Source organism: Nomascus leucogenys, chromosome X, assembly GCF_006542625.1.
Source record: "Nomascus leucogenys isolate Asia chromosome X, Asia_NLE_v1, whole genome shotgun sequence".
Lineage (NCBI taxonomy): Eukaryota > Metazoa > Chordata > Mammalia > Primates > Hylobatidae > Nomascus > Nomascus leucogenys.
The window spans coordinates 1,248,088-1,363,361 of NC_044406.1; the positions used below are offsets into that span (position 1 = coordinate 1,248,088).

The 115,274-nt window shown below is 45.9% G+C and overlaps 2 protein-coding genes across 11 annotated transcripts; both read right to left on the minus strand.

The window, feature by feature from the left end:
* Positions 1-14,777: 14,777 nt before the first annotated feature.
* ARSD (arylsulfatase D) lies at positions 14,778-40,345 on the minus strand. Of its 3 annotated transcripts, XM_030806484.1 has the most exons (10): positions 40,202-40,345; positions 36,622-36,771; positions 32,843-32,964; positions 31,574-31,696; positions 28,742-29,165; positions 26,497-26,633; positions 21,599-21,733; positions 20,748-20,910; positions 19,655-19,776; positions 14,778-18,427 (listed from the first exon to the last, which is right to left on the minus strand). In XM_030806484.1, the coding sequence occupies exons 1-10, from the start codon at positions 40,243-40,245 to the stop codon at positions 18,051-18,053; spliced, it is 1,797 nt and encodes a 598-aa protein (XP_030662344.1). In that variant the 5' UTR covers positions 40,246-40,345; the 3' UTR covers positions 14,778-18,050. The 3 variants fall into 3 exon arrangements, with proteins under 3 accessions (XP_030662344.1, XP_030662345.1, XP_030662346.1); XM_030806485.1 differs by lacking the exon at positions 31,574-31,696 and having other exon boundaries at positions 17,895-18,427; positions 40,202-40,324; XM_030806486.1 differs by lacking the exons at positions 14,778-18,427; positions 19,655-19,776; positions 20,748-20,910; positions 21,599-21,733 and adding an exon at positions 24,505-25,711.
* Positions 40,346-41,390: 1,045 nt separating this feature from the next.
* Positions 41,391-74,975, minus strand: ARSL (arylsulfatase L). Of its 8 annotated transcripts, none has more exons than XM_030806478.1 (12): positions 74,814-74,915; positions 66,704-66,746; positions 66,271-66,556; positions 64,940-65,101; positions 62,065-62,186; positions 59,801-59,923; positions 55,977-56,400; positions 52,686-52,822; positions 49,667-49,801; positions 44,721-44,883; positions 43,369-43,490; positions 41,391-41,772 (listed from the first exon to the last, which is right to left on the minus strand). In XM_030806478.1, the coding sequence occupies exons 3-12, from the start codon at positions 66,366-66,368 to the stop codon at positions 41,414-41,416; spliced, it is 1,845 nt and encodes a 614-aa protein (XP_030662338.1). In that variant the 5' UTR covers positions 66,369-66,556; positions 66,704-66,746; positions 74,814-74,915; the 3' UTR covers positions 41,391-41,413. The 8 variants fall into 8 exon arrangements, with proteins under 8 accessions (XP_030662338.1, XP_003261032.1, XP_030662339.1 ...); XM_003260984.4 differs by lacking the exon at positions 74,814-74,915 and adding an exon at positions 70,872-71,116; XM_030806479.1 differs by lacking the exon at positions 66,271-66,556 and having other exon boundaries at positions 74,814-74,975.
* Between the last annotated feature and the right edge of the window lie 40,299 nt (positions 74,976-115,274).

The following is a 115,274-nucleotide window of genomic DNA, read 5'->3' on the forward strand; positions in this document are numbered from 1 at the left end:
ATCAGGGTGATTTCCAGGACAGAGGTAAAAGTCAACATTTCGGAGTCCTTTTTCTGCACCTTCGGAGTTTCCACATCCAGTTTGGCTCCCAGAGCGTCCAAATCCTGCTGCAAGGTCGACACTTCCTGCTCCTGTGACCGGTGAGTTGTGTTGCTCTTCATGGGTGCGAGCTGGCTCTGGGAACAGTGCACATAAATTGACTGCAAAGGTGACTTCCTTGGAGGTACCGGCCCTCCAAGTGGTGTTGGCGAATACACGTCCTGTTGTGAAAGAGGTGAGGAGGAAGGAGTAGGAAGGCACAGAGGACATAATAGGTGAAAACAAACAAGAGAAGTAAATAAAAAGAATTAATCTAACAGCTTTACCCAACTTAGGTGCAGTTTTAAGGGGCCTGACCCAGGCTTGGGGACCCATGTTTTTATCTGGGCTTTGTTGGCCTTTTTGATGCGGGATTGGTGAATCCAAGCAGGAATTCCGTCCACCTTCAGAGCTGTTGGCGTCGTGCGGATGACGGTGTGAGGGCCCTTTCAAGCAGGAGTGAGTTCTTTTCTCTGGAATTTTTCAACAAACACCAGGTCACCTGGCTGGAACGAATGGCAGGGCCCCTTCTGGTCAGAACTGGGTTGGGATGGGCTTCTCGAACAAGTGGCAGAATGATATCTTGTACTGTTGGAGAGACTGTAGGTACTGCAATAAATTAGCTTGAGAGATTTCTGCCAAATGGCCATCTCTTAGCTTAGGCAAGATAGGCGGCGCCCGTCCATACGTGATTTCAAACGGTGAGAACCCAGCAACACAGGCAGCTGAAAAAGCCACTGATAAAGCATATAAAAGACAAGCAGAAATCTTGGTGATGGCTATCCAAGAGGGCAAAAAGGAAAGGCCCCCATTCCAGAAAAATGGCCAAGGAACCTCGGCTTCCCGCCAGAAAGGTAAAGAAGGTGAACAGGCCCCTCTAGAAAAAGACCAATGTGCTTATCGCAAGCAGACTGGGCACCGGAAAAAGGAACGCCCACTACTGCCAGGAGAAAAATCAGAAAAGAAAAAGGTCCTCACCCCGCCCACAACGGAGGAGCCTGGAGCGAGACCGACTCCTGCCCAGTGGCGTTAAAATTCTCGCTGGGGCCTCCAAATGTTGTACCCGAGCGAGTTAGAAAAATGCCACACTTTGAGATGAATTAAGAGTCCTTTACTAGCCGGCGACCGAGAGACGGCTAACACTCAAAATTCTCTCGGCCCCGAGGAAGGGGCCTGATTAACTTTTATATCTTGGTTTAGGAAGGAGGGGGTCTAGTTAAAACAATTTTACTGAAGTAAAGTAGGCAAAAAGTTAAAAGGATAAATGGTTACAGGAAAGTAAATAGTTCCAGGTGTAGGGGCTTTAAGACTATTACAAGGTGATAGACGCGGGGCTTTGGGCATTATCAATCAGACGAATTCCTGGGGACTGCGGGTATAGCTCGCCGCAGTATCTTATCGGTTAATTGCATTGGTTAATTGCATCCTTGGATGTGCTGGGATTCAGCTTGCACGAGTTAAGTCCTCGAGGAAGGGGCCGCCAGTGAAAGAGCCAGGATGGAGTCAGTCTGGCTCTCTTAGCTAAGGGAGAGTCCATTCAGGTAGAAACAAGGCTAGGTGATTAAAGGAAGGGGAGAGTCTAAAAACAGGGTTAGTAAAAACCACGTTGGGCATTACACTTGGATCTTGCGGCAAGAAAGAATTCGGGGTGAATCCATAAAGTAAAGTGAAAGCAAGTTTATCAAGAAAGTAGAGGAATAAAAGCATGGCCACTCCATAGACAGAGCAGCAGCATGGGCTGTTGGTTGCCTTTTTTAATGGTTATTTCTTGATTATATGCTAAACAGGGGTTGGATTATTCTTGAGTTTTCTGGGAAAGGGGTGGGCAATTCCCAGAACTGAGGGTTCCTCCCCTTTTAGACCATAGAGGGTAATCTCCTGACATTGCCATGACATTTGTAAACTGTCATGGCGCTGGTGGGAGTGTCTCTTAGTATTGTATGCTTTATAATTAGCATATAATGAGCTGTGAGGACAGCCAGAGGTCACATTTGTCACCTCTTGGTTTTGGTGGGTTCTGGCCAGGTTTTTTCATGCAAGCCGTTTTACCAGGTTTTTTCATGCAAGCCGTTTTATCCGTAAGGTCTTTATGACCTGTATCTTGAGCTGACCTCCTATCTCATCCTGTGACTTAGAATGCCACACCTCCTGGGAATGCAGCTCAGCAGGTCTCAGCATCATTTTACCCAGCCCCTATTCAAGATGGAGTCGCTCTCATTCAAAAGCCTCTGACAGCAAGATTGAAATAGCTTCAGTAGGGCTCATCCAGCTCATGGGCTATTTTGAACCTCTCTTTTCTTCCTTCATTACTGCCTTCTACCCCAGTTCAGGTCATGTGACTTGGTGACTTGGCCTCTGTCCAAGAACACTGAGACATCTTATTTGTCATTTTGTACACTGGTCAGTGATCTTGCATTCAAATGGATTTCTTCTCTCGGAGGGGAGTCCATTGGGGAAGTGAAGGGTCAAAGGCCAGGCAGAATTCACAGGATAGAGTCGGCAGAGAGCCTGGAAAGCAGGAATCTTGTTGGTGGCTGGCAGAGAGGCCAGTCCAGGCATTCTGCCTTTTAGGAGGTTGTATAGAGCCTCGCAGAAGACAATGGCAGCTGTTTGGGCATTCTTTGGCAGTGTTGTGGATTTGGCTGTTGCTGTGGTCTCAATGCTTGCCTTGAACATTGTGTGCCTTGAACATTCATGTGTTGAAACTTAATCCCCAAGACAATAGTATTAGGAGATGGTGCTTTTAGGAAACAATTAGGGGTCTAGACTCATGAATGGGATAAGTGTCCTTATAAAAGGGACCCCAGGCCAGGCGCAGCGGGTGGCTCACACCTGTAATCCCAGCACTTTGGGAGGCCAAGGCAGCTGGATCACCTGAGGTCAAGAGTTCGAAACCAGCCTGGCCAACATACAGTGAAACCACATCTCTACAAAAAATACAAAAACAGGCATGGTAGCACACGCCTGTAATCCCAGCTACTTGGGAGGCTGAGGCAGGAGAATCGCTTGAATCCAGGAGGCGGAGGTTGCAGTGAACTGAGATTGTGCCACTGCACTCCAGCTTAGGTGACAGACAGAGCAAGATGCTGCCTCAAAATATAAAATTAAATTAAATTAAAAATAAAATAATGAATAAAATAAAATTAAAAAGGTGAGCCATTGTGATGGATAGAAATCATGTAAACCTGGACCAATTCAGGCAAAGATGTTGATGGGTCATCACGGGTAATAGCCATTCTTCAGAGACTACCTGCCAAATTGCTCCCCAGCTGCCTTAGTCAATTTAAGCTGCCATAAGAAAACACCGTAGACTACACAGCTTACCCCAACCAGCATTTGTGGCTCACAGTTCTGGAGGCTGAAGTCCAAGATCAAGGAATGGCAGATTCAGTGTCTTCTGCGGACCCCCTTCTGTTGCCTGGTCCAGGCTAAACTGTAACCATAATAGGTTCATTGCATGCAGCATGTCTATACCCCAACTCTCAGGGCTGCAGAAGAGAAAGACGTTTAATCATATGGTCACCAAATGAGGAGACGGAAGGAAACCTTAAATCACTTGGGGTCAGGAGTTCGAAACAAGCCTGGCCAACATGGCAAAACCCCGTCTTTACTAAAAATATAAAAAATTAGTCAGGCGTGGTGGCAGGTGCCTGTAATCCCAGCTACTCAGGAGGCTGAGGCAGGAGAACCGCTTGAACCCGAGAGACGGAGGGTGTAGTGAGCCGAGGTTGTAGTGAGCCAAGGTCACACCACTGCACTCCAGCCTAGGTGACAGAGCAAGACTCTGTCTTAAAAAAAAAAAAAAAAAAGAAAGAAAGAAAATGAAAATGAAAGACATACAGAAACATTCCATTGGTTACAGCTCAGCGTTTGCGTTATTTGAACATGGTTAGAACAGTTGGCTCCCTGTGAATGGTTGAAGTATGGCTGCTGGGATTGGTGGAGATGTAGCTATTGTTACAGAAGAATACTCTTAAGTTAGGTGATATGGTTTGGATCTGTGTTCTCACACAAATCTCATGTCGAATTATAATCTCCAGTGTTGAAGGTGGGGCCTGGTGGGAGATGACTGGATCATGGGGGCAGCGGTTTCTAATGGTTTAGCATCATCCCCTCGATGCTGTTCTCCTGATGGAGTTCTCATGAGATCTGGTTGTTTAAAAGTGTGTGACGCCTCCCCTCTCTCTCTCTCGGTCCTGCTCCAGGCATGGTAAGACATGCTGGCTTCCCCTTTGCCTTCTGCCATGACTGTAAGTTTCCTGAGGCCTCCCCAGCCATGCTCTCTATACAGCCTGTGGAACCATGAGTCAAACCTCCTTTCTTTATAAATTATCCAGGCTCAGGTAGTTCTTTATAGCAGTGCAGGAACAGACTAATACCTTAGGTTTTCAGTCCGCCTGCCTACCTGCCAAGTTAGGTTACGGTTCACCCACAAGGACTCAAGTATGAGAGTACGGAGACATTCTCAGGCCAGATTTTAGTTTGATTTAATAGTTCAGATTCTTCTGCATCCCTGTATCTTCAGATATAAGAAATAAGAAATATATCTTCAGAAATAAGGATGTTCCCTACCATTTGATCCAGCAATCCCACTCCTGGGTACCTACTCCAAGGAAAAGAAGTTATTATTTGAAAAAGATACTTGCACACGCATGTTTATAGCAGCACAATTCACAATTGCAAAAATGTGGATCCAGCCCAAATGCCCATCAATCAATGAGTGGATTAAAAAAACTGTGATATATATATATATGGATGATAGAATACTACTCAGCCATAAAAAGGAATGAATTAATGGCATTCACAGCAACCTGGATGGAATTGGAGACCATTATTCTAAGTGAAGTAACTCAGGAATGGAAAACCAAACATTGTATGTTCTCACTCATAAGTGAGAGCTAAGCTATGAGGATGCAAAGGTGTAAGTGGACTTTGGGGTCTTGTGGAGAAGAGCTGGAAGGGGGTGAGGGATAAAAGACCACACACATTGGGTTCAGTGTATACTGTTCAGGTGATGGGTGCACCAAAATCTCACAAATTATCACTAAAGAACTTACACATGGAACCAAATACCACCTGATTCTCAAAAACCTATGGAAACAAAACAATTAAAAAATTAAAAAAAAAGAAATTAAGGATGTTTCTTTTCTCTGGGTATTAAGGCACCTTTCAAATCAGGGTGGTTTGACCTGCTTCAGGAGAGAAAGATGAGAGGAAGGTCAGAGAGACCTTCCCGCTTCTGCTGTTTTCTCCAATGCCAAGGGGCCATGTTTTGGGGCAGCATGTCCTGAAACCCCTCACAAGCGACATAAATGAACCTGGATTGCTTAAACAACACCATCCATGCATGGTGACTCTGTGGGGTCATTCGAAGAGTAAGGAACATAGAAGAGCTAGTGTTATAAAATGGCGAAATCAAGAACAGCCTGTGGAAAGCCTGCAGCGGTGGCTTCATGAGATTACTGTTGTGAGGTGCTCAGGGTGAACGTGGGAGGATCCAAGCCTGAGACCCTGGCTCCTCCTTGGCTTGGGTCAGGGAGAGCAGAACACCTTGATCTACTATCCCACCTTGTCCCCTGTAGGGAAGTAGAAGAGCCATAGCCACGTGAGGTGATGTCATTAAAAGAGCGAGATTGCTGTGTGACATACAGAACAAAGCCCACTGCCACTTTCCCCCTTCCTGATTCTTCAGCCTGATCAGAATGTGGCTTTGTTCATAGACTAATGGCTAAATTGGCAAAATGCCCCAAGATACGGAGTTGCAGTTGAAGAGCCACGATTGCTGTGAAGATTGTAGAAGCTGTGATCTGCAAAGCACTGAGAGCAATGCCTGGCTCATGTCAAGGACTCAATAAATGTCACAGCTGTACTCATTATTTTTACCCTGAGGCCACATCCTGGCACAGGGAGAAGGGTGATTATCCATTATACGAAGTCTGGCTGTGGATTGGGGTGGCAGTGCATTAGCTGTTTCTTATGTGCATATAGAGAAGTCTGCTCAGGGGCTGTGTCTTTGCAAGCTCATGCCCTCTAAGCCTCTGCTTTAGAACAGGTGACAATTGGCCAGGCACAGTGGCTCATGCCTGTCATCCCAGCAATTTGAGAGGCCGAGGTGGGCAGATTACTTAAGTCCAGGAGCTCGAGACTAGCATCGGCAACATGACAAAACCCCCTCTGTACAAAATATACAAAAATTAGATTGGTGTGGTGGTGCACGCCTGTGGTCCCAGCTATTTGGGAGGCTGAGGTGGGAGTATCACTCGAGCTTGGGAGGCAGAGGTTGCAGTGAGCAAGATTGTGCCACTGTACTCCAGCCTGGGTGACAGAGCCAGACCCTGTGTCAAAAAAAAAAAAAAAAAAAAAAAGCCAAGTGTGTGGCTCATGCCTGTCATCTCAGCACTTTGCTGGGCTGAGGTGGGCAAATCGCCTGAGGTCAGGAGTTTGAGACCAGCCTGGCCAACATGGTGAAACCCCGTCTCTACCAAAAATACACACAGAAAATTGGCCAGGCATGGTGGCGCATGCCTGTAATCCCAGCTACTGAGGAGGCTGAGTGAGGCAGGAGAATTGCTTGAACCCCGGAGGTGGCGGTTGCAGTGAGCTGAGATCACCCCACTCCACTCCAGCCTGGCAACAGGGTGAGACCCTGCCTCAAAATAAATAAATAAATAGAACAGGTGGAAATAAATGAGACGTCCCCCATCCCAAATGGAAACGAGCAGAGGCCACTTCTTCAGACCTAGCCCTAGTAAGGGAGTGAGACGTCACCCTTTGCATTTTGGCAGGGACTGAAAGACAAGTGGAGGAGGCTTTATAGTGTCAGACCTCAGGATACACTTCCCCAAATATGACTGCCGGCAACCAGAATATACCAGCCCAACATACCCATTACTTTGAGCTGAAACATTGAGAACCAGCTAATACAAGAGGAGCTCTTTACTTGCCCCTCAACGGCCAAAAATTAAGTACAAATTTCCCCTTTGAAAAGAGAAATTTAGGCCAGGCATGGTGGCTCACGCCTGTAATCCCAGCACTTTTGGAGACCGAGGCAGATTGATCACCTGAGGTCAGGAGTTCGAGACCAGCCTGGCCAACACGGTGAAACCCCATCTCTACTAAAAATACAAAAATTAGCTAGGTGTGGTAGTTCATGCCTGTAACCCCAGCTACTCAGGAGGCTGAGGCAGGAGAATTGCTTGAACCCACGAGATGGAGGTTGCAGTGAGCCGAGATCATGCCACTGTACTCCAGCCTGGGCGACAAGAGTGAACAAAACTCCATCTCAAAAAAAAAAAAGAAATTTTTGTTTTGTTTTGTTTTTTTGAGATGGAGCCTTGCTCTGTTGCCAGGCTGGAGTGCCGTGGTCCGATCTTGGCTCCCTGCAACCTCCCCCTCTCGGGTTCAAGCGATTCTCCTGCCTCAGCCTCCCAAGTAGCACAAGCACGTGCCACCACGCTCAGCTAATTTTTGTATTTTTAGTAGAGACGGGGTTTCACCATGTTGGCCAGGATGATCTCGATCTCTTGACCTCGTGATCTGCCTGCCTCAGCCTGCCAAAGTGCTGGGATTACAGGCATGAGCCACCCTACACCCGGCCGAAATTTGGTAAACTCAATCAAGTTTATTTATTTATTTATTTTTTTAATGGGTCGGGCTTTTGGTGTCTTATTTTCCTAACCGAAAATGGAAAAGAGTTTCTCCTCTGTTTTCTTCTGCACGTGCTATAGAGTTCGCACTTACATTTGGGTCTCTCTGATCCACTTTGAGTTAATTTTGGTGCAGGGTTTTCCATTCATGGAACAGGAAGTTGGATTTCTAATAGGTCAATATATGAAAAATTTCCTGCAAAGTTTTTCTTTTCTTTCTTGTTTTTTTTTTTTTTTTTTTTTGAGACTGTCACCCAGGCTGGAGTACAGTGGTGCAATCACAGCTCACTGCAGCCTTGACCTCCCAGGCTCTAGGGATCCTCCCACCTCAGCCTCCCAAGTAGCTGAGACCACAAGTGTGCACCACCACACTTGCCTGATTTTATATTTTTTTGTACAGACGGGGTCCCACTGTGTTGGCCGGGCCGGTGTCGAACTCCTGGGCTTGAGTGATCCTTCCACCTTGGTCTCCCAAAGTGCTGGGATGATAAGCATGAGCCACTGCACTCAGCCAGCCAGTCTCTAGTTTGGATATTTGAGTGGACTTCCCAGCCCCCACACAGCATGCTCATTTCATGTAAGATGGTGAGAGAGCGCGAGGAGAGAAAGCGCATGCAGCCAGCGTTGGAGGTTCAGAGACATCCCGGGCACGAGCTTCCCAGGGTCTCCTTTGTTCTGTCTCATGGTTGGCACACCAAGGACGGCGAGAGGAATCTTGGGTTCAGGGGGCCTCAAACCAGACATTTGAGGAGGTGGGGGAGGCGATTGCCACTCCAGTCATTCAGTGCATCCAGACTGTCTAACTGGTTAGGCCACTTGCAAATGTGCAAACCTTAAGTAAAGGAACAGACTCTGGGGCCGGGGGGAGGTTTGAACTTTAACTAGCACGTCATAAATCCCAGCCCTTATCTTGAACAAGAGTCAAAGACCAGACTTGCAGGCATCCCCCGAGATAAAGGTAGGCCGTCTGCAGGGCAGCTGTAAGTCAGCTCTCCTCCACCCCTCTGGCTGGCCCCCTCCTTATCAGAGTCCTGCTTCCTTCCTCTTTAAATCTGCAGACCACGCTGCTTCTCTGCAGGTCTCTCTGCATATTCCCTCAGCTCACAGACCGGCGGCATACTTGGTATTTTCAGGGTTAGGTTTGCAACACATGACTGGGGAAATGCATGAAAAGGAAATGATGCCAGAATTCAATGCGGACACCTTTAGGTGAGAAGGAGATGTGACAAAAAGTCTCTGCCTGGCCAAACCGTAGCCAGGCTCCTGAAGCGCCTCCCAGGCCCGGTTGTGCATTTCCTTATACAATTAGATTTCAGCAAAGTACTTGCTAAGTCAGTTTGGCAAGAAGCCACCATCCTTGATATCAGGTTCCTCATCGTCCACCAGCCCCGGTTGATGTTTAACCCTCCTGGCTGGCTTTAACAAGCCAGGTTGGTTTAGCCAGGACCCGCTTCACCTCTGATGTTTCCTTTTAGTGCTCTGCCATCTATACACCCGCTGCCTGCCCCGTGGCTATACATTCCCACTTGCCCTTGCTGTATTCATATTGGAAGTTGAGCCCAGCCTCTCTCCTGCACTGTGAACCGCCATTGCAGTGGTCCCTGTACTTCACACGATAAGCCTGGATAATGTCTTCATTATCTTTTTGGTGGTGCTTTCACAAGTACAAGGTGCGTGCAAAAGTAATAACTGCAATTACCAACCTAATATCACTGAATAGTTTTTTTTCTTTAAGAAAGGTTTTGCTCCCGGGCGAATGAACGAGGGCTGGCTGCTTGTTCTTGGGGTTCAATAATGAGGTGCAGACAGATTGGGGAGAAGGGAATTTATTTCTGCAACGGGTTACAGGGAGAAGGTCAGATTAACTCACCAGGTCAACTCAAAGTGACACGTTCTTTCTCCAGGGTTTCTATGCATTTTAAGCTCTATGCCCACGTGTAGGATTGCACCTACGAGCGGGAGTATTTCATTCAGTCCCTATCTAATCTTTAACTAGGGTCTGGGGTCTGCGAAGTTTTCTCTAGACACTTGGAAAGTTTCTTAATCTTCAGTGAGCCCTGGTATGAGGTGTATGTGTAAGAATGCTTTTATTATTTGATCTGATTTTAGGGTCTCAGGAGACTCAGGCAGGGCCTTCATAGGTTTGTTTTGGCATTTTGACCCTCCTTCCCCAGCACCACTTTCTCCAGTTCTTTAATGTTTAACTTATGCATTCATCAGAATTATAATAAAGCATTAGTGGAAACACTGGTTGCTGCGGCTGCTAATGGAAACCTGGCGTGCCACAGTTTGACTCAAAGGGAACCTAACTCTCAAGGAGCCACAATCCCAGCACTTTGGGAGGCCAAGGTGGAGGATTGCTTGTGCCCAAGTGTTGGAGACCAGCCTGGGCGACATAGGGAGACCCCATCTCTATACATAAAAGAAAAATTAGTCAGGCACAGTGGCTTGTGTCTCTTGCCTCAGCTACTCTGGAGGTTAAGGCTGGGAATTGGAGGCTGCAATGAGCGTGATTGTGCCACAGCACCCCAGCCTGGGCAACAGAGCGAAACCCTGTCTCCAAAAACAAAACAAAACAAAATAAAAAACAAAAACAAAGAGCCATACAAGAAAGTTTTAAAGAATGTATTTTTTTAAAAGCCCCAGTGGGGTTTTCTGCAGAAATCCTGGGTGCTTATAAGCCAGCCAGAACCTCCACATTTAAAGCATATCTGTTCATGTCATAGGTCTTACAGGTATGGAGGAAAGTTAAGGTTTTTAAATTAAAAAAATATATATAAAAAAGAAGATGAGCACTTCTGAATCTTTTTTTTTCTTTTGAGCATGTTCTCTGGGTGGGGAATGTGCTATGGTTTCTGAAAACAAAGAAGAAAACATGTCATTCTTCTATTCCAGGTTCTCACGATGGTCTAGGGGAATGTGATTTTTTATTTTTTAATGGATAGCATGATAGTGGGATGGGGTGACGTGGAGGCCAAGGACAGAGGGTGAGGTATTCAGCCTGGAGATGACCTTTAACCTCAAGGCTTTCTTCCTTTTAAAACGTTTGCTGATTGTTTGTTTTTTGTTGTTGTTTTTGTGTTTTTTTGAGACAGAGTCTTGCTCTTGTCACCCAGGCTGGAGTGGCACGATCTCGGCTCACTGCAACCTCCGCCTCCTGGTTCAAGTGATTCTCCTGCCTCTGCCTCCCAAGTAGCTGGGACTACAGGCGCGCACCACCACACCCAGCTAATTTTTGTATTTTTAGTAGAGACAGGGTTTCACCATGTTAGCCAGGCTGGTCTTGAACTCCTGACCTCAAGTGATCCACCCACTTTGGCCTCCCAAAGTGCTGGGATTACAGGCGTGAGCCACTGTGCCCAGTCAAACATTTGCTTTTTTAACAATAATTTATTGGTTTTTTTTTTTTTTTTTTGCGATGGAGTCTTGCTCTGTCACTCAGGCTGGAGTGCAATGGCGCCATCTCAGCTTACTGCAACCTTCACCGGCCAGGTTCAAGCAGTTCTCCCACTTCAGCCTCCTGAGTAGCTGGGATTACAGGCGCCCGCCACCATGCTCGGCTAATTTTTGTATTTTTAGTAGAGACAGGGTTTCACCATGTTGGCCACTGTGGAACTCTTGGCTTCAGGTGATCCGCCCACTTTGGTCTCCCAAAATGCTGGGATTACAGGCATGAGCCACTGTGCCCGGCCAATTGTATATTTCAAAATAACTAGAAGAGTATATTTAAAAATGTTCCCAACACAAATAAATGATAAATATTTGAGGTAACCTCAAGGCTTTCTTCCTTTTAAAACGTTTGCTGATTGGGTGCCCAGTTACCCAGATTTGATGACTACACATTGTATGCTTGTATCAAAAATACCACACCAACCCCATAGATACGTGCAATTCTGATATATCCATAAAAGTTAAAAGTTTTAAAAATTTCCTGGCACAGTGGCTCAAACCTGTGATCCTAGCACTTTAGGAGGCCAAGTGGGAGGACTGCTTGAAGCCAGGGGTTTGAGACCAGCTTGGGCAACATAGTGAGACCCCATCTCTATGAAAAATACAAAAATTAGCTGGGTGTGTTGGTGTGTGCTTGTGGTCCCAAGGGAGCTTGGGAGGCTGAGGTGGGAGGATTGCTTGAGCCCAGGAATTTGAGAACAGCCTGGGCAACATAGCAAAACCCAGTCTCTACACAAATTTTAGAAAATTAGCTGGAAGTGGTGACACATGCCTGTGGTCCCAGCTAGATGGGAGGCTGAGGTGGGAGGATTGCTTGAGCCCAGGTAGTTGAGACTGCAGTGAGCTGTGATGGTGCCACTGCACTTTAGCCTGGGCAACAGAGGAAGACCCTGTCTCAAAACAAACCAAAAGAAACAAAAGACCCTCAGAACCAACTGTTCAGATAAAAAAAATGACTTTATGATTACATTAGGCCCACCCAAATAATCCAGAATCATCTCCCCATATTAAGACACTTAATTTCATGAAATCTGAGAAGTCTGTTTTGCCATGCAATGTGATATGGTTTGGCCGTGTCCCCACCCAAATCTATCTTGAATTCCTACATGTTGTGGGAGGGACCCGGTGGGAGGTAATTGAATCATGGGGGCAGGTCCTTTTCATGCTGTTCTCGTGATAGTGAATAAGTCTCATGAGATCTGATGATTTTATAAGGGAGAGTTCCCTTGCACAAGCTCTTTTCTCTTTGCCTGCCACCATCCTTGTAAGATATGACTTGCCCCCCCTTGCCTTCCACCATGATTGAGGCTTCCCCAGCCACGTGAAACTGTAAGTCCATTAAACTTCTTTCTTTTGTATATTGCCCAGGCTTGGGTATGTCTTTATCAGCAGTGTGAAAATAGACTAACATACAAGGTGACATTATACAAGGTGGTTAAGGGTTGACTGGTGTTTCTTCCCCCACAATTCATATGTGGAAGATCTATCCCCTCTCCCCCATCTGTGAATGTGGCCTTGTTTGGAAATGCAGTGTTTACAGATGTCATTAGTTTAGATGAGGTCATCCTGCAGGAGGATAGGCTGTAATCCCATGACTGGTGTCTTTATGAAAAGAGGAAATTTGGACACAGACACACACAGAGGAGAACACCATGAAACCGTGGGGGCGGAGACTGGAGTGATACAACCAAAAACCCAGGGACACCTGGAGTTGCCAGGGTCTGGAAGAGGCAGGAAGGATCCTCCCCTATAGCCTCCTGAGGGAGTGCAGCCCTGAGACACCTTGATCTCAGCCTCCTGGACTCCAGGACTGGGTAAGGATAAGTATCTGTTTTTTAAGCCCTTGGTTTGTGGTAACTTGTTATAGGAGCCACAGAAAACTAATTCAGACATATTCATAGGCTCCAGGGATTCTGATGTCTGTATCTTGAACAGCATGAGGGGTCATTATTAAGCCATTGGCAGGGCTTCAGTTCTAATTGTGGCCATGGATTGCCTTTGGTCTGTTGGACACGTCCTTTTCTCTGGAACAGCCATGCCAACTCCATGTGATTAGATTAGGATGGGATTCTAGGGTGGATATCCCATTCCAACCATGGGTGGACATTTAATCCAGGAATGGCCAAGTCCTTCAGCCATAATGATTGGTACCAAGATGGGTGATATTGTTTGGCTGTGTCTCCACCCAAATCTCATCTTGAATTGTAGTTCCACAATGTCCTAAACATTAGAAACTGTCAATGTTAGCTAACATGGCAAAAGGGACTTCACGGCTATAATGAGTTAAGAATCCTGAGATGAGGAGATGATCCTGGATTATCCTGGTGGGTTCTAAGTAATCACAAGAGTCCTTATAAGAGGGAGATAAGAGTGTCAAAGTCAGAGAAGGAGATGTGAAGAGGGAAGCAGAGGTCAGAGAAAGAGAGAGACTGGAGGATACTGTGCTGCTGGCTTTGAAGATGGAGGAAGAAGCCATAAGCCAAGGAATACCACAGCCTCTAGAAGAGGGAAATCTCAAGGAAATGGATTTTCTTTTGGAACCTCCAGAAGGAACCAGCCTGCTGACACCTTGATTTTTCAACTTCTGATTACCAGAACTATAAGAAAAATTGTGTTATTTTAAGCAATTAAGTTTGTGACATTTTGTTACAGCAGCAATAGCAAACTCATACACTCCTTTAATGGTCTTTCAACCTCAGGTCCTCTCTCTCTCTCTCTCTCTCTCTTTTTTTTCTCCTCCTCTTTCCCTTCTCCTTCTTCTTTTTCTCTCAATCTCTCTCTCTCATTCTCTTTCTCCCCATCTGTTCTCTCCAGAAGGGCAGATGAACTTTTTGTTTACATGGGGGCTCCTGAGTCCATAAGAGAGAAGTCAGAAGCTGCCAGGTCTCCTAAGTCTAGAGCAAGAAGGATAGTATCAGCATCACTTCTGCTACATTCTGTTGGTCAATGTAAATCAGAGGCCCTTCCCAGATCCAAGGGGAGGAAAAAGGCTCCAACTTGTAGCTGGGCTAATTTGGGAGGTAATGGGAGGACTTGGCAGTTTTAAGACATGTACCACATCTAGATTTCAACCTACAGAAAAGTCCAAAGATACACCAACAGCAGCCCAAGTTAGTCGACTGAAGCTGGCTCAAGGCTGCCCCCTTTAGGTGGAGACTAACCAGCTCCCTGACATCCTTCAGTTAACTGCACCTTCCTCCTTTCTGCTGCCTGGAATGTCTACGTGCTGCCTGGAGCTGTGGCAGCCATCTTGTGACCACGAGGCAAACCCTATGTGCAAGAGCAGGAAGCTGGAAAGAACCTGTCAGCCCTGGATTGCTTCGTCTGTGACTCCCATTACCTGGGAGAGAACACATCTTTCTCTTGTTTAAGGCATTCTTATTCCCAGTCTCCCTCTCTCCCCTGTATAACCCTAAAAGCACAGGAGTATACTTGTGACTGTGACTTAAGTTTTTCAGAATGGGGGAGTTTGGATTGTTTAGTCCTCTCTCCATGAAAAGTGAATAGCAACACCAGGTGAGTTCCTTTAAAGCTGGGGGGTGAAGGGGTGGAGGTGGAAAAGTAGGATTGCAGATGGGAAATAAAAACAAACAAATGACACCATCCAGGGAGATTTGTCATATTTTATTCAGTATTTCTGCTGCACTGCCAGCCTAGGGATGCACTTGATTCCCAAGAAATGCGACTGTCCTATTCGCAGAGCCGTCTGCAGGTACCTACCCCCTGGACTGCAGCAACTTTATTACCTTAACTAGCACAGAACAGAGGTTGATTTAAACTCCTTACACTCACTTCTCAGATCAATGAATGGGCAAAGAAACACCTCATGGCTCTGGGAAGGCATGTTGAGACCCATTTTTGCAAGTCCTAAGGAATGGAAGAATATAGCTGCCAGGTATCCCAAGTCTAGGGCAGGAAGGGTAGTGTCAGCATCACTTACACTGCATTCTGTTGGTCAATGCAAGTCAGAGGCTCAGCCCAGATCCAAGGGCAAGGAAGAGGCTCCATCCTGTAGATGGGCTCACTTGGAAGGTAATGGGAGGAATTGGTGGCTGCTTTAAGACACATACCACATCTAGATTTCAACCTACAGAAAAGTCCAAAGATGCACTCACAGGAGCCTGTTAGTCAACTGAAACTGGTTCATGGCTGCCTTCTTCAGGCGGAGACTAACCAACTCCCTGATGTCCTTCAGTGAAGTGCTCCTTCCTTTTTCCTGTTGCCTGGAATGTCTATGTGCCATCTGGAGCTATGGCAGCCTTCTTGCAACCATGAGGCAAACTCTATGTGCAAGGGCAGGTAGCTAGAAAGAGCCTGCCAGCCCTGGGCTTATATCCTGCTTCCCAGGGAGCTTAAAGATAGCAAAACCCACAGCCATTTTCATCAAATGCCAGGAAATTCTTAGGCTGGGATGGTTTGAATGGTTGAGCATGAAAGACTTGTTATAATGGGCTTGTTGAATACAGTGAAAGATGAGATGGCTTTTAGCTGCCTCCACCCCCCGTGTCCCATGCTCCATAGATGTGTTTTTTTTTTTTTTTTTTTTTTTTTTTTTTTATCATTTTTTGGTTATGCCAGGTGTCTCCTGTGTGTCCCTGCAGATCCCTCTCCAGCCTTAGAAACCTGAGCTCTATAAATGTTGCCTCTCTCCACTCACCTTCTCTTTGGCTTCAGGTTGAGTTCAGCCAACAGATGCCCCTGTAGGATTTGGACACAGGGAGCCAGGGGAGAGGGGCATCAGCTGCCTGGTTAGCAGGGCTGTGATGATTCTTCTACCTGTGACTCGCACTGCTGTGGACAGCCCGTTGCCTCTTCCTCTGGATTTTGGAAGCTTCCATGCCGAGGTCTGAAGGTGGCTCTCTGCCTCCCACTGTTGTCCCTGGAATCCCATCCTCACCTAATACCTGGTATTGAACACTGCCTTTCTTAGATGTCATTTAGGTTCTCGTTTCAATTCCCAGTGTGCTTCCTGCAAAAACCTCGATAGATGGACTGAGGGGAATAGTGCAAGGTCCTCCCATCCCCATTATTGGGATCTGGGGGCAGGGGGTCCCCGCTGTGCAGTAGGTTAGGACTACACTTCCATCATCAAAGCCACAGAGGGAAGAGGTGAGGATGAAACACACTAGAATTGACTTAGAAAACATCAAATCTTAGCTATTCAAGGAATGTAGGAAGCTTCCTTCTCTATGTCTGAAGGTTCCCATGGCTGTCTCTTTGCCCAAGGGGCAAACTTTCCATCAGGGCATCTTCTGTGCCTCTGAGGATCATTTGCCAATTATAGGCAATGGTAGTATGTGTTTCAGTGCAGAATGAGGTAGAGTCGTTTAATCTGACAATAAAGCAATGCATCAAAAACCTCAGTCAACACAGTAAGTGTTTCCTTGTTTTCCTGCTGACCAAACTAATTCTGGTTTTATACAGGGCAGCCAGGTGCCCACCTAAAAGACTGCACTTCTCAACTTCCAGTTGTTTCTATGGATACTGGCTGGAAGCAGGAATTGGGTTGGGGCTTCCAGATAATCCCCCCTCACAGGGACTGCTTCAAGAGAAAGGGATGCCCTTTGGTTCTTTCTCCTTTCCACTGCCTGGAATGTGATGTCTGGCACTGTGGCAGCCATGCTGGCATAATGAGGCCAACTCTCTGCCATGCTAAGAGTGGCAGAGCTGGGAATTGAAAAGAGCCTGCTAGCCTTGGGTTGCTTCCCCTTGATCAGCTCACTATGTGGAAGAGAACACACCCTTCTCTTGTTCTTTTCTTTAAGGCATTTTTTTTTAAGGCAGGGTCTTACTCTGTCCCCCAGCCTGGAGTGCAGTAGTGCAATCTTAGCTCACTGCAGTTTTGACCTCCCAGGCTCAAATAATCTTCCTGTCTCAGCCTCCTAAGTAGCTGAGACTACAGCTGTGCACCATGACATCGAGCTAATTATTTGTTTTTTTGTAGAGATGAGGTCTCACTGTGTTGCTCAGGCTGGGTAGGTGTCTAACTCCTAGGCTCAAGTGATCCTCCCACCTTGGCCTCCCAAAGTGCTGGGATTACAGGTGTGAGTCACCGTGCCTGGCTTTGTTTAAGGCATTCTTTTTTCTCAGCATCTGTTACCAGCAGCCTGAAGCCATTTCTATAACAATATCAAGAAGACACATGGACAGAGACCGTAATGTATGAAAAACGCATCAATTCTTTGAGATCAGTGAGTCCTCATTGAAACAGAGACTGAGAGGCTTTAACTTTCCTCCACTATGTGAGAGTAGGAACAGACACTCTTCCCTGTCCTTTTGTAAGGCTGTTACGTCATCTAGGTGATGAAATTGCAACAATGCTTTAAGACGGAGGGGTGAAAACATCAGGCATTGGCACAGTGATGAAGCCTGAGATTCAGAAGAGGAAGAGGAGGCATCAGTGGGTGCCTACTGGGATAGTCCTATTTCACAAATCAGGAAATGGAAACCCTACATGGGCACAGTGGCTCATGCCTGTAATCCCAGCACTTTGGGAGGCTGAGGCAGGTGGATGACTTGAGGTCAGGAGTGCGAGACCAGCCTGGGCAACATGGTGAAACTCTGTCTCTACTAAAACTACAAAAATTAGCTAGGCATGGTGGCAGGTGCCTGGTGCCTGTAATCCTGGGTATTCAGAAGGCTGAGACAGGAAAATCGCTTGAACCCGGGAGGTGGAGGTTGCAGTGAGCAGAGATCGTGCCATTGCACTCCAGCCTGGGGGACAGAGCGACACTCTGTCTCAAAAAAAAAAAAAAGAAAGGAAGTGGGGACCCACTCTCAGTCCAGGGCATGTTCCTTGCAAAAAGGGAAGCTGAAGATAGAACCAAGCTTGGAGAATTTTGTTTGCAATGCAGTCAGGCTCTCCTGGATCCTCTCTCACAGTCCTGGCCTTCGAGGGGTGCCATCCCCATCCTCGCGGCATGAGCAGAACGGGAAATGTCCGCAGCACGGCTGCAGCCACGGCTTCCACAAGATGTTGCTCGTGGAAAACTGCTGGGGCACAGGACTCAGGGTCTGCCGATGCTCCGACACCGCCGCACCTACCCTTGCTATCACGGCGTGGTACAGGGGCTCGGAGTCGGGGGTCAGGGGCCGTGCCTCGGAGGGGTCCCTGGAGAGGTCAAAGAGCAAAGGGGGTCTGTGATGGGTCACGCCCTCCCCGGAGCATGGGCAGATGCCTCGGCCGTAGCAGGCCCCTGCTCCCTCGGGGTGGAACTGCGGGGTCGTGTAATGAATCTTCCAGACGCTTCCACCTGGATGCAGACAAGAAGGGAGTCAGGGTGGCAGAAATCCACGCAGGTGTGAACACAGGACGCAGGTGTCAGCCCTGTGGAATCAGCATGAACCTCCCTGTTCAATGAAAAGGAGGGGGACACGAGGCAGTTCACACAATCATCACAGCCTTCAGCTTGTCAAGTCAGAGCATGTGTGTGTGTGCGCGCGCCCATGTGTGTGTCCGTTTGTGTCTCTACATCGCATGCCCCAGGCAAAGGGACTCATTGCAGAGCGCTCACTGTGGCTGCTTTCTGAAATCAGAATCATAGAGGTTCCTTAATTCTTACCCTTTCCCCTGGGTTGAAACTGTTCAGCGTCGATCTACTACCTTTCTACACAGAAACAACCATGATATTTTAAACAGCATGATTGGGTACTTATCTATCTATCGCTACCTATTTATCTATCAATCCATCCATTTATCTTACCCATCGATCTCATCTATCTACCATTATCTATTTATCTATCAATCATCTATCTACCTACCTATCATCTGTCTATCAATCTATCTATCTATCATCTATCTACCATCTATCTAGCTACCTACATACCTATCATCTATCTACCTATCTACCATCTATCATCTATTTATCTATCAACTTATCTATCATAACCTGTCTATCATCTATCATCTATCTCTCCATCTATCTTTCTTTTTTCTAACAGCCCACCAGATATCTCTATCTAGCTTTCATCCATCTATCTGTCCATCCATCTATTCATCCATCCATGAACTGATTTTACTTTTTATCTATCTATCTATCTATCTATCTATCTATCATCTATCTATCTATCTATCTATCATCTTATCTATCCATCCATCATGTATCTTATCTATCATCTATCTTACATATCTATATATTTATCCATCCATCATGTATCTTATCTATCTATCCATCATCTATCTATTCATTATCTATCATCTATCCATCCATCATCTATCTTTTCTATCCATTATCTATCTTATCTAAGTATCCATCATCCATCTCATCTATCTACCCGTCATGTATCCATTATGTATCTATCATCTCTCTCTCTCTCTCTCTCTCTCTCCCCCTCCTCCTATCATCTATCTATAATCTACTCATTGGTTTATCTATCTCTATTTCTATAGCTATCTGTCCGTCCATCCATCCATCCACACATCCACACATCCTATTGGCTGTTTCTCTGGACAACCCTGGCCGTGGGCAGCGTGTACTCACTGTCCTTCTGGTGCCAGCGTGCTGCGTGAAGATGCTGCCCACAGTAGTGAAACAGGAACTCATGTGCCGAGCGTGCCTCAGCTCCCTGCAGCAAGGGCACTAGGCTGTGGCCATCGATCACCCTGATTTCATGAAAAGACCACAGAGCAGAGTCAGACCATGGGTTCCCAGGCAGCCTTTTGCACCTGGGAACACATCTCCCAGCATGCAAGGCTCCCCAGCAAATGAAGCAGAGATGGGCTATCTCTCCAGTTGCTGTTCAGATTGCAGGTTGCTGAGCAGGATACATGAGGTTATTTCAAGACACAGTATCTCTAAGTGTTGGGGTCATTTGTTATGCAGCACTGCATAAGCAGAGTGCACACACACACACACACACACACCCCAACACACAGCACTGTCACCTTGGATATTAACACAAAGCCTTCAAATTCCAGCTGGACAGCCCACATTCCTAGGTTGGCTTTTCTTACTTTTTTTTTTATGAGGCAGTCTTGCTCTGTCACCCAGGCTGCAGTACAGTGGCACAATCTCAGCTCACTGCAACCTCTGCCTCCTAGTCAAGTGATTCTCATGCCTCAGCCCCCTGAGTAGCTGGGACTACAGGCACAAGCCACCACACTCGGCCAATTTTTGTATTTTTTGTAGCGATGGGGTTTCACCACATTGGCCAGGCTGGTCTCGAATTCCTGACCTCAGGTGATCCGCCCATCTAGCCTCCCAAAGTGCTGGGATTATCGGCATGAGCCATGGCACCCGACCTGTTCTTACTTTTTAATCATAACAGACCCCAAGACACATGGTCACAGGGGTAAAGGAGATGGTGGTGCATGCCTGTAACCCCCAGCTACTCGGGAGGCTGAGACAGGAGAATTGCTTGAACCCGGGAGGCGGAGGCTGCAGTGAGCCGAGATCGGACCATTGCACTCCACCCTGGGCAAGAGTGTGAGAATCTGTCTCAAAAAAGAAAAAAAAAGCTTATTTATGTAACCAAACACCACCCGTTCCCCAAAATCCTGTTGAAATAAATAAAAAAAAAAAACTAAAAACAATTAAAAAAAATCAGGGAACAGGCGGCCTTATCTCCACGTACCTGTCCTGGGGCACCTCGCCGCCCGCCAGCTGGACCACGGTGGGGAAAACGTCCATCAGGCTCGTGGGCTCGCCAATCACTCGGCCGGCCGGGAGCACCCCGGGCCAGCGGAAGATCCCGGGCACGCGGATCCCACCTTCCCATCCTCCCATGCCCTTCCCACCTGGAAGTAAAAGACATCGTTAGGATTTTGCCGGAAACTGCCCAGTCTATACACACACCTGGATGTATTTGTGCATAGGTACGTGAATATGCACAGCCACCCGCACGCACACATGCACACTGGGGCAGCCTCAGCTTCCCCAAAACAGCCACAGCAATATTTCCAGAATCGTGCTACTCCCCGGCCTCTTGAATATCAGTGGGTCGCTGTGGCTGATTCAACTGTTCTAGTCAATCTATGCTACCTTTATTTAGAATAAAAGAATGTATTAAAATATTCATTAAATTTAATAATATAAAAATATTTGTTAACTATCAATAATTTTAAAAATATGTATTAATATTATGTATCAATATTAATTGATGCATTTAAAATATTAAAGTTAAAATAGTAATAAATTTATTGAATATTTAAAAATTAAGAATATAATAAAATAAATTTTAATGTTATCTGAATTATTTATTTATACTTCTCTCTATTCTACTAAAATGTGAACCCTTTAAAGGAAGGGGATGTGACTTTTTATCTGCCTGTCCTGCTCGTCCAGGTAGAACTTGTACTACAGTAGGTGTTCAATGCATTCTTTTTGAAATGAGCAAACTCATTTTCAGTTCAGCTTGTTCTGGGACCCTCAGTGGTGGGAGCTATTTGGTCAAATGCATATGTGTCCCCGATGTCCACAACTCACCTTTGTAAATTCCGTCCCATCCCCCTAACTGGCTGTGTCCATCTCTTGCCTCTAAATGTCCTCCATGGTCAGAGGTGAAATATGTGAATGTTGAGTTCTTTAAACCATTGTCTTCGATGGCATTAAGAATCTTACCTTTACAGAAAATGGAAAGTTTCAGGACCAAGAAAGCAAAGCAGCATCTGCTAGTTCAATGCACTTCTTCCTTTCTGCGTGAGACACCTCTTGCCAGGAAGTCATAAGAAGAGACCACACTTACTCGGAGGCCATGGTTACGATGTGATCCCAAAGTGTAAGACATAGCTAATCATTGTGATACCACAGGACTGTTTACAATGCAAACCAACAATAAAACTCTAAGCCCCCCAGTCGACTGATGGACTCTCCCTTCAGCCAAGGCCATTCCAAAGTTAACCTGAAAAACTAGGTGAGGCTGGGCATGGCGGCTCACGCCTGTAATCCCTACACTTTGGGAGCCTGAGGTGGGTGGATCACCTGAGGCCAGGAATTCAAGACCAGCGTGGCCATTATGGTGAAACCTCATCTCTACCAAAAACACAAAAATTAGGCAGGTGTTGGGGGTGCACGCCTGTAATCCCAGCTACTTGGGAGGCTAAGGCAGGAGAATCGCTTGAACCCAGGAGGCAGAGGTTGCAGTGAGGTGAGATTGCACCACTGCACTCCAGCATGGGTGACAGAGTGAGACTGTTTCAAAAAAAACCCAAAAGAGGGCCAGGTGTGGTGGCTCACGCCTGTAATCCCAGCACTGAGGCGGGCAGATCACGAGGTCAGGAGATTGAGACCATCCTGGCTAACACTGTGAAGCCCCATCTCTACTAAAAACACAAAAAATTAGCCAGGTGTGGTGGCGGGAGACTGTAGTCCCAGCTACTCGGGAGGCTGAGGCAGGAGAATGGTGTGAACCCAGGAGGCGGAGCTTGCAGTGAGCCAAGATCGCACCACTGCACTCTAGCCTGGGCGACAGGGTGAGACTCCATCTCAAAAAAAAGAAAAAAAACCAAAAGAAACAAAAAACAAAAACAAGGTCAGGCCATGATGGAAAGTAGTGGAGGCGGGGGGGATGGTGGACATGCGTCATGATACCCTCCTCCCTTTGGAATTCAGGCACAACTGACCAGCATTCACATTAAAACAGAGACCTATGACTGTGAGAAGGCCAGGCACAGTGGCTCATGCCTGTCATCCCAGCACTTTGGGAGGCCGAGGCAGGAAGATCGATTGAGCTGAAGAGTTCAAGACCAGCCTGGGCAACATGGTGAAACCCTGTCTCTACAAAAAATACAAAAATTAGCCAGGTATGGTGGCACATGCTTGTATGTAGTCCCAGCTACTCGGGAGGCTGAAGTGGGAGGATTGCCTGAGCCTGGGAGGTCAAGGCTGCAATGAGTCAAGATCACACCATGCACTCCAGCCTGGGCAACAGAGTGAGACCTTGTTTAAAAAAAAAAAAAAAAAAAAAGACTGATAGACCAGACTCTTTAAGTCTGATAAGAAACATTGACCATGTATTCTCTCTGAAGCCTGCTACCTGGAGCCTTCTTTGGCATCATGAAACCTTGGCCTCCACAACCCCTTATCGTAACCCAGACATTCCCTTCTATTGATTCTCAGATAATAACTCTTTCAACCACCTGCCAATCAGAAAATCTGTAAATCCGCCTTTGACCTGGAAGTCCCCCTTTCAGTGGTCTTGCCTTTCAGGACCGAACCAAGGTACGTCTTACACATATTGATTGATACCGTATGTCTCCCTAAATGTATAAAGCTGAGCTGCATGCCGACCACCTTGGGTACATGTTCTCAGGACCTCCTGAGGGCTGTGTCACGGGCCACTTGTCACTCATATTTGGTTCAGAATAAATCTCTCTAAATATTTTACAGAGTTTGACTCTTTCGGTCAACCCCAAGATACTACCAATACAAAACACAGAATGAACACACAACGCCAAGAGGTTGCCAGTGGGCATGCTTTTTTAAACATAGTGCTGTGTGTGTGTGTCACATAATAAAGACACCGGGGAGAGGGAAATGGTGAGACTCAGTGATGACAGAACCCTGTCTATGTAGGAGGAAGCAGGGCTGTAACTAGCATCTATGGGCATTGGCGTATTGGAGGCTGATGGCTCAGCAGCGCAGAGGACGCCCTGCAAACCAAGCAATTGCTTTATCCCTGGAGGCCACTGGTCATTGAAAGCACTGATAGCCAAAATGATATAAACCACATGGTCATCTGTAGCTCCGAAAAGGCAGACTTTGAAGACTACTGTAAACTGAAAAGTATCTGAGGCAGGTCTCAATCCATTTAGAAAGTTTATTTTGCCAAGGTTGAGAATGACACAGCCTCAGGAGGCCCTGATGACATGTGGCCACCGCAGCTGCGGCAAAGCTTGGTTTTGTATCCTTTAGGGAGACATGAGACATCCATCACTACATGTAAGATGTACATTGGTTGAGCTGGAAAGGTGGAACAACTGGAAGTGGAGAATTTAAACATATTCTCATTGGTAATTGATTGAAAGAGTTATCAATCGAAAGGAATGTCTGGGTTATGATAACGAGTTGTGGAGACCAAGGTTTTATCATGCAGATGAAGCCTCTAGGTGGCAGGCTTCAGAGAAAATAGATTGTAAATATTTCTTATCAGAGTTAAGGTCTGTGTGGATGTTCATGCTGGAGGGGTAGAATGAGGCAAGCCCAACCCCCTCTTCCCGTCAGGGCATGAACCAGTCTCTCAGGTTAAATTTTAGGGTGCCCTGGCAAAGGAGGGAACCCATTCAGATGGTTGTGGGGGGGCCTTTGAATTTATTTTTGGTTTACACTATGAACCAATCCCACCCTATCACTATGCTTGTCTCAGGAGATGTGTTCAGATTCTGCAAGGATTTTAATATCTACACTCGCTTAAGAATCTGCGGCCTCGTTGGTTCTCTCCAGGGTTTCTTCAAGGCCACAGAAGGAAGGTGACGTCTCTGCATTGTCCCGAACTTTATTGCTTTAGTTTCTGTAACTTCTAATGAGGACGTTAAGTCATTGGCTGTGTAGAAGGTTGACAATATAGTTTGGATGTGTGTCCCCGCCCAAATCTCATGTGGAATTGTCATCCTCAGTGTTGGTGGTGGGGCCTGGGGGGAGGTGACTGAATGATGGGGACAGAGTTCTCATGCATGGTTGAGCACCATCCCCCCCGCCTTGGTGCTGCAGAGGGAGTAGCTTCTCTCAAGATCTGGTTGTTTAAAAGTGTGCGGCTCCTCCCCTCCTCTCTTGGTCTTGCTCCTGCCACGAGACGCCTGCTCCCCCTTCGCCTTCCACCATGAGCAAAAGGTCCCCAAGGTCTCCCCAGAAGCAGATGCCGCCATGCTTCCTGTGCAGCCTGCAGAACCGTGAGCCAATCCAACCGCTTTTCTTTATAAATTACCCAGTCTCAGGTATTTCTTTGCAAGAATGGACTAATACACTTGATTTTGTGCAAAATTAGACTAAGTAATCGGAAATACTGAAGGACCAAATAAATGATATGAGAGAAGTTTTTCTCCCTATTCTTCGTCTTTTATTTCTTTTTATTTTGGAGACAGGGTCTTGCTATGTTGCCCAGGCTGGAGTTCAGTGGTGCAATAATTATAGCTCATTGCAGCCTCAACCTCTTGGGCTCAAACGATCTTCCCACCTCAACCTCCGAAGTAGCTGGGACCACAGGTGCACACCACCATGCCTGTCTAGTTTTTAAAATATTTTGCAGAGATGGGTGGGGGAGTCTCACCATGTGGCCCAGGCTGGTCTTGAACTCCTGGCCTCAAGCCATCTCGCTGCCTCAGCCTCCCAAAATGCTGGGATTAAAGGCATGAGCCACCTTGCCCCACCTGAAAATGCAGACTTTTAAGACTGTGAACTCTATCACTATGCTTGTCTCAGGAGACACATTCAGATTCTGCAAGAATTTTAATGTCTGTGCTCTTTTAAGAATCTGCAGCCTCACTGGTCCTCTCCAGGGTTTCTTGAAGGCCATAGAAGGAAGACAGTGTCTCTGCATTGTCCTGAACGTTAACTTTATTGCTTCACTTTCGGTAACTTCTGATGATGACATGAAGTCACTGGCTGTGTAGAAGGCTGATTTTGTGCAGAATTAGACCAAGTAATTGGGAAAACTGAAGGAGCAAATAAATGATATGGGAATGTGTTCTGTCCCCATTCTTTGTACTATTATTATTATTATTAAAGAGACAGGGTCTCACTCTGTTGCCCAGCCTGGAGTACAGTGGTGCAATCTCAGCCCACTGCAGCCTTGACTTCCCAGGCTCAAGCGGTCCTCCTGCCTCAGCCTCCTGAGTACCTGGGACTACAGGCATGTACCACCAAGCCTGGCTAAGCATTTATTTTTGTAGAGATGGGGTCTCACGATGTTGTGCAAGCTGGCTTTGAATTCCTGACCTCAAGTGATCTGTCCACCTGGGCCTCCCAAAGTGCTAAGAGTAACTCTTATTCTTTTTCTTTTTTTTTGAGACGGAGCCTTGATCTTTCACCCAGGCTGGAGTGCAGTGGCGCGATCTCAACTCACTGCAACCTCTGCCTCCTGTGTTCGAGCGATTCTTGTACCTTACCCTCCCGAGTAGCTGGGACTACAGGTGTGCACCACCACGCCGGGTTAATTTTTGTATTTTTAGTAGAGACAGGGTTTCACCATGTTGCCCAGGCTGGTCTCAAACTCCTGACCTTAGGTGATCCGCCTGCCTTGGCCTCCCAAAGTTCTGGGATTACAGGCGTGAGCCACCGCCCTTATTCTTTATTGCAACCTGGTTCATATTCAGATGGCCAGTCTGTTACACCCTATGTTCAAACCTGAGGCCGAGGGTAGAGTGAGGCTCCGTGGTACCTTGACTTACCTATGAGCCAGTCCATCTCCTCCACATTATCACCATATAAGCCATGCTGACTTTTCCCCAGGAATGCACTGGTGGTCACAAGGGGAACGTGCACATGTAGCAAAGAAAGGAAGAGGAGAAATGGCCCATGCTTGTGTCTGAAAGAAGAAAACCTCCTTGAGGATACACAGAATATACAGTACATCAAAGGGACTCCTGCACCCATACGTTCACTCCAGCACTATTCATAAGAGCCAAGGCAGGGGATCACCTTCTGAGTCCATCAGTGGGTGAACACAGAAAGAATAGATGGTGGGCCAGGCGTGGTGGCTCATGCCTGTAATCTCAACACTTTGGGAGGCTGAGGCAGGAGGATCACTTGAGGCTAGGAGTTAAAGACCAGCCTGGGCAACACGGTGAAATGCCATTTCCACCAAAAATAGAAAAATTAGCTGGGCATGGTGGCTTGAGTCTGTGGTCCCAGCTACTTGGGAGGCTGAGGTGGGAGGATGGCTTGAGCCCGGGAGGTGGAGCTTGCAGTCAGCCGTGATCATATCACTGCACTCCAGCATGGGTGACAGAGCCAGACCCTGTCTCAAAAAAAAAAAAAAAAAAATATATATTGTCTATGTCCACAATGGAATACTATTCAGCCATAAAAAAGAATGGAGGCTGGGTACAGTGGCTCAAGCCTGTAATCCCAGCACTTTGGGAGGCTGAGCCTGGCAGCTCAGTTGAGGTCAGGATTTCAAGACCAGCCTGGCCAACATGGTGAAATGGTGAAACCCCGTCTCTACTAAAAATAAAAAAATTAATACGGTGTGGTGGCAGGTGCCTATAATCCCAGTCACTCAGAGGATGAGGCACGAGAATTGCATGAGCCTCGGAGACAGAGGTTGCAGTGAGCCATGATCACACCACTGCTCTCCAGCATGGGTGACAGAGCCAACCCTGTCTCAGAAAAAAAGGGAATATCTGGTATATGTACATGATGGAATACTATTCAGCCATCAAAAAGAATGAAATCCTGTCATTTGCAGCAATACAGATGAAACAGGAGGTCACTATGTTAACTAAAATAAGCCAGGCACAGAATGACCAATACGGCATGTTGTCACTCATATGTGGGAGCTAAAAAAAATCGATCACATGAAGATAGAGAATAGAATGATAGAGACCAGAGGCTGGGAAGGGTGAAGGACAAAGAGAAGTGGTTTAAAGAGTACAAACATTCAGTAAGCTTAAAGGAGTATGTTCAATGTCTGATAGCAGAGTAGGGTGACCAAAGCTAACAAAATGTATTGTACTCAGGAGACGGACACCCTAAGTATGCTGTTTGATCACTATTCAGTGTATACACGTAACAAAATTTCACACATACCCCATACGTTTGTACAAATTAAAAAGTAAGGGCCAGGCATGGTGGCTCATGCTTATAATCCCAGCACTTTGGAAGGCAGAGGTGGGAGGATGGCTTGAGCCCAGGAATTCAGGACTAGCTTGGGCCATATAGTGAGACCTTGTCTCAAAAAAAAAAAAAAAAAAAAAAATGAGACATTAGAAAAAGGCCAGGCACAGTGGCTCACTTCTGTAATCTTAGCCCTTTGGGAGGCCAAGATGGGAGGATTGTTTGAGCCCAGGAGTTTGAGACCAGCCTGGGCAACATAGTGAGACCCCATCTCTACAAAGAATGCAAAAAAAAAAAAGTTTAAAAAACTGTCAATAAAAATGTACAGAATCCAATGGCGTGCATGTCAGTGCTATTCGAGCCATCACATGACACCCACTTCGAGACTCTCATATGGGAAACCCAGCCACATGAAAAGTTGGCTTCTGCAAAGCCATCTCCTCCGAGGGTTGGTGTCTGAGGTCCCAAAGATTATAAGGAGACTCTCAGATGCTCTGAGCAGTTACCGCCTCTTTTTTTAAATTAAACTTTATTTTTATTTTTTTAGCGACAGGATCTCACTCTGTCACCGAGGCTGAAGTACAGTGGTGTGATCATTGCTTACTGCAGCCTCGACATCAGAGGCTGAAGCGAACCTCCCACCTTAGCCTCCTGAGTAGCTGGCATTGCAGGCACACACCACCATGCCCGGCTAATGATTTTATTTATTGTAGAACATGTCTTCCTATGTTGCCCAAGCTAGTTTAAAGCACCTGGGCTAAAAGATCCTCCCATCTTGGCCTCCCAAAGTGCTGGGATGACAGGCATGAGCCATCACGTCCGGCCCCATCTCCTCTTTAAGATGCGATGGTTGCTTACCTTTCAATATAGGAAACAGCTTCCTTTAGCATAAGACTCGCTGTTTTCTCCAGAACCATGGGTTGCTCCGTGACGTCATGGTTTCTCATCAGGATACAGTTCCAGCGTCGCACAAACCCGAAGGAGGAGTACCAAGAGATGAAAAACAGGAAGACCACGCCGGCCATGCCGGTGACTGCTCTCGCGGGGACAGAGATGAAACCGCAGGTCTTGCCAGCAGCCACGGTGAGAATCCCCAGCGCCAGGAACTGGGTGTAACCCCAGAGTTGCGCCCTCAGGGCCGCGTCCACTTCGGGGGGCCTGCCTGGCTCACAGTCGTTTGTGAGCGTGAAGGGCATGCCGTAGAAATAGTCAAATCCGTGGTTCCGGGGGTGGTGGCAGTGATCCCCGCGGGATGCACAATTCACACCCTGGTGCCATTTTCCTAAAAGAAACGCAAAACGTTCAACAGAGACCCGCTTTGAAGCAGCCCTGTCTGCTGCAAAGAACCTCAGAATCATTCCGCGTCGGCAGGAAAAGTCTGCAAAGAACAAAACTGGAAATGGAAGGCAATGAATGGATTGGATACCCGTATTTAAATAAATGCATTCTGATCCGTGAAGACTAATGAATGTATCTATGTCAGAACGCTTGGCAAGTGATTAAAGGTTTAAGACTTTCGGCCGGGCGCGGTGGCTCAAGCCTGTAATCCCAACCCTTTGGGAGGCCGAGGAGGGCGGATCATGAGGTCAGGAAATCGAGACCATCCTGGCTAACACGGTGAAACCCCGTCTTTACTAAAAAAATACAGTACAGGTGGCGGGCGCCTGTAATCCCAGCTACTCGGGAGGCTGAGGCAGGAGAATGGCGTGAACCCGGGAGGCGGAGCTTGTAGTGAGCCGAGATTGCGCCACTGCACTCCAGCCTGGGCGACAGAGCGAGACTCCGTCTCAAAAAATAAAAATGAAAATAAAAGTAAAAATTAAAAAAAGAGAGAAAGAAAAGAAGAAAGAAAGGAAGAAAGAAAAGAAAGAAAGAATAAATCCACCCTCAGAGTAGGGGATACACAGACTTCTACAGCATAAAGCACTGGCCCTGTAATCCCAGCACTTTGGGAGGCCGAGGTAGGTGGATCACTTGAGGTCAGGAGTTCGAGACCAGCCTGGCCAACATGCTGAAACCGTGGCTCTACTAAAAATGCAAAAAAAATTAGCCGAGCATGGTGGCACATGTCTGTGGTCCCAGCTACTCAGGAGGCTGAAGCAGGAGAATCGCTTGAACCCAGAAGGCGGAGGCTGCAGTGAGTTGCAATCGTGCCACTGCACTCCAGTCTAGGGGACAGAGCAAGACTCCATCTCAAAAAAAAAAAAAAAAAAAAAAATAAAAAAATAAAAAAATAAAAGAAGAAAAAACTTAAAAAAAATTTTTTAAATAAAAATAAAGTGGCAGGAAACTTGAGAAGGAGGAACAATGGTTGTCCTCCTTTAGAAAACTACAGCTTTGAACAAGTTGGGGTGTTGCAGCTCCTGTGAATGGGACAGTGGCTTTGAGTGTGAGAAAAGCACAGAGAGGAACTGGGGACCCTGCACAGAGATCCCACCACCATGTCGGGGCGGGTGACCTCACCAGTGAGCTCCCATGTTCTCATGTGTATGACGGGGACAGCACCTCTAAACCCACAGGCTGCGTAAGGAATGAAGGAGGTAACCAGCAGACTGCCTGGTGCTTGGCGGCATAAACCAACGTCTCCCTCTTTTCCTCTCCGTGCAGAAAGGAGTTTAAGGGGCAGGCCTGAGCTAGTGCCCCTTACAAAGGCTGGCTTGTAAGATTCCTCGTGGCTGGTGTTTGAGATCTGGATTTCCAATGGAGAAGTCACACTATGAAAATGATAAGCTGACTGTGCCTAAACTGTTGCAAAAGCAACGTGGTTCGTGCTCAACACCTCCTTTGCTTGTGGGAGTCTGGAATTCGGGTAGGTGCCAGGCAGTGAGTGCCTGCAGGACCAGCCCCCAACAGAAAGCCCTGGGCGCTGAGTCTCCCGGGAGCTTCCCTAATAGCATTCCATGTGTGTTGTTGAAACTCATTTCTGGAGGAATATGGTGCATCCTGTGTGATCCCACTGGGGGAGGATTCTTGGGAGCTTGTGTCTGGTCTGCCCTGGGCTTCATTCCGTGTAATTCCCCTCACTGATTCTGCCTCACCTCCTTTGACTGTCATAAATCACCCATGAGCACAACTGCATGCCAAATCCTCCTAGCAACTTTCCGAACTTAAGGGTGGTCTTGGAGACCCCTGACATGCTGTCTGTTATAAAGAGGGTGTTCTGCCCCTGCCAGGGTTTATTGTCTAAAGAAAGGCAGTGTTTGTTAACTCTGGGGGTTTTGAGATGGTGAGTGGCCATGTAGAGAAGGATAATGTCTGAAGAAGGTCGTGATAAATGGGGACGAGCTGAAGACTGATAGGTCCAGAGAAGAAAAGAGGGCGATCTCCTAGGATTTTGAATTTAAAAAGAAAAAAAAACTCATGAAAAACTGGGGACAATCCAATAGGCATGAGATGGACCAGGCACCAACTTCCGATTCAGAGGACACAGGATGGTTTTCCTTTGCAGGAAAACGGGATCTTTTTTTTTTTATTCTTTGAGACAGAGTCTTGCTCTGTCACCCAGACTGGAGTGCAGTGGCGTCATCTCGGCTTCCTGCAACCTCTGCCTCCTGGGTTCAAGCGATTCTCCTGCCTCAGCCTCCTAAGTAGCTGGGATTACAGGCGTGCGCCACCGTGCCTGGCCTGGGATCTTTTTTATCACGAATCTTCTCAACCACCGTATAATGTGAGGCTCCCACATATCCACACCTATGAGGCCAGTGGCATAGCCGTGCTGCTGCAAGATTCTTGCAAAAGTGGTTTCGTTCTCAGGGAGTCCACCTGAGCCCGCGTTCCACTGAAGGGCCCGGTATCCATTGCTGGCGTCCATGCCTGTGGGGCAGGGAAGACAGGAAGAATTTACTTACCCTTCTCTAGAGGAACACTTCTCAACCAGAGGGATTTGGTGTCTGAGATCTGGATTTGTGTACCCGAGTCAAGCTGCTATTATCTATCATCCATCTATCATGTATGGAGCTATCAATTATCGACCCATCTATCGTCTGTCATCTATCTATCTACCTACCTACCTACATACCTACCTACCTATCACACCATTCTCGAAATAATAAGCAAGGCCAATGTCTGGAGATGTTTGTGGTGTCACAACTCAGAAAGGGTGGGGTGTGGTGTTACTTGTATCGGGTGCGTGGAGCCCAGGGATGCTGCTCAAGGCCCTACATACAGTGCACAGAACAGCCCCACCACAGAGAATCATCTAGCCCCAAATGTCCATCATGCCAAAACAGAGACCCCCTACCTTAGGATGACAGACGCTATGCGATCTATCATATGTCTATCTATCTGTTTACCTAGCTATCACCTGCCACCTATCTCAATATGTATCCATCATCTATCATCTATATCTATCCATCTATCTATTATCTATCATTATCATTAATCATCTAGCTATCAATCAGCTATCATTATCTATCATCTATCACTTATCTTTCTATCATCTATCATTATCTATCAATCATCTCTTATCTAGCTATCTAGCTATCAATCATCTATCACGTCATTATCAATCATCTATCATTATGTATCATCATCATCTAGATATTTATCTATCAATCATCCATTATCTATCATTATCATCCATCTGGCATGTATCTAGCTATCAATTATCTATCTATCTATCTATCTATCATCTATCTATATCACAATGATTCTCAACTTGGGGAAACTTTGCTCTCTCTAAGAGACACTCGGTCTTGTGATCAGTCATACTGGCTCAGAATAAACCTCTTTAAAATATTCCACAGACCTTGGTTTTTCTGTTCACATCCTAATGATCACAACTTTTATGTGTATGCACACAATACAATATTCCTTACATAAATACAAGGAAGACGATGAATTGCAGATGATCTTTGTACCACTGCCCCTGTATCTTCACCATCAGTACTCAACTGTTACAGATGACAGAATGAGTACACACAGATGTGCCCATTTCTCCATCATCTCCATGACACCAACCTGATCTGAAGGAATGTCTCCCTGTGAGGAATGCAGCTCGGCTTGGGGTGCAGAGCGGGGCGGCCGCCAGGTGCTGAGTGAGCCTCACACCTTCGTCTGCAAGCTGGTCAATATTTGGCGTTCTGAGCAAAGCACACAAATGTCATTGTTGGAAGGGAGACATGCATTTGGCTTAAGCAGATCCCTGTTCTGAAAGGCACAGGAATAGACTGCAAAGACTTCACCGGATTTCAGAATTAGCTGCATGATGGTCTCCTGTAGCGGTAGATCGACCCCTATCCTAAGTTTGGTGTTGATGTTGAGATGGATGATGTCACACACACACACACACACACACACACACACACACACACACACACACAGTATATGAGACAACTTATGACTCATATAACGAGGCTTTCCGGGGAGAGCAGGGCAGGCCTTCCAAGCTCATGTGAAATAAGGAAGAAAGGAAAGGAGATTTATGTTTTTAATTGTCGTGAGGGTGTGGGGCTGGGATGAGGGTTCCCATGCAAGGGTGGAGGTGTTTATGGTCTGAGTCTGCCGTCGGCACCAAAGGAGACGGTCCTTGTGCTTTCTTATCTGCTCGTCCAGATGTGGAGCACAGAGAGAAGAGGCCTAAAAGCTTTCAGCATCAGATATCAAAAAACTGTGAGGGCCAGGCGCAGTGGCTCACGCCCGTAATCTCAACACTTTGGGAGGCCTAGGCGAGCAGATCACTTGAGGTCAGGAGTTCAAGACCAGCCTAGCCAACATGGTAAAACCCCGTCTCTACTAAAAAAAAAAATCAAAAATTAGTCAGGCAAGGTGGTGCGCGCCTGTAATCCCAGCTACTCGGGAGGCTAAGACAGGAGAATAGCTTGAGCCCAGGAGGTGGAGGTTGCAGTGAGCCGAGATTGCACCACTGCACTCCAGCCTAGGTGAAAGAACAGAGTGAGACCCTGTCTCAAAAAAAAAAAAAAAAAGAAAAGAAACAAAGAAAAGAAAGACAGAAAGAAAGAAAGACAGAAAAAAAGAAAGAAAGAAAAAGAAAGAAAGAAAAGAAGCCAAAAGAGGCATCCACATAGAATGGAATCGATGGAGTATGACTCAGCCACTGACACTTGCTGCCACAGGGAGGAACCCTGAAAACCCTGTGCTCTGTGAAAGCATCCTGACATAAAAGACCACAGGTTATAGAATTCCATCTGTATGAAATGTCCCTAACGGGGGAGTCTATAGCGATGGAAAGTATATTAGTGGCTGCCACAGGCTGAGGGTTAGGGTGCTGAGAGAGCTGGAGGAGGGTCAGCTGGGGCTGCCATAACAAACTCCTACACAACTGGCGGCTTCAACACCAGATATTGGTTGGACGCGGTGGCTCACACCTGTCATCCCAGCACTTTGGGGGGCTAAGGTGGGTGGATCACTTGAGGCCAGGAGTTCCAGACAAGCCTTGGTAACACAGTGAAAACCTGTCTCTACAAAAAATACAAAAATTAGCTGGGCGTGGTGGCATGTGCCTGTAGTCTCAGCTACTCAGGAGGCTGAGGTGAGAGGACTGCTTGAGCCTAGGAGATGGAGGTTGCAGTGAGCTGTGATCATGCCACTGCATTCCAGCCTGGGCAACAGAGTGAGACCCTGTCTCAAAAAACAAAACAAAATAAAACAGAAAAACAAACCCAGTAGACAATTATTCTCTCACATTTCTGGGAGCTGGAAGTCTGAGATCAAGCGTGGGCAGGGCTGGTTTCTCCTGAGGCCACTCTCCTGGGCTCGTGGACACCATCTTCTCCCTGTGTCCTCAGGTGGTCATTGCTCTATGTGTGTCTGTGTCCTTATCTCCTCTTCTTATGAGGACCCTAGTCCTATTGGATCAGGGCCCACCCTAGTGACCTCATTTTACCTGACTCACCTCTCTAAAGACTCAGTCTCCAAATAGAGTCACAGTCTGAGGTCCTGGGGGTTAGGACTTCAACATAGGCGTTTAGGGGACACAGATTTGCCCCTAGCTGGAGGTGGTGGCTAAGGGGATGCAGAGTTTCTTTGGGGGTATGTAAATGCTCTAACATGGTTTGTGGTGATGGAAGGACAGCTCTGTGCATAGACTAAAAGTCCCTGAACCGTACACTGTAAACAGATGAACCGCATGTTCTGTGAATTACAACCAGGCCTGCTCAGGGTGTTCAAAAGGGGATCCCTGGACAGGGGGCAGATTGATTGATTGGTTTAGAGACCGGGTCTTGCTCTGTGGCCCAGGCTAGAATGCAGTGGCGCAATCTCAGCTCACCATAACCTCCACCTCCTGGGCTCAAGCCATCCTCCTCTCTCAGCTTCCTGAGTAGCTGGGACTACAGGCGTGCGCCACCACACCTGGCTAATTTTTTGTATGTTTCATAGAGACAGGGTTTTGCCATGTTGCCCAAGCTGGTCTCAAACTCCCGGGCTCAAGTGATCCACCTTCCTTGGCCTCCCAAAATGCTGGGATGACATGCGGGAGTCACTGCGCCTGGCCCACACAGGGCAGACTGCTGCAGGTGCTGCAATGTCCTATGCAAAGAAGGGAGGCCCTGCTCTGCGGGGACCGCTCCTGAGGTTGGCAGCTATTGAAAAGCAGATGCAGCCTGCATTCTGGGGCGGTCCTTCTAGGAGAAAAGCCCACCAAATGGAATAAGGAGCTTTCTCACCTTTTCTCCTGTTGCAGAAAGCACGTGAGCACCACTCAAGCGCTCTGTTGGTAAGGTTGGCATAGAGGCTACTACTCTGTGTTTGCACATGCCACTGCAGTGGGCCGAATGGGGGTCTGAGAACCGATCTGTCCACGTGCTGACCCCCCAAACCTGTGCGTGAGACCTTGCTTAGAAAAACTGTCTTTGGAGATGTTATTAGTTAGGTATCCCGAAATGAGATCATCCTGATTTAGAGAGGGCCCTAGATGCAATGACCAGTGTCCTTCTGAGAGACAGAGGAGGAGACACAGACACAGAGGAGAAGGCCACGTGGGAAAGGAGGCACAAACTGGAGTGATGTGGCCACAAACCCAGAGATGCCTGGAGCCCCCAGGAGCTGGGAGAGGCAGGAAGGGTCCCCCCTACAGCCTCTCAGGGAGCTCTGTTGGTGTCTTAATCTCCTGTTTTAGTAATGCATATCAGATTAGGGCTCACCCTAAGGACCTCGGTTTAACTTAACTACCTCTTCAAAGACCCCATCTCTGAATACGGTCACACCCTGAAGTACCGGTGGTTAGGGCTTCAACCTACAAATTTGGAGGAGGCCAGAATTCAGCCCACAACAGACGTTGTTTGCAAACGTAATCAACAGCAGATGAGATCTTTACAGTGGGCAGGCCTTGCTGCAATGGCCGGTGTCCTTATAGGACGAGGAGATTAGGACACAGACACGGAGGAGAAGGCTGCGTGGAGACGGAGGCAGAGACTGGAGTGATGCGGCCACAAGCTCAGGGACACCTGGAGCCCCCAGGAGCTGGGAAAGTCAGGAAGCATCCTCCCATAGGGCCCCCAGAGGGAGCCCGGCCCTGCCCACACCTGGATTTAAGATTTCTGGTCTCCAGACCTGGGAGAACAAATTTCCGTTGTTTTAAGCTACCCATTTTGTGGTAGTAATACATTCACCCACTCACCGCAGTTCCGCATCGTTTAAAAGGGCCTTTTTACCTGTTGGTAGTTTTTTGTTGAGTTCTGAGGCCCTAAGGAGTTTCCTAATTTCTCCAGGCAGATTTTCAATGCACCATTCAGTCAAACTCACATAACATCATCACCAATAACAACAACCAACTGTACCTCAGTGTATTGTTCCCATAGCAACCGAGATCCCCAATGCCTAGATCATCCGCCATGATCAGTAGGATATTTGGTTTAAAGGCATTTGCAGTTTTAGGTTCACACGTCTTCAGAAGCAAGCATAAAAACAGTAGCACCGGCAAAGAGTCCCTGGAGAGAAAAGCGAAACACAGAAATGACTATCTACAATTTGGCAAGGGAAGTAGGCATTTCAAGGCAGCTCACTGGGAAGGCGAAGGTCTTGACACTAAATTAAGACGTTCAGCTTTATGGGGGGTTATTGTCTTGGCCTGAATTCCTGCACTAGTGTCCCTGGACCAAACCGAGGGTCAGACTGCTATTTCTCGTGACGCAACAGCGAGATGCAGATGAACTGGGAAAGAAGAGAGTTTTTAATTCTGTAACCAGTTACAGGAGGAAGGCCTGGAAATTCTCTCCCAACCAACTCAAAATTACAAAGCTTTCCAGAGCTTATATACCTTCAAAGCTATAGGTCTAAGTGTAAGTGTGCATTTATCTAAAGACATAAGTGATTAACTTCTTCTCATCTATAACTAAGATCTGAGTCCTGAAGACCTTCCTCTGGAGCCTCAGTGAATTGACTTAATCGAGATGGGTCCAGGTGCTGGGGTGATGACCCTTATCTTGTCTCCTGCTAAATCACAGAGTTTTGGGGAGTTCCTTTAGTCCCCAACAAAGCTTGTTTGTGGAGCTCTGGGGAGTTTCTTCAGACCCACAGTAAAACTTGTTTAATCCTAAATGGGCCCTGTTAGGAATTCCTTCGTCATCTCTTCATGCTTCAAAGGCCCAGGAGAGGCCTGGGCAAAACTCTTTGTGTGCTTTTGTTATATCCCAGCCTTTGCATAAAGGCACTGGTTGTTTCAGCTTTTAATATGTAACTTCACCACTCAGTCAGTGTTGAAACAATTGTTACGGAGGCCTGCATTAGTGAGACCTGGCCTGCCACACTAGACCATACAGGTCAGAACAAACTGGAATGGAGTCACTTGTGCTAACTGCCACATCATCAAGCTGAACAGGGAAACAGGCCAGTTTTCCAAAAAACAGAAGATTTGAGTAAGCAGGAAGAAGATGTGTAGTTCACCTGAGCTAAGAAAGTCTCCCGTGCTTTAACCCTGTAAGAAAAGTAACTTTGAAACAACCAATCTGCTTTATTATTCTTTTTTTTCTTTTTTTGAGATGGGGTCTTGCTGTGTTGCCCAGGCTGGAGTGTAGTGGCATGATGGTGGCTTACTGCAACCTCTGCCTGATTCTGAGGTGGGAGGATTGATTCAAGCAGTCTTTGAACTGCAGTGGATAGGTGGTGTGTTAGTGTTGGGGAGGACGCGAACGAGGGGTGTGTCTCAGGGTGTGTGGGGGGACACGGCTGTACTGGGGGGCCGGGGAGGAATAAGGCCATGGGGAGGGATCCAGTGTGGCCAGCAGGGCAATGGCCGCGGAAGGGGACAGGACGGGGCGTATCTTGGAGGGTGGCGAGAGGCACGGCAGAGCTGCTGAGGCAGGAGAATAGGGGCTGGAGGCAGGGAACCTAAGGCTTTTCATGCCAACTTCCTAGAACTCAATTGAAAGGAAAATCCTAACTTTCCTTTTTTAAAAAATTTTAATTATTATTATTATTATTTTTTGAGACGGAGTTTTCACTCTTGTCGCCCAGGCTGCAGTTCAATGGCATGATCCGGGCTCACTGCAACCTCCACCTCCAGGGTTCAAGCGATTCTCCTGTCTCAGCCTCCTGAGTAGCTGGGATCACAGGTGCCCGCCACCACGCCCGGCTAATTTTTTTTGTAATTTTAGTAGAGGCCCGGCCTAATTTTTGTATTTTTAGTAGAGACCGGGTTTCACCATATTGGCCATGCTGGTCTCAAACTCCTGACCTCAGGTGATCCACCCACCTCGGCCTCCCAAAGTGCTGGGATTACAGGCAGGAGCCACCTCGCCTGGCGGGAAAATCCTAACTTTCCATGCCTAAGTAACAAAAGGACCGAAGGCTTCCCTTTGACCTTTTCTATTGGGTAGATAGCAGACTGGCTGTCTGCAACCAATCAGACTGATTTCGGGTCTAGTCTTCGTTCGCAACTTTGTGACTTCCCCCTAGTCTCTGATTAGTTGGGTTTTGCAACCAATCAGATGTTTGCACAGGAGTGTGACCTTTGTAACTTCAGCCTCTGGTTGGCTGCTGTCTGCGACCAATCAGACTGATCGCGGGCCACCACTTCAGTTACATGAGGTGAGCTTGAAGCGGCCAATGGGAAACTTCTAGGGGGTATTTGGACCCAAGAAGATTATGTACCCGGGCCCCTGAGCCGCTGCTTGGTCGGCTCCCACACTGTGACGTGTCCTTTTGTTTTCAATAAATCCCTGCTTTCCTTCTTTTGTTGCTTCATTCTTTCTTTGCTGGGCGTTTTGTCCAATTCTTTGTTCAAAACGCCAAGAGCCTGGACAACTTGCAGTCACGACCCTCTACCGGTGGCACTGGGGCGCAAATGAAGCCGGGAATGCAGGACCCGGCGCATCTTAGGAAGTGCAGCGGGGCATGGCGGTGCTAGAGGGTGGGGACATGGAGGTGGCACAAGGCCAAGGGGCCGGGGCATGGTCAGAGGGAAGTAACGGCCGCGCTTGTGGTGGAGATGGGGACGGGCCAGAGAAGTCTTGGGGGGTGACCGGGGTAGGCACGGCGGTGCTGGGGGGAGGGCGCCCAATGAAGCCCACGGCGGGGTGGAAAGGGGCGTGTCTTACCGAGCGTGTTGCGGGGAGTCACAGCCGTGCTTGAGAGGTTGGGGTCTGGGGGAAGGACGGGGCGCGTCTTAGTGGGATGAGGGGGAGGGCAAAGGGCCGGAGGGCGGGATGGAGCATGTCTTGGTGGGGCCGAAGAGGCGGGGGACGGGAAGGGGCGTTCTTAGAAATCAGGAGGGGGCCACAGCTGTGCTCGGGAGAACGGCGCGTTGGGGAGGGACAGGAAGCGTCTTAGTGGACCCGGGGGACATGGCCGTGCTGGAGGGCATCGAGCTGGGGGTTGGGGGTGGGACGGGCACGGCTACGCTTCGGGGGATGGAGCCTTGGAGCGGGACGGGGCGCGTCTTAGTGGGGCGGACCGGGGGGGGGCGCGGTTCGGGCGGGGGGGCGCGGTTCGGGGCGGGTCTTAGGGAGCCTTTGAAGGCCGAATCCCGGCAGCGGTGTAGCTGGGCGTGGAAGGCGGAGGACCCAGCAGGGCGTGACCGGCCCAGTTTCCGCTCCCTCCGGGTCCCGGCCAGCCTTCCTCCGCCTTCCCTTCCCGTCCTCCTTTGTTCTTTCCCTGCCCTTCCGCCTTCCCTTCAGTTCGGTCTCCTCCACCCCCCTCGTCCCCTCAGTCCCCTCCATCCCTGGGCTCTGCTGTCTAGCGTCTTTCCCGGGCACAGAACACGCCTTCAGCTACACTTTGGGGACTACAAGGCGCCGGACACAACCACGCCCTTTACAGGGGCCCAGGCTCGCCCGGGGCGCCCCTCGCTGTGCTCGCGACCCCCTCCCCAGGTCCCCACCCCAGGCCTTAGTGTGGGCCGCGTCCCGGGGTCCCTGGCACCTGGCGGCGGGCGCGGCGCGTCCCCTCTGCGCGGCGGATCGCATGGCCGAGCGCTAGCCCAGAGCGCAGGACCTTGCCCAGCGCACTCCGCGCCCGGGCTCCGCTAGTGCCAAGGCTTCCGCCCTCTCAGCTGCGGGATCTGGGCTGTGCGCCCGCCCCTCCTTCATCCGCGTCATCTCCTGGCTCTCGGGACCTGTGCGTGGAACCAGGTTTTCCCAGGTCCTCACACGGGGAGGCCTGGGCTAAGGAGGAGCTGATTAAACCCACTTACGATTGACCGGGCGCGGTGGCTCCCGCCTGGAATCCCAGCAGTTTGGGAGGCCGAGACGAGTGGGTCACCTGAGGTCAGGAGTTCGAGACCAGCCTGGCCAACATGGTGAAACCCCGTCTCTACTAAAAATACAAAAATTAGCTGGGCGTGGTAGCTCATGTCTGTAGTCCCAGCTATTCGGGAGGCTGAAGCAGGAGAATTCCTTGAACCCGGGAGGTGGAGGTTGCAGTGAGCTGAGATCACGCCACTGCAACTCCAGCCTGGGCGACAGAGTGACACTCCGTCTCAAAAAATAAATAAATAAAAATAGAAAATAAATCCAGTTAGGCTTTTTTTTTTTTTTTTTTTTTTGATAGAGACAGGGTTTCACCATGTTGGTCAGGCTGGTCTCGAACTCCTGACCTCAAGTGATCTGCCTGCCTCTGTCTCCCAAAGTGCTGGGATTACAGGTGTGAGCCACTGCGCCTGGCCAATGTTTATTGTTCATTTCTACTTTTTCTTGCCTTTTCCTTTGTTTTTCACAGGGGGAAACTATTCATCCTTATGCGAATAGATATCTTAACATGACGCTGAAGTTTGTTTCGTTTTTTTGTTTTCTTTCTTTTTTGAGACAGGGTCTTGCTCTGTTGCCCAGGCCGGGGTGCAGTGGTACAATCATAACTCAGTGCAGCCTTCAACTCCTGTGCTCAAATGATCCTCCTGCCTTAGCCTCCTGAGAAGCTAGAACTACAGGTGTGTGCCACCATGCAGGCTAATTTTTTTTATTTTTGTTTTGTAGAGCTAGAGTTTCATCATGTTGCCCAGGTTGGTTTTGATCATGGGAGTGATCCTCCCTTGGCCTCCTAAAGTGCTGGGTTGACAGCCACCATGGCCAGCTGGTTTGTTTCAATTTGAGTAAGAAAATTTAGGAATCGGGGCTCCAGCTTTTTCACTGCAGACATTTATTGTGGGTCATCTTCCCTAAGGCACCAGCAGAGGGGGAACGGGCCACAGCAGGGCTGCAGCCACGGTCTCCAGATGTTGCCCAGCCTGTCCAGCTGCAGAGGAACTGGGCTGAGTGTCCGCTGGTGTTCCCGCACCGCCTGCTGGACTCGTTCCATCACCTGATAGAACGCAGGCTCTGAGGCTGGTGTGAGGATGTGGGTCTCAGAAGGGTCTCTTGAGAGGTCAAAGAGCAAAGGTGGATCATGGTGGACTACTTTTTCCCCAAAGCACGGGCAGACCTTTCTTCCATAGCAGGCACCGGCTCCCTCTGGCTGGAACACCGGGGTCACAAAGTGGACTTTCCACATTGTTCCTCCTGGTGGAAAGACAATAATTACCGAGTTGGCATAGAGAAATAGGGTGCATTGCTGGAGAATGGCATCTTCATAGGGCTAAAAGGTAGGCATAACCCAAGCGTCCATCGATGGATGGACAGATAAACAAAACATGGTACATCTTAATGGCATACTGTGCAGCTATGAGAAGGAATGACACACTGACACAGGCTGCAACATCAACGAACCTTCAAAATACTACGCTCAGAGAAAGAAGTTACAAAAGAGCACACACTGCATGATTCCATTCATATTGAATGTCAAGGATAGGGAAACACATAAAGACAGGAAGTAGAGTAGTGCTTTCCAGGGTCTGCAGGGTGTGAAATGGGGAGTGACTGCTGATAGGAACAGTGTCTGCTTTTGGTGTGATGAGAATGTTCTGGAGCTACATAGACGTGGAGGTTGCACAACACTGTGAAAGCACGAAGTGCCTGTGAATTGCACTCAGTCAGTTTTTTCTTTTCTTTTCTTTTCTTTTTTTTTGAGACAGAGTCTTGCGCTGTCGCCCAGGCTAGAGTGCAGTGGTGCAACCTCCGCCTCCTGGGTTCAAGTGATTCTCCTGCCTCAGCCTCACAAGTAGCTGGGATTACAGGAGTGCGCCTGTAATTGTTCACAAAGAAGATGAAATCGTGTTAAGGTCAGGTGATTAAAACATTTGGAAGCACATCTAGATGCATAAAATAGACTACAAAAGGCTGGGCGTGGTGGCTCACACCTGTGATTTCAGCATTTTGGGAGGCCAAGATGGGTGGATTGCTTGAGCCCAGGGGTTGCCTGGGCAACATACTGAGACCTTGTTTCAATTTAATAACTAAAGAAAAATTGGAGACCAGGCGTGGTGGCTCACGCCTGTCATCCCAGCACTTTGGGAGGCCGAGAAGGGTGGATCACTTGAGGCCAGGAGTTCAAGACCAGCTTGCCCAACATGGTGAAACCCCATCTCTACTAAAAATACAAGAAATTAGCCAGGTGTAGTGATGGGCACCTGTAATCCCAGCTACTCAGGAGGCTGAGACAGGAGAATCACTTGAACCCGGGAGACTGCAGTTGCAGTGAGCCGAGATCGCGCCACTGCACTCCAGCCTGAGCGACAAAGACTAGTCTCAAAAAAATAATTACAAAAAAAAAGAAAAAAAGGAGACTAGAAAAGTCTTGAACACATGTGTGTGCAAGCATGTGTATGTGCATGTGTGTGTGCATGTGTGTGTGCATGTGTGCGTGCATGTGTGTATGCATACACGTACGTGTGTGTGATGATGATAAAAGCTGCACTTCGTATAGTGCAGGGAAGAAAGAATGAAATATAGCCCATACATGGTGCCTAAACTATAGGTAACAACTCCCCATCGTTTTAAGACGATTGGCAGGTGATCTCAGAAGGCATGTCGCTGGAGTGAGAGGGACACATATTGACAAAAGCTAAATTTAAAAAGCTCGTGGAGAACAACGGAAGCGCGGAGACATGGAGATGGACTCGAATGCAGCTCCATCGCCAGCCTGTTCTAGGGCACGGTGCTGTCCTGCACAGACAGACTCTTTCCCGAAGGGTGTTAGGAAGGGGCTCCCCTACTCACTGTCCCGTTGATGCCACCTGGCTGCGTGCAGAAACCTCTCACAATAATGCATCAGGAACTCGTGGTCTGAGTGCTGGGCTGTCCCCAGGAGCAAGGGCAGAAGGTCTTGGCCGTCGATCACTCTGCAGGAAGGAACAAGGCATGGCTCAGGGTTGGAACAGGGACTTTGGACATTTGTCCCTCCAGCATCCACCAGTCCCAGCTCCAGGTGCTGCACTCTCCTTATGTTGTATCAGTGGAGGGAAAGTCTAGTGTGAACGCAGATGGATGGTAGGCATGTGTGTGCATTAGCACGCTTAGAAGAAGAATGCACCAGCTGCCCACGTTAGTCACCACCAAACATCACCTTTGGCTAAAAAGTAATTAACTGGCCGGGCACAGTGGCTCACGCCTGTAATCCCAGCACTTTGGGAGGTCGAGGCGGGTGGATCACCTGAGGTCAGGAATTCGAGATCAGCCTGGCCAACATGGTGAAACCCCGTCTCAACTAAAAACACAAAAATTAGCCAGGCGTGCTGGTGTGTGCCTGTAAGCCCAGCTACTCGGGAGGCTGAGGCAGGAGGATCGCTTGAACCCAGGAGGTGGAGGTTGCAGTGAGCCGAGATCACACCACTGCACTCCAGCCTGGGCAACTGAGTGAGACTCAGTCTCAAAAAAAAAGAAAAAAAAAAAAAAAAGAAAAGAAAAGCTGAAAGAGCCAGCACCCAAAGGCTGGAAAGTAACAAAAGCCCACTAAGAGTTCTGCCCAGGCCTTTCCTGGACCTTGAAGCGCGACAAAATAATTCTTAACAGGACCCATTTAGGATTAACACATTTTATTGGGGGTCTGAAGATACTCCCCAGGCCTCCACAATGAAGTTTTATTGAGAGTCTAAAGGAACTCCCCAAACCTCCATGATTTAGCAGGAGACAAGATAAGGGTAATCACCCCAGCACCTGGAACCATCTAGATTAAGTCAATTTACTGAGGCTCCAGAGGAAGGTCCTCAGGACTCAGACCTTAGTTATAGATTAAAGGAAGTTGAATCACTTATGTCTTTAGATGAATACACACTTACATGTGCACATACAGCTTAGAAGATATAGAAGCTCTGGAAAACTTTGTAATTTGGAGTTGGTCTAGTGATAATTTCCAGCCCTTCTCCCCGTATCTGGTTACAGAAATAAAACTCCTTTCTTTCCTCGTTCATTTGCATCTCGTTATTGGGCCATGAGAATAAGCAGCCCGACCCTCGGTTTGGTCCGGGAACAATTTCATGGACGCCTTACTGCAAAGCCAAAGTGACGTTTTCATTTGCCGTAAGTGTTGCCATGTCTGCAAAGCTGCATTGTTTCTTTGGGTTGTTCTGTACCTGTCCTGGGGCACCTCGCCGCCCGCCAGCTGGACCACGGTGGGGAAAACGTCCATCAGGCTCGTGGGCTCGCCAATCACTCGGCCGGCCGGGAGCACCCCGGGCCAGCGGAAGATCCCGGGCACGCGGATCCCACCTTCCCATCCTCCCATGCCCTTCCCACCTGTGTTTGAACAGAAACAAAAGAAAGTGGTTAAAAACCAGAAATAGATGCTCAGCCTGGGTGATTTAACTTTTCTGCTTGTTTCACTTGTTTTAAGTTTCTCTCTCCCTTAGTCTCTCAATTTCTCTCTCTCTCTCTCTGTCTGTTTTAGTGACATTAAAACATTCAATCTCGTGTAGTTCCCCTGTAGAGGTTTGATTTAAAATTTTTTATTAACCTTGTTGTTGGTTAGTGTGCATTGGATTAAGTTAGGTCCTTCACTGCAAATGACTCTTGTTCTTATAAGAGGAGACACAGACACAGAGGAGAAGGCCACGTGGAGACGGAGGCAAAGACTGGAATGATGTGGCCACAAGCCCAGGGACGCCTGGAACCCCCAGGCGCTGGGAGCGGCAGGAAGGATCCTCCCCTAAAACCTCAAGAAGAAAGTGGATACAACTATAATGTATTGAATGGTGACCCCAAAACATGTTCATGTCATATCTCCCAGAGCCTATAAATGAGACTTTATTTGGAAATAGGGGGTTTGCAGATATAATCAAGTTAAGGACCTTGAGATAATCCTGGATTAGGGTGGCCCTAAATGCAATGACAGATGTCCTTCTAAGAGACAGGAGAGGAGACACGGACACAGAGAAGAAGGTCACGTGGAGACGGAGGCAGAGACTGGAGTGATGCGGCCACAAGCCCAGGGATGCCTGGAGCCCCCGGTAACTGGGAGAGGCAGGAGGGAGCCTCCCCTAGAGCATCCAGAAAGAAGTGGATTCAATTGCAGTGGATTGCACTTAGTCCTCCTGAAAGATATATCCACACCCTGATCCCCAGATTCTGTGAGTGGGACCTTATTTTAAAAAGGGGTCCTTGTAGATGCAATTAAGTATCTCAAGATCATCATGGAGAAGGGTGGACTCTAAGTCCAATGACAGTGTTCTAAGAGACAGAAGAGGAGACACAGATACAGAGGAGAAGGCTACATAGAGACGGAGGCAGAGACTGGAGCGATGTGGCCACAAGCTCAGGGACACCTGGGGCCCCCAGGAGTTGGCAGAGGCAGGGAGGAGCCTCCCCTAGAGCTTCTGGCGGGAACATTCCCCTGAGACACGTTGATCTCAAACTCCTGGTCTCCAGGGCCGGGACAGGATAAATTCCTGTTGTTTAAAGCTCCCCCAGTTTATAATACTGACATTCTTCGTGGCACAGAGAACCAGACTGGGTAGAGGATACATTAACATCAATGGCGATGAGATAAAGAAGGCTCCTGAGGAGTCAGGCCTGCAGTGTGAAGCTGTTTTGGGAAGGCATTAGTGGATGTAGTTGGCATTTATATATCCCGTTTTACACATGTACTAGACTGATGGATCCATCTACTTCAAAGCACATATACATCATAGGTGTATTTGCCAACATTAGCCTAAAAAGGCTCTTTCAAGGACTGAAAAATAAAGCTCTCTAAGCAGGGAGAAGACAACATGTGTAAGCACAACAGTGTGAAGCCGTGTACACGGGGCAGCACATTTTAGAATCTTTGTGGGACACAAAATAATGGCGTGTTGGAAACAATGGAATACAGGTTTGAATATAATGTGGCCAGCTAGATGTCTACTCTTCTTCCTTTTTTTTTTTTTTTTGAGACAGAGTCTTACTGTGTCACCCAGGCGAGAGTGCAGTGGCATAATCTCAGCTCACTGCAACCTTCACCTCCCAGGTTCAAGCAATTCTCCTGCCTCAGCCTCCTCAGCTGGGATTATAGGCGTGCGCCACCACACCTGGCTAATTTTTGTATTTTTAGTAGAGATGAGGTTTCACCATGTTTGCCAGGCTGGTCTCAAACTCCTGACCTCAAGTGATCTGCCTCGGTCTCCCAAAGTGCTGGGATGACAGGTGAGAGCCACTGCACCTGGCCTTATCCTTCTTGGATGCATTGGCTGAAGGTAAAATTCAAACCTGAGTCCACACAATGGAATATATTCAGCCATGGAAAGGAATGAAACATTTCCACAACACCGATGAACCTCAGAGGCATCATGCTAAGTAGAATAAACCATTCACAAAAAAACGCCACATATTGCACGATTTCATTTACATCAATGTCTAGAGTAGGAAAATATACAATGATACAAACTAATTTTGTGGCCAGGCATGGTGGCTCACGCCTGGAATCCCAGCACTTTGGGAGGCCCAGCTGGGAGGACTGCTTGAGTTCAGGAGTTTCAGACCAGCCTGCGCAACATAACAAGACCCTATCTTTACAAAACATAATTTTAAAAATTAAATAATAAATCAAAAATAAGTTTTTGGGTGATGGATGTTAGCACAGGGGAAAGGGAGTGACTGCTATGAGTAGAGGAGTTTTTTGTGAGGTGATGAAATGTTCTGAAAATAAACAGTGGTGGGCCACATGTGGTGGCCATGCCTGTCATCCCAGCACCTTGGGATGCCGACGTAGGAGGATCACTTGAGGTGAGGAGTTTGAGACCAGCCTGGGCAACATGGCAAAACCCCATCTCTACAAAAATACAAAAATTAGCCAGGAGTGGTTGCATGCACCTGTAGTCCCAGCTACTTATGATCACTGAGACAGGAGGATCACTTGAACCCAGGAGGCAAAGGTTGCAGTTAGCCAAGATCGTACCACTGCACTCCAGCCTGGGAGATAGAGCCAGACTCTGTCTCAATAAAAATAAATAAAAATAATAACAATAAATTTTACGAATGAAAATAGTGATTGTAAAACAAAAATAAAATTCTAAGGACCCCCAACCATCTGAATGGACTTCCTCCCCACCCGGAGCTCTTTAAAAACTTAACCTGAGAGACTGTTTGAGGCCGTGACAGGAAGCGGGGGTCGAACATGCCTCATGATTGCTCTCTGGCATTAACATCCACACAGCCTTTAGGTCTGAGAAGAAGCATGTTACAACCTCTTGTCTCTGAAGCCTAGTACCTGAAGGCTTCCTCTGCAAATAAGAACTTGGGTCTCCACAATCTTTTTTTTTGAGATGGAGTTTTGCTTTGTCGCCCAGGCTGGAGTACAGTGGCACAATCTCAGCTCACTGTAACCTCCGCCTCCTGGGTTCAACGGATTCTCCTGCCTCAGCCTCCCAAGTAGCTGGGATTACAGGCACGCACCACCACACCCAGCTAATTTTTGTATTTTTAGTAGAGACAGAGTTTCACCGTGTTGGCCAGGCTGGTCTCGAACTCCTAACCTCAAGTGATCCACCTGCCTTGGCCTCCGAAAGCATTGGGATTACAGGCGTGAGCCACTGTGCCTGGCCTCCACAATCCTTTATCTTAACCCAGACATTCCTTTCTGTTGATCCCAGGTCTTTAGAGAAACTCGACGAATTGTCGACCAGGAAATGTTTAAATCTACCTGTAGGCTGGAAGCCCCCTGGCTTTGAGTTGTCCCACCTTTCTGGACCAAACCAATGTGTCTCTTATATGTATTTGATTGCTGTCTCATGCTTCCCTAAAATGTATAAAACCAAGCTGCGTCCTGACCACGTTGGGCACACGTTCTCGGGACCTCCTGAGGGCTGTGTCACGGGCCATGGTCACTCCTATTTGGCTCAGAATAAACCTCTTCAAATGTTTTACAGAGTTTAGCTCTTTCACCGACATGATGATGGTTACACAACTCTGATCATCTACTAAAAACTCCTTAATTGTGCACAAAAACATGGCAGGCCACGTCTCACTAACACAGGCCTCTGTAACAACTGTTTCAGCACTGACTGAGCGGTGAGGTTAAATAGTAAAAGCTGAAACAACCAGTGCCTGTATACAAAGGCTGGGATATAACAAAAGCCCCCCAGGAGTTTTGCCCAGGCCTCTCCTGGGCCTTGAAGCGTGACAAGATAACGAAGGATTTCTTAGCAGGACCCGGTTAGGATTAAACAAGTTTTATTAGAGGTCTGAAAAATCTCCCCAGACCTCCGTGATTTAGCAGGAGACAAGGTAAGGGTAATCAGCCCTGGCACCTGGACCCATTTATTTATTTGTTTATTTATTTATTTTATTATTTTTGTTGTTGTTGAGATGGAGACTCTCTATTGCTTAGGCTGGAGTGCAGTGGCGCGATCTCAGCTCACTGCAACCTCCGCCTCCCAGGTTCAAGCGATTCTCCTGCCTCAGCCTCCCGAGTAGCTGGGACTACAGGCGTGTGCCACCATGCCCAGCTAATTTTTGTATTTTTAGTAGAGACGAGGTTTCACCATGTTGGCCGGGTTGGTCTCAAATTCCTGACTTCAGGTAATCTACGCACCTCGGCTTCCCAAAGCGCTGGGATTACAGGCATGAACCACCATGCCCGGCCTCCTGGACCCATTTAGATTAAGTAAATTTACTTTGTCTCCAGGACTCAGACCTTAGTTATAGGTTAGAAGAAGTTCATCACTAATGTCTTTAGATGAATGCACACTTACACGTAGGCATACAGCTTAGAAGGTATAGAAGCTCTGGAGAACTTTGTAATTCTGAGTTGGTCTGGCAACAATTTCCAGACCTTTTCCCTGTAACCGGTTACAGAAATAAACTCCCTCCTCTCCCAGTTCGTCTGCATCTCAATTTTGAACCACCAGAATAAGCAGCCTGACCCTCAGTTTGGTCCAGGAACAAAAATTCAAACTGGAGTGTGTCAAATCACCACTTTCGCCCTGGGTTGGAAAAATCACCGTCCCTGAGCAGTGATATCGACCCTCCTGGAATAGATTGCCCTGTTGGGAATTGCAGGGAAGAGAGAAACTTGCAAGATGAGGATCTGGGAGCATCTCAGTCTTACCTTTATAAATTCCATTCCAGCCACCATACTGGGTGTTTCCAAGTTGATTCTCTAGGGAACCACCATGATCTGATGTAAAATAAATGAGGGTGCTGTTGGTCAAACCTTCCATGTCCAAAGTGTCAAGGATCTGTCCTGCAAAGAACAGATGTTTCTGAGGCCGTTGAAATGGAAAAATATCAGAAATGCAGCTCTGAAGTGTATGCTTTAGCATTTGGGGGCTATCCACAAGAATGAATCCTTAGTTTTAATGCATAATGGAAGTCAGTTGTTGTATAATTTTGATATCCTTTGTTGGAGATTGATGTATGACTTTCTATGTACCCCATCCTTTGGTCAGAATTTTAGGCAACCTACAAGGACAAAATATCAAAAACTTAAAAGTGCAGCATGCAGGCTGGGCGCAGTGGCTCACACCTGTAATCCCAGCACTTTAGGAGGCCGAGGCAGGAGGATCATTTGGGGTCAGGAGTTGGAGACCAGCCTGGCCAACATGATGAAACTACATCTCTACTAAAAATACAAAAATTAGCCGGGCGTGGTGGCACATGCTTGTAGTACCAGCTACTTGGGAGGCTGAGGCAGGAGAATAGCTTGAACCTGGGAAGTGGAGATTGCCGTGAGCTGAGATCACGCCACTGCGCTCCAGCCTGGGTGACAGAATGAGACTCGGTCTCAAAAAAAAAAAAAAAAAAAAAGTGAGGCATGTGAATATTCCCGAGAAGAAAGCATAGGCTGAAAATGCAGACCAGTCCTCAAAAGTGACGCTGAGCTTCTTGCAGCCACATGCAAGGGAACTCATGTCATTAATGTCACTCACAGTTGGCTGGGCACAGTGGCTCATGCCTGAAATCTGAACAATTTGGGAGGCTGAGGTGGGAGGCTCTTTGAGCCTATGAGTTTGAGACCAGCCTGAACAACACAGCAAGAACTCGTCTCTACAAATAATAAAAAAATTAGCCGGGTGTGGTAGTACACACCTGTGGTCCCAGGTGCTTGGGAGGCTGAGGTGGGAGGATTGCTTGAGCCTGGGAAGATAGGGTGCAGTGAGCCATGGTTGCACCACTGCACTCCCGCCTGGGTAAGAGTGAGACCCTGTTGGCCAGGCGTGGTGGCTCACACCTGTCATCCCAGCACTTTGGGAGGCCAAGGTGGGCGGATCACAAGGTCAGCAGTTCGAGACAAGCCTGGCCAACATGGTGAAACCCCATCTCTACTAAAAATACAAAAATTAGCCAGGCATGGTGGCAGGTGCCTGTAATCCCAGCTACTCTGGAGGCTGAGGCAGGAGAATCGCTTGAACCTGGGAGGCGGAGGTTGCAGTGAGCCAAGACTGTGCCATTGCACTCCAGCCTGGGTGACAGAGTGAGACTCAGTCTCAAAAAAAAAAAAAAAAAAAAAAAAAGTGAGACCCTGTCACACACACACACACAATTAACTTTTTCTCCTTCCATGCCTAGCTTGTTGAGGAAACAATTTTTTTTTTTTTAAATATGTCGTTCACCCAAATCTCTGATGGCAATTATTCTGAGGATCCTGGGATTTGCAGCCCACCACCACCTAAATAAACCCTGGGGTTCCTAAGTTCTTTTTTGGGAGGCAGGGATGTGCTGTGCCCGTATACAGGTACTCACCCAGCCCTGACTCACTCAAGCAATATTCCCCTTCCATCCTGTTCTAAACCCAGGAAATATAATGAGTGAATGAGGCAAGACAATCTGGCCCCACAGGAGTTTATATTCCCCTGGGGGAAATGGAAAATCAACCTGCCTAACACATGGTCATGAAGAGAAGCAATGGTGATGCTGTGTTAGGAAACAAAGAAGAAGACGGAAAGAAGAAAGATGAAGAGGAAGAAGTGGAAGAGGAAGAAGGAGGAGGAGGAATATGAAGAAGAAGAAAGAAGAAGAAGAAGAAGAAAGAAGAAGAAGAAGAAGAAGAAAGAAGAAGAAGAAGAAGAAGAAGAAGAAAGAAGAAGAAGAAGAAGAAAGAAGAAGAAGAAGAAGAAGAAGAAGAAGAAGAAGAAGAAGAAGAAGAAGAAGAGAGGAGGAGAAAGGAGGAAGAGGAGGAGGAAAACAAAGGCAAAACCAAAAAGGACCACAGGAGAATGGGGGAGAAGATGATTGGGGAGGAGCTACTTTAGGGGTGCGTCAGGGCAGGCTCTGAAGAGGAGCCAGTGAAGCCTGAGGAAGCATTCCAGGAGGGAACAGCAGGTGTGGAAGCCCTGACAGGGGACAAATGTGAAAGATACTGTGTGGTGTCCACATGGCCAGAATGCAGCAGGTGGGGAGGACAAGGGGGTTGGGTAGAGGTCAGACTGGGATCTGGGCAGCAGCAGGTCATGGGGCTTTTGTAGGTGATAGGAGGAAATTTAGTCCTATTTTCAGCGCAGTGGAGCCACTAGCCACTCTACAGCGGAGAGGAATTTTATCTGCTCTTTCTTTCATTTGTCTGAAATGTAGGATGTAGACATCTTTGGGGCCAAAATTCTGTATGCCACTTGGGAATTAAGACGTGGAAATCTCTGAGGTCATTATTCTCTCTAACACATGGGGATTAAGACGTGGACATCTTTGGAGTCATTATTCTGTCTAGCACATGGGGATTATGACGTGGACATCTTTGGGGCCATTATTCTGTCTCCCACATGGGGATTAGAAAGTGGCTATCTTTGGGGCCATTTTTATGTCTACCACATCAAGATTAGGACGTGGATGTCTTTGCAGCCATTATTCTGTCTAGGGAGTGGACAGCTTTGGGGATGTCATTCTTTCTGCCACATGGGATTAAGATGTGGACATCTTTGGCCGAATCGCATTGCCTCCCATGCATGTGTTATGGAATTCACCCTCTACTAATGGAGTGAAGATCTGTGCTATAATATTTTGGACTCTTAAAATCCAATCGTACTGCAATCGCTGTTCTGCATCTTCTGTCTTTAACCTTCTCATTCTTTGTTTCCTTTCCTGCTTCTATTGCTGGAGGGGAAGCAGCCCGTTTTCCCTGGAAGTGCACTCACCTACCATCCAGTCCATCTCCTCTACGTTGTCCCCATACAGCCCGTGGAGACTCTTCCCGAGGAAGTTCTCCATAGTGATAAGAGGGATGTGAACGTGCAAAAAGGAAACAAAGAGGAGGAAAGGCCCATGCTTATTCCTAAAAATAAATACAAAGCAATTCAGGTTACTTTTTTGGTAAAACAGAGATTGAAGTCCTGTAGATACTAAATCCGGATCTCACTTGTCACACCATTACTCAAATATCTTCTCAACTCTGCTCACCAAAAAGAAACACTCAAAACTCTTCTTCAACAGAAAAATAATTCTTATATTTAGCAGTCTTCCTTTTTTTTTTTTGGCTATTTTAAAGATGGGGTCTTACTCTGTTACCCAGGCTGGAGTGCAGTGACATGATCTCAGCTCACTGCAGCCTCAGCCTCCCAGGCTCAAGTGATCCCCCCACCTCAGCCTCCCAAGTAGCTGGGGCCACGGGCATGTGCTAACAGGCCCAGCTAATTTTTTTTTTTTTTTGGTAGAGACAAGGTCTCACTATGTTTACTAGGCTGGTCTTGAACTCCTTGGCTCAAGTGACCTGCCCCTGCCCATCTCGGCCTTCCAAAGTGCTGGGATTGCAGGCATGAGCCACCATGCCTTTCTGGTCTGTTACCTCTCTCTCTTTTTTTTTTTTGAGACGGATTCTGGCTCTGTTGCCCAGGCTGGGGTGCAGTGGCATGATCTCAGCCCACTGCAACCTCTGCCTCCCAGGTTCAAGCAGTTCTCCTGCCTCAGCCTCCCGAGTAGCTGGGATCACAGGCGTGCGCCACAACACCCATCTTGTTTAAGACTCTTTAACATCATGACTTTTCCCTTCCCTTCTGAAATCTATTTAAAAATCCACACTGGGCCAGGCGTGGTGGCTCACACCTGCAATCCCAGCATTTTGGGAGGCTGAGGCAGGAACATTGCTTCAGCCTAGGAGTTCAAGACCAGCATGGGAAACATAGCAAGACCCCATCTCTACTAAAAATACAAAAATTAGCGGGGTGTGGTGACATGCACCTGCACTCCCAACTGCTCAGGAGGGTGGGGTGGGAGGATTGCTTGACCCTGGGAGGAGGAGGTTGCAGTGAGCTGAGACAGCGCCACTGCACTTCAGCCTGGACAACAGGATTAAAATCCTGTCTCAAAATAAATAAATAAATAAATAAAAACCCATACTGGTCTAATGCATCTTTTTCCCCCCGAATATTAAAATGCTCTAACTCTACTACTTAATGCAAAGTTAAAAGAACTGTAGGTTACTGTCTGACATGACTTTTATTTTGTTCAATTATTTCAATATCTATTTTTAATCTCAAGCTTTAGCTTATAGAATAAGTGGTGCCGCACATTCCATTTTCTTTATAATTGCTATCACGTAGTGAGGATTAGGACATAAAATAGTTATAAAAAACACACTTTACAAATGAGGCATATAGGGTTATTCATATTATTTCCATTGTCCTCCTTGAAAGCAGTATTTTAGCTTCTCCCTCCCTTCACCCGGCCTTCATGGTCTAATCTAGATTCTTGAAGCGTAAGAGCAATGGTGAAGGTGTTAGCCTTAATTAGAACACGTCAGGCTGGGCATGGTGTCTCATGCCTGTAATCTCAGCACTTTGGGAGGCTGAGGCAGGAGGATCACTTGAGCCCAGGAGTTCGAGACCAGCCTGGGCAACACAGCCAGATCCTGTCACATTTAAAATCAAAAAGAACACAACAGTCTTACTTGCTTTAATTTGCAAGCTAATTGTCAATGTCCTTTCTGTCATACATTAGGTATTGCCATGAAGAACTCTCTAAGAGGCTGGATGCAGTGGCTAACGCCTGTAATCCCAGCACTTTGGGGAGCCGAGGCAGGTAGATCACTTGAGGTCAGGAGTTCAAGACCAGCCTGGCCAACATGGCAAAACCCGTCTCTACTAAAAATATAAAAGTTATCTGGGCATGGTGGTGCATGCCTGTAATCCCAGCTACTTGGGAGGCTGAGGTACAGGAATTGCTTGAACTCAGGAGTGGAGGTTGCAGTGAGCCAAGATTGCACCACTGCAGTCCAGCCTGGGCCATAGCTCGAGACTCTGTCTCAAAAAAAAAAAAAAAAAAAAAATTTCTCTAAGAATGTTGTAGGAGATGATGATAATCTCATTGTCACCAGGTAAGTTGACTTTTGATGGTGTCACCATCTTTACTAGAATGCCCTTGGGGGGCATGAAAATAGCTGTGTAGTATTGAGAACTATTTTCATCCCATTTCTCCTGGTCCCACACAGGAAGTTTCCTTGCCATAAAATTGACTGCAGGCTGAATTCTGCCAAAAGACATTTGACTTCTGATGATAGACATTTTTTTAAGTTTATAATTTATTATAAAGCCCTTCGGGTGATGCAGTTTACTTAAATAGTGTCCGTAGTGATCTGAGGATGCTAACGGAATAAGACTGACCCCAGAGTAGCGGCAAATTCCAGCTGACCTGTAACAATTTCTTTTTGAGACAAGGCCTTGCTCTGTCGCCCAGGCTACCATCATAGCCTCACTACATAGCCTCAACTTCCTGGGCTCAAGTGATTCTCCTGCCTCAGCCTCCCAAGTAGCTGGGCCTACAAGTCCATGCCACCACAGCCAGCTAATTTTTAAAATTTTTGTAGAAATGGGGTCTTGCTGTGTTGTCCAGGCTTGTCTCTAACTTCTGGCCTCAAATTATCCTCTTGCCTCAGTCTCCTGAGTAGCTGGGGTCACAGGTGTGTACCACCATGCCCAGCTCAGCTGTAACAATGTTTTAATGGACACAAGGCAAGTCACAGGGCTCCACTGACCCTCATCTATGCCTCATTCTTACCAAAAAGTTGTCCTTCTAGGTCATGGCTATCCCATTCTTCAAACATCAATTGAAGAAGAAGACTTTTTTTTTTTTTTTTTTTGAGACGGGTTCTCCCTGTGTCACCCAGGCTGGAGTGCAGTGATGTGACCTCAACTCACTGCAACCTCCACTTCCCAGGTTCAAGTGATTCTCCCACCTCAGCCTCCCGAGTAGCTGGGATTACAAGCATGCACCACCACATTGGGCTAATTTTTGTATTTTTAGTAGAGACGGGGTTTCACCATGTTGGCCAGGCTGGTCTCGAACTCCTGACCTCAGGTGATCCTCCCACCTCGGCCTCCAAAACCACTGGGATTACAGGAATGAGCCACCATGCCTGACTGAAGAAGACTATTTAGGATGCGTTTTCATTCCAAAACTGAGTGCTTGGAGGAAGCTGACCCTTTTCTGCTGACCTTTTGAGAAAGGACGCAACCTCCTGCAGAATAAGGGGCGTCGTTCTTTGGAAGCACATGGGCTGCTCCGTGATGGTGTGGTTTCTCATCAGAAAGCAATCCGCATGGACAATCAGAGCACCCACAAAATAGGAGCTTGTGAGGAGGAGGACGGCCGAAAGGGCTGACCAGATGACCGGCGTCCACGAGACGGGTATCAGGTGTGTGAGCTTCCCTGCTACCAGTGTGAGGGCAACCAAGGCCAGGACTTGGAAGAAGAAGTTGAGTTTTTGTTCCAGGTTCACACGCTTCTCTGAGAGTTCCCAGCGGGCACAATCACCCATCAAGGAGAAAGGCATTCCGTAGAAATGGTCAAAGCCATGGTGGAGAGGGTGGTGGCAATGATCGCTGGCTGACTCACAGTTGAGACCCAGATGCCATTTTCCTGCGAGGCAAAAAGGACGTTGATGTGACAAGCATCTGAGCATAACTGGACATGTCGATATTGACTGTTTGTCACATTCCTGATACTCTGTTAGACACTGGGGGGCCGGGAGATTGCAAAGAAGTGTGGGCAGCATTAGCTGTTATTTGCACCACAATCTGGCCTCATCGTTTCAGGGGAATGAGGACCCCATGTGTCAGCTTTAACCAAAATATTAGTTACCTGTGACAGGTGGAACAAATTGCTGTAAAACTGTTCGCTTAATACAACAGAAATCTATCCTCTCCCAGTCCTAGAGACCAGGAGTCTGAGATCAAAGTGTCTCCAGGCCACACTCAAATTGGAGGCTCTGGAGGAGGATCCTTCCTGCCTCTGCCAGCTCCTGAGGGCTCCAGGCCTCCCTGGGCTTATGGCCGCATCACTCCAGTCTCCATCTCCGTGTTTCCATGGTGTTGTCCTCCGTGTGTGTCTGTGACCTAATCTCTTGTCTTATAAGGACAGCAGTCATTGCAGTAGGGCCCACTGTAGAGACCTCATCTTTACTTGATTATATCTGTAGTGACTCTATTGTGAGCTGGATCCCGGCCTGCCTCAAATTCATGAGTTGAAGCCCTAACACCCAGGACCTCAGAATGTGACTGTTTGGAGACAGGGTGTTCAAAGAGATAATTAAGATAAAATGAGGTCATTAGTTTGGGCACTGATTTGGTTTGGCTGTGTCCTCATGCAAATCTCACCTTGAGTTGTGATAATCCCTATGTGTGAAGGGTGGGGCCAGGTGGAGATAATTGAATCATGGCAGTGGTTTCCCCTATACTGTGCTCATGGTAGTGAATGAGTCTCACAAGATCTGATGGTTTTATAAATGGGCGTTCCCCTGCACATGCCCTCTTGCCTGCTGCCATGTAAGACATGCCTTTGCTTCTCCTTTGCCTTCCACCATGATTGTAAGGCCTCCCTAGCCATGTGAAACTGGAAGTCCATTAAACCTCTTTTCTTTATAAATTACCCAGTCTTGGGTATGTCTTTATTAGCAGTGTGAGAACAGACTAATACAGGCTCTAATCTGACAGAACTTGTGTCCTATAAGAAGAGGATATTAGGACACAGACACACACATACTCTCTCCAGAGGCTCTAGGGGATGATCCTTCCTTCCTCTCCCAGCTCCTGGTGGCTCCAGCTATCCCTTGGCTTGTGGTCGCATCACTTTAATCACACTGCTTTCTCCTCTCTGTGGCCCAACCTTCCTCTGCCTCCATGTTAAATGAAGCCTTGTCCTTGCACAGTGGGCCCAGCTGGATAATTCAGGATCATCTTCTCACCTCAAGATTGTTCACTTAATCACATTTACAAAGACTCTTTTTGCATATAAGCTAATATTTGCTAGATTCAGAGGTTAGGGCCTGACATCTCTGGGGACCATTATTTAGTCTATTGCACCTTGTTTTGCAGTACAATGATGAAGGCCAGAAAGCACCACGTGATATCATCAGCGTGGGCAAAAGACTTCTGGACTTCGGAATTGTTCTCTCTTTGAGAAACCAGTGTCATAGTGGCCATGGTTGAAGTGGGTGGTGGGTTTTGCAAGGCACACCTTTCAAATTCAGTCAAAGGAATATACTCTTTGCTTCCACGTAGCCACTACTATGGTGTTGACAAAGAGATGTCAGCCACCCCAATGCTGTCTGCCATCTGGAAAACCTCATGATTTCCCAATGAATATCCCATAAGGATAGACTCTTCTGTCTTAGAAAAATTATAGTTGGCTGGGCATGGTGGTTCACAACTATAATCCCAGCACTTTGGGAGGCCGAGGTGAGAGGATTGCTTGTGCCCAGGATTGCTTGAGACTAGCCTGGGTAGCATGGGAAGACCCCGTCTCTACAAAAAAAAAAAAAAAAAAGAAAAAATTAACTGGGCATGGTGGTGCAAGCCTGTAGTACCAGCTGCTTGGGAGACTAAGGTGGGAGGATCACTTGAGTCTGGGAGGTCAAGACTGCAGTGAGCTGTGACTGCACCATTGCCTTCTAGCCTGAGTAACAGAGTGAGTACCCTGTTTAAAAAAACAAAAAAAAGTCTATTGGAAAAAATACACTTTTGTTTGACAGCGATGACTGAATCTCCCCAGAACTTTTTTTTTTTTGGTAAAAAATTAAACAAAGAACATTTTATAATTTTTAAGTTTTAGAAATATATAATTTATTGAATTTTATACTCATTGTATCCACTAGTCATGTTGTTTGTTATCAATAAATGGAACTGTTGATAAAAATCATTACTATAACACAATAATGATAATGGCAACTTGGTCTCCTCTCAAGGAACTATTGTCATTAATTTTATTTTTCATCCAATACATGACATGCTTTGTTGACTTGTAGAAAAATAACTATGGTAGTTATGGAAGCTGACAGGGAGGTATTAAATCTAGTAAAGACATTTTCATACACACCAAAGGGAAAAATAGGTAGCATTACAGAAATTTTTGATAAAAGAATATATTTTTTCTTATTTTTTTTATCATGGTCTACGAGAACATTGTGTGAGATGCCAAATATTTCATTAAGTTGATGTTCCTTTTCTTTCTTTCTTTTTCTTTTTTTGTAGAGACAGGGTTTTGCCATGCTGCCCAGGCTGGTCTCAAACTCCTGGCCTCAAGTGATCCACCCACCTTGGCCTCCCAAAGTGCTGGGATGACAGGCGTGAGCCACCGCGCCCGGCCAGAGTCACTTTTGTAAGGGCACTAATCCCACACATGAGGCTCCACCTTCACGACCTCATCACTTCCCAGAGGCTTCACCTCCTACCACCATCACCTGGGGGCTAAGAGTTTCAACATAGGAATTTTAGGGGGACACAAACATTTAGATGGCAGCACTGAACTAGCCAAGTTGATCCATAAACCAACCGTAAAAGAGCTGAAAGTGTTCAGTCTAAGACATTAATGTCTAAGACAAAAAGTCCACGTGAAGGGTGGGAGAGGATCCCACGGAACAAAGAAGCAATTACGTGTTGTGCAACAGAGCTTGGAACATATGCCATAGGCATGAGCACATTTTATTTATTTTTTAATTTATTATTATAATTTTTTTTGTGGACGTGGGGTCTTGCTATGTTGCCCAGGCGGGTTTCAAACTCCTGGGCTCAAGCAATCCATCCGCCTCGGCCTCTCAAAGTACTGGGATTATAGGCATGAGCCACCTTGCCTGATCTAGTATTTCTGGAGTATCTACTTTGCAGAAAACAACCGGGAAAGCAACATGGTTCGTAGATACATGCAGCTTTCTGTCTAGTGGGAAATCCCACAGCACCTCACCCATTTTCCTTTCCAAACTTTTTAGCTGAATGTCCCTCCCCTATAAAAGTCATGTGCTTACCACTTTTAAAAACGTACATACCAATGAGTCCAGTGGCATAGCCTTTCTCTTTCAGTATTTTTGCAAAAGTTGTCTCATTTGTTGGAAGACCTCCAGATGCTCCGGTCCACTGGAGAACACGGTAACCAATGCTGGAAACCATCCCTTTGAGCAATTGTTAAGAAAAAGAATTACTGTTATACATTTTTTTCTGTTTGTTATTTATTATTTATTTAAAAATAGAACACTCGGTAAAAATCCCTCCTACTTAAAATTAAATTGAAAATGGACTTCCTATATGACCGCCTAGTGGATTGCATTTTTGGCAGCAAAGTAAATGATTAATTTATTGAAAACGTTAGTGAGAATATGGACTTTCCTGTTATGTGCAGGTTATAAGCAATGTAATTCAGTGGAAAAAGAGTAAAAATTTTAGATGGTTTTTTGTTGGTTAATTAATTTATTTAAAGATGGGGTCTTGTTCTGTTGTCCAGGCTGGAATGCAGTGGTGTAATCAATGCCCACTGCAGTCTCGACCACCTGGGCTGAAACGATCCTCCCACCTCAGCTACCTGAGTAGCTGGGACGACAGGTGCGCACCACCACACCTGGCTAATTTTTAAATTTTTTGCAGAGACAGGGTCTCACTCCGTCACCCAGGCTTGAGTGCAGTGGCATGACTATAGATCACTGTAGCCTTGAACTCCTGGGCTCAACTGATCCTCCCACCTCAGTCTCCCAAGTAGCTGGGACTATAGGGGCACACCACCATGCCTAGCTAATATTTTTAATTCCCTTGTAGAGACGGGGTCTCACTCTGTTGCCCAGGCTGGTCTTGAACTCCTAGACTCAAGTAAATCCTCCCACCTCAGCCTCCTAAAGTGTTGGGATTAGAGACATGAGCCATTGTGCCTGACCTAAAAATGATTTTATAATTTCATCAAACTCTTGATATAATCCAAAGGTTCTCAAAGTTGTCTGCCCATTGGAAGTGTGTGGGGAGCTTCAAAATATTCTGACGCCTGGTTATCACCCCACGGGTGCTAATTTTTATTGGTTTTGGGTGGAACTTGGCCTTTGGGATGGCAGGAGTATCCTCTGGATGATTCTAACGTACTGACAAGGTTGGTAGCCGCTGATAAAATTTTATTCTGCTCTCCAGACATTCCAAATCTCTACCCAAGGGTTTTTTTGTTTGTTTGTTTGTTTGTTTCGAGATGGAGTCTTGCTCTGTCACCCAGGCTGGAGTGCAGTGGCGCGATCTCAGCTCACTGCAACCTCCGCCTCCCGGGTTCAAGCAATTATACTGCCTCAGCCTCCCAAGTAGCTGGGATTACAGGCACTCATCATCACACCCAGCTAATTTTTGTATTTTCAGTAGAGATGGGGTTTCCCCATGTTGGCCAGGCTGGTCTCGAACTCCTGACCTCAGGTGATCTGCCTGCCTCGGCCTCCCAAAGTGCTGGGATTATAGGCATGAGCCACAGTGCCGAGCCTCTACCCAAGCGCTTTAAAATGTAGGTGTTATGTGTTATTATTATTAAGGTTTTATCATTATTCAGCTATGGCAAGGCCAACAGATCAGGAGATGACTGTCATTGGAGAGAGAGTTTATTACTCACAGTTCAAGAGGACGCAGGGGTGAGCCATGCTGTGTGACTATATGGGGAAGCTCCAGCGTTGGTCAGGAGGCAGAGGGAGTGAGGGGAAAGCATGGAAAAAGCCTTTCTTATTTATTGTTTTTTCTTTTTCGGAAAGTAATGGGCAAGGTAGGGTAAGCCGGCTTAAGACTGGCCAGTTCGTACAATTTCCGTGGGCTTTCATCTGCAGGGGCTGTCCCTAGAAAGCTGGTACCTGATTCTGGGGGGATTAGGGCAAAGAGAGAGTGGCCCCATATATGAACATCTCATAAGGGTGATGGTTGGGGGTGTGGGCTCTGGACTGATTGGTTTATCCATGAAAGGTGCACTCCCAGATGACTTGTTTGCTGTCTCTAAGAATTGGCTAGCCCTGGGAGGGCCAGTCCTGCCAAGGTCAGCAAAGCCCTAAGATGTCAAAGCATCAGAATATAAAAGCTGCCTGGGCACGGTGGCTCACGCCTGTAATCCCAGCACTCTGGGAGGTCAAGGAGTGGGGATCTTTTGAGCCCAGCATTTCAAGACCAGCATGGGCAAGATAGAGAGAACACCCCCCCAATCTCTATTTAAATAAAAAAAAAAACTAATAAAAAAACCAAAATGTAAAAACTAGAAACTGTGATGAATATACCAGGCTGCACCCTAGTGTAGTTGTAAAGAGAGACTGACCTGATCGCATAGGGTATCTGCCCGTGAGGAAGGCAGCTCTGCTCGGGGTGCACAAAGATGCGGCAGAGATGTGCTGGGTCAGCTTCACGCCGTCCTCTGCAAGGCGGTCAATATTTGGAGTCCTATGGAGGGACAAATTAACAGCTTTACTTGTTAAAATTAGACAGGCTTTTCATAAGCATAGCTACATGCTACTTAATAGAAGGTCTGCGGGTCATCGTTGAGTGCTTCAAGATGTTCTCAGGAATGACCCAAAGGTAATGTCAAAGATTTCTAATGTCTTCTGAACCTTCAAGGAAACATCAACTCATTTAAATAGGAGTGAGTGGCTGGACGCGGTGGCTCATGCCTGTAATCCCAGCACTTTGGAAAGCCACGGCGGGAGGATCGTTTAGGGCCAGGAGTTCAAGACCAGCCGGGCCAACATGGCAAGACCCTGTCTCTACAAAAAAACCACAAAAATAGAAAAATCAGCCAGGAATGGTGGTGCGTGTCTGTAGAACCAGCTACTTGGGAGGCTGAGGAAGGAGGATTGCTTGAGCTGAGCAGTTTGAAGCTGCAGTGAGCTGTGACTGTCACACTGCACTTCAGCCTGGGTGACAGAGAGACAACCTGTCTCTAAAATAAATAAATGAATGAGTAGATAGAGTGACTAAGTTTCCACAAGGCACTGTTGGTACTGAGAGACCAACCTCAGAGGGAATGCAGAACTGAGAGCCCGGGCACCTTCTCTGGAGCTCACAGTGTTCATGGGAAGGTTTGACTTCATGGACGCCAACACACTGTAAGTACTACATGAGGGTGGAAGGCTGGAATTCGGACAGGAGGATGCACTAGCTCTAGTTCGTAACAGATGGACACACTGTATTTTAGCATTAGGAGGGTGTGGACTTGTCTGTCTGAAGCAGAGCTTTTCAGCAGGGGAGGATTGAAATCCCGCATAAGTGCTGGGCTTGGCTACATGGATAGGGTTGGGAGTGAGACAGAGATCAATATTGGCCTTCCGCTTACAGGCAACGACACTGATTTCTCCTGTATGTTTGTTTATTTGTTTGTATTTTGAGACTGAGTCTCACTCTGTCACAGGCTGGAGTGCAGTGGCACTATTTGAGGCTCACTACAACCTCCCCCTCCCGGGTTCAGGTGATTCTCCTGCCTCAGCCTCCCAAGTAGCTGGGATTACAGGTGCCTGCCACCATGCCCAGCTAATTTTTGTATTTTTAGTAGAGACGGGGGTTTCACCATGTTGGCCAGGCTGGTCTCGAACTCCTGACCTCCAAGTGATCAGCCTGCCTTGGCCTCCCAAAGTGCTGGGATTACAGGCGTGAGCCACCACGGCAAGCCTATTTTTTGAAACAGGGTCTCACTCTGTCGCCCAGAGTGCAGTGGTCTGATCACAGTTCACTGCAACCTCAAACTCCTGGGCTCAAGTGATCCTCCCACACCTCACCCTCTTGAATAACTAGGATTACAGGTGCATGCCATCAGGCCTGGCTATTTTTTTTTTTAATTTAAAAATTAATGTGCCAGGCGTGGTGGCTCACGCCTGTAATCTCAGCACTTTGGGAGGCTGAGGCGGGAGGATCATGAGGTCAGGAGATTGAGACCATCCCGGCTAACATGGCGAAACCCTGTCTCTACTAAAAATACAAAAAATTAGCGGGGCGTGGTGGCGGGTGCCTGTAGTCCCAGCTACTCGGGAGGCTGAGGCAGGAGAATGGCGTGGACCCGGGAGACGGAGCTTGCAGTGAGCCAAGATCGTGCCACTGCACTCCAGCCTGGGTGACAGACTGAGACTCCGTCTCAAAAAAAAAAAAAAAAAAAAAAAAAAAAAATTAATGTTTATATTTTGTACAGACAGGATTTCACTATGTTTCCCAGGCTGGTCTTGAACTCCTGGCCTTAAGTGATCCTCCTGCCTCAGCCTCCCAAAGGGCTGGGATTACAGTCATGCCCGGCTGATAGCATTTCTAAAGCATTGTCCATTATGTACTGGGTGGATAAAAATCATATTTAAAAAATGAAATGAGGCCAGGCACAGTGGCTTGCACCTGTAGTCCCAGCGCTTTGGGAGGCTGAAGCGGGTGGATCACTTGAGGCCAGGAGTTCGAGACCAGCCTGGCCAATATGGCAAAACCCTGTCTCTACTAAAAATACAAAAATTATCCAGGCATGGTGGTGGGCGCCTGTAATCCCAGCTACTCTGGAGAGTGAGGCAGGAGAATCACTGGAATCCCGGAGGCAGAGGTTGCAGTGAGCCGAGATGGTGCCACTGCACTCCCACCTGGGCAACACAGTGAGACTCTGTCTCAAAAAAAAAAAGAAAAGAAATGAGGCCAGGTATGGTGGCTTACATCTGCAATACCAGCACTTTGGGAGGCTGAGGCGTGTGGATCACTTGAGCCCAGAAGTTCAAGACCAGGCTGGGCAACATGGCAAAACCCCACCTCTACAAGAAACTTACAAATTACCCAAGCATGATGGTGGGCACCTGCAGTCCCAGAATTACTCGGGAGGCTGAGGCAGGAGGATCACTTGAACCCGGAAGGTCGAGGCTGCAGTGAGCTGTGATTGTACCAGTGCAATCCAGCCTGGACCACAGAGCAAGACTTTGTCTCAGAGAAAAATAAAAAATAAAAATAAATAAATAAAATAAAAATAAAAATGAAATGAGCAGTCATATGTAGGATGGATTGAGGTGAGGTTAGTGCTGGCATGGGAAGAAAGTAACATTAGGGAGTGTTAGAAAACGCAGAAGTGCAGAACTCTTGAAGTGTGAACTGCCAAGATCAAGGGTTATATGCATTTTCAGTGGCTTCTCTTTCTTCTGGTGTCTGCATTGGGGACACCAGGTGAGTAATTCTCTGTCCCTTGCCTCATGGTGTTATTGCCATAGCAGCCAATGTCCCCGATGCCGAGGTCGTCCGCCATCAGAAGAAGGATGTTCGGTCGGGAGGCGGAAATGTCGCTGGAAGCTGATGGCGCCAAACTTAGCAGCACAGCGAGCATTGCTGCCAGCCAGCTCCTGAAACACAAACTGTCAGAGACTGTGTCACACTCCTGTCCATCTCATTTGCAGAACTTGTGTATGGGGGAAGTTGGCATCACTATTTTAAGAGGTATTGATATTATCATCACATTTCAGAATAGCTTTGAGGACATCTCTTAGGCATTTGATTGTTTTTCTCTGGTTACAATTAACTGATACCGTTGATGGCTTCATTTGGCCTTTAAGTTTTTTTTGTTTTGATGCTGTAAAGTCTGTTGTTAAGTGATTAAACTCATGATTAACAGAAAGCCTTGGTGGGGTGCAGTGGCTCACTCCTGTCATCTCAGTATTTTGTGAGGCCGAAGCGGGTGGATTGCTTTACCACAGGAGTTCAAGACCAGCCTGTGCAACATGGTGAAAACTCATCTCTACAAGAAATACAAAACTTAGCTGGGCGTGGTGGCACGTGCCTGTAGTCCCAACTACTGGGAAGGCTGAGGTGGGAGGATCGCTTGAGCCTGGGAGGTTGAGGCTGCAGCGAGCTGAGATCACACCACTGCAGGGCAACAGAGCAAGGCTGTCTCAAAACTACAACAACAGCAACAATAAAAAGCAAAAACAGACAGAAAGCCTGCCTTAGTCATGGTTTCTTGGATAGATCGGGTCCCCAGAACAGCTATTGCCCCTTCTCCATTCCCTCTTCTTCATTGTTCTTCCTTAAGCAAACTGTGTTGAACATAGGGAATGGAGGCTGGGGTTAGGGTTTGGACCACCCAGCAGAGCAAGGAAGAGACACAAGCTTGGGGCAAGGTGAGACCACAGTGAGCTGCTACTTCTGAGTCTATGAAAACCCTCTGTTCATTGTAGCACGCAGATGAAAATACCCAGGACTGACTTCTTTAGCCCACTGGTATCTGATGAGAAGTGGGTTTGGAGGTGAAGGAGGTTCCAGCCTGGAGGAGAAAGCCCTGGTAGTTGCGTACCATGAGGGAGCATTTCCGCAGGGGTTGGTGACCTACAGCCTGCCACTATCACTGCTGCCTCTTTCATCGATGCCACCCTGGGAATGCACATGGACAGCAGGGCCATAGTGTCCCAATCCCCGGTGGGATGCAGTAAAGATGTAATCTGAGTCTCCAAGGAGGTTTGCAGTAGGGGAAATCCCGATTTTCCCTGGAAAACCAGACACCTGGCCGATGGTAGCGGTTGATGCCCACCTGATTTGCAAAGAATGAAATACAATTCCTTCTGAGGCTGCCTGGGGCAACATCAAATCAAGGGAGCATGGAGCACATCTATTAATCACGGGTCTCATGCTTCATTCTCCAGATGCAGGATCAATCACTATCAGTGCATTCTGAGAAAGCACCATCAAGAGATCCAGAAGCGGTCAGGCGTGGTGGCTCATGCCCATTATCCGAGCACGTTGGGAGGCCAAGGTGGGAGCATTGCCTGAGCCCGGGTGTTCAAGACCAGCTTGAGCAACATGGTGAGACCCTGTCTCTGTATAAGAAAGGAAAAAAAATAAAGAAGGGAAGGAAGGAAGGAAGGAAGAAGAGAGAGAAAGAAAGAAAGAAAAGAAAGAAGGGAAGGAAGAAGAAAGAAAGAAAGAAAGGAGACTACTGATGAGTGCATATAATTGTATCTTACCAAGAATGGTGCAGATGTAACATGTTGTCTCTCTCTCTACTTCCTGTAAGACATAAAGATGGCCACAATCACGTTGACAGCAGAAATTGAACTGATTATAAATAAAACAGTAAGTAAGTAATTAGAAAGGGGAACTTTGATTCCCGTTCATGGTATCAATAGCAAAAATATCTTAAAACAATGACCGAAATCTCATAAAGGAATGCTCTTCCCGAGTGAAAAGGCTTCAAAAATGTTTAATACTATGTTAAGAATGTAAAACATGTTTCAATACACAGCCAGATGGAGTCTTCAGAGAAAGAGGAAGAAAGTGGTCATAGGGTCTCCATCCGCTTTACCAGCTTTCATAGCCCATGAGTGATCACAAAGTGATGAGAGAATCCCAGTGTCCGGAAGCAGATTATTTTGTCTTCTGCTTCCTGAGCCCAGGGCAGGGGTGATTCCTAATGTCCAGAAATGCAGAGAGAGTCCTGATTTGGAAGGGGGAAGCGGTGAAAGATCAAAGCTTGGATGATACACAAAAGAATCTGAGTAGAGGGTATGAAGATCAGAAATACAAGGAGAGGCTCGGCGTGGTGGCTCATGCCTGTAATCCCAGCACTTTGGGAGGCGGAAGTGGGAGGACTGCTTGAGCCCAGGAGGTCCAGACTTGAAAACAGAACTGGGAGTGTCAGTGTGAAGGAAAAAGGCCTAGAGGACTCTGCAGGCACTGAGTGCTGCATGAAGGAGAGACGCATTCGCCTTCGTCGCTAGGGGTAGGTGCTGCAGGGAGAGGGGGCGACCGTTGCCCACACTTGGAAATGTTCTGTCCACAGAGGGAAATGGGCGACCCCCAAAGCACAGAGGGGCGGCCCCTCAGTCTCGCCAAGAAGTGAGGGAGAGCCCAGGGTGTACAGCAGGAAAGGAATGAGATGGAAGATAACAATTAGAGTTGCAGGCAGCAAGAGGTCACCTTCAGGGTACTGCAGTGGTCTGACCCCATGTGGCTTGAGCATTGGACTGAGGACGAAGCTCTGATTTTTCTTTTTATCTTGCCCAAATTCCTATCTAAGGGGTCTGGAGAGTCATGCCCTACAAACCATAAATTCTCATCAGAAGGGTTTCATTTAACTATGTATCGTGACTTACTTTCCAATCTGACTCTGGCATAACATGGGACAAATAAGAAAATCAAAATATTTTACCCAAAAACATGTTTCTTTGCCATGTCTTGAAATGGCCCTGCAAAGCTGTCCTTTGTGGGGAAAAATTTACATCTGTAAAGATAGAAAGAATCTCTATTCACATAGAGATTCACATCTTTTTCTTCCAGACCCTTCCAATCCTGAAAAGATTGACTAAGACTCTAGCACCTTTTAAAGGTCTGAACAGGAAACATTTGTCATCTACTGTCTCTAAGGGCAGCCACTACAGGACTTCAAAAGAATCTTGGTCTCCACAATCTTTTCTCTGAACCTGAACATTTCTTTTCTAGGGATCCCAGAGTTTTGTTTTGTTTTTTTTTCTTTCTTTTTCTTTTCTTTTCTTTTTTTTTTGAGTCAGAATCTCGCTCTGTTGCCCAGGCTGGAGTGCAATGGCGCGATCTTGGCTCACTGCAAGCTCCACCTCCCAGGTTTAAGTGATTCTCCTGCCTCAGCCTCCTAGGATCCCAGGTCTTTAGATGAACTCAACCAATTGTCAACCAGGAAATGTTTAAATCTGTATATAAGCTGGAAGCCCCCTGACTTTGAGTTGCTCCACCTTTCTGGACCAAACCAATGTATATTTTTTTTTTTTTTTTTTTTTTTTTTTTTGAGACGGAGTCTCGCTCTGTCACCCAGGCTGGAGTGCAGTGGCGCAATCTCGGCTCACTGCAAGCTCCGCCTCCCAGGTTCACGCCATTCTCCTGCCTCAGCCTCTCCGAGTAGCTGGGACTACAGGCGCCTGCCACTACGCCCGGCTAATTTTTTGTATTTTTAGAGACGGGGTTTCACCGTGGTCTCGATCTCCTGACCTCATGATCCGCCCACCTTGGCCTCCCAAAGTGCTGGGATTACAAGCGTGAGCCACCGCGCCCGGCCACCAATGTATATCCTAAATGTATTTGATTGACGCCTCGTGCCTCCCTAAAATGTATAAAACAAGCTGCATCCCAACCACCTTGGGCACACGTTCTTGGGACCTCCTGGGGGCTGTGTCATGGGCCATGATCACTCCTATTTGGCTTAGAATAAATCTCTTCAAATATTCGACAGAGCTCGCTTCTTTTCGTTGACAGGACGTGGGCATGCATAGAAGATAAAGAGACAGGAGCATGCAGATGTGTTGGGTTTCTGCCTCTGAGTAACCAGGGGAGTGACCTGGCCACTTTTAGAAGGGCCAAGCGGCCAGTGAGTGAGGACACACAGGAGCCAGCAGGCACTGAGAGCCTGGAAGTGGCCGTGGTGGCTGTCCAGGTGAAACCTGACCAAGGATAGACACAGCTGGTGTGGGAGCGGGGAGGGCAGAGAGGAGGGGTGGGCAAGGTCCGCAGGGCTGCAAAACCCCAGGGTGTGAGTGAGAGAGAAGCGATTGGTTGAGGGATTTCCCCTCATTGCCTTTTCAGGGATGCTGGGAGGGGTGTTTGCTCCTAGCAGGATTCAGGGACAAAACTAGTCTTCTGAGAAAGACAATGAGCTTTGTGAAAGGAAAATAAATCTTGAGGCCCGCAAGTCACTAAGCTAAAGGAAAAAGTCAAGCAGGGAACTGCTTATGGCCTCTGCCTCCCATTCTAGTCAAAGTCCCCCCTCTACTCACTGACATAGACGCGTATCTGATCGCCTCCTCTGGAAAGACTCATCAGAAACTCAAAGAAGGCAACTGTTCCTCTCTCACCTATCTGTGACCTGGAAGCCCCCTCCCTGCTTCCAGTCTTCCTGCCTTTGCTTCAAGTTGTCCCGCCTTTCCAGACCAAATCAATGTACTTCTTACGTTATTGATGGATGTCTAACACTGAATTGCTACATCTCCAATAATTTTCTGTCTGTTGAAGAGAAAAAGACCTTAGATTCATTTGTGCTTTGTTTAGAACACAGAAGGAAGGGATGAGGTGTACGCCCTGCTCGTGAGGATTTTTTATTTGTTCGTTTGTTTTACCCTAGAGAGCACACACAATTCTCATATTCTAAAAGTAATAGCAAAAGACGCAATTACTTTTCACCAACCTAATAGCATCTTCACCGGGAAAGAGATTGATTTAAAATTGTACGTGGAGAGAAAACCAAAATGAGCATTTTAATACCCTCAGCTTTGCTTTCTGACCTATAATGACATGATGCCAATGGTCAGAAAACTGAATAAAAGCAAAATACTGTACAAATGTAATGAGAAAACCCCAAACCACCACAAAATAGGGGAAGATGGTTTTTGCAGCAATCCTGCCCAGCAGTGGTTTATCTCTGGGTGTGGAGATTTAGGAAAAGTGTTCTTTTTCTAATTTTTCTTTCTTTTCTTTTTCTTTTTCTTTTTTTTTTTTTTTTTTTGAGATAGGGTCTTGCTGTTTCACCTAGGCTGGAGGGCAGTGGTGTGATCATAGTTCACTGCAGCCTCAAATTCTTGGGCTCAAGTGATCCTCCTACCTCAGCCTCCCAAGTAGCTGAAACTGCAGGCACATGCCACTATGCCTGGCTATTGATTTTTTTTTTTTTTTAAAGTAAAGGTGGGGTTTCCTCTTTTGCTCAGGCTGGTCTCAAACTCCTGGGCTCAAGCAATCCACCCGCCTCGACCTCCCAAAGTGCTGGGATTACAGATGTGAGCCACCGCGCCTGACCTAATGTTTCTTTCTCCCGCAATGTTATGTATTTAGAAGTAAAAATATGATTATTTTTTCTTGGAGAAAAACGTTAAATAATAAAGAGATGGTGATAAAAGCCTTGAATGAGTTTAATTTTGGAAACAGTGACATTGAGGTGACCCAGAACATGGGGCCTGCCCAAGGCCTCTCCTGCAGATTAGAAAACAAATCCCCCTTCTCCAGGAAAGAGCTACATTCCTAGGCCTGTAAGTCACGGGTATGTTTCTGCTTTATAAAAACAAACTGGGCCATTATTCAGAGACAGAAAAGGGAATGGGGAGCTCTTTGTTCACCACACTACCTCATGCCTGGCCACGGAGCCCAAATCCAGCACAAATGAACATTCACAGGACTCACCTCTGCTCCTGGGTTCCCTCCGGAATCCCCGATCAAGAAGAGGAAGGTTCTCTCCCAAAGGAAGCAAGCGTGAAGGCAGAGAGCACTCGCACAAGGCTTTGAGCTGGGAATGATTGACTTCGAGTTTGTTTTTCCCATGTCAGAAGATCAGAGAGAGTTAGGACAGACAGAGCAGACTCCCCCCACATCGCAGCATGGGGGAATCTCAAAGCCACGCCCACGTCTACCAAACCAGTGGTAAGTTTCCTTAGGTTTTTATTTTGTTTTATTTTTTGTAGAGACGGGGTTTGGCCATGTGGCCCAGGCTGGTCTCAAAGTCCTGAGCTCCAGTGATCTGCCCTCCTTGGCCTCCCGAAATGCTGGGATTACAGGCGTGAGCCACCGTGTTCTGCCAGTGTCCTTAGGTTTTTAAGTGATTGCCTATGCTGTTACACAGGCTGCTGGCTATAATATGATCATATTCAGCCTGGCATGGTGGCTCATGCCTGTAATCCCAGCGCTTTGGGAGGACGAGGCAGGAAGATTGCTTGAGGCCAGGAGTTTCAGAGCAGCCTGGGCAGCAAAGTGAGATGCTGTCTCTTCAAAAATAAAAAAATTAGGCTGGGCATTGTGGCTCATGCCCGTAATCCTAGCACTTGGGGAGGTTGAGGCAGGAGGATCGCTTGAGCCCAGGACTTCGAGACCAGCCCGGGCATCATAGCAAGACCTGTCTCTACAAATAATAAAACAATTAGCCAGGCATGGCGGCATGTCTCTCTAGTCCCAGCTACTCAGGAGGCTAAGGTGGAAAGATCGTTTGAGCCTGGGAGGTTGAAGCTGCAGTTTCACTCCAGCCTGAGTGACAGAGCAAGACCCTGCCTCAAAAAAAATTTTTTTAAAAGAAGTTATTTGTTTAGTGGTAAATGAAGTACATAAGAAATAATAAAGATAAGATAAACATAAAAAAGAAAACATTTTTTAAAGTAAACAAACAAACAAAAGAAGGAAAAAGGCCAGGCGCAGTGGCTCATGCCTGTAATTCCAGCACTTTGGGAGGAAAAGGTGGGCCGATCACTTGAGCCCAAGAGCTCGAGACTAGCCTGGTCAACATGGTGAAACCCTGTCTCTATTAAAAATACAAAAATGAGCCAGGCATGGTGTTACATGCCTGTAATCTCAGCTACTCGGGAGGCTGAGGCAAGAGAATTGCTTTAACCCTGGAGTCGGAGGTTACAGTGAGGCAGGATCGCAGCATTGCACTCCAGCCTGGGCAACGGAGAGACTCTGTCTCAAGAATTATAATAATAATAATAAACATAAGATAAAAAGAAAAAAATTAAATAAGCAAAAAAAAAGTAAAAAAAGGATTATTTTCAAGCAATGCTTGATTTAAAAACAGAAAAGATGGGCTGGGCACGGTGGCTCACGCCTGTAATCCCAGCGCTTTGGGAGGCCGAGGCGGGCTGATCACCTGAGGTCAGGAGTTTGAGACTAGCCTGGCTAACATGGCAAAACCCCGTCTCTACTAAAAATACAAAAATTAGCTGGGTGTGGTGGCGTGCACCTGTAATCCCAGCTACTTGGGAGGCTGAGATGGGAGAATCGCTTGAACCCGGGAGACGGAGCTTGCAGTGAGCCGAGATTGTGCCGCTGCACTCCAGCCTGGGCGACAGAGTGAGACTCCGTCTCAGAAAAGACAAGACAAGACAAGACAAGACCAAGAGGGCAGGAAGCAGTTTCTGAGGCACTGCATGATCATTGTCGGGAAGTTACTCTGTGGAATGGAACCCTATGCAATGGTCCCTATTATTCAACCATCCTTGACCTACAAGGACGGGGTTTCATAGAGTTCCACCTGCTGTCTCTTCACAACTTCATATGCAGTCACATGCTGGGTCTGTGAAAAGTCACATAGCCTACCTGATCTCACTTCCTCCTTATGTGGGCATGGAAACAACCCTACTTCTGGGATGAGGAGCTGAAGCGCTGGCATACTCCAGCCTGACTCATTTTTACAAGTGGACAGTTTTGATGGCATGTCTCAAAATGAGTGTTAAGAGGGATGTCCGAAATGCGTTCTTTTCCTGCCACAGGTGTGGGCCCTAATGGTAATTGCTTTCACTTTGTGATTTTTGGCAACAAATCTTAAGTCATTTCCTCGTAGGGGGCCTAAAGGAATATTTTCACCTATATTTTAATTTATATATTCATAATTAGTATATATAATATAGTATAACTTTGTACATCATAATAGTATAAATGTATCACATAAAATGTGTAAATAAGGCTGGGTGTGGTGGCTCACGCCTATAATCCCAGCACTTTGGGAGGCCAAGGTGGGAGGATTGCTTGAGCCCAGGAGTTCAAGATCAGTCTGAGCAACAAAGTGAGAGCCTATCTCTAGAAAAAAAAAAAACAATAATAATAATACAATAAAATATATACATATAATATATAAATATATAATAAAGCATAATTTTTCTTTATTAAAATATGCATGATTTTCTTTACAAAAATAATATATACTTTAAAATATATATGTACATATATGTATAGATACATAAAACATGTACATATATGTACACATATACATATAAATACACGTTATAATACGCACATATAAATATAAACACATAACATATATAAACATGTACATATAGACATCTACATACATGTTTATGTGTTCACATATATATGTTTATATGTATATATGTACATGTATATAATGTATACTGTACATGCATGTATATATAACATACATATATGTATACATAACATATACATATAAAACATGTATATATATACACGTAGCATTAATATATGTGCTTTTTAATATAAAAATGTTTATATGTGTATGTATAGTATATATACATATAAAAGAAGTACATATATGCATATAACATATATGCGTACATGATTTTTCAAGGAAAAAGCATATTATGGGCTGCTTCTGACTTGCCTGAGGAACATGACTGGTTGTGTTTGTTTTATCTGGCTGGTTATATTGGTGTCTAAATATAGGACCCTCAATCATGGTTGAACAGTCATATGACGTACGGTTATATATCAAGTCTGTGGCCTCCTTCTGAAGTGACGTATTTATGTATTTAGCCACACAATAAAAGCAGATTTCTCTTTTCCAAAGAACTCTGCACTTTAACCCTTAGAACGTTAAACATTTTAGTCCAGATTGAGTTTTTACTACTGAATAAAACTTTCTATTTTTTTATTCTAAAGTTACAAGATATCTTTAGAAAGAGACAAGAGGCTGGGCGTGGTGGCTTACACTTGTAATCCCAGCTGGCACACTCTGGCCTTTGGGAGGCCGAGATGGGAAGATCACTTGAGGCCAGGAGTTTGAGACCAGCCTGGACAGCATGGCAAGATCCTGTCTGAATTTAAAATAAAACAAAATAAAATATAGAATACAATAAAATATAATACAATACAATACAACACAAATAAAGATAAAAGAAAAAGACGAGGAAACACCCATGCGAGACTGACAATGTAGCCTTTGATGCTCTTCCAGGGAGAAGGAATCGCAACCCTCCTTTCCCGCCCTGATCTCCGGCCCCGGGCTGCGAGCCTGTGTTCAACGCTTTCCTGGGCCCTGTTCCCAAACCCAGTTTCGCTTTTCACCTCCAGTATCTCCTCAGTGTTCAGTGCATGTGCCTTCAGCATCTCTAAGATAAGAATCCAGTGTGGATGCAATGTCTCCCATTTGGTACGTCTTCCCTCGTTGCTTTTTTTTACTCATTACGTTTAGAAATCTCCCATGTAAAATCTGTACTTGATATTTTCACTGATTATTATTATTATTTTTTGAAAGAAAATTACTTTTAAAACATTGACAGGGACTTGTTTGAAAAGACGCAGTTTAGCATAAAAGAATATCCCCTGGAGCGTCTCTGCACGTGCAAAAGTCGGCCTGTAAGAAGAAGCCCAAGGAAGGCCAGTTACCTGAAATGCAGTTGTGTAAGGGCGACACTGGCTGGATTTAGCAGGGAGGCTGCTCCTCGGAAGAAACGTCTTCTGCTTGCCAAAACAGACACGCACTGGCCCTCTCGGCAGCACTGAACGGCTGGCTCACGCATGTGCGTAGCTGATTCACTCTGAAAAGCAAAAGCAGGAATTCCGCAGAAATCAAGTTAGGTTGTCCCAGAAACAGATCAGGCAAGTACCCAAGGAATGTACTGCTGGGTCTTTCAGGCGTCCACAAAAGACCTTCTGTTCTATTTGCAGAGCCTCACTCTCACAGAAGGAGCCCAGACATCTGGTGCCGAACACGGAGTTTTTCAATGGCAGGAAGGTGGAATCCCTTCTGGCTTTTGATGTAGACAGAGTGCATTTTCCAAAATGGAAAAGTGGTTCTCTTAAAACTCATCTGGAATAATCACTCCATAGCACTTACATTTCATGCCTTTTTCTTTCCTTTTGCTATTTGCCTCAAACATAAAAAGAAGACAGAAAACAATTCAGGTTACAGTTGCAACTATGACTGTGTGTGCATAGCCGCAGCGATTACCATATGTACAGAGCTGCTTACCTATGTGGCTCTGTCACTATGACTTCCGTTTAGCTCTCTGCACCAATGTGTTTTCTTACCTATTTGCCAGGGAGCGCATTTCTTTTTTCATATTGAAGCAGAGCATACATTGCAGGCAACGTTAGATGTATAATGAATCACTTCAAGGACTTTTTTTTTTTTTTTTTTCAAAGAAGAGCTGTCTGCACACTTCTACGTGTTGCATCACAAAAATCTTCATCCTAATGCATTTATAGTCGCTATAGCCTGAACATTGCAGAGTTTTGATTTGAGACTCCCGCTTGCCAAATAAGCCCTCTTATAAATCTGCAGCTGCGTGCATTCTTTATGAGTTTAACACATCAGAAAGAACAAAGCAAAGGCTCGATGGGCTTAGGAACACTGACCACTCTAGGCCAAGTCTACTAGGTTATGTTGCTCTTGAGGGAAGGCTGTCAACACTCATGCAGTTATTTTTTGCACAAGTTGAACATCAAGGAGATAAAACCAGGATCCAGATTGGAACTCCCAGGTTGGCTGAACTTCAGCCTGACTTTCTATGTTCTGGGATGAGGCATGGTTACGCCACTACCCTGCTATTGACCTTTGAGGCGGATGATTCTTTATTGTAGGGGCCGTCCTGTAGATTGTACAATGTGGAAAAGAATCCCTGGGCTGCACTCCCTAGAAGCAGGTAGTGATCACCACCTCCTCCCCAGTTGTGACAACCAGAATATATCTCCCGGGGGCGGGGGGGTGGTGCAGAATCACTCTGGTTGAAAACACTGGTGTTAAGGACGTACTTTCCAGATGACTGGAGAACACTTAATTACGATCGTGCTGGGTGAGCAATTTCAATTTGTTTCTCGTACTCCCATGTCCTTCAGAGCTGGTAGCAGAATCAAGCTCCACACCTGAAACTCTTAGCACGAACATTATACACCAGTACTTGCCAGCTGCATTGACAATGCTAGCATCCCAAAAGAAATACTCTCTTAGCAGCAAGTAAACTCATTTACTCTTTGTTTTTTTTTTTTTTTTGAGACAGGGGTTTGCTCTGTTACCCAGACTGCAGTGCAGTGGCACAATCACTGTCACTGCAGCCTCGACCTCCTGACTCAAATGATCCTCCCACCTCAGCCCCCTGAATAGCTGGGACCACAAGCACACGCCACCACATGTGGATAGCTTTTTTTTTTTTTTTTTTTGGTAAAAATGGGGTCTTGCTATGTTGCCCCCTCTAATTGCTAACTCCTGGCCTCAAGCAATCCTCCTGCTTCAGCCTCCCAGAATGCTGGGATTACAGGTATGACCCACTGTGCCCAGCCTAACAATACATATTCTTTAGCAAAGTTCAGATCCCTACCATAATCCTAACCTTGTCTTCTGCATGCAGCTTTCATCTCTGAACAAGGCGGACGTTCGCTTTCCCTTGACTCCAAGTTTAACTATGAACTAAAGTGGTCTCATTGTTATCTTGGGCACCATGCTAGAATAAGCAAAACAAATACAACAAGACAACAACAACAACAAAAATGTAGCCTGTGAGGTTAGAAGCAAGATGGAATCAGTCATGTTTGATTTCTCTCATTATTTATAGTTCTGTAAAGGTGGTTTCATCCATCTTTCCCAAACAACCACTTCATATTCCACTCTAGCTGGAATTTATTTATCCTGGGCTATGGTTTAAAGTGTCACTGTAAAGGGTGACATAAGGAGCCACTCCTTTTGGGCAGAATTCCTTCTCTACCTCAAATTCCTTCTCTGCCTGGCCACCATTTTCCATATTCCTTGCACAGGTAATACTTGAAAATATTCAGACATAACTTAAAATTTTCATATGGGTTGCATACAAGAAGACAATCTTGAAATCCATGTTTCTAAACTAGTTGCTTCAGCTTTGACATTATGAAGAAAAAGAAACGCCCATGGGGGTAAAATGGATGGTTTGTCCACATGAGAAAATGTCTTAGATACGGTGATGTATTTTTAAGAAAATCTATGAAAAGCTATTTTTATCTCAACTATCATCATCTACTTTGAACAGAACCTGACTTAACAAAAAGTTGGGTGGGTGCAGTGGCTCGTGCCTGTAATCCCAGAACTTTGGGAGGCTGATGTGAGAAGATTGCTTGAGCCTAGGAGTTCGAAACCAGCCTTGGAACATAGTGAGACCTGATCTCTAATAATTTTTTTTTTAAATAAAAATGTTGCTCTTATTATTTTGTCTCATAAGTATCAAATCTTTTCTAATCTCTTTGGACTCCTAATCCCTCACCCATTCTGAAGATGTGCATGTCAGCATGCATCTAATTTTAAATAGCAATACATTTCTTATGTTGCACTTATATTGCGTGTCATAAATCAAGAGAAGTCAGTGGAGAGCTACAAAAATACCATTGGATAGAAAGGATAAGTTCTAGTATTTGATAGTACAGTAGGGAAATTATAGTGAACAATGATTTGTCCAGCCTATGACCCTGTCTTAAAAATTAAAATGAAAACAAAACAAAATAATGATTTGTTTTATGCTTCAAAATAGCTAGAAAAGAATTGTAATGCTCCAAACACCAAGAAAGTATGAATGTTTGATGTGATGGATACCCCAAATTCCCTGACTGGATCACGACACATTGTTTGAATGTTTCAAAAGATTACCTATACCCCCCAAATATGTACACAGCCAGGCATGGTGGTGCACACCTGTAGTCCCAGCTACCCATGAGGCTGAGGCAGGAGGATCGCTTAAGACTAAAAGGTCGAGGCCGCAGTGAGCTGTGACTGTGCCACTGCACTTTAGCCTGGACAAAAGAGTGAGGCCCTTTCTCATGAAAAAAATGTACAATGATGATATATTAATTAAAAAAAATGAGATGGGATTTTTCCCTTGACCCCCTTCATGGGCAGGAACTGGAGTGGCTCATTTCACTCAGCCTGCAGTCCACGGATGACTAAGTGTTAACAGCCCAGCAAGGGGTCAGGGTGACAGCCTTCTGCACCTGCCCTTTTTGACACCCGAGTTCTTGTTTGGCATCCAGGTGGTCACAGGAATGTATTGAAGGGTAGTGTATGCAGAGGATTTTACTGGGCGATGGATGTGGCTCTCAGATGGATGTGCTCTCAGCAGAATGGGGAGTTGGAAAGGGGATGGTGTGGGAAGAAGGTGATCTTTCCCTGAAGCCCAGCCATCTCTGACTGGGCTCCCATCTGAAGCTGCACCATCCGAAGTTAGCTTCTATTTGTAGTCTCCGATGCTCAGCCACTTGTATACCTGACGCTCAGCAGCTTGCATCCCCTATAAGTGAGAACATGCAGCATTTGGTTTTCTTTTCCTGCATTAGTTTGCTAAGAATAATGACCTCCAGCTCCCACCCATGTTCCTACAAAGAATGTGATCTTGTTCTTTTCCATGGCTGCATAATGTTCCATGGTGTTTAACTTTTTAAGAAACTGCTGAATGGTTTTGGAAAGTGTCTCTACCTTTTGTTTTTTGTTTTTCCACCAGCAACAGATTAGAGTGTCAGTTGCTCCACAAAGTGGTCCATATTTGGTATTTTAGCCATTTAAGCACATGTACAGTGGCATATCATTGTGGTTTAAATGTACGTTTCCCTGATGAGTAATGCTATTGAGCATCTTTTCATGTGCTTATTGACTATTTGGATATCTTCTTCCATGAAACGTTGTCCAGATATTTTGCCCATTTTAAAAACTGAGTTATGGCTGGGCATGGTGGCTCATGCCTGTAATCCCAGCAATTTGGGAGGCTGAGGCAGGCAGATCACTTGAGGTCAAGAGTTCAAGAGCAGCCTGGGCAACGTAGTGAGACCACGTCTCTACTAAAAGTACAAAAATTAGCTGGGCGTGGTGGTGCACGCCTGTAATTCCAGCTACTTGGGGGGCTGAGGCATGAGAAACACTGGAACCCAGGAGGTGGAGGCTGCAGTTGAGCTGAGATCATGCCACTGGACTCCAGCCTGGGCAACAGAGGAAGACTCTGTTTCAAAATAAATAAATAAATAAATAACTGAGTTGTTCATTTTCTTATTATTGAATTGTAAGAATTCTTTATATAGTCCAGAAATCAGATGTATGTTTGGCACAAATATGAACTGATAATATATTGTAACAATTTGTTGCTTTCCTTTTCATTTCCTTAACACTGTCGTTCAACGAGCAGGAGTTTTTAATTTCAATGAAGTTCAATATACCATTTAAATAAAACAGTGTGTGCTTTTGATGTCCTTTTAGGTAATCTTTGCCTGCCCCTAAGGCTGGAACTCCTAAGTTTTCTTCTAAAAATTGTAAAGATTTACATTTACATTTAGGTCTATAATACATTTTGAGTTGGTTTTTTTTTTTTTTTTTTTTAAATAGCAGGAGAGAAAGGTCAAATTTCACATCAGTTGTTCTGGCACTTTATTTGTTTGGAAAACCATTTTCTGCCTTTTTGCTTACCTTGGCGACAATGTGGAAAAATTCATAAATGAGCGTGTCATTCTTGAATTCTCCTTTCTGCTCCATTGACCTATAACTGTGCTAATCCGAGACCATACTTGTTTGGAATCTTTTTTCCCCCTTCTTTTCACATGTGTTTATGGAATCTTACATTTTCTTTCTTATATATGTATATATATATATATTTTTTGAGACGGAGTTTTGCTCTGTCGCCCAGGCTGGAGTGCAGTGCCACAGTCTCGGCTCACTGCAACCTCCACCTCCCGCGTTCAAGCAATTCTCCTGCCTCAACCTCCCAAGTAGCTGGGACTACAGGTGCACACCACCACGTCCAGTTTTGAGTACAGAAAGTGGTGGTGGCTACACAGCCTTGTGAATGTGTTTAATGCCACTGATTTGTAAACCTCAGTGTTCCTTCAGAATAAATTGATCATGAATTTATTCCTTCAGAATAAATTGACATTGATCGTGGTCAACATGATAAATATTAAGCTATGTATATTTTGCCACAATAAAGAAAATCCAACCAAAACAAAAAACAGTCCAGAAAAGACTGAAGGATGCTAAAGAGACATAACTAAATGTAACATAGGATCTTTGATTAGATTCTGGACATTTCAAGGACATTTTTGAGGACATCAGTGAAACTTGAATGAAGCCTGTGGATTAGACAGTAATTTTGGGTGATTGTTTTTTTGTTTTCTTTTTAGTTTTTGTAGAGACGGTGTCTCACTCTGTTACCCAGGCTGGTCTCAAACTCCTAGGCTTAAGTGATCTACCTGCCTCAGGCTCCCAAAGTGCTGGGATTACAGATGTCAGCCACTGTACCTGGCCTGGGAGACTGTTAATTTGTTGGTTTTGGTGAGTGTTCTGTGTTTATGTACATTGAATATCCTAACCTGTAGTTGATAGGGTCTGGCTGTGTCCCCACCCAAATCTCACCTTGAATTGTAATAATCCCCACGTGTGAAGGGTGGGGCCAGGTGGAGATAATTGAATCATGGGCGTGGTTTCCCCCATACTGTTCTTGTGGTAGTGAATAAATCTCGTGAGATCTGATGGTTTTATAAATGGGAGTTCCCCTGCACAAGCTCTGCTGCCTGCCACCATGTAAGATGTGACTTTCTTCCTCATTCACCTTCCACCATGATTGTGAAGCCTCCCCAGCCATGTGGAACTGTGAGTCCATTAAACTTCTTTCCTTTAGAAATTCTCAGGTGTGTCTTTATTAGCGGCATGAGAACAGACTAATACAGTAGTAAATACACCCTGAACTATTACACTATAATAGGACATCTTCTTTGCAAGTTATTCTCAAAGGGCTTAGAAATGTTAGCAATCGGGGAAATCTATGTGAAGTGCATATGGGAGGCCTGGGTACTGTTCTTTTCCCACTTTTATTCAAATTTGGAGTTATAGTCTGACAGTGTTTTAAAATAAATGTATTCTGGTTCGAAGCGCCCAGCATGATCAGCTGCAGTCTATGGTGAACAGCTTTCATCACGCTTCCCCAAACATTTCGAAAACTCCTTTCAGGCTAGACACAGTGGCTCATGCCTGTAATCTCAGCACTTTGGGAGGTCGAGGCAAGATGATCACTTGCGCCTGGGAGTTCAGGACCAGCCTGGGCAACATAGGAAGATCCCCAACTCTATGAAAAGGAAAAAATATTTGAAAGGGGAAAAGAAAACTCCTTTTGTAATTTGATAGTTTCCTATCTGGGCTTTATTCCAGACCTACTGAATCTGACATTCTGCAGGAAACGTTCCAGAAACCTTCAGTCCTGAGAAGCCGCTCAGTTAATTCTGATGAACATTAAACTTTGAGAACCCCTGGCCAGGCAGGAAGTGTGGATCCCATGAGTAAGGTATGTGGAGTCGAAAACTAAGAAGTGGTCTTGTCACACAAGAATACAATCTTTAATTCACATCATCAATGCTATATTTTCTTTTGTTTCCTTTATTATTATTATTATTAGTGACAGGGTCTCATTCTGTCACCCAGGCTGGAGTGCAGTGGCACGATCATAGCTCATTGCAGTCTCCACCTCTCTGGGTGCGGGTGATCCTCCCAGCTCAGCCTCAATGTTGTATTTGAGAGCTGATTTTTACAGTGAGCTTAACATTTTGGAGTGTAGTGCTCTGATTAATTAGAAGCACAGATTTTCAGACATTATCTTCACTTTTTAATTTTTTTGAGACAGGATCTTGCTTTACTGCCCAGGCTGGAGTGCAGTGGTACAATCACGGCTCACTGCAGCCTCAACCTCCTGGGCTCCAGCGATCCTCCCACCTCAGCCTCCTGAGCAGCTGGAACTCCAGGCATGCATCACCATGCCTGGCTAATTTTGTGTGTGTGTATTTTTTCCAGAGAGGCAGTTTCATTATGTTGCCCAGGCTGGTCTCAAACTGCTGTCAAGCGATCTGCCTGCCTTGGCCTCCAAAAGTGTTGGGATCACAGGCAGGAGCCACTGCACCCAGCTGGGAGTGCGTTCTCTCCCAGTTCGGCAGGGCCACATTCCCTCTGGAGACTCTAGGGGAAGAGGCTTCCTTGCCTATTTCAGCTTCTGGTGCTTGCCGGCGATACTTGGCATTCCTTGGTGTGTAGACGCATCACTGCAATCACCCTTTCCATTTTCTTACAAGTGGTTTCCCTCTGTGCGTGCCTGTGTTTCTCCTTTTCTTTTTCCTTATTTGTTTATTTATATTGAAGCTATGCATGAATGTTTCTCTCCTTCCTAGAAGGACACCAGTCATTGCCTTTAGGGCCCACCCTACTGCAGTACCCCTTCAGCTCAAGAGCCTATTCCCAAATGAAATCACACTCACGTATACATGAGGGTTAGGACTTTAATGTGTCTTTTGTCGGGGGACACACTTCAGCCCATACCAGATGGATAAAGCAGAGGCTTTGTGTAGGTAGAAGCAGAAATGATGCAATTCCCATTTTAGGGGATGGGTTCCGGTAGATCCCGCCTGCTCAGCAGGGCAAATGTAGAACCAACAGCAGCCATGGTGACACCTGGTAGACGCAGAGGCCTTTTGGCTATCAACCAGACCTATTTGCAAGCAGTTTAGTTGTCCCCAAAAGACTCCCCCAGTTTAATGAGGAGGCGTTTGGGAGCAGGAGAGGAGACAACTTAGGCGTGTGTTATCAATAGGATTCCACTGCACTCACAAACTGGCGAAGCAAGGAGAGAAAGCTACAGATGGAAATTACTTATACTATGACGCAGTGGTAAACTTTGGATTCAACTCAGCAGAACAAAACCCAAATGGAAATAATGATGGTGGGCACAGTGAGGTGCTCCTGTGTAACACTGATGCTTCTTGGCCAGCACTGTCCTGATCTTGCCAGGAGATGCCAGCAGAGTGAGGTTGCGCTGCCCCTTGGCTGGGAGGGAGTGCAAGATGCATCTCAAATTCAGAAGAGTTGACGCCTGGAGCTCTGTGGTTATTTTCTTCCACGCTGTGGACTATCTTCACTCTTTTGATAGTGTCCTTTGATGCGAAGAATTTTTAATATTGGTGAAGTCCAATTACTCTGTATTTTTTCTTTTATTGCTTATACTTTTGGTGTCACATTGAGAAACTATTGCCAAATCTAAGACCTATCTATCTGGATATCTATCTGGAAAGCCCTTTCCAGGGAAACAGAACCAATAGGAAGGATAGATAGGTAGATAGATAGATAGATAACAGAAGGATAGATATATGGAGGGATAGAGTGACAGCTAGATGGAGGGTGGATAGATGGATGGATAGATTGATAGATACATAGATAGATGGATATAAGAGAGATAGATAGAGTGACAGATTTTGGTAAAGTCTAATTACTCTATATATTTTTTGTACTGGAAGGACCAGTACATTAATCTAAGTAATGACTTTTGGGATATTTTTTGGGGGTGTTTTTTAGAGACCAGCCTTGCCTGTTATCCCAGCTGGGGTGCAGTGGAGTGGTTATAGGTCACTGCAGCCTTCACTTCCTGGTCTCAAGGGATTCTCCTGCCTAAGTCTCCTGAGTAGCTGGGACCACCATGCCCAACAAATTTTTTTTTTTTTTGAGACAGAGTCTGGCTCTGTTGCCCAGGCTTGAGTGCAATGGTGTGAGGCTCACTGCAAGCTCTGCCTCCCAGGTTCAAGCGATTCTTCTGCCTCAGCCTCCCAAGTAGCTGGGATTACCCGCACACGCCACCACACCTGGCTAATTTTTGTATTTTTAGGAGAGACGGGGTTTCGCCATGTTGGCCAGGCTGCCCTAGAACTTGTGACCTCAGGTGATCCACCTGCCTCGGCTTCCCAAAGTGCTGAGATTACAGGCATGAGCCTCCACACCCAGCCTGTGTTTGTTTTTTTGTAGAGATGGGGGTCTCAGTATGTGGCCACAGCTGGTCTTGAGCTCCTGGCCCAAAGTGATCCTCCCACTTCAGCCTCCCAAAGTGCTGGGATTACAGGCATGAGCCATCGTGCCCGGCCAATCCTCTTTTTTTATGGGCTAAACTGTGTCCCCTCTAAAATTCCTAGGTTGAATTCCTAACCCCACGATCTCAGAATTTGGCTGTATTTGGAGATAGGGTATGTAAAGAGGTAATTAAGGTAAAATGAGGTTATTAAGGTGGACCCTGATCCAGTAAGACTGACGTGCCTGTAAGAGGACATTGGGAATGGGCGCGGTGGCTCACGCCTGTAATCCTAACGCTTTGAGAGGCCAACGTGGGTGGATCACCTAAGGTCAGGAGTTCAAGACCAGCCTGGCCAACATGGCAAAACCCTGTCTCTACTAAAAATACGAAAATTAGCCCGGCTGGGTGGCAGGTGCCTGTAATTTCAGCTACTTGGGAGGCTGAGGCAGGAGAATTGCTTGAATCCGGCAGGCGGAGGTTGCAGTGAGCCGAGATTGTGCCAATGCACTTCAGCCTGAGCAACAGAGCGAGACTCTGTCTCAAAAAAACAAAAACAAAAACAAAAACAAAAACAAAAACGGCCAGGCGTGGTGGCTCATGCATGTAATTCCAGCACTTTGGGAGGCCAAGGCGCCTGGATCACGAGGTCAAGAGATTGAGACCATCCTGGCCAACCTGGTGAAACCCCGTCTCTACTAAAAATACAAAAATTAGCCAGGCGTGGTGGTGCATGCCTGTAACCCCAGCTACTCGAGAGGCTGAGGCAGGAAAATTGCTTGAATCCGGGAGGCGGAGGTTGCAGTGAGCCGAGATTGTGCCAGTGCACTTCAGCCTGAGCAACAGAGGGAGACTCTGTCTCAAAAAAAAAAAAAAAAAAAAAAAAAAAGATACTGGGACACAGACACACACAGAGGGATAATCCTATGAAGATGTAGGGAGAAGGCAGCCATCTACAAACTGTAAATGAAAAACTATGTGAGACGGGTCTCATCAATATTGACATTTATTGGGCCAAGGTTAAGGACCCGTGATGTGGCCTCAGGAGGTTTGGAGAATTGCCCAAGGTGGGTGGGTTACAGCTTGATTTTACACATTTTAGGGAGACAGACGTTGCAACAAACACATACATCCGTACGTGGAAGGTGTACATTGGTTTGGCCCAGAAAGGTAGGACATCTCTACGTGGGGGCCTCCAGGTCATGTGTGGATTCAAGGATTTTCTGATATGCTGTTCAATTTAGCAGAAAGAAATGCCTGAGTTTACATGAGGGGGGTTGTGGAAGACAAGGATTTTGTGATGTAGATGAAGCCTCCAGGTAGCAGGCTTAGAGAGAATGGATGGTAAATGTCTCTCTGTTTTGTTTTGTTTTTGTTTTGAGACGGAGTCTCCCTCTGTCACCAGGCTGGAGTGCAGTGGCACAATCTCCACTCACTGCAACCTCCGCCTCCCAGGTTCAAGCGATTCTCCTGCCTCAGCCTCCCAAGTAGCTGTAATTACAGGCACCTGCCACCCAGCCGGGCTAATTTTTGTATTTTTAGTAGAGACGGGGTTTCACCATGTTGGCCAGGCTGGGGTAAATGTCTCATATCAGAGGTTAAAAGCTGTTGGACTCTCCAGAGAAGACGTGATGAGGGAAGAGGATTGATATGGTTTGGCTGTGTCCCCACACAAATCTTCCCCTGAATTGTAGCTCCCTTAATTCCCAGGTGTCTTGGGAGGGATGTGGTGGGAGGTAATTGAATCCTGGTGCAGGTTTTTTCCATGCTGTTCTAATGAGAGAGAGTAAGTCTCACGAGATCTTAGGGTTTTATAAAGGGGAGTTTCCCTACAGGAACCCTGTGTTGCCTGCCACCAGGGAAGCCGTCCCTTTGCTGTGTCTTCATCTTCCACCGTGGTTGCGAGGCCTTCCCCAGCCATGTGAAACCGTGAGTCCGTTAAACCTCTTTCCTTTATAAATTACCCAGTCTCAGGCATGTCTTTATTAGCAGCATGAAAACAGACTAATACAGGGATTCTTTCTTTTCTTTCTTTCTTTTTTTTTTTTCTTGTTTTGTTTTTGAGATGGCGTGTCACTCTGTCGCCCAGGCTGGAGTGCAGTGGCTCGATCTCGGCTCACTGCAACCTCTGCCACCGGGGTTCAAGCGATTCTCCTGCCTCAGCCTCCCAAGTAGCTGGGATTACAGGCACCTGCCACCGGGCCTGGCTGATTTTTGTATAGGGGTTCTTTACAGAATGCAAATTTCCCCCACAAGAGACGGCTTTGCAGAGATAGTCCAAGATAAGTGAAGGACAATATATTTTGCAGAAAAATATGCTGATTCCTTCAGGGCCTGCTGTCTGTCCTGTGATGCTATAGGAGAGTTAGGTGGGAATTTGGTATTGTATTGCTACGAAGAGTCTGTTTCATCAGTCTTATCTCAAAAAATAAAAGAAATAATTAATATAGAAAACTGCTATCTTTAGGCCAGGCTCGTGGCTCATGCCTGTCATCCCAGCACTTTGGGAGGCCGAGGCAGGCGGATCACAAGGTCAAGAGATCGAGACCAGCCTGGCCAACATGGTGAAACCCTGTCTCTACTAAAAATGCAAAAATTAGCCAGGCGTGCTCGTGCGTGCCTGTATTCCCAGCTACTTGGGAGGCTGAGGCAGAAGGATCATTCAAACCTGGGAGGCAGAGATTGCAGTGAGCTGAGCTCGTGCCACTGCACTCCAGCTTGGTGACAGAGCGAGATTCCGTCTCAAAAAACAACAAACAAAAAACAAACCCTGCTCTCTTTAGATAGGGTAGCGTGGTGCTTTGGCTCCTGGCTGGCGTCTGGGAACTTGTGTGTAGAAGTTTCACCATCCTAAATGATAAGAGTGCCTCACTGTGTGTAAAGCGTTTTTCATCAACAATATGATTTATGCCAAACACCTGCTTTCCTTCTGGGTGGGACCCTGGAATTTGGGGAGGTACTTGGCGGTGGTTGCCTGTGGGACCAGCCCCTAGTAAACAGCCCGTAATTAAGCTGAGTCTCCGATGAGTTTCTGTGGCCGACAGCATTTGACTGACATGTGTGATCAGGACTTGTTGCTCGGAGAACTGGGTATATCGTGTGTAATTCCACCTGGAGACTCTGAAGCTTGACCCTCAATTTTCCCCAGACTTTTCACAATATGCATCTTCCCTTTGTTCATTTCGTTTTGTGTGCTTTGGCTATAATAAATCACAGGTGGCTGAGCACCGTTGCTCACGCCTGTCATCCCAGCACTTTGGGAGGCCGAGGAGGGCGGATTATAAGGTCAGGAGATCGAGACCATCCTGGCTAACATGGTGAAACCCCATCTCTACTAAAAATACAAAAAGTTAGCCAGGCGTGGTGGCAGGTGCCTGTAGTCCCAGCTACTTGGGAGGCTGAGGCAGGAGAAGGGCGTGAACCCGGGAGGCGGAGGTCGCAGTGAGCCGAGATCATGCCACTGCACTCCAGCCTGGGGGACACAGCGAGACTCTGTCATAAAAAAAGAAATAAAAAAATAAATCATAGCTGTGAGTGTGACTACATGCTGTCTTCTGTGAATTCTTGTAGAAAATCAACAAACCTAGGAGTTTTCAAATAATACGCTTCAGCATTTCAATGTGGAAATAACTTTCCTTAGGAGAGGGAAAACAGCAGCACAGATGGAATAATTCAAACAGAGACACCAAAAGAGGAGAACGTGAAAGATTCAGGTTTCAACTTTTAGGAGCCGGAAGAAAAAAAAAATAACTGAATTGGTATATCCTTTTTTTTTCCAATTGAAGCTAGCTTTCTTTTTCTCTCTCTCTCTTTCTCTCTCTCTCTCTCTCTCTCTCTCTCTCTCTTTCATTATACTTTAAGCTCTGGGGTACATGTGCAGAACGTGCAGGTTTGTTACATAGGTATACATGTGCCATGGTAGTTTGCTGCACCCATCAACCCATCATCTACATTAGGTATTTCTCCTAATGCTATTCCTCCCCTAGCCCCCCAGCCCCCAACAGGCCCCGGTGTGTGACGCTCCCCTCCCTGTGTCCATGTGTTCTCATTGTTCAACTCCCACTTATGAGTAAGAACATGTGGTGTTTGGTTTTCTGTTCTTGTGTCAGTTTGCTGAGAATGATGGTTTCCAGCTTCATCCATGTCCCTGCAAAGGACATGAGCTCATCCTTTTTTATGGCAGCCTAGTACTCCATGGTGTCTATGTGCCACATTTTCTTTATCCTGTCTATCATTTATGGGCATTTGGGTTGGTTCCAAGTCTTTGCTATTGTGAACAGTGCTGCAATAAACATACATGTGCATGTGTCTTTATAGTAAACTGATTTATAATCCTTTGGGTATATACCCAGTAATGTGATGGCTGGGTCAAATGGTATTTCTGGTTCTAGATCCTTGAGGAATCGCCACACTGTCTTCCACAATGGTTGAACTAGTTTACACTTCCACCAACAGTGTAAAAGTGTTCCCATTTCTCCACGTCCTCTCCAGCATCTGTTGTTTCCTTACTTTTTAATGATCACCATTCTAACTGGCATGAGATGGCATCTCATTGTGGTTTTGATTTGCATTTCTCTAGTGAACCTTCAGGAGCTTTTTTTCATATGTTTGTTGGCTGCATAAATGTCTTCTTTTGAGAAGTGTCTGTTCATGTCCTTTGCCCACTTTTTGATGGGGTTATTTTTTTCTTGTTAATCTGTTTACGTTATTTGTAGATTCTGGATATTAGCCCTTTGTCACATGGATAGATTACAAAATTTTTCTCCCATTCTGTAGGTTGCCTGTTCACTTTGATCATAGTTTCTTTTGCTGTGCAGAAGCTCTTTAGTTTAATCAGATCCCATTTGTGAATTTTGGCTTTTGTTGCCATTGCTTTTGGTGTTTTAGTCATGAAGTCTTTGCCCATGCCTATGTCCTGAATGGTATTGCCTAGGTTTTCTTCTAGGGTTTTTATGGTTTTAGGTCTTACATTTAAGTCTTTAATCCATCTTGAGTTAATTTTTGCATGAGGTGTAAGGAAGGGATCCAGTTTCAGCTTTCTACATATGACAATGAGTGTCAGGCATCCATCTCTACAGCCAATTCCCAGTTCACGTATCATCCAGGGAAGGGTTAGATAGTCAAAGAGGCTGCCCTCCCACCCCCTGTCAGGCAGCCAGTGGAGGTGCAGGCTGATCATCTTCTCATCTGATCCTCTCATAAGCTTCACACGCCGCTGCATAGTTTCTGCTATCCTGATGTTCACTTCAAGAGATGGTGGACACTCATCGTCAGATGTGTCTTCCTTCTTGGTTTCTTTTCTGGTCGGAATATATCAATTCATTTTTTTTTTTCAGTTTCTAAACTTTGAAACCTGCATTTTTCATTTTCTTCTCTTTTGGTGTTTCAGTTTGAATTATTTCATCCCTGCTGCTATTTTCACACTCCTGAATAACGAAGTTATTTATATACGGAGATGCTGAAGTGTATTATTTGGAAAAGGAAATTTATTACCTCTGATATGGGTTTGGAGATTTATTAAAAATAAATATCTTGACATACCGGCTTGAACAGAGGTTTCACCTAATCAGGAACTTATGAATTCTATGAATATTTGAATTAAGTTGCAGGTGCATTTCTCAGATTAATTTCTCCTCTGGGATGTTGGAGGGGTTGTTGTCCATCTTATTTATAGACAGTTTTTTGCTGCTGTAGACACTGTAAGACACCTGTAATTTATCAGCTAATTCTGTGGGTAAAATATGATGTTTAGAAGGTGTAATGAGATTAATTATTTTCTCCTAAAATACATGTCCACATCCTAATCTCTCTAGAACCTGTGAAGGGGGCTTTATTTTAAAAAGAGCATTTGCAGATATACTTAGTACATGATTTCAAGATGAGGTCATCTTAGGGTGGCTCTAAATACAATGACAGGTGTCTTTGTAAGAGACAGAAGGAGACACAGACACAGAGGAGAAGGCCACTTGGAGATGGAGGCAGAGACTGGAGTGATGTGGCCACAAGCCCAGGGATGCCTGGAGCCCCCAGGATCTGAGAGAGGCAGAAAGAGTCCTCCCCTAGAGCCTCCGGAGGGAACATGGTCCCACCTGTACTTTGATCTCAGATTTCTGCCTCCAGAACTGAGAGGAGATAAATTCTTACTGTTTTAAGCCTCCAGTTTTGTTGTTGTTGTTGTTGTTGTTGAGACAGAGTCTCACTCTGTCTCCAGGCTGGAGTGCAGTAGCCCGATCTTGGCTCACTGCAACCTCCGACTCCCTAGTTCAAGCTACTCTCCTGCCTCAGCCTCCCCAGTAGCTGGGACTGCAGGCAGTCGGTGCCATGCCCAGCTAATTTTTGTATTTTTAGTAGAGACGGGATTCACCATGTTGGCCAGGATGGTCTTGATCTCCTGACTTCGTGATCCTCCTGTCTCGGCCTCCCAAAGTGCTGGGGTTACAGGCGTGAGCCACTGCACCTGGCCTTAAGCCTCTAGTTTTGTTAAATTATTACGGTGGCCCCAGGAAGGTACTAGAGAGAGGCGGTTTCTGTAGTAGTTTTTCCCTCACAGGATGTTAACAGTCTTTTTCTAGTCTGTCTCAGGTCTTAGCCCACCAGAGAGCTATGTGGGGTATTCAGTGGCTGTTTCGTTTTGGGCTGGTACTGTAGATGTAGCTATAATATGTCTGTGTCATTGATGCGAAGTTGAATCATGCTATACAGTATCATGTATCACGCCTAATTTGAGGTCAGTCCTATTGACACTTTTGCTACTTTCCAAGGAATCCTGAAAGCCACATTCATCATTTCTGAATGAGGACAAAGCCCTCTTGATCCCTTGACTAGGAAAGCCCCAGAGAGTTCCCTCAGATAAAAGGTGCCTGCCTTGGGAGGGATGGCCCAACAGAGTTGCTGATGGATGAGAGATTTCAAAGAAAGGAGAGAGGGCAGATGGCTGGCTTTCGTTTTCAGACATGTCTGTGGACATCTTGAATGCCCGGTGCGAGTCGTGGGTGATGGTTTATTCCGGGACAGGATTGCATTCTTTGTCTGGGTTCTATTTCCACATGATTATCTTCTTTCATCGTCCATTTTGTTTTTGAGCATTTGAGCATTTTGAGCATTTGAGGTACGTAGAGTTACATGAGGTCATATGTGAATGAATTACATTTTGTTACTTCACTCATCCCTCGATGGACAGATTGTACATTTTTGAGTACAGCATTAACGTGCCTTTCGCTAAGGTTTTTAAAAGATCCCTTTACAGTGGTGTCAAGAGTAAATTATAAGCGGTGGCTCACGCCTGTAATCCCAGCACTCTGGGAGGCCGAGGCAGGCAGATCACTTGAGGTCGGGAGTTCAAGACCATCCTGGCCAACATGGTGAAACCCCGTCTCTACTAAAAATACAAAAATTAGCCAGGTATGGTGGTGCGCTCCTGTAATCCCAGCACTGTGGGAGGCTGAGGCGGGCAGATCACCTGAGGTCTGGAGTTCGAGACCAGTCTGACCAACATGGTGAAACCCCATCTCTACTAAAAATACAAAAATTAGCCAGGTGTGGTGGTGCATGCCTATAATCTCAGCACTCTGGGAGGCCGAGGTGGGCGGATCACTTGAGGTCGGGAGTTCGAGACCAGCCTGGTCAACATGGTGAAACCCCATCTCTACTAAAAATACAAAAATCAGCCAGGTGAGGTGGTGCGCACCTGTAACTTCAGCTACTCGGGAGGCTGAGGCAGGAGAATCGCTTGAACCCAAGAGGCAGAGGTTGCAGTGAGCCGAGATGGAGCCACTGCACTCCAGCCTGAGTGACAGAGTGAGACTCTGTCTCGGGGGGAGGGGGGATGTAAATTGTGGGGAAGAACTGTGTAAGCCGGTAGGATAGGAGATGGTTGCAGGAATGCGGGTCAGGAGGTAGGGATGTGGAGTTAACAAAGAAGGTGGTACAGAGTGCTTAGTTCTGAATTTTTGAAATTCTTGAATGATTTTCTTACTGGGGTAAAATATATGTAACCTGAAATTTACCTTTTTAACCATTTTTATTTATTTATTTTTGAGAAAGAGTCTTGCTCTGCCACCCAGGCTGGAGTACAGTGGTGTAATCTCGGCTCCCTACAACCTACGCCTCCTGGGTTCAAGTGATTCTCCTGCCTCAGCCTCCTGAGTAGTTGGGACCACAGGCACGCACTGCCACACCTGGCTAAATTTTGCATATTTAGTTGAGATGGGGTTTCACCATGTTGGCCAGGATGGTCTCGATCTCCTGACCTCGTGATCTGCCTGTCTTGGCCTCCCAAAGTACTGGGATTACAGGCATCAGCCACCGTGCCCGATCATTTCTTTCTTTTTTTTTTGAGAAGGAGTCTGGCTCTGTCACCAAGGCTGGAGTGTAGTGGCGCAATCTCGGCTCACTACAACCTCCACATCCTAGGTTCAAGTGATTCTCCTGCCTCAGCCTCCTAGGTGGTGACTGGGACCACAGGCATGCACTGCCACGCCTGGCTAAATTTTGCATTTTTAGTAGAGATGAGTATTCACCATGTTGGCCAGGTTGGTCTTGAACTCCTGTTTTTAACCTTTTTTAAATGTACAGTTCAGTAGCATTAAGGACATTGTCATTTTGTGCAATTTTCACCACCCTCCACCCCCAAAGCTTGTTTATCTTCCCCAGCTGAAACTCTGTCCTCGTTAAACACTCTTAGGGAGGGCACGGTGGCTCACGCCTGTAATCCCAGCACTGTGGGAGGCCGAGGCGGGGGCAGATCATGAGGTCCGGAGTTTGAGACCAGCCTGGCCAACATGGTGAAACCCCACCTCTACTAAAAATACAAAAATTAGCCCAGCGTGGTGGCGCATGTCTGTAATCTCAGCTACTCAGGAGGCTGAGGCAGGAGAATGGTCTGAACCCAGGAATGGGAGCTTGCAGTGAGCGGAGATCGCGCTACTCCACTCCAGCCTGGGTGACAGAGCGAGACTCCCTCTCCAGACAAACCAACAAAAAACAGTCTCTCCTCATTCCCCTCCCACAGTCCCTGGCTGTAAGAGTTAAAGAAAGAGGAAAGAAACAGGAAAAGCGGCTTAACAGTTAGAGACAGGTTTATTTTGGTGAATAAACCTGAGAGATGATTTGGGCCAATTTTGGTTAGGAGCACTTTTTTTTTAACAGACTTAAGAGTTCTTAAGGGTTTAGGGCAGGCGAGTTTATTACAGGTTTGGAATGTTTTTATGTTTTTTTTGTTTTACTTACTTGAGGGGGAGAGTTTTGTGTTTGTTGGTTTGTTTTTGTTTGTTTTTTGAGAGGAGTTTCACTCTTGTTGCCAGGGCTGGAGTGCAGTGGCACGATCTCGGCTCACCACAACCTCTGCCTCCGGGGTTCAAGCAATTCTCCTGCCTCAGCCTCCTGAGTAGCTGGGATTACAGGCATGTGCCACCACGCTCAGGGAATTTTTGTATTATTTATTTATTTATTTATTTTTGAGACGGAGTTTCGCTCTTGTTGCCCTGGCTGGAGTGCAATGGTGTGATCTCGGCTCACTGCAACCCCGCCTCCCAGGTTCAAGCGATTCTTCTGCCTCAGCCTCCCAAGTAGCTGGAATTACAGGCACGTGCCACCATGCCCGGCAAATTTTGCACTTTTAGTAGAGACAGAGTTTCTCCATGTTGGTCAGGCTGGTCTCGAACTCCCGACCTCAGGTGATCTGCTGGCCTCGGCCTCCCAAAGTGCTGGGGTTACACGTGTGAGTCACCACCCCTGGCCTGTGTTTGTTTTTTTCCTTTTTTATCTTTTTCTGCAGTTGCAGGCATACACACCCCCAAGTTTCCTTTCAGCTTTTCTATTTTAGTGCACCTAAAAGGAAAAGAATGTGCTTATTAGGGCCCACTGGATGAGTGTGAAGTTTGGTGGTTACCCAAGAAATTCTTCTCCCTCCCTTTGTGCCCGAGCTGTTTTATTTGTGTTTTACGGTTTGCTTTTTCTGGCTGCTTGTTCTTAGAAGAGAAGTGATTTTCTTGAAATGCATGAGGTTAGCAAGGCAGCAGGAACTTAAAATGGCAGTTTGTCACCATTACTGGGTATATACCCAAAGGATTATAAATCATGCTACTATAAAGACACATGCACACGTATGTTTATTGTGGCACTATTCACAACAGCAAAGACTTGGCACCAACCCAAATGTCCATCAATGATAGACTGGATAAAGAAAATGTGGCACATAGACACCGTGGAATACTATGCGGCCATAAAAAAGGATGAGTTCATGTCCTTTGCAGGGACATGGATGAAGCTGGAAATCATCATTCTCGGCAAGCTATCACACGGCGTCGGCCTCCCAAACTGCTGGGATTACAGGTGTCAGCCACTGAGCCCAGCCTATTTATGATTTAACTTTTTAATTGACAATTGTACAGATGTACCATGTATAGCATGATGTTTTGAAATATGTATACATCGTGAAGTGGCTAAATTGAGCAAAATAACATTTGCATAACCTCACATATCATTTTTGTGAGAGAACCCTTGAAATGTACTCTATTAGTGATTTTCAGGAATAGAATACACGGTGGCTGGGCACAGTGGCTCACGCCTGTCATCCCGGCACTTTGGGAGGCTGAGGTGGGTGGCTCAATTGAGTCCAAGAGTTCAAGACCAGCCTGGCCGCTATGGTGAAACCCTGTCTCTACAAAAAAATACAAAAATTAGCTGGGCATGGTGGCATGTGCCTGTAATTCCAGCTACTTGGGAGGCTGAGGCAGGAGAATTGCTTGAACCCGGGAGGCGGAGGTTGCAGTGAGCCGAGATCACACCACTGCACTCCAGCTTGGGCAACAGAGCAAGACTGTGTCGCAAAAAAACTAAAAAAATAACCAAACACTGCATGTTCTCATAAGTGTGAGTTGAACAATGAGAACACATGGACACAGGGAGGGGAACATCACACACCGGGGCCTGTCAGGGGCTGGGGGACTAGGGGAGGGAGAGCATTAGGACAAATACCTAACATAGATGACCGGTTGATGGGGGCTACAAACCATCATGGCATGTGGATACCTATATAACAAACCTGCACATTCTGCACATGTACCCCAGAACTTAAAGTACAATAATAAAAAAAAAATAGTAGTGTTCGTACAAAATCTCGGTTCAGCGCAACCTCCGCCTCCCGGGTTCAAGCGATTCTCCTGCCTCAGCCTCCTGAGTAGCTGGAATTACAGGTGCCTCCCACCGTGGCTGGCTAGTTTTTGTACTATTAGTAGAGACGGAGTTTCACCATGTTGGCCAGGCTGGTCTCAAACTCCTGACCTCACGTGATCGACCTGCCTTGGCCTCCCAAAGTGCTGGGATTACAGGTGTGAGCCACCACACCCGGCCCCAATTTTTTTTTTTTTTTTTGAGACGAGTCACGCTCTGCCTCCCAGGCTGGAGTGCACTGGCACGATCTCGGCTCACTTCAACCTCTGCCTCCCAGGTTCATGCCATTCTCCTGCCTCAGCCTCCCACGTAGCTGGTACTACAGGTGCTCGCCACCATGCCCAGCTAATTTTTTGTATTTTTAGTAGAGACCGGGGTTTCACTGTGTTGGCCAGGATGGTCTCGATCTCCTGACCTCGTGATCCACCCGCCTTGGCCTCCCAAAGTGCTGGGATTACAGGCGTGAGCCACTGTGCCCGGCCTTTTTTTTTTTTTTTTTTTTTTTTTTTTTTTTTTATAAATTAGCTAGGCGTGGTAGTGCCTGTAGTCCCAGCACTTTGGGAGGCTGAGGCCATAGGCTGGCTTGAGGCCAGGTGTTCGAGATCAGTCTGAGCAACATAGTCTGACCCCATCTCTAAAAATATTGGAAAAGAAAAAGAAAGTCAGCATTTTTTTCTGAGAGATTTTGACTCCCCTCCACCATCCTTCACTATGTGAAGCAAGCAAAAGAATTCTGCAAGAACACATGTTGACTTTCTTTTTCTTTTCTTTTCTTTCTTTCCTTTTTTTTTTTTTTTTTTTTTTTTTTGAGACAGAGTCTTGCTCTGTCGCCCAGGCTGGAGTGCAGTGGCTCGATCTCAGCTCACTGCCACCTCCCGGGTTCCAAACGATTCTCCTGCCTCAGCCTGCTGAGTAGCTGGGACTACAGGCACCCGCCACCACCCCTGACTAATTTTTTGTATTTTTAGTAGAGATGGGGTTTCACTGTGTTAGCCAGAATGGTCTTGATCTCTTGACCTCCTGATCCACCCACCTCGGCTTCCCAAAGTGCTGGGATTACAGGCGTGAGCCACTGCATCCGGCCCTGTTTCTTTTTCTTTTAGAGGTGCTGTCTCGCTCTGTGGCTCAGGCTGGAGTGCAGCAGCATGATCATAGCTCACTGCAGTCTCCACCTCCCAGGTTCAAGCGGTCCTCCTACCTCAGCCTCTTGAGTAAATGGAGCTACAGGCACACACCGCCATATCTGGCTTATTTTATAATATTTCTCACCAGCAATCACCTCTCCCTCGAGCGATGCTCTTGAAAGCTGAACTATAGCCATAGTGGAAAAAGCCAGGGTGTCAGGCTAGCCACAGTGGAAAAGCCGGGGTGTCAGGCTAGCCACAGTGGAAAAGCCAGGGTGTCATGCTAGCCACAGTGGAAAAGCCAGGGTGTCAGGCCTGCATAATTTTGTCCGTTGCGGTTTTGTAAAAATTAATTGTGAAATATACATAACAAAATTCACTGTGAGTACCGTTGAACAAAAGCACAGGCTGGGCACGGTGGTTCACGCCTGTAATCCCAGCACTTTGGGAGGCCGAGGCGGGTGGATCACCTGAGGTCCGGAGTTCGAGACCAGCCTGACCAACATGAAGAAACTCCGTCTCTACTAAAAATCCAAAAATTAGCCAGGCGCGGTGGCTCATATCTGTAATCCTAGCACTTTGGGAGGCCGAGGAGGGCGGATGACCTGAGGTCAGGAGTTCGAGACCGGCCTGGCCAATGTGGGTAACCCCGTCTCTACTAACAATACAAAAATTAGCCAGGCATGGTGGTGGGCGCCTGTAATCCCATCTACTCTGGAGGCTGAGACAGGAGAATCACTTGAACCCCGAAGGCGGAGGTTACAGTGAGCTGAGATCGCACCACTGCACTCCAGCCTGGGTGACAGACAGACTCCATCTCAAAAAACAAACAAACAAACAAACAAAATAAACACAGAAATTAGCTGGGCATGGTGGTGGTGCACGCCTGTAGTCCCAGGTACTCAAGAGGCTGAGGCAGGAGGATCGCTTGAACCTGGGAGGTAGAGGGTGCAGTGAACTGAGATCACGCCACTGTGCTCCAGTCTGGGCGACAGAGCGAGACTCCATCTCAAAACAAACAAGCAAGTACAGTGTTGTACAACCACTATTACTTTCTACTTTCAAAATATTTTCATCCCCGCAAAGGGAAACTCTTTTATCCATTAATCATTTCCTCCCCATTCTCCTGCCCTCAGCCCCGACGAAGCACGAATCCATTTTCTAACTCTATGGATTTGTCTTTTCTGGACGTTTCAGAGAAATGGAATCAGACACTCTGTGGCCTTGTGTGTCTAGTTTCTTTCACTGGCCATGGTATCTTCAAGGTTCATTCCCGTTGTTTCCTATATCAGGTCTTTTTTTAATCTTTCTTTAAAAAATTTTAAAAGCAGGCATTACTATTTTTATATTGGCTGAACGATCTGGAATATTTTCAAAGATTTATTTCTGATGTATTTTTATATATTTATTTTTTTGAGACACAGTCTCAATCTGTCTCCCAGGCTGCAGTGCAGTGACGCAATCTCGGCTCACTGCGACCTCCACCTCCTGGGTTCAAGTGATTCTCCTGCCTCAGTCTCCCCAGTAGCTGGGACTACAGGCGTCCACCACCACATCCGGCTAATTTTTGTATTTTTAGTAGAGGCAGGGTTTCGCCATGTCGGCCAGGCTGGTCTCCAACTCCTGACCTCAGGTGATCCGCCTGCGTTGGCCTCCCAAAATGCTGGGATTACAGGTGTCAGCCACTGCGCCCGGCCTATTTGTGATTTAACTTTTTAATTGACAGACAATTGTACAGATGTACCATATACAGCATGATGTTTTGAAATATGTATACATCGTGAAGTGGCTAAATTGAGCAAAATAACATTTGCATAACCTCACATACTTACTATTTTTGTGAGAGAACCCTTGAAATGTATTCTATTAGTGATTTTCAGGAATGTAATACATGGTCGCTGGGCGCGGCGGCTCATGCCTGTAATCCCGGCACTTTGGGAGGCTGAGGTGGGTGGCTCGATTGAGTCCAAGAGTTCACCAGCCTGGCTGCTGTGTTGAAACCCCGTCTCTACAAAAAATACAAAACTTAGCCAGACGTGGTGGCATGTGCCTGTAATCCCAGCTACTCAGGAGGCTGAGGCAGGAGAATTGCTTGAACCCGGGAGGTGGAGGTTGCAGTGAGCCGAGATGGCACCACTGCACTCCAGCCTGGGTGACAGAGCGAGACTCTGTCTCAAAAAAAAAAAACATAATGCGTCATTATAAACTCTAGTTACCGTGATGTACAATAGAGCTCTTCAATGTATATGTTCTAACTAAACTTTGTATCTTTTTTTTTTTTTTTTTGAGATGGAGTCTTGCACTGTCACCCAGGCTGGAGTGCAGTGGCACAATCTCTGCTCACTGCAAGCTCCACCTTCTGGGTTCAAGCGATTCTCCTGCCTCAACCTCCTGAGTAGCTGGGACTACAGGTGTGTGCCACCACACCCGGCTAATTTTTTGTATTTTCAGTAGAGACGGGATTTCACCGTGTTAGCCAAGATGGTCTCGATCTCTTGACCTCATGATCTGCCCGCCTCGGCCTCCCAAAGTGCTGGGATTACAGGTATGAGCCACTGTGCCTGGCCACGTTGTATCTTTTGACCAACATCTTCCAACCTTCTCCAGTCCCTGGTAACCACCATTCTATGATTCTATGATTTATGGTTATATGCTCTGATTCTATAATTTCAATTATTTTTGATTCTATGTAGAAGTGAGATCATGTGGTATTTGTCTTTCTGTGACTGGCTTATGTCAGTCAACATAATGTCCTCTAGGTTCATCTCCATGTGGTCAAAAATGACAGGACTGTCTTCGTTTTAAAGCCTGAATAGTGTTCTGCCATGAGTATAGACCACATTTTCTTCATCTGTTCATCTGTTGATGGGCACTTGGGTTATCCCATAACTTAGCTATTGTGAGTAACACAGAGACTTCCTATTCCTTTTCATGGCTGAGTAATAGTCTTCTTTATGGGTGGACCATGTTCTGTTCCTCCATATTCATAGATCCTTGGGTTATCCCATATCTTAGCTATTGTAATATGACTTCCCCGTTTTTTCTTTTTCTTAGGAAACAGCCAAGAACTAACATGTTTCCTACACTTTCTATTTCCCTTTCCAATGAATAGTCTGTCTGTGATTTCATTAGGAAAAATACCCCAATTTCCTTACATGCCAATGTATAGAGAACAGGTTAGAGATCCAGATGGAAGATTAGAGATCAATTGACCTTTTAGTATGTAAGTGTCTTATGACTCAGCCTCCCAAGTAGCTGGGACTACAGGTGCCCGCCACCACTCCCGGCTAATTTTTTTTTTGTACTTTTAGTAGAGACAGGGTTTCACCGTGTTAGCCAGGATGGTCTCGATCTCCTGACCTCATGATCTGCCCGCCTCAGCCTCCCAAAGTACTGGGATTACAGGCGTGAGCCACCGTGCCTGGCCCACAGTGAAATTTTAATACATGCAACGTACGAAGATCACATCAAGGTAATTATCATATCCATCATCTCAAATGATTCTCATTTCTTTGTGTTGGGTACATTCAATATTTTGCTGAAAGCTATTTGAAACTACATATTATTTTTAACTATAGCCATCCTACAGGGCTATAGAACATTAGAACTTAACTATTCCTCATGTTACCAAAGTCAACATTATCGGAATTACAAGACTTATATCAACATCTCTTGCTTCTGGGCCCAGCGTGGTGGCTCATGCCTGTAATTCCAGCACGTTGGGAGGCCAAGACGGGCGGATCACCTGAGGTCGGGAGTTCGAGACCAGCCTGCCCAACATGGAGAAACTTATACTAAAAATACAAAATTAGCCAGGCGTGGTGTTGCATGCCTGTAATCCCAGCTACTTGGGAGGCTGAGGCAGGAGAATCGCTTGAACCCAGGAGGTGGAGGTTGCAGTGAGCCGAGATCACACCATTGCACTCCAGCCTGGGCAACAAGAGTGGAACTCTGTCTCCAAAAAAAAAAAAAAAAAAAAAAAAAATCTAAAGATCTCTTGCTTTCTTCCAGGTTCCTATATTTGCATAATTCATTAGTAGAGAAATTCAGGTCTCTCATAATGAATTCCTAATAGCTTTTATGAAGTAAAATCAAGCTTGACTTTTTTTCTCTTTTGCTGTCAAAATTCTCATTATTAACTGAATACTGGTGGGAAAATGGCAGATAACGTCAAGCCAGTCATCCACTTTGGCTTTGCGTTTTTAAAATTGATAAGTTAACCTTCTAAACTGTCTTTTAAAAATTTTATTTTATTTTACTTTAAGTTCTGGGATACATGTGCAGGACGTGCAGGTTTGTTACATAGGATACATGTGCCATGGTGGTTTGCTGCACCTGTCAACCTGTCATCTAGGTTTTAAGCCCCGCATGCATTAGGTATTTGTCCTAATGCTATCCCTCCCCTTGCTCCCCAGCCCCCAACAGGCCCCCGTGTAATGTTCCCCTCCCTGTGTCCATGTGTTCTCAATGTTCAACTCCCACTTTTGAGTGAGAACATGTGGTGTTTGGTTTTCTGTTCCTGTGTTGGTTGGCTGAGCATGATGGCTTCCAACTTCATCCATGTCCCTGCAAAGGACATGATCTCATTCATTCTCATAGCTGCACCTTCTACACTTTTAAATTTTGGAATAACTGCAGACCTTCAGGAGGATTACAAAAACAGTACAGAAAGTCCTTCGCACGCACCCCTCTCAGTCAGCTTCCTCTCCTATCTTACACAACCTGGGTGCATTTATCAAAATGAGACGTCAACGGTGATGCAACACGATTAGCAAGTCTGCAGAGTGTGTTTGTATTTCACCAGATTTTCCGGTCCTGTCTTTTATTTAGATTCAAGATCCCATCCAGGGTGCCATATTGCACTTAGTCACTGCATCGTCTTGGCTTTCTGCAGTCTCTGCAGGGCTCCTCAAATGCCCCTTGTATTTTTTTTTTTTTTTTGAGACACCATCTTGCTCTGTCGCCCAGGCTGGAGTGCAGTGTCACGCTCTTGGCTCACTGCAACCTCCACCTCCCAGGCTCACACCATTCTCCTGCCTCAGCCTCCTGAGTAGCTGGGACTACAGGCTCCCGCCACCATGCCCTGCTAATTTTTTGTATTTTTAGTACGGACAGGGTTTCACCGTGTTAGCCAGGATGGTCTCGATCTCTTGACGTCGTGATCCGCCCAACTTGGCCGCCCAAAGTGCTGGGATTACAGGCGTGAGCCACCGCGCCTGGCCAATTCCCTCGTTTTTAAGAGCTTGACGATTTTGAAGAGTCGTGGTACAGGTGTGTTGAGAAATGTCCATCACGTTTTTCCAGGTTCAGGCTGGGGGCTGAGGAGGGTGGGAAGCGGACCACAGAGGGAACTGGAGTCATCAATGCTGGCATCGCTGAAGACATCCCGTTGACATCTTGTACCTGCCCAGGCGATGTGGAGGTGGCCTCTGCCAGGTGTCCCCAGCGTTGACTCGGCGGAGGTGGCCTCTGCCTGGTGTCTCCGCAGAGAAGTTGCCATGTTTCTCGTTCGATCATTTGCTCCTTGGAAGCCAGGGCAGACTATCCAAGCAACTCTCTCTTACGGGGGATTGTATTATGCTTGACTTCTCCTGCTTGGGGTGGGTGCGGAAGGGTCTGGTGGAATAATAGGAATTCTTTTGTAAGGAAGGTTGGGCTCTTCTCCCATGTTTATGTTGATTCAATCCTTTTATAGACATAATATATGTCTATAAAGGTATATATTATGTATATACATATGTAGTACATATAAAATATGCCGTCATATACATAGGAAATATAAACATATATCTATATATAATATTAGTATGATCTCATTAGTACAAACATATATACACTAGTATAAACTCATTAGTATAAGTATAAAATATATTAGTATAATAAATATATATTACTGTAAACTCATTAGTGTATTATATATTAGCATAATATATGAACTCATTAGTATAAACTCATATATAGTAGAATAAACTCATTAGTATTGGTACAATGTATTAGTATAAACTCATTACTATTGAGTCATATATATACTAGTATAAACTCATTAGTATTTAAATAGTATAAATATATGTATTAGTATAAACTCATTAGTATAAACACATATATACTAGTATAAAACTCATTACTTTAAGTGTAATATGTAAGTATAATAAATCTATATTAACGTAAACTCTAGTATAAACTCATTATTATTTGTATATTATTTGTATAATATACATTAGTGTAAACTCATTAGTATAAGCTCATATATAGTGGAATAAACCCATTGCTATTTTTATAATATAAGTATAATAAATATATAGGTATAAACTCATTAGTATAACCTCATTAGTATAAACATATATGCTAATATAAACTCAGTATAAGTGTAACATATATTAGGATTATAAATATATATCCACATAAACTCTAGTAGAAACTAATATATATACTAGTATAAACTCATTAGTATTTGTATAATATATATTAGTATAATAAATATACATTAGTGTAAACTCATTAGTATAAACTCATGTATATAGTAGAATAAACCCATTACTATTTGTATAATACATATTAGTATAATAAATATATAGGTATAATCTCATAGTATAAACTCATTAGTATAAACATATGCTAATATAAACTCATTAGTATAAGTGTAATATATATTAGTATTATAAATATGTATCAACATAAACTCTAGTAGAAACTAATATATATACTAGTATAAACTCATTAGTATTTGTATAATATATACTAGTATAATAAACATATATTAGTGTAAAACTCATTAGTATAAACTCATGTATACAGTAGAATAAACCCAGTAGTATTTGTATAATATATATTAGTGTAATATACATTGATATAAACGCATTAGTATAAACATATACACTAGTATAAACTCATTAGTATTTGTATAATGTATTAGTATAATAAATATACATGGTTATAAACTAGTATAAACACATATACTAGTATAAACTCATTAGTATTTGTATAATATATAAAGATAAATACACTTTGGCATAAATTCATTAGTACAAACTCGTATATACTAGTATAAACTCAGTGTCTGTATATTAGTATAATAAATATATATTATAAACTCATTAGTATAAACATATATACTAGTATAAACTCATTAGAATTTGCATTCTGTATTAATATATTAGTATAAACTCATAAGCTAATATAAACTCATTAGTATTTTTATAACATAATATAATATGTTAGTATAAACTCATCAGTATAAAGTCATCTAGTTAGTATAGTAAACATATACTAGTGTAAACTCATGGCTATCTGTTAATAAGCAGGAAGGTACAGAGTTGATGTCTGGAGCCAGCTGGAGATTGCCTTCCATGGCGGGGTAGAACCCAGTACTATCCTTAGTTATTTTTTATTTTTATTTTACTTTGTGGGGCCTTGGGAAGATCTTCCAGGCTGGCTACAGTGTTGTGACCTGTGGAGTGTCCCTCATTTTGAGTTTTTCTGATGTTTTCTCCTGGTTAGAGGGACGCTTTGCATTTTTGGAAGTCCTCTGTTTGTCAGGATGTCAGTGTAAGGCGATGTTACCATGATGTCTACATACCCTTTTTTTTTTTTTTTAAATTATACTTTAGGTTTTAGGGTACATGTGCACAACGTGCAGGTTTGTTACATATGTATCCATGTGCCATGTTGGTTTGCTGCACCCATTAACTCGTCATTTAGCATTAGGTATATCTCCTAATGTTGTCCCTCCCCCCTTCCCCCACCCCACAACAGTCCCCGGAGTGTGATGTTCCCCTTCCTGTGTCCATGAGTTCCCATTGTTCAATTCCCACCTATGAGTGAGAACATGCAGTGTTTGGTTTTTTGTCCTTGTGATAGTTTACTGAGAATGATGTTCTCCAGTTTCATCCATGTCCCTACAAAGGACATGAACTCATCATTTTTTATGGCTGCATAGTATTCCATGGTGTATATGTGCCACATTTTCTTAATCCAGTCTATCGTTGGTTGGACATTTGGGTTGGTTCCAAGTCTTTGCTATTGTGAATAGTGCCGCAATAAACATACGTGTGCATGTGTCTTTATAGCAGCATGATTTATAGTCCTTTGGGTATATATCCAGTAAATGGGATGGCTGGGTCAAATGGTATTTCTAGTTCTAGATCCCTGAGGAATCGCCACACTGACTTCCACAATGGTTGAACTACTTGACAGTCCCACCAACAGTGTAAAAGTGTTCCTATTTCTCCACATCCTCTCCAGCACCTGTTGTTTCCTGACTTTTTAATGATGGCCATTCTAACTGGTGTGAGATGGTATCTCACTGTGGTTTTGATTTGCATTTCTCTGATGGCCAGTGATGATGAGCATTTTTTCATGTGTTTTTTGGCTACATAAATGTCTTCTTTTGAGAAGTGTCTGTTCATGTCCTTTGCCCACTTTTTGATGGGGTTGTTTGTTTTTTTCTTGTAAATTTGTGTGAGTTCATTGTAGATTCTGGGTATTAGCCCTTTGTCAGATGAGTAGGTTGCAAAAATTTTCTCCCATTCTGTAGGTTGCCTGTTCACTCTGATAGTAGTTTCTTTTGCTGTGCAGAAGCTCTTTAGTTTAATTAGATCCCATTTGTCAATTTTGGCTTTTGTTGCCATTGCTTTTGGTGTTTTAGACATGAAGTCCTTGCCCACCCCTATGTCCTGAATGGTATTGCCTAGGTTTTCTTCTAGGGTTCTTATGGTTTTAGGTCTAACATGTAAGTCTTTAATCCATCTTGAATTAATTTTTGTATAAGGTGTAAGGAAGGGATCCAGTTTCAGCTTTCTACATATGGCTAGCCAGTTTTCCCAGCACCATTTATTCAATAGGGAATCCTTTCCCCATTGCTTGTTTTTGTCAGGTTTGTCAAAGATCAGATAGTTGTAGATATGCGGCATTATTTCTGAGGGCTCTGTTCTGTTCCATTGATCTATGTCTCTGTTGTGGTACCAGTACCATGCTGTTTTGGTTACTGTAGCCTTGTAGTATAGTTTGAAGTCAGGTAGCATGATGCCTCCAGCTTTGTTCTTTTGGCTTAGGATTGACTTGGCGATGCGGGCTCTTTTTTGGTTCCATATGAACTTTAAAGTAGTTTCTTCCAATGCTGTGAAGAAAGTCATTGGTAGCTTGATGGGGATGGCATTGAATCTATAAATTACCTTGGGCAGTATGGCCATTTTCACGATATTGATTCTTCCAACCCATGACCATGACATGTTCTTCCATTTGTTTGTATCCTCTTTTATTTCATTGAGCAGTGGTTTGTAGTTCTCCTTGAAGAGGTCCTTCACATCCCTTGTAAGTTGGATTCCTAGGTATTTGATTCTCTTTGAAGCAATTGTGAATGGGAGTTCACTCATGATTTAGCTCTCTGTTTGTCTGTGATTGGTGTACAAGAATGCTTGTGATTTTTGTACATTGATTTTGTATCCTGAGACTTTGCTGAAGTTGCTAATCAGCTTAAGGAGATTTTGGGCTGAGACAATGGGGTTTTCTAGATATACAATCATGTCATCTGCAAACAGGGACAATTTGACTTCCTCTTTTCCTAACTGAATACCCTTTATTTCCTTCTCCTGCCTGATTGCCCTGGCCAGAACTTCCAGCACTATGTTGAATAGGAGTGGTGAGAGAGGGCATCCCTGTCTTGTGCCAGTTTTCAAAGGGAATGCTTCCAGTTTTTGCCCATTCAGTATGATATTGGCTGTGGGTTTGTCATAGATAGCTCTTATTATTTTGAGATACGTCCCATCAATACCTAATTTATTGAGAGTTTTTAGCATGAAGGGTTGTTGAATTTTGTCAAAGGCCTTTTCTGCATCTATTGAGATAATCATGTGGTTTTTGTCTTTGGTTCTGTTTATATGCTGGATTACATTTATTGATTTGCATATGTTGAACCAGCCTTGCATCCCAGGGATGAAGCCCACTTGATCATGGTGTATAAGCTTTTTGATGTGCTGCTGGATTTGGTTTGCCAGTATTTTATTGAGGATTTTTGCATCAATGTTCATCAAGGATATTGGTCTGAAATTCTCTTTTTTGGTTATGTCTCTGCCAGGTTTTGGTATCAGGACGATGCTGGCCTCATAAAATGTGTTAGGGAGGATTCCCTCTTTTTCTATCGATTGGAATAGTTTCAGAAGGAATGGTACCAGTTCCTCCTTGTACCTCTGGTAGAATTCGGCTGTGAATCCGTCAGGTCCTGGACTCTTTTTGGTTGGTAAGCTATTGATTATTGCCACAATTTCAGAACCTGTTATTGGTCTATTCAGAGATTCAACTTCTTCCTGGTTTAGTCTTGGGAGGGTGTATTTGTCGAGGAATTTATCCATTTCTTCTAGATTTTCTAGTTTATTTGCATAGAGGTGTTTGTAGTATTCTCTGATGGTAGATTGTATTTCTGTGGGATCGGTGGTGATATCCTCTTTTTCATTTTTTATTGCATCTATTTGATTCTTCTCTCTTTTCTTCTTTATTAGTCTTGCTAGCAGTCTATCAATTTTGTTGATCTTTTCAAAAAACCAGCTCCTGGATTCATTAATTTTTTGAAGGGTTTTTTGTGTCTCTATTTCCTTCCGTTCTGCTCTGATTTTAGTTATTTCTAGGCTTCTGCTAGCTTTTGAATGTGTTTGCTCTTGCTTTTCTAGTTCTTTTAGTTGTGATGTTAGGGTGTCAATTTTGGATCTTTCCTGCTTTCTCTTGTGGGCATTTAGTGCTATAAATTTCCCTCTACACACTGCTTTGAATGTGTCCCAGAGATTCTGGTATGTTGTGTCTTTGTTCTCATTGGTTTCAAAGAACATCTTTATTTCTGCCTTCATTTCATTATGTACCCAGTAGTCATTCAGGAGCAGGTTGTTCAGTTTCCATGTAGTTGAGAGGTTTTGAGTGAGTTTCTTAATCCTGAGTTCTTGTTTGATTGCACTGTGGTCTGAGAGACAGTTTGTTATAATTTCTGTTGTTTTACATTTGCTGAGGAGAGCTTTACTTCCAACTCTGTGGTCAGTTTTGGAATAGGTGTGGTGTGGTGCTGAAAAAAATGTATATTCTGTTGATTTGGGGTGGAGAGTTCTGTAGATGTCTATTAGGTCCACTTTGTGCAGAGCTGAGTTCAATTCCTGAATATCCTTGTTAATTTTCTGTCTCGTTGATCTGTCTAATGTTGACAGTGGGGTGTTAAAATCTCCCATTATTATTGTGTGGGAGTTTAAGTCCCTTTGTAAGTCACTCAGGACTTGCTTTATGAATCTGGGTGCTCCTGTGTTGGGTGCATATATATTTAGGATAGTTAGCTCTTCTTGTTGAATTGATCCCTTTACCATTATGTAATGGCCTTCTTTGTCTCTTTTGATCTTTGTTGGTTTAAAGTCCATTTTATCAGAGACTAGGATTGCAACCCCTGCCTTTTTTTTGTTTTCCATTTGCTTGATAGATCTTCCTCCATCCCTTTATTTTGAGTCTATGTGTGTCTCTGCACGTGAGATGGGTTTCCTGAATACAGCACACTGATGGGTCTTGACTCCTTATCCAGTTTGCCAGTCTGTGTCTTTTAATTGGAGCATTTAGCCCATTTACATTTAAAGTTAATATTGTTATGTGTGAATGTGATCCTGTCATTATGATGTTAGCTGGTTATCTTGCTTGTTAGTTGATGCAGTTTCTTCCTAGCCTCGATGGTCTTTACAATTTGGCATGTTTTTGCAGTGGCTGGTACCGGTTGTTCCTTTCCATGTTTAGTGCTTCCTTCAGGAGCTCTTTTAGGGCAGGCCTGGTGGTGACAAAATCACTCAGCATTTGCTTGTCTGTAAAGGATTTTATTTCTCCTTCACTTATGAAGCTTAGTTTGGCTGGATATGAAATTCTGGGTTGAAAATTCTTTTCTTTAAGAATGTTGAATATCGGCCCCCACTCTCTTCTGGCTTGTAGAGTTTCTGCCAAGAGATCAGCTGTTAGTCTGATGGGCTTCCCTTTGTGGGTAATCTGACCTTTCTCTCTGGCCGCCCTTAACATTTTTTCCTTCATTTCAACTTTGGTGAATCTGACAATTATGTGTCTTGGAGTTGCTCTTCTCGAGGAGTATCTTTGTGGCGTTCTCTGTATTTCCTGAATCTGAATGTTGGCCTGCCTTGCTAGATTGGGGAAGTTCTCCTGGATAATATCTTGCAGAGTGTTTTCCAACTTGGTTCCATTCTCCCCGTCATTTCCAGGTACACCAATCAGACGTAGATTTGGTCTTTTCACATAGTCCCAAATTTCTTGGAGGCTTTGTTCGTTTCTTTTTATTCTTTTTTCTCTAAACTTCCCTTCTCGCTTCATTTCATACATTTCATCTTCCATCACTGATACCCTTTCTTCCAGTTGATCACATCAGCTCCTGAGGCTTCTGCAATCTTCGCGTAGTTCTCAAAACTTGGCTTTCAGCTCCATCAGCTCCTTTAAGCCCTTCTCTCCATTGGTTATTCTAGTTATCCATTCGTCTAATTTTTTTTCAAAGTTTTTAATTTCTTTGCTATTGTTTTGAATTTCCTCCCGTAGCTCAGAGTAGTTTGATCGTCTGAAGCCTTCTTCTCTCAACTCGTCAAAGTCATTCTCCGTCCAGCTTTGTTTCGTTGCTGGTGAGGAACTGCGTTCCTTTGGAGGAGGAGAGGTGCTCTGCATTTTAGAGTTTCCAGTTTTTCTGCTCTGTTTTTTCCCCATCTTTGTGGTTTTATCTACTTTTGGTCTTTGATGATGGTGATGTACAGATGGGTTTTTGGTGTGGATGTCCTTTCTGTTTGTTAGTTTTCCTTCTATCAGACAGGACCCTCAGCTGCAGGTCTGTTGGAGTTTGCTAGAGGTCCACTCCAGACCCTGTTTGGCTGAGTGTCAGCAACAGTGGCTGACACTGAATTTGTGAGACCACAAATTCAGCTGTCTGATAGTTCCTCTGGAAGTTTTGTCTCAGAGGAGTACCTGGCCGAGTGAGGTGTCAGTCTGTGCCTACTGGGGGGTGCCTCCCAGTTAGGCTGCTCGGGGGTCAGGGACCCACTTTAGGAGGCAGTCTGTCCGTTCTCAGATCTCCAGCTGCGTGCTGGGAGAACCACTACTCTCTTCAAAGCTGTCAGACAGGGACATTTAAGTCTGCAGCGGTTCCTGCTGAATTTTTGTCTGTGCCCTGCCCTCAGAGGTGGAGCCTACAGAGGCAGGCAGGCCTCCTTGAGCTGTGGTGGGCTCCACCCAGTTCGAGCTTCCTGGCTGCTTTGTTTACCTAAGCAAGCCTGGGCAATGGCAGGCGCCCCTCCCCCAGCCTCACTGCCGCCTTGCAATTTGAACTCAGACTGCTGTGCTAGCAATCAGCGAGACTCCGTGGGCATAGGACCCTCCAAGCCAGGTGCGGGACACAATCTCCTGGTGTGCCGTTTTCCAAGCCCGTTGGAAAAAGCACAGTATTAGGGTGGGACTGACCCAATTTTCCAGGTGCCGTCTGTTACCCCTTTCTTTGACTAGGAAAGGGAACTCCCTGACCCCTTGCGCTTCCCGAGTGAGGCAATGCCTTGCCCTGCTTCGGCTCGCACACGGTGCACTTCACCGACTGTCCTGCACCCACTGTTTGGCACTCCCTAGTGAGATGAACCCGGTACCTCAAACGGAAATGCAGAAATCACCCGTCTTCTGTGTCGCTCACGCTGGGAGCTATAGACCAGAGCTATTCCTATTCGGCCATCTTGGCTCCACCCTCCCCCTTTTTTTTTTTTTTTTTTTTTTTTTGAGACGGAGTCTCACTCTGTCACCCAGGCTGGAGTGCAGTGGCTCAATCTCAGCTCACTGCAAGCTCCACCTCCCAGGTTCATGCCATTCTCCTGCCTCAGCCTCCCGAGTAGCTGGGACTACAGGTGCCCGCCACCATGCCTGGCTAATTTTTTGTATTTTTAGTAGAGACGGGTTTTCATGTGTTACCCAGGATGGTCTCGATCTCCTGACCTCATGATCCGCCCGCCTCAGCCTCCCAAAGTGCTGAGACTACAGGCGTGAGCCACCGTGCCTGGCCCTGTCTACACATCTTGACACCTTGTTTCTAGTGATGTTAATCTTGATGGTGAAGGTGGTATGTGCTGGAAATAATCAATAGGTTGGGGGGTATAGACTTGAAGACTGTATGCAAATGTCCTGTTTCTTTTTCTTTCTTTCTTTCTTTTTTTTTTTTTTTTTTTTTTTTTTGGAAAACCAGTCTTGCTCTGTCGCCTAGGCTGGAGTGCAATGGGACGATCTTGGCTCACTGCAAACCTCTGTCTCCCTGGTTCAAGCGATTCTCCTACCTCAGCCTCCCAAGTAGCTGGGATTACAGGCCTGTGCCACCACACCTGGCTAATTTTTGTATTTTTGGTAGAGACAGGGTTTCACAATGTCGGCCAGGCTGCTCTCAAACTCCTGACCTCAGGTGATCCACCCACCTCGGCCTCCCAAAGTGCTGGGATTATAGGCATGAGCCACTGTGCCTGGGCTTCCCCTCCCTTCCTCCCTCCCTCCCTTCCTTCTTCCTTCCTTTCTCTCTCTCTCTTTCTTTCTCTTTCTCTCTCTCTTTCTCGTTTTCTCTTTTTCTGTCCTTTTCTTTCTGTCCTTTTCTTTTTCTTTCTCTCTTTTTCTCTTTCTCTTTTTATCTCTTTCTCTTTCTCTCCCCTCCACACTCTCCCCCCTCCCCCTCTCCCCCCTCTGTCTCTTGTTTTTTTTTTTTTTTTTTGAGATAGGGCTCACTCTCTCCCCACCCAGGCTGTAGTGCAGTGGCACAGTCTCGGCTCACTGCAGCCTTGACCTCCCAGGCTCAAGCAACCCTCCCACCTCAGCCTCTCAGGTCTCTGGGACCACAGGTGCATGCCACCATGCCCAGCTAATTTTTTTTTTTTTTTTTTTTGTAGAGACAGGGTCTTGCTATGCTGCCTAAGCTGATCTTAAACTCCTGATCTCAAGCGATCCTCCAGTCTCAGCCTCCCAAAGTGATGGGATTATGGTGTGAACCACCGTACCCAGCCCTATTTCTTCTTAAACCTCTTCATCAGTAACTTCAAAATTCATAGTAAATAAGAGATTTTTGATATTTATTCAGAGTGTAGAAGGGGCAGGAAGATGAATCGGCAGATGTAGTTGGATTATAAATACATACATAACACATCAGTCCTTTTCTTTTCTTTCTTTCTTTCCGTCTCTCTCTCTCTCTTTCTTTCTTTCTATCTTTCTTTCATCTCTCTCTCTTTTTCTTTTTCTTTTCAGACAGAGTCTCGCTCTGTCACCCAGGCTAGAGTGCAGTGGCGTGGTCTCAGCTCACTGCAACCTCCACCTCCTGGGTTCAAGGGATTCTCTTGCCTCAGCCTCCCAAGTAGCTGGGAATACAGGTGCCCACCACTACGCCCGGCTAATTTTTGTATTTTTAGTAGAGATGAGGTTTCACCATGTTGGCCAGGCTGGTCTCGATCTCCTGACCTCAAGTGATCCACCCGCCTTGGCCTCCCAAAGTGCTAGGATTACAAGTGTCAGCCACTGCGCCTGGCCATATTTCTGTTCAAGGAGTATTGAGTTTCTTATTTCCTTGCCAGAATGTGGAAATGAGATGAAGACCCCCACAAAAGAGAACAAGCAAAGGCTACTTATTCAGAGCTTGCTCTAGCAGGGGTCCGCCACCATCACAAAACTCAAAGACAGAGGAGGGGAAAAGCTTTATCGTGGAAAAGGGAGGGCTCAGGTGTGTCCTGAAGAAAGCCTTTGTCCTCCAGGGGAGCTGGAGGCAGCTCCCTGGAAGCATGGTGGTGTCCTGGGTGAGGGTTTAGGGGGCATATTTGAGTTCCTGTCGTTGGACTTAAATTGGAAATAGGAAGAAGAATTAGGAAAGCTTGCAGGTATTAACAAAGCCTTGGCCACTGGGGGCCAATTGCTGCAGAGGGAATGGATCAGAGTTCTCTCTTTTTTCACATTACAGCCTGTGTGTGATGTGCTATTACATACGGCCCACCACTTGTTTTTTGGTAAATAAAGTTTTATTGAAACTCAGCCAACCCCATCATTTGCATAGTGTCTCTGGCTGCTGGTTTTTTTGTTGTTGTTATTGTTTGTTGGTTTGTTTTTTGAGACAGGGTCTCCCTCTCTTGCCCAGGCTGGAGTGCAGTGGCACAATCATAGCTCACTGCAGCCTCTACCTCCCAGGCTCAAGCCATCCTCCTGCTTCAGCCTCCTGAGTAGCTGAGACTACAGGCACATGTCTACAAAGCCTGCTAGTTATTTTATTTTTTGATTTTTAGTAGAGATGGGGTCTTGCTTTGTTGCCGAGGCTGGTAGAATTCTCTTTTTATATATGGTCCTAGTGATGGAACGCTGGTGATGAATATATCAAGATTCACGCCTCCCATCTCTCAAACTAGGAGAAGCAAATGCTGATGATACATTCAGAGAATTCCAAGGCACGGGGCAATGTGTTCTCGACTGGGAGTTTTGCTGCGTTTTGTCATGGCTCATGTCCAACATATTGGAATTATTCCATCTGCAGAGGAGGAGGAGGAACCTGAATCTTCAACTTCAATGGTGCCTTTGGCAGCAAAGACCTGGAGATTGTTCACTTGTGAAGGATGCAGGGGACAGATTCAGGGCCGGGTGAGCACCTCCGTTTAGGGTTTAGGAGCTGGACGGCAGCTCTGTAATTTTTCAGCGCTCCCATCATTGTTGCAGAAAGAGCCATCTCCTTGGGGGATTCTCTTGTCAGGGAGACATGTGTTCACCAACCTCCCCACACCGTGCATACTTCATCCTGTATCTTGTCTTCAGAGCTGTGTCTTCCGCATCAGCCCTCGCTGATGGGGTGGCTGGGAGGATCCAGCCTTTTCCACCTGTATCAGGGCATCGGGGTAAAGACAATGGAGATGGGAACTGGGTGTGGCTGTTTTTTTTTTTTTTTTTTTTTTTTTTTTTTTTTTTTGGCTGGGTTGTTGGCTTGTTTCTTAAACCACCACAAAAAGGTTCATCAAAAGTTTATATACTTGGCCAGGCGCAGTAGCTCACACCTGTAATCCCAGCACTTTGGGAGGCCGAGGCGGGCAGAAATTACAAGGTCAGGTGATCAAGACCATCCTGGCCAACATGGTGAAACCCCATCTCTACTAAAAATACAAAAATTAGCCAGGCGTGGTGGCACGTGCCTGTAGTCCCAGCTACTCGGGAGGCTGAGGCAGGAGAATCGCTTGAACCTGGGAAGCAGAGGTTGCAGTGAGCCGAGATTGCGCCACTGCACTCCGGCCTGGGTGACAGAGCGAGACTCCGTCTCAAAGAAAAAAGGAAAAAAAAAAAATTTTATATATTTAATCCCAGCACTTTGGGAGGCCAAGGCAAGCAGATCACCTGAGGTTGGGAGTTCGAGACCAGCCTGACCAACATGGAGAAACCCCATCTCTATTGAAAATACAAAATTAGCTGGGCATAGTGGCCCATGCCTGTAACCCCAGCTACTCGAGAGGCTGAGGCAGGAGAATCGCTTCAACCTGGGAGGCAGAGGTGGTGGTGAGCCAAGATCGTGCCATTGCACTCCAGCCTGGGCAACAGGGGGAGACTCCATCTCAAAACAACAACAACATAAAGCTTATATACTTTATCCAGTCTATCATTGATGGGCATTTGGGTTGGTTCCAAGTCTTTGCTATTGTAGATAGTGCTGCAATAAACATACGTGTACATGTGTCTATAAAGAAAATGTGGCACATAGACACCATGGAATACTACGCAGCCGCCAAGAAGAACGGGATCAGCCGGGTGCAGTGGCTCACACTTGTAATCCCAGTGCTTTGGGAGGCCGAGGCAGGCGGATCACCTTAGGTCAGGAGTTCAAGACCAGCCTGGCCAACATGATGAAACCCTGTCTCTACTAAAAATACAAAAAAAAAAAAAAATTAGCTGGATGTGGTGGGGGGCACCAGTAATCCAAGCTACTCAGGAGGCTGAGGCAGGAGAATCCCTTGAATCTGGGAGGCAGAGATTGCAGTGAGTGGAGGTCTCACCATTGCACTCCAGCCTGGGCAACAAGAGCAAAACTCCATCTCCAAAAAAAAAAAAAAAAAGGATGAGTTCATGTCCTTTGCAGGGACATGGATGAAATTGGAAACCATCATTCTCGGCAAACTAACACAGGAACAGAAAACCAAACACCGCACGTTCTCACTCATAAGTGGGAGTTGAACAATGAGAACACATGGACACAGGGAGGGGAACATCACACACCAGGGCCTGTTGGGGCTTGGGGGCAAGGCAGGGAGAGCATTAGAACAAATACCTAATGTATCTGGGACTTACAATCTAGATGATGGGTTGACAGGTGCAGCACACCACCATGGCACACGTATACCTATGTAACAAACCTGCACGTTCTGCACATGTACTCCAGAACTTATCCCAGCACTTGGAGTGGTTGAGGCGGGCAGATCACGAGGTCAGGAGATCGAGACCCTCCTGACCAACATGGTGAAACCCTGTCTCTACTAAAATAAAAAAAAATACAAAAATTAGTCGGGCGTGGTGGTGCATGCCTGTAGTCCCGGCTACTTGAGGCTGAGGCAGGAGAATCGCTTGAACCTGGGAGGTGGAGTTGCAGTGAGCTGAGATTGTGCCACTGCACTCCAGCCTGGTGACAGAGCAAGACTCCATCTCAAAAAAAAAAGTTTATATACTTAACCATGTGGAGTTTGCCTTATACTTTGAACCCTTCCAAGAGCCGGGTG

What these genes read in the sequence shown, in the direction of transcription:
- ARSD (XM_030806484.1), bottom strand. Translation starts at nt 40,245, where the DNA reads ATGCGATCCGCCGCGCAGAGGGGACGCGCCGCGCCCGCCGCCAG. An exon ending in TATGGGAACAATACACTGAG is followed by an intron (nt 32,965 to 36,621) that starts GTACAGTTGGTT and finishes TGCTTTGCTCAG; the next exon opens with AACGCCAAATATTGACCAGC. An exon ending in GAGACATTCCTTCAGATCAG is followed by an intron (nt 31,697 to 32,842) that starts GTTGGTGTCATG and finishes CCTGCCCCACAG; the next exon opens with GCATGGACGCCAGCAATGGA.
- ARSL (XM_030806478.1), bottom strand. Translation starts at nt 66,368, where the DNA reads ATGAGACCCGTGATTAATAGATGTGCTCCATGCTCCCTTGATTTGATG. An exon ending in CTATGCCACTGGACTCATTG is followed by an intron (nt 56,401 to 59,800) that starts GTATGTACGTTT and finishes TTTGCCTCGCAG; the next exon opens with GAAAATGGCATCTGGGTCTC. An exon ending in CAGGTGGCATCAACGGGACA is followed by an intron (nt 41,773 to 43,368) that starts GTGAGTAGGGGA and finishes TCTTTCCACCAG; the next exon opens with GAGGAACAATGTGGAAAGTC.